The 116306-nt window shown below is 39.0% G+C and overlaps 8 protein-coding genes across 15 annotated transcripts in view; 4 read left to right on the forward strand and 4 right to left on the reverse strand.

The window, feature by feature from the left end:
- stoml3b (stomatin (EPB72)-like 3b) overlaps positions 1 to 505 on the reverse strand; it is a 14890-nt gene extending 14385 nt beyond the window's left edge. Inside the window, exon 1 of the mRNA XM_088922333.1 lies at positions 421 to 505. Within this exon, the coding sequence (XP_088778459.1) occupies positions 421 to 475 (55 nt within the window). The 5' untranslated portion in view covers positions 476 to 505. The remainder of the gene's footprint in view (positions 1 to 420) is intronic.
- A 5245-nt stretch (positions 506 to 5750) lies between these two features.
- proser1 (proline and serine rich 1) lies at positions 5751 to 30308 on the reverse strand. 3 transcript variants are annotated; one of them, XM_088922326.1, is made up of 13 exons: positions 29784 to 30308; positions 28858 to 28923; positions 27627 to 27695; positions 27003 to 27097; positions 26348 to 26441; positions 24672 to 24782; positions 23063 to 23146; positions 22900 to 22978; positions 20556 to 20648; positions 18611 to 18652; positions 15040 to 16651; positions 10594 to 10738; positions 5758 to 9020 (listed from the first exon to the last, which is right to left on the reverse strand). In XM_088922326.1, exons 1-13 carry the CDS (start codon positions 29826 to 29828, stop codon positions 8895 to 8897), a joined length of 2661 nt encoding a protein of 886 aa, XP_088778452.1. In that variant the 5' UTR covers positions 29829 to 30308; the 3' UTR covers positions 5758 to 8894. The 3 variants fall into 3 exon arrangements, with proteins under 3 accessions (XP_088778450.1, XP_088778451.1, XP_088778452.1); XM_088922324.1 differs by lacking the exon at positions 18611 to 18652 and having other exon boundaries at positions 5751 to 9020; XM_088922325.1 differs by lacking the exons at positions 18611 to 18652; positions 20556 to 20648 and having other exon boundaries at positions 5751 to 9020.
- A 435-nt stretch (positions 30309 to 30743) lies between these two features.
- vps36 (vacuolar protein sorting 36 homolog) lies at positions 30744 to 50180 on the forward strand. Its single transcript, XM_088921767.1, has 14 exons — positions 30744 to 30931; positions 31355 to 31423; positions 31757 to 31827; positions 32756 to 32870; positions 33543 to 33632; positions 34379 to 34465; positions 39106 to 39138; positions 39224 to 39301; positions 40465 to 40599; positions 41177 to 41242; positions 43350 to 43414; positions 47603 to 47687; positions 48224 to 48300; positions 49137 to 50180. Exons 1-14 carry the CDS (start codon positions 30836 to 30838, stop codon positions 49216 to 49218), a joined length of 1149 nt encoding a protein of 382 aa, XP_088777893.1. The 5' UTR covers positions 30744 to 30835; the 3' UTR covers positions 49219 to 50180.
- A 729-nt stretch (positions 50181 to 50909) lies between these two features.
- Positions 50910 to 62254, forward strand: thsd1 (thrombospondin, type I, domain containing 1). Its single transcript, XM_088921766.1, has 5 exons — positions 50910 to 51095; positions 54444 to 54584; positions 56741 to 57688; positions 59041 to 59199; positions 60262 to 62254. Exons 2-5 carry the CDS (start codon positions 54527 to 54529, stop codon positions 61581 to 61583), a joined length of 2487 nt encoding a protein of 828 aa, XP_088777892.1. The 5' UTR covers positions 50910 to 51095; positions 54444 to 54526; the 3' UTR covers positions 61584 to 62254.
- A 175-nt stretch (positions 62255 to 62429) lies between these two features.
- On the reverse strand, positions 62430 to 69737 carry fgl1b (fibrinogen like 1B). 2 transcript variants are annotated; one of them, XM_088921474.1, is made up of 8 exons: positions 69712 to 69737; positions 68619 to 68697; positions 67797 to 68007; positions 66531 to 66690; positions 65928 to 66025; positions 65656 to 65744; positions 63871 to 64061; positions 62430 to 62900 (listed from the first exon to the last, which is right to left on the reverse strand). In XM_088921474.1, exons 2-8 carry the CDS (start codon positions 68676 to 68678, stop codon positions 62717 to 62719), a joined length of 993 nt encoding a protein of 330 aa, XP_088777600.1. In that variant the 5' UTR covers positions 68679 to 68697; positions 69712 to 69737; the 3' UTR covers positions 62430 to 62716. The 2 variants fall into 2 exon arrangements, with proteins under 2 accessions (XP_088777600.1, XP_088777599.1); XM_088921473.1 differs by lacking the exon at positions 69712 to 69737 and adding an exon at positions 69036 to 69101.
- An 80-nt stretch (positions 69738 to 69817) lies between these two features.
- Positions 69818 to 90465, forward strand: tpte (transmembrane phosphatase with tensin homology). The gene is made up of 19 exons (XM_088921150.1): positions 69818 to 70100; positions 71312 to 71431; positions 72509 to 72592; positions 73051 to 73098; positions 74410 to 74571; positions 75287 to 75406; positions 77921 to 78020; positions 78522 to 78585; positions 79607 to 79671; positions 80288 to 80348; positions 81226 to 81307; positions 83221 to 83309; positions 85617 to 85678; positions 86301 to 86381; positions 87302 to 87407; positions 88396 to 88493; positions 88966 to 89061; positions 89421 to 89491; positions 90003 to 90465. Exons 2-19 carry the CDS (start codon positions 71382 to 71384, stop codon positions 90103 to 90105), a joined length of 1542 nt encoding a protein of 513 aa, XP_088777276.1. The 5' UTR covers positions 69818 to 70100; positions 71312 to 71381; the 3' UTR covers positions 90106 to 90465.
- slc25a15a (solute carrier family 25 member 15a) lies at positions 89456 to 102049 on the reverse strand. 5 transcript variants are annotated; one of them, XM_088921151.1, is made up of 8 exons: positions 101892 to 102049; positions 100515 to 100768; positions 99478 to 99618; positions 95935 to 96193; positions 95224 to 95361; positions 94522 to 94694; positions 93969 to 94127; positions 89456 to 93056 (listed from the first exon to the last, which is right to left on the reverse strand). In XM_088921151.1, exons 3-8 carry the CDS (start codon positions 99530 to 99532, stop codon positions 92935 to 92937), a joined length of 906 nt encoding a protein of 301 aa, XP_088777277.1. In that variant the 5' UTR covers positions 99533 to 99618; positions 100515 to 100768; positions 101892 to 102049; the 3' UTR covers positions 89456 to 92934. The 5 variants fall into 5 exon arrangements, with proteins under 5 accessions (XP_088777277.1, XP_088777278.1, XP_088777279.1 ...); XM_088921152.1 differs by lacking the exon at positions 101892 to 102049 and adding an exon at positions 101377 to 101867; XM_088921153.1 differs by lacking the exon at positions 100515 to 100768 and having other exon boundaries at positions 101892 to 102046.
- Positions 102050 to 103156: 1107 nt separating this feature from the next.
- mrps31 (mitochondrial ribosomal protein S31) lies at positions 103157 to 112534 on the forward strand. The gene is made up of 7 exons (XM_088920459.1): positions 103157 to 103395; positions 104125 to 104406; positions 105255 to 105407; positions 106262 to 106408; positions 107611 to 107684; positions 108827 to 108970; positions 109371 to 112534. The coding sequence occupies exons 1-7, from the start codon at positions 103268 to 103270 to the stop codon at positions 109601 to 109603; spliced, it is 1161 nt and encodes a 386-aa protein (XP_088776585.1). The 5' UTR covers positions 103157 to 103267; the 3' UTR covers positions 109604 to 112534.
- The last annotated feature ends 3772 nt before the right edge of the window (positions 112535 to 116306 follow it).

Consider the following 116306-nt stretch of genomic DNA (forward strand, 5'->3'; position numbering starts at 1 on the left):
CTGAAAATCATTTTTGAGTTTAACTGTATTATTATCCATTTTCAATAACTGGGGAATCCCATACAGGCTTATGGCGAAACAGAGCTTCACCCCGCAGAAAATAGGAACAAGGCAGGGTCACCCAGAAAAGGCCATTAGATGGCTCACATGCAGGGGACAATTTAAAGATGTTAAGAAACCTAGACAGCAAAATGTGTGGACTGTGAGGGGAAATCAGAGCACCGGGTATAAGGAAGAAGATGTAAACTTCACATAGAAGGAGGAATCACCATGCCACTGTGCCACCCAGTAGTAGTAGTAGTTATTTATAACAGTATAACAGTTATTTAAGCTTATGCTGCCAATGCCAAGAATAGCATGAGGAGAAAAAAGAGAATAATTGATACTTATCTGTACTTTAGACAAAGAAATGGGACTCACCTATTAAATTATGACTGCTCTGAGCTGTTACTCTGTCCTTCCCTTCCATTTCCATACAATTATCTGAGAGGTACAGAATAATGTCACTTCTGTGAGACTGAGGAAACACAGAGCTTAGGCGTAGCCTAAAGCAAAAAAAAAAACTGGGCTGGGTTTGTTTCCATACACTTCAGCCAGTAGCTGTGAAACAGGTTAGACTTCATCACTGATAAGTAATGCAAATTTGTCTTGTGACTGCAGGAAAATCTGTGTGGGAGGCAGGACTCAACAGTTGTTAGATGGCCTATCTGTTTTATTTAAATGCAGAAGTTATCTTTCAGGGTTCAAATCGTTACACCTTGCTAGTGGTTGAAGCGAACAGAAATACCACACAATAACAGTGGTCCTTGAGGAGATAAATACAAGATGCATTTACCAATGCCGAAGTTTAAAAATAACAACAATAATAATAAGTAGGTCAAGTAGGTAGCTGCTTCAGCATGTGTAGGCTGCAAAGGAACAAGTAAAGGTATATTCCATGCTGAAAAGACAAGAAACGCAACTGTTTCAGCTGTAGAGCCTGGAGAGTGTCTTTTCAGCATGGAATACACCTTTACTTGTTCCTATAATAATTGCTTACACTTACAGTATATAGTGTTTTTCTGGACACTCCACTCAAAGCGCTTTACAGGTAATGGGGACTCCCCTCAACCACCACCAATGAGCAGCCCCCACCTGGATGATGCGACTGCAGCCGTAGTGCGCCAGAACGCTCACCACACATCAGCTATCAGTGGGGAGGAGAGCAGAGTAATGAAGCCAATTCATAGATGAGGATTATTAGGAGGCCATGATTGGTAAATGCCAGGGGGAAATTTGGCCAGAACACCAGGATAACACCCCTACTATTTTCAAGAAATGCCCTGGGATTTTTAATGACCACAGAGAGTCAGGACCTTGGTGCTACCTCATCCGTTGGATGGTGCCTTTTTACAGTATAGTGTCCCCGTCGCTATATTGGGGCATTAGAACCAGGTTCTTCCAGCAACAACCTTAGTTTTTCCCAGGAGGTCTCCCATCCAGGTACTGACCAGGCTCACACCTGCTTAGCTTCAGTGGGTTGTCAGTTGTGAGTTGCAGGATGATATGGCTGCTGGCAAAGTGCTGAGGTTCCACCGAGATAGCTTTTTTCACCAAGAGATGTGTAGCGGCATGGCTTATTAATAACACAGGAATTAAGTTTGCTGCTCCCTTGCCAGTCCTTCTCTCCCTCATCTCAGTGGTGCTGGACACAGAGATGCCATTCCATTTGGTTCAGATTTAAGGTGTTTTTCTAGCTGATAGAGTTTCCTGATAAGGAACAACTCCCAAGGCTGAGATTCTCCAGCCACCCTAATAAATGGTCATCTCTGGTGCCTTACTGTCTGGGAGATTCCATGGGAGAGTCTCATCCCAAGGTTTACAACCCTAAGGTCAGAGTGCATTGTTACTCATCCTCCACCTCAATCAGCCAATCAGAAACTGGTAGGGCAGGACAACCCCACATGGGTCTTGAATGTCCGTGAAACTTTCAAACAAAGAACAACTGTAGTTCCTCCAGATAAAAGAGGCAGCACAAGGCCCAGAAGGGCCCCCCTCCAGGACATTCTCAGACTCAGCTCAGACAATCACGTGACGGCCAGTGTGTCCGAGTGTCAGGACTTTAGTTTGTTCTAAGAGTTGAGACCAGAGGTCACCCATGCGTAACCAAAAGATCCACCCGAGGTTAGCCCAGCAGCAAGCCTTGTGAACCGCCGGTACCCCACCGTGAACGCTCGCCTGATCAACGAGCGAACTACGGTTGGAACTGTTGACAGCAGAATATCAGTATTCAGGACAAGCGCTACATCGGGAACGAACCGGTCTTCTTCCCCTCTAAAGAGTGTGACTTGCTTGGACCCGCAGTCATTTTTCACGTGCACAAACTAGCCGGTCTTCAGAGAGTAACTGCCAGCACGTTGCACCAGGAATCTCTCCCTCCTTCTCCCACACCTCACGCCGAACCAGGATGGCCTGGCACCGGGCCAGAGGACGCCGATTGGACGCAGCAACAGCCTGCTGCTGTTCCTTTGTGTCCGCGGGAGATCTGAATCCACACAGATTGGATGAGTATTCAACATTCTGCATTACAACTTGAGAATTCAATTGTTACCTCAACCCAGCTGATATCAATTTAATTCCTATGAGTGATGTACTTGCGTTTGAGTATCTAGTGTAGAAGTTGTAATCAAAGTTCATTTACAAAACGGTATAAATGAATGGTATACTGAATGTACTGTATGTTCCTCTTGGTTTGTAAATCTTCGTTATTGAATATATATCTTTTGTATTCTGCTAACCCTCACTAAAAGATCTGTTGTTTATATGCACATTTTATGTATTAATAAATGTATTCTCATGTATTAGTATCCGTGTGTGTGTGTTGCTGAGTTATCCCGCAAGGTTGGTTTTCTAATAGCCATCAAAGAATCACTTTGTGACTTACTGCTACAATTAATAATTGTCCCAGCAAATGCACAAAACCCCTACAGATGTGTACTGCAATCATGCACGAACCGTGGAAATAAAGCACAAACCCACCATGGCACATTTTCTAATATAAAATAGTATTTTCTAGATGTATTTCCTTTGTCTCCTAACCTATTACTGCTATCTGTACATGTGCAAATATTTCATCTTATACTTACTGATGTAAATCTGACAAAACATTAATTTTGAAAGCTTTAGTACCATTAATCCAGCATCAGCAGATGAGGAGCAGAGGGCAATTGGGGAGACAAAGGCAGAAATAATTATTTATATAACGACTACCTAGGGAAGTACACTAATAGATAAAAATACCTACCTGGAAATACAAAAGGCTAGTGAACCAGGATTCAGACTTCTGCTGGACTTTCGTCTACCATTTAGAATGACTTACATACAGTATAATCTAAAAATGATGTAGTCTATTCAGATTCAGATAAAGCTGTTTTCATCAGTGACCGTGAATGGAAACAGCTTGTTGATTAAAAATGTAAAAAATGCCTAATTTTTTAAGACATATCCCATGGGCTAATGTTTTTTTAAGGGAATGAATATCCTAAAATTCCTTCTTACTAAGCATTAACCTAATTCCATGAGCCACCAATGGATATGGGTTTCAGTTCAGGGAAGGAAGCAATATCAGTTGACAAACATGCTTGTCGTGTTGTCAGAGCCCAGGTGTGACTCCTTCCCATGGACTATAATGGCAACAGGAAATCATGTGAACATTTTCATCATGTGAAATCATGAAACCACACTACATTGTTTTCTAACAATGAAGCAAAATAGTGTTCACATTTTTTTTTAAATAGAAACATTGAGATATAGATACAAATTTGTCTTATATTTCTTTTCTTACTGTATATAACACTATATTTATTTTGTTACATAGATTTTCACAAATTATATTCTAATTTAGGTTATGGGGATTATTAGGAGGCCATGATTGGTAAAAGTAAGGGGAAAAGTTGGCCAGGACACATGAGTTAAAACTCCTACTCATCTCAAGAGATGCCTGAGATTTTTCCTGACCACAGGAAGACAGGACCTTGGTTTGACATCTCATCCAAAGGACAGCCCCCTTTTTTATAGTATATTGTTCCTATCGCTATACTGGGGCATTAGGATCCACATAGACCACAAGATGAGCACCCCTTACTGGTCCCTCTAACACCTCTTCCAGCAGCAGCCTTAGCTTTCCCAGGAGGTCTCCCATCCAAGTACTGGTCAGGCTCACACCATCTTAGCTTCAGTAGGTTTCCAGTTGTGAGTTGCAGGGTGTTGTAAAGATATGATTGGTGATTTCAGATTAGGTGGATTAATTATCAATAACTTATTTGATGCTTTTAGACAAAGTAATTTACAGGGTTTATATCATTTGTTTCATTTAAAATAATTAATGATGTTGCACTAAATGGAACAGCAACATTGAGCAATTAAGAATTGTAACTTTTCCAGTGATCTAACTGGAGCTTTCTAAGGTGAACAGTTATGCAATTCACAAACCATTCATACCTTTGCTTTTTATTACTCCAGTCTAAACCATGCTGATAACCTCAAAGAGTTTCCTGACACCTACTATTGCACAATCCAACCACACCTTTTTTTCATTCTGTGTTGAGTAATGTCACGTGGAGCTCGACACAGATTCTCTGCATGGACAGTAAACTTGGTAAAAACAGATTTAAGACAGAAAAAAAGTTTGAGAGTTACCTAAGATTTACTAGTATTGTAATGTGTTTGATAAACAAAAATAAAGCTAGGCAAGATCCCCTTTTTTTTCAGCTGCTTTTCTCCAGAAATGTTTGCCTGTTCTTATTGAGAGCTGTGGTTTAACTTGAACTTGGCTTTAGGACAGTTAGCGCCATAAAGACATTTTAGGAATTATGACTGCATTGTGCTTCACCACTACAAAGAGCCAGTAGACCCACAGGTCAGTAATCTGCCTTCTACCTTCCTACAGTGACAAACTATTAAATTTGTAATTTGATGCTGATAAAAAATGCTTACCAAAGAGCTGGTTTAAAATCAGTACAATCACTGCATTTATTTTGTGCACTAAAATAAGGGCTTACACATTTTGACCTTGTTAAAAAGATTAACAGACCAAGAGAAAATGTGGTAGCATATATGAAAGAACAGCAATTCTCACATGAGTTATCCGAAATACCTCAAATAAAAAAGTAGATGTAAGGAAATTGCTAAAAATAACTCCCGATTTCAATATTTTTGTTTGGAGGAGAAAACACCATGCAGTGATCAAGTATCAAGAAATACAAAATCAAAGAGGATGAAATGTTATGAACAGCTCTCTGCTGCATTTCCTCCTGATATATAAACATTGTCATACAAAATGCTAAATAAAATATTTTTTCTTATCCAGTGAACAAAATGATTTACTGGATGAAAATCATTTTTTGTTATAGTGAGATTGAGAAGCCAGGATATTTCACCTGAAACCTGGTAGTTTGTGGATTATGGAATAATATATTGATTTTGTAAATTCCCTGGTTTTTCTGTTCTGTTTGTAGTTTAACTTTTACATGTCTTTTGCACTTTGTGTAATATTTTAACCCCACCTCTTATTTTGACTCAATAAATATGAGTCAGTTTGAGCCATGCTGACACAGGGCCCAGCTCTAGAGCATGGTTACAACTGTACAGTGCCATCATAAAATAAAAAGGCAGTTGCACAACATGTACAAAAAGGAGACATTTTCCATTACAGGGCTGTGACACGTTTTGATGTGCTTTGGGTGATAACACAAAACAAACACTCTTAAACCTTTAGCAAGCACTCATTATTGTTTTATTACATACATTTGAAACATTTCTACAAAAAGAGGTTCAGCAGTTTTTCAGTTCAGTAAGGAGTTACACAGCAGTAATATGTTTTCATTTGTAAAGGTCTCTCAGGTTTACAGTAAAATCTGTTTACCCCACACAACAAAGTAAAAGTAATAAGTAAAAATAGGACATACTAAACAGGTTGAAAGACAAAACACATAAAAGTGATCTTATTACATTCAGTTCTATACTTTTAAAGATTCAAGAAGGACTTACCCGAGGATTGAGCGGTTTAATTCATGAGCAGTTGAGACACTGATCTGGCTTAATGTGCTATAAAGATGAGGATATTGGAACCCCCCCTCCCCCCATCAGTAGGAATGAGCCAAGAAGCTACTGCAAAGATGATATTGGAGTGGAGAGAGAGGTGACAAAATGACAAACGCGGGGAACAGACCCATATTTTACCTTCCTTGGCCAAATCAGAGAAATTATAAACAAAAAGTGAAGTATAATCAGTGGGAATACAAACTGAGGTATTATATTGTAACTAAAGCTTCTCTGAGATTCACGCACCAACTAAACAAAAACAGACACCAAGGTTTGTTTATTCATTGCTTCGGTTTTACAACATGATAGGAAAGTAGGAGTCAGAATTTCCACAAGTTTTTTTCTTAGAAGCTGGTCATTTAAAAAAAAATGTATCTGTTATTCATTGCCACATAGCCTATGGCACAAGTCACAACAGATGGTGTGAGATTAAAAAATCCTGATGGATATTTTACTGTACACCATAATCAATTAAAAAATGTTTTGTGCATTTATATACAGTATAAAAAGTGAACACAACGTTGTCAATGATACTGTTTTGTGGTTAAAAGCACTGTACGTTAATTCAATTTGAATTAATTTACTGCAGAAAAAGTACTTGTACACTGAGTGACAGTGACAAACACTATAACAGACATACTATAAATTAATTGAAATCAGATTTGGTAGATTGTGTTAAAATATTTAATCGCAAACGTCCAAAACAACCTATGAAAATCTGAACTACACGCAAATGCATCTACATCAGTGTTGTCCGGTCCTTGGTCTACAGAATGTTCTGTTTCTGAATTCCAATCAAGCCCTCAATAATTGGCTTTAACCAAGGCAGTTTGTGGACCTTTTCAAGTGACTTATGTATACATAAGTAAGTATAACTACAGTATTTATTGGACAGGTGTTTATTTTACCATATTCCAAATAAAAAGAAACAGGAACTGAAAAATATCTCAAATACTGGAATAAGCCCAGAGAAGAGCAACTATATACAGTCCCAGGTTTCAGAGAGAAAGTCACACACTAACAGGCTTAAGTACTGTATCTGAACCTTTTGAGTACAAATTTTAGAAGACCATTTCGAACCAAGGAGGCACTTTACTCAAAAGACCATGGAGAGTATAGAGAGAAACTGCTGGATGATATCACTGTTATCAATTATCTGTTAAATACCAAATGGGTTAGGCAGGCTGAATGGTCTCTTGTTTACAACTGTTCTTGTGTATTTTTGTGATCTGAGAACAAGGACATTGTAAAGAGTGAAATGGCAAAAACAGTTACAACATGCCACAACATGCTGGAATCTGTCACCTCTGTTCACTGCAGTATATAGGTGTGTGGCAAATATGTTGTTGGGCACAGATTGTAAAACTGCTGCTTAAATGTTTGCAAAAATGTTGTTTATGTTGCTACATTGTCCTACTTCTCCTATCACAAATCACAAATATTATCCTTTAGTGTAACCTGTAAAATGAACATCATGAACTGTATGAGCTAAACAGGGAATACTAAGCAAAGCTCATTTTTAACCAAGAATGTACAGTAAGGCTCTACTGCAAATTCAATGTTCAAATGTGGGTGCAAGATGCAGATTTCTTCCTCTGTTTTTTTTTGTCACAGACATTAGGAGGCTGCTTGTACTTCATTCACAGCTGGAGTTAATTTCACCGCCCACAACACAAAGATTTCACATAAAAAATATCTTTTAAGTATGCATGGGTGCGTACTTTATGTACATACAGCCATAGAAAACATGCCTCTTTCACAGTGCTATGAAAAGGATTAAAATATGTAAATATATACAGGTTAACCAATCATAACAGGTACAAAAGAAAATAAGACTTGCAATAATTTCTATAAATTTCATAGCTTTATCAGTAATTGCTAGTGCACACCATTTCATTAAAAGTAATCCTATTTAATTTATTTACCTTTGACAGTATGGGATACTGTATGCTTAGTCAAAACCATACTCTGTATTATAATAATGAATAAAAATCTAGTTTGCTCTGCAATCTTGTAGACTAACAAAAAAAAACAAGGTACACTACACAATGTGCATATATACACAAACACACATACCTGTACACTGTGGATTATTATTTTCTTTGCTTGAATGTGATCCCATCATTTTCAAATAGTTATAAAGATTTACTGAACAACTGTCCCTATTTTATCAAATTATTTGCACAACAGAACTTACAAAAGTAAGTTTAATTTAAAAACATCATCAGGAAATCATGCTATAAATCTTTTCAGTTAAAATTGAAAACTCTTTTGTAGGTGTTACCCTAATGTAAGGTAGCTGTAAACATTCAAAAATTAACATCTACTATACCCAACACCCTTTCTGAAAACGTCCTCTTCATCGAGAGAGATCTCTCTCTCTCTCTCTCTCTCTCTCTCTCTCTCTCTCTCTCGAGTGTTAGGCAATGTAAATGCATGAATGCCCTCCTACTCAAGTGTAGAAATGATCAAACAGCATTTTGAATTTCACCAACAAGTGAGGGTCTACTCTTTCTGCGCTGTGCTGTGTGTATATTCAGTAAGTCAAGGTCAAGCACTATATATTCTTGAAGTCAAGGTTGATAACCGTATCTTCCATAATTCCAAGTTGAACACTGTATATTTCATAAGTCAAAGCTGATCAATGTATATTCCAGTAATCACAATTAACCACTATATATTTCTTAAGTCAAAGTCAAGCACTATATTTTCAAATTCAAGGCTGATCACTATATACAGTATTCTAGATGTCAACGGTGATCAGTGTATATGCTTGATGTTAATTGCTACGGATTCCTGATATTAAAACTTGATCACTGCCATCCTAGTTGGGGGTGGAGACCAGGCTGGAGGGTAAATGGGGTTCCTGGAGCTGAAGGATAGTTGGTAAAGCCATTTGGTTGTGCCGGAAAGCTCTCCAAAGCAGAGGCTGAATGTGCCTGAAACATCATAAATGGAATGTTTTAGTTCATTTGATAAATGATTTGTGAAGGTCCACTTCATACAGTCGCGATACCTTTTAATCTGGACATGGGGATTCTTAAACCAGCTGGAAAGACTTGTCAGCGTTTTGAAAATTCAGTTTCCCAGTAAAAGAAAAAAAAATCTTCTGCCACATCGAGATGGTATTTTAATTTCTCACTTCATGGGCTTGCTGTCACCGCTATACTTGCACTTCACAGTACTGTTTTATGTGTATGATATACTGTAAATCATTGTCAAACTGCACTTTTTTTAAAAAAAAAGAGAATTGTCAATTATTTGTTGCTATACCCTTGCAACTAAGAACTTCCAAATGAGTGTTTTTTATGACTTGGCTGAAGCCTATGACTGCACACAGGACTATGGACTGTGAAGTGTTGGCAGACACCTATGACTTGCGCACCTTAGAAACTGCCCACTTTTTAACTCATCACAGGCAACCTAACCCCACCCTGAAGGTTCAGCTCCCACTGGAGACATGTGTGTCCCTTGCTGACAGCACTGCAGGCCTGCAAGTTCCCAGGAGGCCAAAGGGGGCTGTTTTATCGCTGAGAGAATGCTGGCTGACTAATCCTACTCTCCTTGGACATCACATGAAGCAATTCGGTCACAAACAGTTAGTGACATGACCCAGGCTTGACCACGCAAGTTGTTCTACTCAGTATTCAACTGTTTAACTTTGTTGCACACCCGTGTGGTTTTATATTGACTCCATTAGTCAAAGCTGAATTGCTTGGATAAACGGCCAAAACATCTGGGTTAAGATACCCTGATGTCAACATTTCTTCATCTAACTATGTAGAGAGTTATAGCACACTTGGGAGGAACTGAGATTACAGCACAGACTCAATATTTCCTACTCCTTGGATTCTCATACCAAGTGTCTCTGTAATGAAGTCAAATTGCTTAGTAAGTGTCCATTGTGAGTTAGTTACAAATCATAAAGCTCATTTTGTAATGAACAAAGCAAGATATGAACCCAGGCACTAAGATTGGAAAAGCTAAAAAAAGCTTTATAATCTAGTATGTTATGCAATCACAGTAATATAATTCACTGTTAGGGGCTGCGATAAGCATTGGGATAACAAACAAAATTAATTGAGAACTTACACTGCAAGTTCAAAGTATAGCTTTTAAGGTCTTATGGGCAAAACCTCCTCAATAAAAAGCAAACAATTTTTCCACACTTTGTTTACGGATCCTATTTTGTTTGTGAAAGTCTCGCTCTTTGAATGACTGGCAAACAGTGAAGTCTCTCTACAGAAATCATGCTTGCTCAGCTGCGAGAATGTTGGCCCTGATCGTCACCGCACCTGGTCAATCTCCTTGCAGTGGCTGGAAGTGATTCAACCTAAATTTTCTATCCTTGCAAAACACAGCTTAAGCAGCAATTAAACATTTTGACATTATTTGCATATCACTCCGAACATTACATTAAAACATCTGGAAAACAAAAGTAATGGCACTTTGATTTTGGAGGACTAAGACTTTAATTCTTTTGAAGCTTTGCTGAGGACATGAGTTCAATACCTGCAACAGTGCTGACTGCACTGCAGAATTGTGAAGACCAGACAGAGCAGCGGGAGATGCGCTCGGAGAGAAGCTAGGAATGGCTGGGAAGGACAGAAGCCCTGGGAATGCAGCACCACCTGCAGGCTGCAGGCCAGTTGTCAACCTGCAGAAAAGGCAAAGCACATTTACGTTACGTCTCCCTAAGTCTACATTGAGGAAGAATGAAGAGCTGCTTCATCAGTATCTCTCAAGGAACCTAGACACTCATTAAGGAGGGCTTAATTCACTTTAAGGAAAAAAAGGAACACGTGAAGGGTTACAGGTGAAAGAAAACAGCTCCTAGTTGGTTACCAAGAGTCTCATGCTGAGAGACTGGTAAACTTTCCCACCTACCTCTGTAGTCACACCCTTTATCTTGTCTGTGCTTTTGTCCAAATTGTTCCAAAGATAAGAGATATTCGTGATATTGACCTACAATTTTATGATCACAAAGCTGTGTTATTTTATGTCTGTATACAGTATCCATTTCTTCAGTGACATTGTTTTAGAAATATGGAATCTGTGAATCACTCCGATTACTGAAATGCTATACTTAGTTCTCCCCTTTTACAAGTCTGGTCATCTTCGACAGCTGAACTAAAACAAACTCACCCTTTTTAAAATACCCTGATTCCTTCTAGCGTTCCACTCCATTGTATATACCTGAACCTCGCTGTACAGCATCTGGAATGCTGTGGCCTAGTGGATCACACTCAGCTTTATAATGGACACATCTAAAGGGCACGTCGATAGAGCTGCTCTAGCTTTTGCCAGATCTTCCTATATCTCAGATGCAATCAGCTCTGGACTACAAGATCATAAAGTGCCCTTCTTTGTTATTAACAATCTCATTAAACCTTCTGACAAATCTACTCTTTCCCGATCTCTGTCTTAAATTCACACACTTCTTTTAACCCAAAATTGATGCTATAAATCTGTGATTATCTGAATCAAGCATTAGCCTTATACTGGATTCAGACAATATTTGAGTGCTAGCTTTTCCACTGACATTCTGTACAAGATGTTTCTGAATTTAGCTTAGCTAATTCAGATCAACTTACAAAAATTATTAACAGCTGCAAAATAACTTCCTGTTGCTTAAATCCCATCCCTTCCTCTTTACTGTAAGCTTGCCCGCCAGACATCTGCCCGTTAATTGTCAATAACATCAACAGTTCCTTTTCCATGGGTGTGGTCCCTACTGCTTTAAAGACTGCATCAATCGCTCCTATCCTAAAAAAGCCTGGCTTGGATTCTGATACTGTATAGCGATGACTACAGACCAATTTCTAATTTAACATTCCTATTTAAGGTTTTAGAACATGTGGTTGCACATCAATTACAGGCTCACATTATAACTAATGATTTGTTTGAACCATTCCAGTCTGGTTTTTGCTCTAGTCATAACACTGAGACTGCTCTTGTCAGGGTTGTGAATGATTTACTTACAACGTCTCTCTTAAGGGCTACAAGTATCCTCATGCTCATTAAACTTAGTGTGGCTTTTGATACACTTAATTATTCAGTGTTGCTCAATCGCTTACAAAATGTCCTTGTCTATCAATGGTACTGTCTTTAACTGATCCTGCTCTTCTCTGACTAGCAAGCAGCATTTTGTTTCCCTTGGTCCTTCTAAATCCCTCATGGCCCCATATTCTGTTTGACAGTCAATCACGGTGTGCCACAGGGTTCAGTTTTGGGCCCACTACTTTTTTAAATATATGTTTTCTCTTATTCAGATTATACACAAACACGGTCTTCAGTTCCATTGTTATGCAGATGAAACTCAGATTTATGCTAAAATGTCTTCCCCTTCTGATCTCTCACCTCCATTACGTATCTCTTCTTTGCATGACATGAAATGCCCTGAAGCTAAACAGAAATTTTATGGGTGGGTAGCAAATGTCACCCAGCCAGACTGGAGTGCTTTACAGTAATGGTGGATGTCTTTTCCATTCATGCATTAGCCGTAGTAGGGAATGTGGAAGTCATGCTTGTTCCTCTCCTGTCTTTTGAGCTCCATGTTAAAAATTTGATTATGACATTTTTTTTCACCTTAGAAATATTGCCCACACTAGAAAATTTCTATCAATGTCTGTCTTTATACTATGGGTTCCCTGGCACTCTCCTCAGTAATTTGCAGTATGTCTAAAACTTTGTAAGCTAGACTTTAAAACTCACACTAGACCTTGGGAGCATATCACTCCTATGCTTAAATCTATACATCGGTTGCCTATAAAGTCACATATTCAATACAAGATCTTGTCACTGACTCTCGGAACTTCTCCGTGTTTACACTCCTTTCTATAGGCTCTGTTTATGTGAGGCTGATCCTTTGCTCACTGTACTCAGGGTTAAATCTTGGACTTTTGGTGACCATGCTTTTTGTCACTGCTCCTTTATTATGGAATACTCTTCCTCTAACTCTTCGAAAGACACATTTTTTTACTCTCTACAAATAATCTACTAAACTCAAAACTCTGTTTACTTGAGCCTATGTCTGATTGCACTACACTATATCCTATTTGTTTTTTATTTTGTCTTTTACATTTAATTGCACTTCTTTTTTTGCCTTTTTCTTTATCACTATGTACAGCATCCCTGGGTTTGGAAAGGTGCTGTATAAATGAAAGTTATTATATAAAAGTATATATATATCATAAAAGTATAAATTATTATTATAGTTGTTGTACAAAACTAATAAAACTGATCACCTTTAGCACAGGTTGTGTTCTATGGCCTAGATGTCACTGATTTTAGCCACATTTGATAGAGATACTTCATGTAAAGGCCCATAGCTGCCACTCTGGGTTACGGTGGTTTCTAATCTTCTTCCTTCTCGTGACAATAACCATTTTCACTTTTGACTTAGCTTCAGCTGACAAATTCATGGTTCTGGTAAAGACTGTTGAGGATGGAAGGCTGTCCAAGTCCTTTGTGAGCAAAGCAGGCCCTAACTATGATACTTCTGCCACCCTGCTTGACTGCTGTGATGAGGTTCTTTTGTTAGAAAGCAGTGTTTGGTTTTCGACACAAAAAATTACAAAAATATATATTTTTTTCTCTAGTCTGTCCAGAGTGCATTCTTCCAATATTCTTGTGGATCATCCAGGTTTTGTTTGACAGACTTGAGATGGCGGCGGTGTTTGCCCTTTGGGGAAAATATTGGCAGGGTGACCTGTCCTGGGTAAAGTCACCATTGTCTTAATTATTTCTATTTGTATTCTGTTGGAAAACTTAAAACCTTCTCTAAACTGATGAGCATCAACTACTCTTTTTACTCTGAAAACTCTTTTGCTTGTAGCATGATGCGTTTCCACTGACCTGCAAACTCAAAAAGTTTCTGACTATTATACAGTACGTGGCTGCCTAAACTAAGTCCTTGTTTACTTGTTACCTAATTATTCAACCACCTGATTACCCCCTTAATTGTACTAGGTAAAGTAAAAGTTCATTTACTATTTCATATACACTGTTTATTAATTAGCAATTTAATATTTCATACACCACTGTGTCTCAAAAAACATTCAACTGGGAAATATAGACTCTCTTGGTTATTTGGGAAAATACCAGTTTTGATTAACCAAGGGTATTATGATGAAAAACAGTAATTTCCATAATTATCCTGGGGGGTCAAAAAATCTTTTCTCAGCACTGTGAATAACCTGCACATAAATAGCACTATACACGAACAAAGGGATTCTAAGGAAAGCATTAAAAATTGTGGGCTTGTTAAAATGATTTTTTCACTGCTGCCAAGGCCATGGGTAATAATTACATCTCCCTCATATTCCTGTACTATCAGACTTTTATTATCTAGTTTTTCGGTTTGTAAAAAGTATGGAAATATGAAACTATAGGTAACATTATAGCTTATAACATGATGTCCAACACATGTGGACCAAAACTTACATATTGATGTGGGAAACAATACAGATTGTGTGTACATTTATGCAACTTAATGTCAGTGTGTGTATAAAGGTCCCCTTGCAAAAAACACAGCCCTAGGAATAAAACCATTTAAGTACAAACACTGATAATAAACTAGCTCAACCTCTGCACTCAGAATTAATTTGTGCTGACACAAACAGATGATAGCAATAACTCAGCTGAGTTTTTCTGGAAGTGAACCGTACTGATTACTTGCTGCTGCATTAATCAAAGAATGTACTGGAATTTGTGTGGCCTTTGTGTTAACCCATTCAAATGGGTAGTTGAGGATTATGTATTTGTTTTGTGATCATTTCTTATCAGGCTTGTTAACATTAGACTTTAAACTATGGGACCTAAAGGACGACATCAGCTGAGGCATTAAATATATAAGGAGAATAATAGTATATAAGTTAGTTACTGTCAGTTTCAATAACCAATGAGAACTTGTAGCAACACCTACAAGTTTTATGAACTAATAAAAGACATACTTACCCAGCCTGAGCGACCAAAGCAGGATTGAAGTTGGAGCTGAAAGCTGAGGCGAAGCCAGGCAGCACCGGGGCCGAAGAGGGCGCTGCTGCCGCCGCCGCTGCCGCTACTGCTGCAGCCTGCAAGGGGGCCACGGTAGCCACGGAGGAGGCCTGCCCCGGGAGCCCCATGAAGGAGGAGAGAACAGGGCTGCCGGCGGGGCTGTTGGAGGCGGCAAAACCGGGGAAGGTACCGTTTCCTGAGCCTAGGGGACCAGGGGCCAGGCCGGGAAAGATGGAGGACACAGGGGTGGAAAGGCCCAGGCCGAAGGGGGAGAGGGAGGCGGCAGCGGAGGGAGGTAGGCCCGAGTACATGGCAGAGGAAGTGGCGGAGGCCTGAGCAGAGGAGGAGGATGAAGCCGAGGGGTTGGAGGTGAGGGAAACTGGGAGAGAGGGAGCACCAGGGAAGCCAGAATGTCCAGATAAGGCCGCAGTGACAGCCGCGAGGGTAGCTGGGTTTGCCCCGGGCTGCGTTCCCAGGGCAGACAGACCCTGCAATCCAGCCATTGCCATGGAGTTGGTGAGCGTGGCTTGGACAGAAGCAGAGGAGTGGTTGAGGCCTAGTGACCGATTGAGAGCCAGGGCAGCAGAATTGGGCATCACCAGCGAGCTGAGTGAAGGAGTATTAGAACGCGATGGACCCTTGAATGCAGAGGGCACGGGGCTGCTGCTGCTGCTGCTGTTGCTGCTGCTGCTGCCACCACTTTGCCTTGCTAGAACTCCGACATGCTGCTCCAAGATCCCACTGGCTCCATAAAGTGGGTTGACAGCCCCTGCTAGGCTGGCAGTTATATTCTGGGAATGCATGGCTGAAAGTTTAGGTGTGGGAGTGGTGGCTGGGGCCTGGCTGGAGAAAGCTGTCATCCCAGGAGTGGAGGAACCTTGGGGTGTAGGGGTGGCAGAGGGGGTGTAGCTCCGGATGACAGACTGGGAATGGGCAGGACTGGCGGCAGGAGGAGGGAGCACTGAGAAGGAAGAGGGCACTTGTGCATCAGATGAAGGGAAGCCCTTGAAAACAGAAGTGGGAATTCCCAGAGATCCAGATGGGGAAGGATCAGCTGAGCCTTGGGTGGAGGGAGGGAGCTGATTCTGAGGGGAGAAAGTATGGGGTACAGAGGTGGAGGAGCCCTTAGGGGTTGGGGTGACAGAAGGGGTGGCAGATCTGGAGGTGCCAGAGGTATAGGAGCCATTGGGGACCGTGGTAACACAGGGGGTCCCAGAGGGGGTGTGGGACTTAATGACAGAGGGGGTAGGGGTCAAGGAGGGAGGGATTCCAGGGAACCCTTGAGGAATAGGGGTGGAATGCCCGCTGGGGCTTGGGGTTAGTTGGGGCGAAGCAGTTAGGGGAGGCCCCTTGATGACAGAAGGAGCAGAGGTGCTGGTGCAGGGAGAGGGCATGGGTACAGGCACTAGTCCTGGGAAGACGGGGGCGATGGGGGTGGTCGGAGGAGGCTGGCCAGAGGGTGTGTGAGCTGGTACTGGGGTGACAGGGGTAGGAGGATTAGAGCCATGGGGAGAGAATGTGGTGCTAGGGGCGCTGGAGGTGTGGCTCTGCTGGCTGGCTGATCGCGATAAAGCTGGACACAAAAATGAGAAAAACAAAGTGTTAATATATGGATATATGGAATTACTGACAAAGTGTTGAATATGGTACAGATGACCATTTTCCTCAAATATGTAAACTTTTTGTTTTTCACTAAATTCTAACAACACAGATTGGAAATACTTTTACATAAAACATTGAGAAATATCGCCACCCCGTGGCCCAACCTTGAATCATGCTTTTGTAAAAAACATTAAATTGCATTGTTTACCTCAACCTGCTAATTTAGAAAATATATTTTGCTTTACATTGACTATTTATAAATCCTTGTGTACTCCAATTTGAGATTACTGTTATTATTACTTACCAGTGACAGTAGTGATGATTGGTAGCCCACTCCACAAAATAACAACAATCACTAATGACTTTTTTATTGTCAGCAATAATAGTAATAAAACTTATTTTCTAAACCAACTACCCTTAAATTAAGTAAGGGAAGTACTGGAAGGGCCTGTACATTCTCTACAAAGCTTGAGCACGAGTACCACCATACCACCAACCAAGATAAAAAAATACTACCAAGGCTTCACAAAGACACAATTATAGAGAGCAGTACTGTTCAAATCAAAACAAATGAACACTGCTGGCAGTAGAAAGCAGAGATCTCGGTTGTGCACTACAAGATGTCAGCCACCATGCAAATAGAAATTCAGCATTAGTGCGCAAAGCCATTTCACATCCGGCAGAGACAGAAGGAAATATTACTCCTCGCAAACTTGATTATTTGTGTGCTAATCTTGTGCTAAGACTTTGTTGTCTTTTGACACTGTGGTACCCTTTTCTGATACACTATTCTATACTCTGGTAAACTTTTTTTATTTATGGAGCTTTTTGTCTGCTGTAATGAATTCCACTGCACTTTGCGCAGCTAAGCCGCCTAACACCGGCATATGTGCAGAAATACAGAATCCCAGAGACCAACTGTATCCAGTATCCCTCTCCAGGTATTGTGTAGTAAAATTAGCAGTGCATCACACATTGTCGTAATTTAGCTCTCTTGACAAACAATGACTGCAAACATCTCCTGATGCAAAGCAAACAATACTACATTGTGACAAGATATGAGGTACCCCCCAGTTTTATTTCTCTGCTTTCCATTAGATTTCAATGAACTAATAAAATAATAATTTGTTCAGGTACTGTACCATTTTATACTGTCTATATGCATGATACATTTGTGGTCCTTACATTTCTTTTAACAGATTGCTTGGGTAGACTGCAAAACCTTGTGCTGTGTGGAGCTGGAATTTGCAATTGGGCAATTCCTGTATAGGCTTCTGTTCATGATCATCTTATTTTACCTTACTGCTGTTAAGAATACTTACAATGCTGCTATAGAACTAACTTAGGAAAATAAAACTAGATTCTGCAAATTAGTAACACGAGAGGTTTTATGCTTTTGAATTTTGTGGCTTATCGTGTATCAGTCTATGGCAACTTTAAAGCAGGGATGGGCAACCCTTGTACTGGAAGGCAACAGGTCTTAAATCATCAATTTGTTAAAAAAGACTGGAATGAGAGGTATTGTTAATCAGACTATTAAGTTAAATAGTTATGTTACCTCTGGAATGGCCAGCTGTCGTCATTGAAAATTACAAGGTGTTGGTATTTTCATTTCAGTTGACCTCTACAGTATTTAATGGAACAAACAATCTGCTTTTGTGGTCATAATGAAATTGATACAAGTTATGTGGCTCTCTAGGACCAGGGTTGGTGACCCTGCTTTACAGTGAATTAAATCAATACGGGATTGTAAAGCGACACCAATGAAGTGATATTCAATCTAAAAATGACACTACCTGTAGCCATAAATGTCTCCGATGATACTTCATGTGGTCTGAGCTAAATGGGAAACAACATCTGAATGTCTTACAGCCCCCATATTAGTCTAGGATAGTCCAGCAATATGGTAATTTCCAAAGAGGGGACTTACACTGAGGCTGTGTGGATTTGGGATTCGCACTGTCCTCTTTTTCTGTTCAGGAAAAAAAAGAATCTTCATAAAAAACTTCAGTCCAGATGTCAAATCAAATTAGTATGGAAAGCCAATCTAATGGCAACTAAACTCAATTAAGGGCAAACGCCTAGAAGAGTAGGAAATCACTTCTGGGTAGTGAATCGTCATAACCAGGACCTTTTCCCTGCTTCTATATTCATTTTGATTTTAAACATATCATAATCATTCCTTTTGGTTGCACATTTTTTCCCTTTTACTCAAGTATTAGATCTGTAGAAAAACTAAAAAATGGTTTAGAACATTTTGAACTTCCTTTTCAGTATTATAAGTCAAGATGTTTGTTTAGTCATATACCTGTACTCCTTTATTCTTTTTTTTTCTACATAATCAACATACACTGCAGACATGCTGTTTCTATCTTCTCACATAGGCGGATGACTACCGCTGCATAGCAAGCAAAAGTGAAGAGAAAAAACTGCAAAATGAGTGTGAAAAAACTTGAAAAATGTGTTAAAAAAGCCTTTTGAAGCACTTAAAAGCAAGCTGTAAAAGTTAGGTGCAGATACAGTACAGAGTATGGTTTATACAGATTTTTCAAAGCTGTTTTGCTGTATGTAGAATTTGCTCCTAATTTACTGACAGTTATTTAAAAAAATATGGAAATGCCAATCAAGCAAGAGATAAACGTTTGGAAAGAAACATATACTGCTGCAAAAGTCTGGAGATATGTTGCTTATTCATTAGCTTTTTGGATGTCTAATTAGCAACATATTATGTTAAGCAGTTTAGTGAGAGCACTGAACTGTTACGACTGCCTGTATATGTGTGAGACTGATGGCTCTGATATACAGTAGTACAGTGGACTTGTACTGAAAGCCAATATGCCACATGATTGCAGTATACTGTACATTTAATGGTCAATTTGTTAATTTTAAGGTTTGATTACTAAAATCTTTAAAACAATGCTCCATTACAGTGACATGGGACACTGTCTTTCTGATGAGAAATTAAAAGGCTGTCCTGACTACTTGGTCATTAAAGATCTCAGGGCAGCATTTGGAAAATTAAGTATATCAACACCAGTATTCTGACTAAGTTCCACTTTGAGCTTACACAATCTGCTAAAAACTAATATCATATTTAACAAATATACTAGTCCATAATGTACTGTATATTATATCATTATTTTGCCAGTAGGTATCAGTAAAAAAAACGTATTCATAACACGCAAATTTTAATTTAATTTAAAAAATGGCTACATGAAAGGATTGTTCAATTTTGTACTGCATGCATGGTATTATAAATACTTTTTAGAAGGCTCACCATCAGTCTATGCATGTGAAAGGGGCTAAAGACTTCTGCACAGCAGTTTTTTTAACTTAAGTATACATTTTGAGATTTTAGCAGTTCTTTGGTTGATGGGTGAAAAAGGGGAGCAAATTCTGAACCTAAGCAAAACCACTTTGAAGGCTAGTCTGTTAACTGTTTGAAAAAAACAACCAATAGTTTTCTCTAAGCAGGCCTGTGGTGTGTGGGGACACAGCACACAGTGTTCATAAACAGCAGTGTAAATTTATTACAGCCTCTCACTTCCTGAATTTTAATGGGACGCACATATGTCATGAAATAAGTACCGATCTACCGTCAAAACAGTGAAATCAGGATTTTACACCAGACTTGCAAAACATTAGAAACATGGAACATATAGCAAAAAATACAAAGTGCTAAAATAATCAGAATTATACTTTTGTCCAATTGAGAAAAGGTAGATTTGCCAAGAACGATATATTCCACGAAACAGCTAGGAATAGCTAAACAGCTGGTAAAGCATTTGTAGTTTAGACCTGGTGCTATTTAAAAAGCAGCCACAGATTCCACTAGCTGGCTTTGAAGCCATTACACTGGGAGCAGTATAGCGTACCTGCTGTGTTCTGAGTGGCACCATACGGAGGAGGGGGCACACTAGCAGTTATCACCCCCCCTACAGAAACCAGCCCTGCGTTATTATATGCACCTGGAAAGGTGAGGAAGAGCAAAAAGACCATATCAAAACATGCCAAACGTCACCTCTCCATTTAACCTAGCCTAAGAGGGGTTTTATGATGGACAATAACTGCTAGAAAGAGTTATATGTATTTCCAAGTATTACTAATTGCCTAGTGTAACCCAGCAAAAATAGCAGCAATATTGCAGTAGAAGTAACTACTGATATTTTAATGCACATACTACAATTGTTATTTATTAATGTATTTACCCATTAAGCAAAGGCCAAGCAGAAAAAAATGACAAACCTACTTCTTACCATGCAATGAACATACTTCAAAAGCCTGTGAAGTGCTTTGCATAAAACGATGAACTGGACAGCACATTTACAACAATTTAAACATTTGAAAGGCAACATTGCTCCAGTGGTCAACAGACAAGAAGAAATTAAGTCTAGGCACAGATTTCCATTGAGCAGGTCACTCAATTCATTTGCAATGGAGGAATCAGTTTTGTACTGTCAAGGAAATAAAGATAAGAGACCTATCAATCATGACCTTCTAGATATCACCTTGCAAATAACAAATTCCTAATCCAAATACATGTAGTACCTTTAATATCTACTGCCTGCAATTTGATCAATAATCTTTTTTTCAGGGTGTTATACTGAAAGTAGAAATATACCACATCATAAGCTCGTTAAAAGAATACTGGAAAGTTACTTAAACAAAACCTACCTTTTCTAAATCCATATTCACCATCCTATTGAATCTTATTGCCAAAGGACAGATGCTCTAGTTTAGTTCTAATAATTGTTTCCATTACCTTGCAAGTAATAAAAGACAGAGACCTATTTGTCTGCAATTACTAGGTTTTGTCACCCTTTTTGTGGATGGATCCTACATTAACAATTGACAAGTCTCAAGAAACTGTTAGAATAGTTTCAATGGCCTATTGTTTTAATGGCCTATGAATATAATTTCTAGTTTCTTGTATAATTGGTAGAATATCATCATACCCTGGAGATTTATCTTAACAGCTTCTAGTAACTAGACATGTCTGCCCATTTTATGCTAATGTTATTCAATATGGAAATGTGTCTTTTCTCAGTCGGAAATATGTTATTTGTGCCTTCATTGAAAAAACGGAAATTTGAGTTAAACCTGAGTGAAAAATTAATTTGATACATTAGCCAAATCCGTGTCATCTCAGACACTTTATTTCACTCAACTACATCATTTCTTTTTTGATTGCTTTATAAAGTGCTTCTTTTATTCTTATATTTTCTTAGTTTATTTACTCATGTGTACCACTGCCTACATGACTTTAACGTTCTTATCTATTTACTTTAAGCAGAATGTCTTTAAAATATTACCAGTTATTCGAATAATTCAATATCTACCCTATTCCATTCTATCTCTCCTGAGATCTGCCTCTTTCCTTCATAGTCTACCTGGATAGTTTCAAAGTATACCATATTATGGTTGCAGTTCTCTAATCGTTCTTTCACCTTCATTTCCCTCACTATACCTTAATTTTTTGAAAACCCTAGATTAATACAAGCATTCACACTGGTAGGTGTTCTGACACACTGAGCAAGAAAGTGATCGATAGCCAAATCTACCATTTCAGGTTTTGGTGCTGTAGCCTCCTTTAGTGCTACTGTACCCACTCTATGTGAGCAGGCTTAAAATCTCCCATGAAAACTACTTCTTCTTCCATACATAATTCCCTGCTGTTATGGTGTAAGACTGAATTCTACTTTGCATCTGAATCAGTGGGTCTGTACCATACTCCCAAGACTATTTTGAATGTTTTTTTAAATTTTGATCCATATGATTTTGAGACCGATATTTGATCTAGGTTAAGTTCATGTGCCTGAATACTCTTTTCCTGTCTGCTCAAAATGCAGTATATCCGCTTGTGTTACATTAGTTACTACAGCATTCTGTTAGTCATGCGTCAAGTACTATTACATCATTATGGCATGTTCATATTGGTGCTTCTGTTTCTTCAGTGTTGTTCCTAATACCATCAAGGAATGGATTTTTCAGTGCCCATGTTATTTTTCCCTGAGGCTTTTTTCCCCCTGTGGAGCTTGTTTTCATATGTTCTTTACATTCCACCCCTTAATCCTTACTAGTTTGAGTGCTGTTGAGTGGATTTCTGAGTGGATCCCTAACTGACGGGTGCCACGGTCATGGGAGTCAGTACATGAAAAAACAAAAAAAACGGCTATCAGATTCAGAGAGTGTCCGCAAACACAGGCAGACATGGCTTACTTGGAGCGATTGTGGCGTGGGGTCTGCATGGTGGTATGGGGTACGGCACAGGCTTATGAGGATTGTATGTAGACGGAGCCTGTGGAGGAAAAAGAAAGAAAACGATAACATGGGCATCAGCACAGAATTTTGATATAAGCTGGGTCGTGGACTGGGTTCTTACTGGTTTATACGATCCAAGGATACGTGCTGCAATCCCCTTGCCTTCACTGTTATTGTCATCATTTTCCTTTTTGGCTGGTGTTCCCTTTATTTACACACAGAAAAAGAAAATGAGAAAATGTAATCTTATGGCACTTCACTGTAAAAAAAAAACGAACAATTAAAACTTCTGCTGTTGTTCTGACTGAGAAACTCTAGAATAAAGGTTATAAAAGCATATTCTTCAGGGTAACATGGCTGGAGTCTACTGAAATTGACTGGTTCTGCAAAATACTAAGCAGCACAATCACGGGGTGATTTCTATTTCTTTATTTAGAAGGGCCAGTAGTTTTCTTTTCATAGCTTTACAAAAGCTGACTTGATTACCCACTACAACTATCATACTAGTATAGAAAAAAGGTAGACTACATTGATTAACTCACGGTCATCATTCACTTACTTTTTATGCTACTAACCTTTAGCCAGAAAGGAAGAGTTATAAGGAATACTGCTTGTCATATAATTGATAACACTGCAAACACTGGGGAGTCTAGTACAGGAGTTGTTATTGTGCAACAAGTTGAAGAAACTCTGTGCTGCATTCAGACCCACCAGACCCACCCAGAGGCTGTTGGTCAAACTGTGCATTGATACTTGGAGATTCCCAAACACAGCTGGCTACTGACATAGCACCAATTCAAACCCAGTGATTTTCACACAAAAAAATCCTTCATTGGCTGAACAACATGGAGCCTTCAAAGATAATTTTCAATGTTTTTAACTGCAAAACAGCACGTGCCGTCTATACAAGGTAAATATTTATCAAGGGCCTATGTCAGTATAAGAAATAAAAATGATTTATCTATATAGATACATTTGTCACTTGAGTACAGTTTTGGAAATTGTGCATTTTCTACAAATACAAAGCAAATTTTGCTCTTTGGTAAAGAGCTTTGAAAGGCTTTCTGCCAATACTTCAAAAGCAAGTAAAAAATAAGGTTAAAGAAGTTTCAGAATAATACTGATCTGTTTTACATTTTTTTTGCCAGACATCTTAAACTAGTTAAAAACCTGAAAGCATAAATCCTCATTGATAGGAGAAACTATGCCATTAATTTATACATACAATGCAAAGGGCCAAGAAAAATGTAGCTTCAGGATAGCTTCAGTTTGAATGACATGCCCAACAAATCCAACAAAAACAAAACTGCAGAATTACTGTACTGTTTTTCCATGACATAAAAATGACCCTAAAGAAAGATTTCACCAGTGCGGATATTTATGATGAAGTGATGCTAAAAACATCAACTGCCAATACAACTCGGTGATCTTCTTTAGAACGAATAGTGAAACATAAACCTTAGGACCCAGGTGGAAACTACATGGAAGAGCACATAAAACTGACATCAAGAGGCATTTCTATACCCAAAGGGTTGTATAAGAGTATGGAACAAGCTACCCAGGCAAATTATTAAACCTGAGACCGTGGCCTTTTTCATGAAATGGCAGGATGAGATTCTTGGATTAATTACCTACTAATTACCAAATGGTCTACATAGAATGATGGCCTCTCATTTACAGTATAAGGGTTCTTACTGTATGTTCTTGTATGCTGTGCAGCATGTACTTACTGGGAACACGCCATTCAAGAGACTGGGTTTCCCCTGAGGGTACGGATTTCCTGGGATCATCCCACAGGATGAGATCATGGCTAAAGGAGCCTTGCAGCCAACTTTCGAAGCCTGCCAATGAACAAACCAGAGAAGCAAAATCAGCCAAAATGAAACATCCTGTGCAAGTTAAGTTACCTTCACAGCACTTCCAACCATCTAACAAAAACGAATGAGAACAAAAAGCAGTCTGTTTTACCCATCTAGGTGAACTTCTGTGGGATTTGTTTTTTTCATTTATTTCCATTGTATGGTAATCTATAGCCAAGCATATACAGTATAATCCGTACAATATATACTGTATATATTGTAATACATATGTAATGTATAGAGAGTATTATCAAGTGTTTGGATATCTTTTTTTTGTTACTTACATTTTATTGATTTTTTCTGAACATACAACAGTAATCAGAAATAAAAAAATCTCAAGTATTACAAACATAAATGAATATGAAGTCTGTTATTTATCATTCTTCTGCATTTTGATAGACGGTATAGTGCTGGGGAGAAAGGAGGGTGAAGAAAAAAAAACTTCCAAAAACATCAAATTATTATCATTAGGTAATACAAATAATCCATCCCCCCAATGCCTCTCAAAAACCTCCTTCTGGAGTCTTAACTGAAAGGTTAATTTTTCCATTTCATAAATCTCTGAAACAATGAAACAATAACAATCCAGTTTTCTTTGGTCGGGGGATGTCTTTATATCCATTTCTGTGTTGTAGCTTTCTTGCTTGCTGCCAAAAATACTTTTAAGCAAGTATTTATCTCCTCCCACAACCTCACCAGGCAGATTACCCAGATATAGAACTTTGAAATTTCTGAACATAATATATCCTGAATCCGAGACCACAGTTCTTCACAATAAGATTGAATTCTTGGACACTGCCAAATTATATTGGAATATCCTGCATCTCTATTACCACACTCTCTCCAAGATGGCTGTGGCTTGTTTGGATATCATATACAGTATATATACATATTCTTTGTTCAGTATTTTGAAGCAAGTACTGCTGGAAATACACCATTTAGTTATTTTCCTAGATATTATATCTGACACACTCATTCTTTCATCATTAAAGTGGCTAAATTATTTCAAAAGAAGCATTCACCAACAGTATTCTCATTTCAGATGTACCTCTAGGAGATCTCCCTAATACAAGCCTGTGGGAAACTTTAAACCGGGGCCTAGACTTGATCAGCCCAGGTATAAAACCTTCCCACCCTGACTTGATAGGCAAACTGTACTTTAAATTATGGGAGGTCAGCACTGTGCTTCCTCCTTCTAACCTTAACCACATGGAAAAGTAAACAGTGCTTTACCTTCTTTAACCCACAGAAGAGAAAGCCACTTCTCCCTTTTAAACCTATAAGCAACATAACCTTTTTCCTGTTTTAATCAAAACACCAAAACTAGTCTGACTTCATGACTACCAGATGTGTGTTCATTCCAGCTTTTAGATAAAAATGACTGAACACAGCTGTGGAAGATCTTACTCCCCGTGTCTCCACTGCAAATGTCTGCACTTCCATTCCTCTCCAGATGGTCTCTGAGCCACATACAGTACCTACAGCTCAAATCAACACAGATACCACAAAGGCACAGTTGTGCACCTGACAGACTCACAACATCTTACTTGTTCTAAGATCCTACGGCAACGTTTCTTTTCAGACAGGTGAAATCGAAAGAGGTCCTCAATTGGACGGTAATTGTGGGCATCAGAGATATTCCTGTAAAGATGACAATTTAATAAAAATATTAACAACTATTATTTGTATCAATTATTATACAAATGTTTTTTTCTGCTTGACTCAACATGGAATTCTATCCTGGCAAAAGATCTATGTCACTGTCTATACAAAAATATTCAGGGGTCACGTTTTTTTAAATCTCACTTTGAAACCTAATGTACAACAATGGTTTATACAAGACATGTGGATGTTTATACTGCTTATTAATTAAAATTTGACCACAACTGTGCTTTAGGTTGGAGACAGACAGTTTCTTGACAGACATCTAGGGTCTAGATTCTGAAAAGAGATAAAAGTAAATACCAATACTTCACAGTGTGATAGAAATTAAATATGAAATAACTAATCATTTTATTCATCACTGCTTCTAAGGTAAACAATGGGGTTTTGTTCACTGACTTAGGTTATAGTTATATTAGGTGTTTTCAAACAGTTGTAAAAATATATAACTAGACTATATTTCTAGCTCCATTACATATCAGGACCTTGAGTCCTCCTCATATGAACACATAGCTTGTGCTACACAATCCTAGTACTTACAGTGCTATTAACTCCAGAACGATGAGTTTGTCTTTCGTAAAGGTCAAGCAGTTTAGTATATTCACCACTTTGGTTGTAGGAACGGCAACCATTTTCTGAAATTAAAAAGGGGGTGTGGAATGAGACTGGATTTACTTTTTTAAAACATTATAAAACCAATACACCAATAATTAACCATTTTTCACTTTTAGTTTGTCATAATCATAGCTAATGAAGAAGTGGTTGAAGTCATAATGAAAAATCAAAGTCTCTTTTTACATTTATTTGACAGACATACCGAAACAAAATAGGGCTTTAGAAATGGGTACACATTTCTAAAAGGGCAAACACTCACACCAGGTCCAATTTTCCCAGAAACCAATTAACCTACCAGTATGTTTTTGGACTGTGAGAGGAAACCGAAGCACCAGAAGGAAACCAATGCAAACACAGGAAGAACATACAAACTCCATGCAGATAGCATCCCAGGTCCAGAACTGAACCCAGTGCCACAATGCTGCAAGGCAGCAATGCTAACCACTGTACCACCATGCCACCCGAGATTTCAAAATCTTGGTTCATAATTACTAGGTAAGTGATGAGAATGGGCCGGAAAAGCTGAAAAGGTGAACTTGATAAACTTACATGTTGCAAGGCTTTCACAGCCTTTATCTGAGGTTCTGCCCATGAGAAATATTTCAACATCTCTGTCACCTGTGCAAAAAAGCAAAAAAAACTCACACGCTTACTTAATGACAAAACTGCTAAGGCCACTGACAGCAGCAACAAGGATTTTACATTATAAGAACGCTGATAATTCCATGTTGTCAAGCATTGAAAACATTTTTATATAAAGTAGTTCAGGTGGGTAGCTGCATCAGCATTCGTAGGCTGCAAAGGAACAAGTAATAGGTTTATTCCATGCTGAAAAAAAGAAGAAAGAAAACACAACGTTTCAGCCGTGGAGCATTCTTCAGGTGTGAGCACACCTGAAGAAGGCTCACACCTGATCCTCACACCTGAAGAAGGCTCCACGGCTGAAACGTTGTGTTTTCTTTCTTCTTTTTTTCAGCATGAAATAAACCTATTACTTGTTCATTTTTATATAAACGTTAAACCACAATCCTCTATAGGAACAGAACACTCATAATTATGGTTGCAAGATACATTAGGGGCTCATATCTCCTGGTGTCCACCGTTTACTGTAAATGAGCTCTTAACTCAATGCACAGAATAATTTAATGATCCACTCCAACAGCTAACGATGAAATAGCAATTTCCTTATTAAAACCACAATCGATCTGCACAAGTGGGCTGTAATGGCGGGACTGGACTAAAACACTGATGTGGACCAGCTAAATAAATTATAAGAAATAATTTCTGGGTCCTGATAGGCTCATGTATTAAAGACTATACCTGAGAGAGCTAGTTGAGCCATAAGGTCCAATTGTCACCAGTCTGTCTCATTAGCTGACTGTGACAAGGTTTACCTAAGTGTCAGGTGTCAGTACACAAATGACCAAGTGCCACTGGGTCTCTGTGGGTTTGAACTGGACAGGGTTACCTTAACCTAATCCCAGGACCTAGCTTGACCCATAAGCTTGTAGATGTTTTACTACTCCAATGAGTGCTAACTCTCATGCAAAAAACTATAGTGCTCACTGCTTTTCGAATGACAAGCAAAAACAGGAAAAGTATATGCGCTAGTCTATATATTAATCTTGTACAGTACAGGGGTAGCAACAGTATCTATGAACTGAAACATACTGTAATTGGTGATAGGTAATTGAAAAAACAGACCTTTTTCATCATTTCAAACAAAGCAAAGCCAAAGATTGAAATTAGAAGTGAATAGAGAATTGGTGCAGTACTTTACCTGTTCACTTGAGAAATATCCATGCACGTGCTCAATGGCCTTAATCCTTTGCTCGGTCAGAACACACTGAGGGGGAAACATGTAAAGTTATCAGTATTCCAAAATTCTGCAACTTAACCTGCTTGTGAGACCCTGCTAAATGTCATGGAAAATTTACATGCATTTGAAATATCTGGAACACACATTAATACAGGGGTAGTCCACAATTCCACACCACGATTTTTGGATAATCAGCTCTTTTGATAAGTTAATTAACTGACAATTAGTTTATATTAGAACCTGTGAATTGAATGCACTAAAAGATCTAACACTAGACAACAGACTTGCAGTACATACAGTACTGTCAAACACAAGCTCCAGGCCTTTGTACAAACAGAAGTGCTGAAGCATCAGAATTTTGATTTTTAATATGAGTATGTTAAATACGCTGCCTACACTTATTTAATTATTTTAATTAAAATTTGAATGCTCAAACTGAAGATGTTTATGGATGAAAAGCTATGTGTTGGCAAAAACTGCAAGGAAAAATCAAAGACTAAAATGCCGCATGATTATTCACTACCACGTCCATTCTTGGTAGCAATTAAAAATGTCTAGGATTAACATTGCTTACAGCATTGTGAAATAAATGACAGACAAATGACAAATTTAAGTGTTTAAAATGTTGTGTATTTTTAAACATTTTTTTTTAAATTCCTACTTTCTATTAGATTTAAATTCAAAATTCTTATTCAGTGGTAATTAGATTGTTTAGCCCATTTATAAAAAAATAACATGGGTTCTTAGCAGAACCCAGAACCCAGAACCTATACTAGAGAAATAGAGAGCCTATAAGAATTTCTACTTTTGCACATTCTGTTAAAAAATGATCTTTATCAGTCTCTATCAAATTACATTTTCAAACAGGAGTAGGAGGAAAAACATACCTTTCTGATTTCGTCCAGTACAATTTCAAAAGATTTCTTATCCATGTTTGATGTTTGATGTAAAATACTTGATACGAACTACTAGGAAAGTCTTGTTATTTGTTCGTCTATTTTTGGAGTTAATACAAGTATTTTTAAAAAAAATACACCTATGCATGTATCTTCAATTACCGTAAACGAATGTTAGAATGTACTTTATTTCAGCTAGCTAACTGTCGTAGTCTGTAAATTATGTCGAATCCGATCATCATCATAGAGCAAATAAATTGTAACGTAATATTTCATTTGCATTGGTCAAATTGTCCACATAGTCTATTGTGGGATTCGGGTTAGCCATTCATAGTAAGCATAAAAACAGCATTCCCTAAGAAAATATTAAGATAATTATCTTATATGGTCCACATTAACTAATCTTATATAAACTGCATTACGCTAAAATGTACATTAGCCATATTTTTATCATTATTGTGGACCAGAAACACAAAATACAAGACTCAAATCCTAAATAATTCCAAAGCATTTACTTCTTTTGTTAGGACCCACTACGTCAGCTTTTTTTTACCCCTTTTAGATGGGGGTAACTCAGGGGGTATACGGATGTTACATATTTGCACCCCAAGAAAATAATAATATGGAAGTAATCATCGTATAGCTATATAAGCGTTTATGTAATATAATTAAAAATATGCTGTGGATCTCGATATATAGTTTTATTTAAACATATATTTTGTTTTTTCATTGTTTGTTACTTAAGTCCCTGAAAGCGTTATTAGACCCCCCATATTTCTGTCGCGTTCTGATGATGACAGGTCTATCCTTTTTTTTGCCTTCTCGCTTTTTATCATAACCGTTTTTGATATTCCTTTGATTCTAAATTTTGAAAATAATTGAATTTAAATTAAATTAATGCATAAGAAACTTTGATGTGCTGTATCAATGTTATATTGATTTTTAAACGTTCAGGCAGTAAAGTAGGCAGCATACAGGAAGTAAACAAAAATACAGTGACAGGCTTGTCCTGTACCGAAGTTGCCATTGTATAGTGAAGTGAAATGGACCGGTTCGTGTGGTCTAATGGCTTGTTGGAAATGAACGAAACTTTAGTGATTCAGCAGAGAGGAGTCAGGTTGTATGACGGAGATGAGAAGGTACAAACCGCAGCCTTACTTTCATGCTGGATAGACCGAGATCCCCGGATTTAGGCCTAGTATTAAGACCAAAGAGGATCTATGATTGACGAACAATCCTGAGTTGTTTTGTATTTCAATTATTTGATATAAACATTTCGCGGAGCAGCCTACGCACAGTTTTACAGTTAAAGAGTGATTTTGCAAAGGTGAACGTGCTTTGTAAGGAAGTGTGGTCTTTGTGGTGTAGTACTACAATTCAGAACAAAATAATTCGAACACAAAATAAATTAAAGCCTTTGTGCCCCGAATATTAATATTGAATCCAGCTATGTTCAAAATAATGCCATTCTGTTTCCATAGGCACAAAGTCCTAGGCTTGTTAACTAGTTGTTGAAAATGCCTTGCTGTTGAATTGCTCCTGTGCATGCTCTTATTTGCCAGGCTAAGCTTGATGTGGGGACAGCTCTTCTGAGTACACACCGATTAATCTGGAGGGACCAAAAGAATCATGTAAGTCTTTTCCCCCCTATAATACAAAATGGTTGTAATAGAACCGTCATTCCAATGTGAACTACTATGAGTTTTGTGCTTTTCTGGAACTACGTTTCACGGTGCAAAAAAACTCTTAAATGATCACGCTGTATTTCTTTAATTCTCTTGTGTTTCTATAAATAACATTATGAAAAAATAAAAGGCCTCTGCACACGGTGACACTGGTAAAAATGCTACCAGTTGCTTTGCCATTATGAACACATTTCAGTTACTTTTGCAAGTCCACATTAATTTGTTCAGAATTGGCATTTGAGGAAAATTCCACTCTCCTTTGCCTTCTCTTCTCTGCAGGAGTGCTGTATCGCCATACCTCTGTCACAGGTTATATTCTTTGAGGAGCAAGCAGCTGGGATTGGAAAAAGGTAAAGCAGCTGAAGAAGGGAGTCGACTGCCCTTCTGTTGTCGCAGTACTTCTGTTTCCAGTCTTATCCTTTCGTTTCCATTTTTCAATCTCCTTTCTTCTTGCCTCTTTACATTATCCCGCACTGTCCCAGTGACAGAAACAGCTGCAGTCAGTGAATGTCAGGCCACGTTCGTAAAGTGTCTCTCCCCTATCCCGTGTCTACTACATTTAAAAAAAAAACAAAGCATACGTATGTTGGAAGAATAAAAAAAAGCATTTAAAGTACATGAGGTGTTCTCCAGGTGTCAGCCAGACATTTTTGGAGCACCTTTTCTGTAACTTCCAATCAATTTGAAAACAGAGACAACAAACCTGCAGTTCAGAATTCTGAAAAGGAGGCACACTTGATACGATACTTTTGAGTTGTATTAAACAGGCTGACCTAATCTCACAAAGCTTAATGACATGCTGAAAAGAGAAGAAAAGAAGCACGTTTCAGCTGTGGAGCCTTCTTCAGCCTTCATGACACCTGAAGAAGGCTCCACAGCTGAAACGTTGTGCTTCATGTGTTTCTTCTCTTTTCAGCATGGAATAAACCTTTACTTGTACCTTTGCAGCCTACACATACTGACGGAGTTACCCACTTGAGAAAATTAAAAGGTTTTAAAAATGGATTTCCTGCTCCTGCGTGGTTTCAGAAGTGAAAACGTATTTACAGATGAATTGGGCACCAAATTCAATTAGATTTGTATTTCTTCATTCAATGAATTAGAAGTTCTCTCTTCTTTTATAGACTTCCTCTCTTTGCCTGTTTTTTAAATCATAATGTAGTTGCACTCCACACACGTAAGCACAAACTCTGCATTGCAACTGATTTCATTTTCTTCTTTTTGTTCTTGACTTACTAATTGTAACTTCCCATCATATTTTCTCTTGTTTCAATACAGTGCTAAAATAGTAATTCACCTTCACCCTGCATCACCCAATAAGGAGCCGGGACCGTACCAGAACAGCAAGTATTCCCACATAAAACTGTCCTTCAAAGAGCATGGTCAGATTGAGGTAAATCAGCCCTCGAGACTGTAGGAGAGTGAATTGCAACCATAATGCACAGTATATGAACTAGTTGTATTAAACACCTTATATAAGCATCCCCTCTTACTAAGAGCATTTATCAAAAGAAAGAATGGATGAATGTCTTTAAAACTTGTTTTTATTGCAGAATGATTTAATTCGGCTGAATTCTAAAAGAAACATGTTTTCGGAATTACAACTTTTATTTAGTGATTGTGGACAGCACAGTGGAGCAGTGGTTAGCATTGCTGTCTCGCAGTGCTGGGGCCCTGGGTTCAGTTCCAGACCTGGGGTGCTGTATGTGTGGAGTTTGTGTTCTCTCTCTGTGTTTGCGTGGATTTCCTCCAGGTGCTCCAGTTTTCTCCCACAGTCCAAAAACATACTAGTAAAGTAGGCTAATTGGCTTGTGGAAGAATTAGCCTTAGGAGTGTGTGTGTGTGTTTGTGTGTGTGTGTGTGTGTGTTTTTGTGTCTACCCTGCACTGGACTGACATCTCATCTAGGTTCTATCCTGCCATGTGCCTGTTTCCCAAAAACGAGATTTTTGAAACCCAGACTAGACAAAGAAAATATCCCTCAATTCTAACACTGGGGATGCTCGAATTCTAAGTTGCCAATGTGGTCATAGCAGCAACCACACAGTTTCATTTTCCCTGTGAAGTTTTACAGGCGGCTGTCAGAAGAAATGACTCGGAGGCGATGGGAACAGACTCCAGCCTCCCAGGCCATTCCCACTGGTACTGGAACCCAGGTGACCAGATCTCCACATCATGCCTTCACCTGTGGGATGTTAAATGTGACTAGGCAGAGAAACTCACTTGGTCTGCAACCACATGAATATTGTGTCTAGTAGCTTGCTTCTTGGTGTAATAATCACTGATTGAACCAGCAACTTGGAGTTAGTAACTTTCCTGGCAGGGATTTATAATTAAAATTGAAAATAATCTTTTAAAACTAGCATTTTTGTTATTGTAAATCTAGAATGAGTATAGTAATTTCATTTGCATTTGTCAGTGCATTTAGGAGGAAGTAATGCATCATTCGGCCAGCATGTGGTGCTGTTTTTACAGTATTTGGGATGCCAAAAAAAGGTATACTGTAGATTCTGCTCAGATTCTTTTCTGAGAGGTAACATCTTAAAGCTCTAAACTCTCTCCCAGGTTGAGTTAAGGTCTGTGTGTCCATATGTATTTATGTTTGTCTTATATAAAGAATGTGCCATGCAAGATTAAAAAGCATATTGATACATTTTGCATACCAATTATGGTATCCCTGAATTATTGTTAGAACTGTTTTAAGTTAGCACTGGAGTTCTTTGATTTGATTTTGTTTTTTTAATCTTAACTAAACCCAAGTTGAGAGGGCTTGCCTGAATGGTTTTTTTCCCCTCTTTGATGCAGTAAAGGCAGTTTCTCATGCTGTGCCCATGGCCTTGATGGAGACAGACATGCAAGACATTGTTAACGTTTCCTTCCTCGTTCCTTGTTTGGCTTGCAGGCAGGAAGAACCCGGGCTGTTGGAATTGTGGGTATTGAGAGGAAGCTGGAGGAAAAGCGAAAAGAGACGGACAAAAACATTTCAGAGGTGAGGGGCGAGACCCGGGCGGGCGGGCGGGCGGGCGGGCGGGCAGTGTGTGTGTGTGTGTGTGTGTGGGGGGGGGGGGGGGGGGGGGGTTGTTGGTCAAGGTTTGCTGGGAGGAGAGCCTGGATCTGAGATCTGAGGTCATCCATCTGTCTGGCCTGGTCCACTGTGCTTCCTGCTCCACCCCAGACACCCTCCACCGGCCAGCGGGATGCACGCAGTGGGCTGTTCCAATGAAGAGATTTATTACAGTGATAAAGATTATGTGCTCTTTGATTCTGAAAACAATTCCAATTTTTCTTTTCTTTATATGGCAGTATTTATCCCTCAGAAGGGCTTTTTGCTTCTGACCAAAAAATAATAATACACACCCACATGCTGACATGAGACAAAAATATGTTTTTGAATGTAAGTGGTATATGCACAATGCAAAGTAAAACATCCTTTAAAGTAACAAGTAATAGGTTTATTCCATGCTGAAAAAAAGAAGAAAGAGAACACAACGTTTCGGCCGTGGAGCTTTCTTCAGGTGTGAGAGAGACAAGGCAGTAGGCAAAGGTAAAGTCTACTGCCTTGTCTCTCTCACACCTGAAGAAGGCTCCACGGCCGAAACGTTGTGTTCTCTTTCTTCTTTTTTTCAGCATTGAATAAACCTATTACTTGTTCCTTTGCAGCCTACGCATGCTGACGCAGTTACCCATCTGAACTACTATATCCTTTAAAGTAGTTAGGTTATCTTATTTTAACTTCACTTATCTTAATTTCTAATTTTAGTGTTGAAGGAATCCTGAAATATGCACACTTTTAAATAGAGCCCTTAGAAATATGTAGTAGATCTGGAAAGATCTTAAACAGATCTGTTATTAAATGTCTTTAATAACTTTGTTATTATTAACTTTATTTATTAAACTTTGTGTTATCAAACACAAGGTGTACCGCTGAAAGGAGAATGGAAATTACTAAGCTTTGAAACCTGGAGTGATGTTTGTAGTATTTCTTTCACAAAAACAGTACAGAAGTAAATACAACAAATCTGCAATATCAAATGACAAATTTGTTGATAGCTCATCTAAATCAAAATGTCTCTGGGAGTTCATCACACAATATCCACTTTTTCTTTTAGCAGGACCTCTGATTGGCCTTTTCAAACCTTACTGTTAATCCGATAGCTTGCAGTTTTAGTTTACACAATATAATTAATCATGCATACGTTATGTACAGTATACAGAAAAGTTATAACAATGAGAAATTTATGACTCCCCTACAAGCAGATAAATATGAGAACCGCTCTGTTTAACCCTTCTTAAATGTCCAAGATGGGAAGAATAGTTTGCTGTCATTGATAATCTTTCTAATGTTCTTAGCCTCAGTAAGTTTACAGGCCAATTTGTGCACATGGTAGTATCTTGGGCAGACAGTGATTAACATCTCTCAATGTGAGGAACCGCATTTGTGAGGCATCAGGAAAGCAGCTGAGGTCAGGGACTTGTCTCTAAAAAGTTCCTGTTGAAAGCTTCTGTGTCCTGTGAACTTCATTTGTCAGTCAGTAGATCTAAATAATGAAAATAGGCAATGGAATACACCCAGTTGTAAACAATTAGGCTGCAACTCAATCAGCGGTTTCTATGGCAGTTTGAGACAGAAGTACGCACTTCATTGAGCACAGAGATCTCAAAGATAAAATGACAGCTATTTTATAAACATGTAACATATTGTTGAGACTTTGAAATAGATCTAAAAATATACGATGCAAGAATTACTTCACTTTACTTAGTTATTTTGCATTTTTGTACAGCATGTTTTCTAGACACTTTTTCAATGAGTGCTCTCTTTTGTTATACCTATGTAAGCATATATACGTATGCCATATATAAGCATAAATAATGGCAGCATAAACATGTAAGCATAAATAAGTCAGACTCTGTACAACTAAAGGTTTTGATTATGAAAAAGGTACACCTTAACTGTTATTTATTATGTCATGTTAGACCTGTTTTTGTCAGTGTTTTTGTTGGGGTTTTTTTAAAGAACATAGAATATATTTATCTGCAATTCAAATTTTACTTTATACCATATATCCCATGAAAATAATGTGGTGATCTGATCTTCATTGCTACTAATACCAGAGTGCTAATAATTTAGTAAAGCATGTAGGAACTGAAGTTTTCTTTTGATAAAACGTACATATGGTGGCTCCAATTAGTATTGGTCCACCTGCATACAGAGCATGAAAGTGATTCCAAGCACTGGAATAGATAAGTGCTTCAATCAGTCACAAAAATAATATTTTGTTCAGTTATAATAGTAATTTTTTTTATGGCCAGTGGCAAAAACAACAAATATGGTTAGAACAGCAGTTGTGTACTGGGCTCTTTCTTCCTAATAATAATAATGAGAGCAGATATGAACATATCAAAGCCTGTTGCAGCTGTTTGTGGCAGATTGCACCACGGGAATGGAGTCTATGAAATGAGGCTGGCTCTTAGCATCAGTTTTGGTTTCATTGATGGATGATAGATTTTCTTTTTCTGGTGCTCTAGCGTTTTCCCAAAGGCTTCCTGCCTGTGCTGTGTGTGGCTGATAAGAACAGAGCAGTGCAGCCCATTGTTTATCAGAGGAAGTTCCTGCTAGGTGTGTGTGTGCACTGGCCTTTTGTTCCCAGTCTCACCCCTCATGGACAGACCGGAGTTTGAATAATGTTAAAAGCTTTGAACCCTCAATTCAACAAGAATTGTACCCAGGACTTGTTTTAGCTTCTTCCCATGTTACTGAGACTCCAGTTATTGAGGTCTTTGACTTTCGGTGGTCCGAAAGTGTCTTGGAAATTTCTCACCCAGGGCCGTACACTGTGTATAAACCCAACGTGTGTCTGCTGGGAAATAAATGATCTTGTAATCCTCAGAAGAAGATGGCAAGGTTATTATTTTAATTTGTCCCTTTGTAAAGAATTAGACACCATCTTTATTAAGATACTAAAATGGTTTCCACTTTAAAAACCCAACTGGCTTGCACTGTCTTTTCAAGTTGCATTGTCAATTCTTTGTCACTTGTATCTTGCCTATTTTACAGGTTGTTTTTTTCAATCCCACTGATTTCAGTTCAGTATTGTATGTAGTTCTGTGGTTTGATAGGGTGCACCTGGCATATACAATGAGTGTAGAAATTAGTAAACAAACACTGCATCAGAAGACTGCTGGTAAAGAAGAGCCTCTACTTCTCGTTTTCTATGCCCTTCCACATGTGTCTCCTGGTTCATGTTTCACTGTAAGCTTCTGAAAATGTTCACTGGGTGGATTGTATTTAATAGTCATGGATGACTGTTACATGTTGTCTGTGAGAAGTTGGGGTTCAGGCCTCAAGTGAGGCCATTTGAGCACCTCTGAGATCAATTGTGTAGACATCCAATCGTCATTATCATGTGACCATGTGACTTTCTGTTACTGCTTTGTGCTTGCAGAGGAGCAGAACATCCCCAAGGTGGCATTTGTAAGCTAGGGAGTGACATTGATATTACTGAGGCTGATATTGATGCTTGAGGGTGTATTACTCGATACTGTTATTGTGCAGTTATATGACTCCTTGTTGGATGAGAATAAAACTACAGTTGTGGTCTCCTGTGTTTTATTGGAATAAATAACCCCATTAATATTTAACATTTAGCAACCATATCACTCTGCAGCTCACAACTGGCAACCCACTGAAGCTAAGCAGGTGTGAGCCTGGGAAAAACTAAGGTTGCTGCTGGAAGAGGTGTTAGTGGGGCCAGCAGGGGGCGATCACCCTGCAGTCCATGTGGGTCCTAATGCCCCACTATAGTGACAGGGACACTCTACTGTAAACAGGCACCATCCTTCGAATGAGACGTAAAACCGAGGTCCTGACTCTCTGTGGTCATTAAAAATCCCAGGGCGTTTCTCAAAAAGAGTAGGGGTGTAACCCTGGTGTCCTGGCCAAATTTCCCATTGGCCCTTACCAATCATGGCTTCCTAACAATCCTCATCTATAAATTGGCTTCATTACTCTGCTCTCCTCCCCACCGATAGCTGATGTGTGGTGAGCGTTCTTGCGCACTATGGCTGCCGTCGCATCATCCAGGTGGGGGCTGCACATTGGTGGTGGTGGAGGGGAGTCCCCATTACCTGTTAAGCACTTTGAGTGGAGTGTCCAGAAAAGCGCTATATACGTGTAAGCAATTATTAATTATCATTATTACATTTGTCTGACGATCTCATTATTACCATTAATGGTCATGCAGCACCAAATACATGATCTATAAATATATATATAATAAAATAAATATTCTTTTAGTTATATGATGTTCCATAGCTTTTTGTGGGTAGTATTTCTTTTTCCAAGTCATGCGTTTGTGGTATTAATGATAAGGATATTATGCGTTTATTCTCATTTTGTAAAATCCTACGATGCATTAGTACAAAGGGTGACAATATAAAAGAGGTTGCACTGTAATCTCTTATGCAGGCTGACTTTCTGTACCTGGTTAATGACATTTACTGTATATTCTGTAAGGGATTTTTTAATTTATTTAATTAAAAAATAGATTTTTAGATTAATAAATGTGACAGAAAAACAATAAGTTTGTTATTTTGGAACTGGATTTCAAGTTTCTCATTTCTTTCCAACAGGCTTTTGAAGATCTCAGCAAGCTTATGGAAAAGGTAATATTTGATATGTCAACTGTATATGATTATCCTTATCATGTGATGGTGCATTACAGAGTTAAATTGTTCTTCTTTTCCTCAGGCAAAAGAAATGGTAGAGTTATCCAAATCCATAGCTAACAAAATCAAAGAAAAACAAGGGGACATCACAGAAGATGAGGTAAGCATTGTTTTTGATTGACTTTTTTAGTCCATGAAGGAAATTCTGGGTCATGGTGGGTTTATTTAGTTTGTCCTTCACAGTTCACAATATCAGAGGACAAAATTATTTAAAAGTATGCTTAGGGAGCTAAGTATTTAACAAATATTTTTACTGCAAAATGAAGGCTTTTGAAACTCAAACCCATAAATGAAAGGAAATTTTAGGGGACCTTGGTGAATGGTGCCCCATATTCATTTTCTGTAATAGCACTCAGTTTATTTGACAATGCAGTTTAACCTCTGCAGTACAGCTCCTCATACTGTAGGTGCCTTTGAGAAGTCTTTTAAAAAGCAGAAAGGTCTTTTTATATTAACAATGACAGTTATTATGATAGTCAAACAATAAAAAATGTTAAAGAAAATACAATTTTGAAAATACGAAGCTGACTTGTCATTTATGTTTCTGCTCCAGTGGGGAAATTCTGTATAGTTAAGAGCCTGAGCCTGGCAGAGCAGAATGTAGTAATTACATTGTTAGGGACCTCTTCTTCTGTGAAATACTCTGTGTTCTCCAGGCGTGAAAAAGCCTGTTGCTTTATAAACATAAGCATCTTAACTGTATTGGATTAGAGTCTCTTTGCCAACACATGGACTGTTAAGCCTGCTTGGCAGGACTATTAGCAGTGGCTTTGAACAAGTCTCTCAGAACATTTAAGAACCATCTATTCCTATTTAAATCTTTCTCCTGCCTTACCTATAATCCTAAATGCTCATGAGGAAATCTACTTTTTGAATGATATTTTATTACATTTTTTTAAAAGAGTGTGTTTTGCCATTTTTTGTGTGACAGAGATTAAATTGTACATTTCTTTAAATCACCATTTCGAATTGAGGTTATCTGTCACTTGGTAAGGTTTTGTGCTTATTATATTTACAGTATATCCTACACACACGAGCATTTAAGTCTCAAATGTCAAAAACCAAAGAGCAGCAAAGCGATATTATTCTTACCTTTGTGCTTTTCAGCAAGTTCAGATGAAGAATCATGCAATAAAATACTCAAAATGTAAATTAAAAGTTGTCTTAAAGATTCATAGATCTCTTGAATATTCTAATGCTTGTGTTAAACCCACTGGTTAAACTGAATCCCGTGCTTATTGCTATCCTGACTCTTCCCAACAGACTATCCGATTTAAATCTTATCTATTGAGTATGGGCATAGCAAACCCAGTCACCAGGGAAACCCATGGCTCTGGGACACATTACCACATGCAGCTAGCCAAACAGCTGGGAGACATGCTGCTGGTCCCTCTGCAGGTATGAAGCCCTCATTATATTCCATCTGCTACCAGTGTATTTCTGCGCCAATCCAGTTTGTTTTTTCCATTTGGAACACAGATGTCCAGCTTCACTTCACAGCTGCAAGCCCCATATCAGTGAGTGCTCTTATTTCGCTTATTTTCCTTTGAGTGGTTTAATCTATGAATTTGATCATGAGGAGACAATGAGCGAATTGAAGGGTGGGGTGATGACATCTGTCTGAGCAGCTTGAGCATTGAATTTCAACACTGAGCAATGTTCTGTGGCCTCCACAGTCTAACCAGGTCCCCCTTTTTAACGGCAAGTTTCTACCTGTGAACATTTCTAGCTGATGAGGCCTGGCGACCTATGCTCGTGTGCAGTGAGGTCCATATAGCTTTACAACTAAGTGTTCTGGAGACATTTAAGGATGGCTGCCTCTGTCTGCTCTCATCAGCAGAGCTTTCTCTGACACACTGACATAGCCTTTTCTCCCTGTGCGATGCTATTTGCTTTTGAATGCCAAGTCAGTTTCACTGCTATTGACATTAGTGTATTTGGCCATAAAAAGGAGTATTTTTTTTCTTTTTTAAAGGAGAGAGGAGGCATGGTGGCTTTGACTGAAGTTTATTGTTTAGTCAATCGAGCCCGTGGGATGGAGGTAAGATTGGGACCACCCAGTCCTCTTATTTTTAATGTGTGCTCCTTTTCTTAATCTGTTGCTTTGACTCAGTTTTTTTTTTCCATTCCCTTTCTCCATACATGAAAAATAGATGTCCAGTTTCATGTTGGCGCATGCCAGACAAAATAATGAACATTGCCTTTGGCATTGGCATTTCACTTCTTGACTGATAAAGGTCATATGGGCTCTGACCCAGATCTAATTCTCTTCTGCCAGCGCAAATCATCCAGGCTTCTCTAGGAGAATGGATTGGCTAATTACCTTTCTAATTAGAGTGGCAGTATAATCAGACATGACTGTGATCACACTTGACCCTGGTTTAAGCAGCTTGGAATTAGGAAAGGCAGAAGAAGCCATCTGGATGGCTGTGAGGGAGTGATGAGGGTTTCAAGACCACTTGGTCTTCCATTCACTTGGCCCGGAAGTGGGGATATGGGATTATTGTACTTTATCTAAAAATTTCTGGTGCATAATATAATACAGAGAAATATTGGATGACCCTCTTAAGGATAGATTGTTGTTATTTACCTTTGGAGTAATTTAATCTTGACAGAATATCAAACAATTTGTCTCTTTATCTGATTTTAGGTATTTAGGCACTTTACTGTGTTTAATCTGAATGCCAGTAAGGGTAGCACATTGTTTCTTTGCCACAATGTCTGCCTATTTTCTGATGCACTATTACTCTTCAGTGATATGCTGTATATCATGTCAAATCTGTTTTCTAGAGCTCTGGCAGTTTTAGATAAATACTTTTTTGTGAATATATCATTATACTCACAAGTGGTCCCACCAGGAAACTGCCCCAGCGCGCACTGCACACAGTATTTCAGCAGCGAGCACAACGTGTGCTGGTACGATTTAATATTAAACAGGATGAATATGGCATGATTGAAAATGTTCTGCTGCTATTAACCATAAAAGCAATTTGGATGCAGGACTTGGATGCTTTAAATAACACACTCATCTCTCCATTTTCCGGTTATCTGTTTTATTTTAAAAAAATAAAAGCTAGAAAGATTAGAAAAAGGTTAGAAAATCTGAATAAAACAGCATGTTGAAAAAGTCTTTAATCTTGATGCAGGAGAATACAAATCTGATTACAAAGAGAGATACTAAATGAGGATGTGACCGAGGGAATTTCACAAGGTCCCAGGGAGATCAACTTCTTTCATCACTGAAAAAGATGAGAAGGGAACAACATTGGATTCCTTAAATGCTGTACCAGTTGATTAACTTATGAGAGAAAATTGCTCGTTTTTCTACTTCTCATGGACTCATGTCTATCAGGGGCTTAACAAAATCTCTTGTTATTTTGTACACGTCACATTTTACTGAAAAGTGCTCCCCCACACAGCCCAACGTACCGAAAAACGAGTAAGATACCCATGGTTTATTAATGTGATATTCATATATCACAATCATATTAATGTGATCCATGTTTGTTTTATGGGCTGCATGTTCTTATACAAACTAATCAAGTGAAAGAGAAAATTCTATATATATAATATCATCTAAGTATATCTTTGCCTATTTACATCGAAGCAAGCTAGCTACTCAAAAGAATCCTATACCTGGTGTTGGTTTATATATTCTAATGTGTAAAAGCAAAAATTGCTCATACTTCTGTTTAACAAGTGTGTTATCTGATTCCATGCTTTTTTAGGACTTTTCTTATGTTTTAAACAATTGCAAATATATGTCAAATGTTGGGAAAATTCAAAAGCTTGTTACAGTTTTATATTGTGAGTCACTATTAGGATTGAGAGGGCAAGGAGGGGAGCATTCTGAGTTATGAACAAGGCCTTCTGTTGCATCAATAGCGATGTGATTGGTCTGTGGATGTTATCCCTGTACAGGAATGTGTAGGGAAATCCTGAAAGTCTGAAGAACTCACTTTGAGGGGTTTCTAGATAGACCTGGGCGGATGAGATTCTGGAACAAAAGAATCCCATAAGCAGCCATCTTGGCCTGCGCTAATTGCGTTTTCCTGTCTCAGGAAAGCTCTCCGGACATCGGCACTGTCCTGTTGTGATCTCTGCAGTGCACACACTTGTCATGGCTTTTTGTGCGTGTTTCCTTTCAGTTGCTGTCCCCGGAGGATTTGGTAAATGCCTGCAAAATGTTTGAGTCCCTGAAGCTGCCTTTGAGGTGAGTGTACTGTCTGAGAACAAGGTGGCTACTGACTAATGCCAGCAGCCTGAGTGAATTCCATTGATAGCTTCCATTTCCACATCCTGTTTTGTTAAGACACTTCTGGTTTTAAGTCTTTTATAAAATAAATGGGCAGATGTTCAAAGAATTTGTCTAGTTTTAGAAAGCCCAGTTTTAGTACTTTCTGGTGAGGATTTTTTATATCCATTTGTTATGAGAATGGTACTTTGTCTGCATCCCAAAATGCAACATTGCATGGAAGTGTGCCAGACTTCATTTTGTCATGTCAAGCTGACTGAGAAATAGGCAGTAATTGAAGGACAGACTCATAGCTTCAGACAATTAGCCACAATATTTGTGAAGAACTATTGGAAATTCCATAGCTAGTCACTACATTTTTACCTTTTTAGTAAATAGTCTCATACAATACTATATATCTACTATAATATTCAGACAACACCTGCGGTCTCATTCTTAGGTGTGGTCTTGAATGTCAGGCTGGCAGTGCTATTTGTTCTTCTATTTTGCTTAGTGATCTCACTCTATACTGTTTCAAATTTTACTGTTTTTTTTTTTTTGCTCAGCACAGTGCTTGCTTTGCTCTGCCAGGTTGTGCAAGTTGTATTTTTCATTTTGTTAGGTTGTTGTGTGTGAACAATATACTCACTGGATTGATGTGTATTGTTGAAGGACAAGAAAACTTCATAGACAGTGTATATAGATTGTGAGTCAGCCTGGATAAGGGCAAGAAAAAGTTTGTGAACCCTTTGGAATTACCTGGATTTCTGCATTAATTACTCATAAAAATGTGGTCTGATCTTCAACTAAGTCACAATAATAGACAAACACAATCTGCTTAAACTAATAACACACAAACAATTGTACTTCTTGTCAGAACTGAACACATCGTTTAAGCATTGACAGTCTAGGTTGGAAAAAGTATGTGAACCTCTAGGCTAATGACTTCTACAAAAGCTAATTGGAGTCAGGTGTTCCAATCAATGAGATGACATTGGTGGTGTGGGTTGGAGGTGCCCTGCCCTATAAAAAAGACACGCAAAGGTTGATTACTGACAGAGTCTGCTCTTATCAAGAAAGAGCTGTTCGTGTGAACCATGCCATGATCAAAAGAAATATCAGAGGAGCTTAGAAAAAGAATTGTAGAGATCCATAAAGCTGGAAAAGGCTACAGAAACATTTCCAAAGGCCTGGGTGTTCATCAATCCACAGTAAGACAAATTGTCGACAAATGGAGGAAATTCAGTACGGTTGCTACTCTCCCTAGGAGTGGGCGTCCTGCAAAGATCACGGCAAGAGCGCAGTGTGCAATGCTGAAGGAGGTGAAAAAGAACCCTAGGGTAACAGCAAAGGACCTGCAGAAATCTCTTGAACCTGCCAAAGTCTCTGTTCATGTGTCCACTATAAAAAAAAAAACACTGAACAAGAATGGTGTTAATGGAAGGACACCACAGAAGAAAACACTGCTCTCCAAAAAAACGTTGCTACATGTCTCAAGTTTGCAAAAGACCACTTGGATGTTCCACAACGCTTCTGGGACAGTGCTCTGTGGACGGATGAGACAAAAGTTGAACTCTTTGGCAGAAAAGCACAACGCTATGTTTGGAGGAAAAAAGCACTGCACACTGTAGCGGCGAGGCTTAATAATAAGGCAGAATTAAGTGTTTCTGAGCTTCCCAAATGAGGCCCCATTTCTCTGTTCATCTCTGTGGTGCAGCCACAGAGAGACCATTAGTGCAGGGTGATTTAAGGTCCTAGGACAGCTCCCAAAGTGGGATGCACTTAGCTAAGTCTGGCTATCATGATCAATGGTCATCCATTGGCGCCTATCAGTCTAGGGAGTGCCGAATGGACATCTGGACTGCATTACTAAGTGTCAGGACTAAGTGACTCATATCTCACCGTGGTCAACCAATCAGGGACTGGTAGGGCCGAGTAACCCACGTGGGACTCTGATGCCCATGGAACTTTCAGCCAATGAATGAGCTGAAGTTCCTCCAGGTAAAAACAGGCAACACAGAGAGCCTGAGAGATTCAGATTCGGGAGATTCAGTAAGATTCTGGAGAGGATTCTGTGGACTGTTCTAAAGGGAATTCAAAGGAGAATTCCAGGGCAGGACGGCCCAGGAGCAGAAGGCTCCCAAGGGCAGGACATTCTCGCAGCGCGCCTCCTGACCATCCTGAGACTCAGCCCGGACAACCACGGAACGGCCAGTGTGTCCGAGTGCCAGAACTTTCCTTTGTTCTAAGAGTCTAGAGTGGAGGTTGCCAGAGAGTAACCAGCAGCAGGCCTCGTGAACAGGTCGGAACTGTGGAAAGCTGAATCACTATTCAGAACTAGCTCTTCATCAGGAACGACCCGGTCCTCTTCCTAACCTGCTGGGACTCACAGTCATCTTTTCTCCTGTGCACAAACTTTGCTAGTTAAAGCCAACACTAACTAGCCGGTCAGTGAGCATCAGCAGCGCACCGTCACAAGCCGCACAGCACAGCCTGGCACACAGCCAGAGAGCGCGGATTGGACAGCAACAGCCTGCAACTGTTTCTTTGTGCCCGCAGGAGATCTGAATCCCCAGAGATTGGATGAGTATTCAACTTCACTGCATTACAGCTCGAGAATTCAATTGTTATCCCAACCAGTTGATATCAATTTAATTCCTAAGAGTTATGTACTTGTTTTGAGTATCTAATGTAGAAGTTATAACCAAGTTCATTTACGAAACGGTCTTAATGAATGATATACTGAACGTATGTCCTCTTGATATATGTAACTCTTTGTAACTGATTGAATATATACCTTTTGTATTCTGATAACCCTCTCGATAAGATCTGTTAGGTTTACATGCATATTCTATGTATTAATAAATGTATCCTCGTGTATTAGTACCTGTGTGTGTGCGTTGTTTGAGTTATGTCGCATGGTTGGATTCTAAAGCCATCAAAAGAATCAACTTTGTGATTTACTGCTACAATTGATAATTGTCTCAGTAAATGCCCAAACCCTACAGAACTGGTGCCTTCAGAGAGCCACAACGTTACATATTTGGCGTCCCTGAACGGCTATGAAACATTACAACACCAACACCAAAACCTCATCCCAACCGTGAAGCATGTGTTGGGAGCATCATGGTTTGGGGCTGCTTTGCTGCCTCAGGGCCTGTACAGCTTGCTATCATAGAGGGAACAATGAATTCAAAATTGTCTCAAGACATCTTACAGGAGAATGTCAGGGTAGCGGTCCGGCACCTGAAGCTTAATAGACGTTGGGTGATGCAACAAGACATTGACCCGAAACACAGGATTAAATCAACAACAGAATGGTTTAAACAGAAAACAAATTGTGTTCTGGGATGGCCAAGTCAGAGTCCAGACCTCAGCCCAATTGAGGTGCTGTGGCATGACCTGAAGAGAGCTGTTTACATAAGGAGTCCCAGAAATATTAATGAACTGAAACAGTTTTTTTAATGAGGAATGGTCTACAATTCCTCCTAACCATTGTGCAAGTCTCGTCAGCAGCTACAGGAAACGTTTGGTGGAGGTTATTGCTGCTAAAGGAGGTTCTACCAGTTGCTAAATACAAGGGTTAACATACTTTTTCCAACCTGGACAGTGAATGTTTAAACAATGCATTCAATATTGACAAGAAGAAATACAATTGTTTGTGTGTTCTTAGTTTAAGCAGATTGTGTTTGTCTATTATTGTGACTTAGTTAAAAAGTAGATAACATTTTTTATGAGTAATTAATGCAGAAATCCAGGTAATTCCAAAGGGTTCACAAACTTTTTCTTGCAACTGTATGTGTTTTACAAAGGCGTATTTGTACGAACACCTATCAGGCGTAAGCAGGTGTATTTAAAGTATAAACACTCATTAGGAATTTTGGGAAACAATAGTAATGAGCCTCCACAGTTTCAGGATGGTAACATGAAGAATGGTCTAAACAGAATTAATTTTGCTTCACATATGTAATCAAGGTTAACAGCCAGTATTTTTCTAATATAAAGTGGCAGGAAGTGACTGTGTGAGTTGTGAAATCAAATAGAATTCAACAACAGTTGCTCTTAGGGTCTTACCTACATGTATATTGTCCCACTGTGTCATATTTTAAATGCCGTGGTAATCGGGAGGAAATAAATAGTATATGGTTTCGCATTCTTGTGTTCTAGGTTACGAGTTTTTGATAGTGGTGTTATGGTTGTTCAGCTACAGTCCCATAGTGAAGAAGAAATGATTGCTTCAGCACTTGATAATGTAAGCTTTTTATTTGCCTTACAATTTCAGGTTAAGTGATCTGTTCTATAAATTCATGAAAAACACATCAGACTACACAGTGAGATTTAATAAAGGTTGTGTAGTTTCCTGTACAACTTTTCGGTGCCCAGAGGTTCCAAATAGCTTTCAGCTAGACACCATGCATGAGCGGACTAGGAATGCCTATGGGATTGAATATTATAACCAGATGTTGATCTGGAAGACAAATACATCTTTTATGGAGAATGTCTGATTGCAATTTTCCATCAGATGCAGGTCCATAGCACATGTGCTTCCAAAAGCTAAACCTCCAAAATAATCCAAACAGCCATTACTTTAACATTTTATATATTTTTCTAAAATTCTTCATTCATAACAATGAAATAATAGAAGCAACTAATTATTGTGGAAATCTCAAAGCAAGGCCTTTGTGTGCCAAATTGGATTAACAGAAAGGAAGTGTAATCTGTTAATTTTGTTTTTATGTTCTAATGAAAACTGTTACAATGATAAATATTCAGTTTTCTTTTCTGCAGGTGACTGAAAAAGGCTCTCTGACCTCAGAAGAGTTTGCAAAACTTCTAGGACTCTCAGTTCTTCTTGCAAAAGAGAGGTATTGGTATACAGTATTAGCAATAAAATGATATAAAATACAGTATGTGAAAACTGTTAAAGAAGGAGGTATTTCCTTCTTTCTGATCTGTGGTTTATTAATGTCTTAGCAACCCTGAACTGATTACCATTTCCCTTCTGAAATATAAAGAAGTAGCAAATATAAATAATATATACTGTAAATCTATACCAATGTAATATCACTTCAACATATTATTTTTTTCTGAGAAGTCTATCTTCTCAAGCAGAACGTGTGAACTGTCTGCTTTTATCTTACCTTTTTATACAGTAGAGAAGTACTGGGAATAAGTGCATTTTACTTTTGGCAAACAAAGGTATTTTAATTTCTCACAAAGCAGATACTTAGACTGAGCAAAGACCTCACAACGTGCATGGAGAGTTTTTGTTCAGTTTTCCATAACCCATAGCCAAAAAAGTACAAAACAAAACATCTGCTGTAAACACACTTACGTTTTACATCCGTTAAAAGAGGACCTATTTTTTATTTCTTATGGATTTTGTCTCCTTTTTGTAGTATTTCTTTTTTGTGCATAGGTTTTGCATTCAACAAACCTGAAGCCAGTGGCAGAGGTCAGCTGTAAATGTATTTAGAGTAACACTGCAGGGTGAGGTTAGAGTTTGGTGTACACATCACATTACACCACACATTCAAAGCATTACTGTGTTTGTAACTGTCAAAAAGTAGCTGGAATTGTTATATGAACAGTCATTTAGTTACCTTATTAAATTAGATTTAGCTGGCATCCCAAGGTTATATTGTGAATATAAAGCAATAAAGACAATATTTGTGCATTTTTTCTTTTTTTCTGTTTGCAGGCTGCTTCTTGCTGAGAAGATGGGACACCTTTGCAGAGATGATTCTGTGGAGGGCTTGCGATTTTATCCCAACTTGTTCTAACAGATAAAAAGAGACAATGCCAGTATAAAGAATATCTCAGATACTTGGTACTTGAAAAGTTTTGCTCCAATGGACCATAGCCTGTACTTTATGTTCAGGGTGGGTAAAGCCCTCTGTGAGTGTGGCAAGACTGAGTTATGAAAACACACCGACCTGCCTGTCGCCTCTGTCAAGGATGGCAAGCTTCAGCTCTTCACGTCGAAATTGGATTGAATGAGCTTTATTTGTGATTTAAAACCTGGACTCCATTGCTCTTCAGTTCTTTAAGAATAAATAGTTGGCTGGTCTGCACATTGTTAGACTTTTACCCTTTGTGTAATGTGACTTGATTTTACTCTTATTTAGCAGTCTACATAGAGAAGATAGTGTGAATGGTCATTGTTTTTGTATTAGTCAGGCTACCTTGCATGTAGCATTTTTCAGTGATATTATCCCTGATTTTGGAGTTACAACATCCTGTACACAAGCCCTAGTGAACATTTTAAGTGAAATTTCCTTAGTTACTGGATTGAACCTATGTTAGACTATATAGTTTTTCAAAGAATGTAACTTGAAAAAAGACCACCTTCACCTGCCTTGACCCTACAGAAAGCAGCATGACTTTATCTTGTTTTGTTAACACTCCCCTGACACTCCCAAGTGTTCCCTCAAATCTTCAATGTCAGTGGGCTGTTCCATTTGCCCTTTCCAATACATTTTCCATTAAAAAGTGTTTATAAGGCTGGGGAGGGATTTGCTTTTTCAGGGCTATCCTTTCAACTTCTCCAAATGTGTACAGCAACATATACTTTTGTTGGTGACTTTAATTTTTAACATTCATATTGATATGTCTTTCCAGTTGTTGTTTGTTTAAACCTATTTACCACCCATATTGCATTAAATTTCCATTCAAATTCTGAACAATCAAGCAAATTATGGAGGAGGCCTGTTGGATAGTGGCAGATTAAATAACCTGGACAAAATGATTAATCTGTATTTCATATTCTATGTCAACGTACATAAAAGTACTCTTTCCCATCCTGTATTAGTAGATTCGGTTTAATGATTCAAGAAAGAAACATTGCAGTGTTCGTACAAAAAAAATAATTTTTAATCTGTCTTTGTAGCAGAACAAAACATGTGGAAATGATAATAGTGGATGATGTCATTGTTGCTATAACTGACCCCCGTCGTATTTTTCGGATATTCTATATCGGATATAAAAATGCAAAGGGACATTTCTTTATTTTGAGCATCATTTAGTAGAAGTTAAGCAGTGGTTTTAAAAAGACCTTGAATTCCATTTGGTTTTGAGCTTTCGCCTTAATTTATATAGAAACATACTTAAGTGAAAATGCAAAGTGCAATATTGTCGTAATACTCTGGTACTAACTAACGCCGGGACGAACAAAAGCTTAAAGCAACTACTGGATACATCAAAAAAGCAGGGAAAAACAGGTCGTCCTAGCTTTAAAATCAAACTGACGATTTAAAATTGAAAGATGTTCTGTACGTTTAGCCTATTCAGGTTATCCCGTATTATCAGAATATATGATTACACTGCCATTAGACTGACCCAGTTGATTAAATCAAAATTAAGAAATACGGGACCTCCAACGCAGCAGTCTCCTTCGAGGAGTAAATGATTCTCGATGCCAGTAGAGGGAGCACAGAAATCAAGTGTCAACCTTGGGTGTTGTTACATGGTACTCAGACGCTCACTAAACACACCCGCGGAGAGAACTAGGCTTGTCCTGCTTCAAGTTATGTCCTTTACTAAATTCACGAATCGGACAGCCTGCTGGAAACGTGTGGAAAATGTAATGGCTTTTCACATTTAAAAAAAATAATACAAACATTACTGTGAAGAGCTATCTTCTCTCCGGTTTGCGGTAACTGTAAGTACATTAATGTAATATTCAGGCAGTACTGTATGGCAGTAAGGCTACTGTTATAGGAGTTCAGAGGGTGATTAATTTATGTTTTCCATTTTGAATCTAGAGTTGTGCTTGTCAAGCCAGGTATGTTTAGTATTTTTAATTTCACACTGCACATGAAAGATTATCCCGGTTCTGTTACGCTCAAGGACAAAATATCGCCTGCGTTTAAAACTTAAATGTTGAGTTGAATAGTTTTCTTTGGAGCCAGTAGTATTTTCCATGTGTAGTACAGCACGAAGCTTAATATTTTTTTTTACAAAACAGAGTGACTAAGGCGTTTCATTTGAAATTATTTTCATAAGTATTCGGACTAGTCAGTAATGTGTTGCCTGTTCTGTTGATAACATATAGGGTTCGTTAAGATGATACATACTGTAACTTTGCATTTACATTTGGTGGCCCGTACGGAAGGAAAAGTGTTGTCCGTGGTTGTTTACCGACTTCGAGGGGAGCTATAAGGAGACTAGACTTAAGTTAATAGGCTCCAGTGTTTGGAAAGGACACTGGTTAATTTTGGAACTATATAAGCACTAATCATCTATTAGCCCCAGGTGCACCTCACACCGCTATAGGGATATCATTGCAGTACTACTGTGCAATTACCTATCGTCTCGACGGATCTGGAGGACAGCATCTATTTCCTGGGACTCTACTCCGTAAGACTAAGAGTTGTTTTTTTCTGTCAGGAGCAAGGTGTAATCCTAGAGACCAAAACTGATCGTGTCGTCTGTGCAGTGTAGGCATGTCGCTGCAACCTACGGCAGCGGGATAAACGGGTTTTCTTCCAGACACGTACCGTACAGTACAGTACAGTACGTGGATTTTTTTAAAATAAAACGTAGGGGATTCAAATAATTTATACTACATCTGAAAATGTAGAGCATGATAATAAATTTTCCGATTGATTCCACTCATTCCTTTTCTCCTGGGAAGTATAATGGATCACCACTTTGGCCTCTCACCCAGTAGTTGATCCAATTGTTTGATATTGAAATTATTGCCTTTAAGGTAAAATATATGTAAAATAAAGGTGGTTATTAATTTAAAAGAGAAAAAAATAGTTAAACTAGACGGTAGTCAAGATTAGTATGCAATTCGGGACAATTTTTGTGTTCCTCTACTAAGTAAATCGGCTAATTCATTGAAACATGCACATAAAATGTACTCTCAGTAATAGTCATTTCAGACGAATATTGTTCCTATGCCTCTGCCACAGATGCACTCAGGCGTACCAGTTACGTGTGTACATGTTTTGGGAGTGCCCGCGATTCAGCGCTTTTGGGTGTGTGTGCCATTGAAACTTCACAGCTCTTTTTCAGTTAAGATCCCCAAATTACTGTCAGTGTTCAGATACTAATCGTTTGTTCACAGGTCTGCAGCCAAAACAAACATGTCTTATGAGGCTGGGTGGAGACTGTAATACTCTTAAACAGCACTTATGTTTGATTTAATTTGCAGCTGTTCTAGGGAAAATAGTATAAATTACATTATGCACGTGCACAAACTGTCACAGTGTGATTAAATGCTTTCCCCATCATAATGGTTTATTCTTGTGATTTCTAATTTTTCAACTTCAATTTGTCTTGTCTTGAGAAATATTGCTTAAAAGTTCTTTTATTTAATAAACATTACATATATAATTATGCTGAATGTTTCTGTTTCCAAACTCCTTTAGCAGACGTGAATAATGATTTTCCAGACGACTCTACAGCTGACTGATAATTGTGGGCACATCGATTGGGGTTAAATATGAGGAGTAGTTCATTTGGAAACGTTAAAAACTAAAAGAAAAAAGGGAGTGCGTGATGATCTTTTCACTAGAAAATAAGGTGGAGTCTGTCCGATATAAAAAAACATTCCAAGTTATTTTTGCCAGTTTAACGTTTGTTTTTCACAAAGGACTTAAAAACATCAGACAAAAATGGTTAAAATCCATTGTGTTATGTGACTGTGTCTTGGGAATGGACAAGGAATAACTGAGTTTTTCATTTTCTTAAAGATAGACCCATTGTCTTGTATAATTCCGTCACAACCTCTTTGAGTTTCCTGTGAATGGTTTCGTTTGCCTATGAGTCAACATCCTATCCCAAAAGCATCCTTAAAAGACCACACTACTGACACCAACCTCAGTTAAAGGAGTACCATACTGTTTTCTCATTTCATGTTATCCGAGCTCTATATAACTCAATTGGAATAATTATTCAAAAGCTGTACGCTTTTTTTGCTTCTTAGCAGTTATTTTACAAGGAACTGTACTTCTAATTAAGTACATCTCTGTTACTGATTAATTCTTAAAGACCTTGGTTCCTCTCAAGGTTTCTTCCTACTTTAGTCTAAGGGAGATTTTTCCTTGCCACAGTCGCCTTAGGCTTGCTCACTGGGGCTTCAGGCCCAGAAATCTGTAAAGCTGCTTTGTGACCATGTCCATTGTAAAAAGCGCTATACAAACAAAACTGAATGGATTTGAATTGAATTGAAATGCAACTAATCGAGCCTGTGTTAATTTAATATAGTTATTTTTGTTACATTAAAAAAGGGATGTGCAGTGTTGATAGGTCCATCTATCCATTTTCAAACTGCTTTATTCAATAGAGGGTTGTGGGGGAGCTGGAGACTATAAGGCAGGATACACCCTGGACAGGGCGCCAGTCTATTTGAGGGCACACACAGACACAGACATGTACACGTTCACATCAGGGCCAATTTTTCCCAGCAGCAATTAACCTACCGGTATGTTATTGAACCGTGAGAAGAAACTGGTAGGTTAGATGGCTTCTGGGAAAGTTGGTCCTGATGTGAGTGTGTGCCCTGCAGTGTACTAGCGTCCTGTCCAGGGTGTATCCTGCCTTGCGCCCATTGCTTGCCAGGATTGGCTCCGGCTCCTCTGTGACACCATGTTGGATAAAGTGGTTTAAACATGAATGGATGCATGGACATAATTATTTCAGCAATTTCTCCTAGCAACAGCAATATTTTGTCTAGCAAAACCTAACAGCTTTTTAAGTTTTAAATCAGTCATTGTTAATAGCTGATTCACAGCTCATAAGGAAAACAAGTTAAATTGTCTTTTTTTCTTTTCCTATACAGAAATCTAGACGGAAATTCCCTGGCAAGTAGCATAAAGTGAGAGGGTGTTTGACATTAAAAAAAGGAGACAGCCTCCTTTCCCAAACTTTGCACCTGCCTTTTTGGAAGTGTAAGAATAGAAAGACGTTTCTCTGGAGGGTATCTTGTGGAGGAGAAAGCACTCAGTGGGTAAATGGGGTAGCCATGGCGACTTCTGATCTGTTGTGTTGGTGGTTTCAGAGTGACTACTGATTGGGCACCTTGAACAGGTGCTGTGAAGAGGGTCATGAGGTGTGCAGGGGTGCCAGGACTTATCAGTCGGAATGCCTCAGGCCCTGCCAGCTTCCGCTCCTGTATTCCTGCTGCTGTTCTGCGGTTACGGTGAGTTACTGCAGCCAGAATAGGCTTTAAGCTGCCCTGTTCCCAAACCATTGTAAAGTAGTATATTTCTGGTGGTTGGTGAGGTGCCTTAGCCAAGCTGTGACTCAGAGTAGGGAAACAGCCGGGGCCTTCTTTGGGTAAATGAGGGCATTTCCTGAGAGGAAGACAAGAAACACTGACTGCTTTCTGTGTCGTTGTGTTGCTGTTCTACCCTGAAATGTACCTGCTGAAAATGACACATCTGCGTAATTGTATCATCGATGTAAATTGAGGTTATAAGTGTATAAGACTATACAAAAACACAGAAGCTGGAAATCTAAAGTCTTTCCTCATACCTCTCATTTCAACATATTCTTTGGTTTTTATAAGACAAGAGATTGGGAGCACTCAATATTTGTACAAAATAATTAGAAAATGTTGAATTAGGAAATAATTTAAAACATCATCTGAGCGCTTTAACTGGCAAATGTAGTTAAGTGTAAAACCTTTAAATACGAAGAACAGGCCCTGAGTTACACAGGAAATCACACTGGAATAATAGGAAAGTGAGTGGAAGAATGGTTAGAATTTTTTTTTCCTCCTGGATTGTTTTTGAAAAACTTTTGGAGGTACAATAGCAGCTCCACTCAATTAAAAATGCCAAATACTGTAATCATCTAAGTGATTGCTGTGACATGAAAGATTCTGCCCTTTACTGTAATCCCATTGAGATTGCCCAAGGGAAGGGACATGGTAATAGTATATTACACTTATTCAAATGTGTTTTTCAAATATTTGGCATAGCCCATATTTTTGTTACTCTTTTTGAAAGGACAAGTTTAGGCAACATATGAGTGTGAAAGCCTCATCTCAGAGGTTTCCAAAAGTTTTCCATACAGTAGATGCCTCTTAATTTTTATGAAAGCATTTTCTTTTGGCGAAACATTGTACAGCCCAGGAAATCAGAGAGAAGGAAATTTACTCTTAGAAGACATAAACCTTTTTTTTATTTGTAGCCTTCACTAAAGTCTCCATAAAAGCTCAAACTAAATGACATTTTAGATTTTTGTACTCTCTTTTCCTTATGCAGAAAAACAAACCTATGTCAGTCTTTTATAGAAAGTCATTTTACTTTAATGTTTACCAGGTCATCCTGAAAGCTCTGTATTTTGTAGTACTTTGAACAATATTCTTTTCGTTTTGTGGATATGCAGAGAGGAACAAAGGTTGTTAATGATATGGAACCCCTGAGAATGAGTGTACAGTATATTTGACCTGTAATTATGTTGGATTAGCTACTGCAGGACTTTGAATTAACTACTGTATTCATGTGTCGATTACCCTGAGATGTTGTGATAAAACTTTTGAAAATTCAGATTGATGTGAATTGAAAATTGTTAAATGACGAGCTTAGTTTCTTCTCATCTGCTGCATTAATCAGATGTCACAGTTGTTTTAATTGTAGAAAACAAGAGTGGTGGCAAGTGGTACAGTGGTGCAGTGGTTAGCATTTCTGCCTCGCAGCACTGGGCCCCTGGGGTGCTATCTGCATGGTGTTTAAATGTTCTCCCTGTGTTTGCATGAGTTTCCTCTGGCTGCTCTGATTTATCTCCCACAGACCAAAGATATACTGACAGGTTAATTGGCTTTTGGAAAAATTGGCCCAAGTGTGAATGTATGCGTGCCTGCATTTCTCTCTTGACAGCCCTGCGATGGACTGGCGTCCTGTCCAGAATGTAACCTGCCTTGCGCCCATTGCTTGTCAGGATCGGTTCTGGCTCCCCTGCGACCCTGATTTGGAAAAAAGTGTTTAGAAAACGGATAGATTGATGGCTGGAAAATTGGTCCTGGTGTGAGTGTGCGCGTGTCTGTATCTGTATATGCCCTGCGATTAACTTGCGCTGTGAGGCAGCAATGCTAACCATTGCGCCAACATGCTGGCCCATTACTAAACATACTGAATAAAAATGTCGCTTTTTGGCATCCACTTTACAGGTGGATCAGAGAAAATAAAAAACCATCCTTGAGCTCTGACGTTCAGTTATCACCACATATGGTAGTTGATATTGAGGTGTCCTGCCTTACTAGCAAACGTCGAGTTTGTTGCGGTTGTTTTTGTTCATTGAAACGGACACACTGTAACTAAATGCTCACCATTCCTTTTGACTTCATTTCAGCTTTGGCCCAAATCCATTACTGGCCCTCAGCAGTATATGTGGCTTTAAGCAACGGCACAGTGTTTGTGGATTTCCACTGTGACAGGAATGTGACCAATGGCAGCATGACCATTTCCTTGGTGGATACAGAGACTAATACCACTGTGGCCAGCAGACCTGTACCTGGGAACCAGTCAGAAGGCACAGTGGAGTTTAACTGCACCTGCTTCCCCTACGCGGGCAGATTCCGGTTCTGGCTGCAGCAGGGTGGGCAGAATAGGAGCCTCAATGATACCCAGTGGTGGAGTGAGGTACTGCACGTCCAGTGGCCCCCTTTCCACATTGGCGTGCAGAGAACGAGCAACAGGAGCTCGAGCTCTTTTCAGATCGGGATTTCCACCAACTTTGAGCCCTGCCGTTTGAACTTGTCCCCTGTTTACTTGGAGGTCAGCTACTTTGAGCACAACACGATAGGGAAGGTAAGCATTGATAAAGTGAAGGCACAGGTCAGGAGGGACGTTGCTGTTGTGAAATCACAGTGGGTGGATTTGGGCTGTGTCTTCCCTTTTACCGAACGGGATTTCATCAAGGTGTCCCTGAAATCCCGCCATGCAGACCGGGACATAAAGTCCTCAGGGCCGCTGTACCTCTCTCAGATATTTACATACAAGCTGCTCATTGACAATGTGTACAAGCTGGGCTGCGAGCGAACAGTGACAGTGCGCTTATTGCCCCCACCCTGTGCCTTCGCCCAAGGAAAGGTGGTCCTGTACCGGGAAGGAGTCACGGGCTCAGGAGAGGACAGCCCTCCTGTGGCGTCTAAATGGCTTTCCCACGGAGAGAATGAAACTGAATTCAACTGCTCCCTGTTTGAACCGGGCAAAAACAAGTACTGCTTTAAGTTCATTTTAAACTTTAGCCGCTTGCCTAGCCATGCCCAGAGCTGCATCGTCGTACAGAGGAACACAGGTTAGCATTTCTTTTGTTTTTTAATGTCTTTTTTTTCTTTTCAGTTTCAGAGATATCTGATATTTGCCCCCTCCCTCTCCATTTGAAACCTCACTCCTTCTCGCCTGCTAACGTTGTCTTCACCTACCAGCGCTGTAGTCTTCATTCTAGACCTTGCCATGCCATTTCATGAGTTACCGATTGGTGCCGTGCAAAAAGTAGATCTTGAAGAGCTTCGGCAATGACATGCCCGAGTCACAAAAGATGGGCAAGAGGAGACACTCTAACGTAGCCAGAGCAGCCGTAGCGTTGGTATTCCTAGAATAACCTTTCGTGTAAAAACAGAAGAAGGACAGAGTCAACCTCTTCCTTCATTTAATGGCTTGCTTAGTCTTGCTGGGGATTGTGTCTGCTGAGATTAATTCAAGCTCCACACCCTGCGATGTGCATAAAGGAAAGGCACTATGTACTTGGCAGTTTAAAACTTCTGAAAAAACCTGGGGCTAGTTAGGGGATTGAGGAGAGCAAGGGTGTAGATGAGTTCATCTGAAGCCTGAGATTTTAGTATATACCCTCAAAGGTAGGGGAGCTCACGAAATCTCAAAGGACTCAATCTCCTTACTATAATGCCTGCAGTCTCCCCTCTCTTCCTCCTGTAACTGCCACTAGCCATGTACATTTTTGCTTTTACAGTAGATTATGCAGTGAATCATACTGTAGGTGCCATAATTGGGCAACACACTGGCACAGTGGTTAGCATGGGTGCCTCACAGCTCTGGAGCCCTGGATTCATTTGGTTGTGTTTGCATATTCTCCCATTGTTCACTTGGATTCCTCGGGGTCCTCTGGTTTCCTCCCACAGTCCAAACACATGCTGGTAGTTTAATTGGCTTCTGCAAAATTAATACTGGTGACAGTGTGTGTCAGTATTTTTGATCATGTTTGTCCCATTCATGGTGTATCATGCCCTGTGCCCAGTGCTTCCCAGGATAGGCTCCAGACCACTGTGACCCTGAATTAGATAAGTGGTTAATGAAAGTGATATGATGTGAGGTACTGTACCATATGTAACACGAATGCCAAGATATTATTTGTTATTATTTCTGCTACGATTATGACAGGTGACATACTTTTGGGATATCTTTACAGTAATCCTGGCTGATAGATTAATGCACTGCTTGGTCACCTCTACATGTGTAAAGGTTCAAACCTCTGAGGTTCCACAGATATTTTTAGATGGGTTGACTCACCAAGCTAGAATTATTCTTCAAGCAGCAGGATTTCCATAGGTCCAGTATAAGCACTAGATTTGCTTTTAGTGGGCAGAGCTATAATGCTGTAATGCACTCACTTTCCCTCACCTCATCCTGTAGAGTCATGGGGCCGGTGGCAGAGCTGGAGCCCCTGCAGTGTGAACTGTGGTGAAGGGGTGAGGCAGCGGTACCGGGAGTGCCTGGTGCCTTCCACTGGGACGGCCCACTGCACCGGCCTGCAGAAAGAGCTCTCCCCCTGCTCCCTGGAGGGCTGCACAGGTAAACACCGGGCTGGGTCACACCCAGGCCCTCCAGCAACCACCGCAATTTACATAACTCGGTATCAGGCCAATAGATCTCTAGGCACTTGGCAAGAAATGAATATGAAACCTTTCAAGACAAGCAGAAGATTATGCATATGAACTGTAAATCTTCTGGCCCAGGAATGGTGCTACCTGACTGTAATGAGCTTTCCCCAGCCTGCAGTGTTTGCTATCCAGAGCACTCATGCAACATGTAGTAGGCTCCAATATTCTTATAAACAGAGCATCTTCTTTAACTGCTGAGCAGTTTACATTTTGGATCTTCTGTGATGGGGCCTTCACTGAGGCAATAATTTTGCCCTCCACACTCAACCATTTCTACAGACTGGTGCAGTGCAGTTCTCGTGCGTTTTGCCTCCAAGTACTTTCATGACCCATTATCACTGTATCCTTAGGCTTTTAGTTCATCTATTTGCATTTGCTTGGGTACAGATGTTACTCAAGAGGTACGTAACCACTACATTCACAGGAAAGCAAACATTTTTTTTTATTGTTATAACCTTGGCCAGTATAGTGGCCCAGCCGTTAGCATCACAGGCTTGCAATGCTGGGGCCCTGGGTTCAATTCCTAAGGTGCTATCTGCATGGAGTTTGTAAGTTCTCCCTGTAGTCACATGGGTTTCCTCTGGGTGCTCCGGTTTCCTCCTACAGTCCAAAGACATAGTGGTGGATTAACTATTGCCCATTGTTTGCTGGGTTTGACTCTGCTTCCACTGTATTGGATAAAGCAATTAAAAAACGGATGGATGTTATAACCTTAATTCCCTCAAAGGGAATGTAGCCATTGCTCTTTTAGGTTGCGTCACAATTACCTTCTCACAGAGAATTGAATGTTGAAATTTGGTTCAAACCTTTCCATTCACATGGACTCATAGGGGAAAAAGGGCAGCCTGGGTAACATGAGAGGGCTCACGGTCTGGTGTGCATGCTGGATTGAGGGGAAATCACAGGACACTTCCTCATGAGGCAGCAGCTGCATTTTTTTAGAGAACCTAATTTGTTTTTCAATTTCTTGCAGTGATTGCAGTTTCACCTTCCCTCGCTCCTGTTCACCCTGAGAGCAAAAAGATGGGCAACATGGTAGCTGTGGCAGGCATCTCAATCTGTCTTGTAGTGATTGTAGCCACTGTCCTCATCACGCTGTGGAGGAAGCTTTGTCGGACTCCAAAGTGCAACTCCGTCCGCCGCCACAGCTCCTTGCACTCCCCGGGATTCAGGAAGAACTCGGACGAGGTCAACATCTACTGCCAGAGCCAGCAACGGCACAGTTTCTCTGAGAGCCTGGAGGCCCTGCCAGAGCAGGCTGAGGAAGTTTTCGACAAGCTGACCGTAGGCCGCAGGCACAGCCACCCTCTCTCAGCTGAACTGAGCAACCCCACTTCTGGGGAGAGTCTGTCACCCAACGTGCAGAAGATCATCCCTCCTATCTTTGGCTACCGGCTTGCCCAGCAGCAGCTGAAGGAGATGAAGAAGAAAGGCTTGAAGGAGGCCACCAAGGTCTACCATGTGTCCCAGAATCCCCTGAATGACACTGTCCTGGATGCCACCTCTGTAATTATGCCAGAGCAGCCAGAAAGCCAGGAGGAAGCAGCATTAAGCCGTTTCCGCATCAAGGCACCATTCTTAGAACCCAAGAGCTCTGTTTCTCCAGAGAGGCCGAGTCCCAAAGTGGACTTTGTGCTCTCACAGCTCAGTGAGCTTCCCCTCTCCTCTCAGCCCAGTGTGCATCAGCGTACTGAAGAATGGGTGGAGATGGTAGAAAGAGGCTACATGAGGAATCCACATTTCAAGAGAACAGCCAGCTTCCATGAAACCAAACACCCCCGACCATTCCGAGAAAGGAGCCTGTCTTCCTGTACTACAAGGCAGCTGGCATTCTCTGGCTCCAGGTTGAGGGGTTTCGACCAGCATCGAGAAAAGGAGGACAGACGCCCCAAATCTAGGATGGGGGATGGGGAGGAGGAGAGGCACCGATTTTGGAATGAGAGGTTGTCAGCAAACAGGCCAGACCTCCTCGGTGATCGCAGACTGGAGACCTGGACTACTGGACTGGACAAAACAGAGCAAAGTAGGGCCAGAAGAGGCCCTTCGCCAATTCAGAGAAACATGATAGCCAGGAAGCTGAAGCAAGCCAATTCATCGGCCACCTACAGCCACCAGAGGAGCACCAGCCTCAGTCCCTCTCAGTACAGGAGGGACAAATGCAAGAGCCTTCCACTCGACTCTGAATATGGACTCTACCCCAGCTCCCCCTACGGCCTCACTGAGTCTGAACAACGCATGATGGATCTGTCGGGGTTCTTTGGGGAAGAGGATGAGAACAGAGATTTTGAGTGCTGAGATGCTGTGATGATTACCTGCACATCATACTCTCAGGGTCGCTGAACATAGTTCATCTTTTGTCAGAGCACTGACTGAAAAAGTAATGAAGCCACTTGTGGTCAACCTAGAGTATTAGGAACATCCCAGTGTGAATACGGCAAGCAGTGAGCACAAGTTGCGAAGCCAGTTCAATGGCCAATACAGTTAATTATCACTACTCACTATTGACTGGAGGTCTAGGTCATCGGTCATTTACATATGTATATTTTCTGTTAACTTATGAACATATTTGTGAAAGTGGACAATGCAAGTGTCTGTCTGCCACTGAGATTCTAGTATCTATGCTGACAGTATCTGTCTAGGGCCAAAGAATGTATGTTATCTTGAACCTTCTTAAAGGAATGACATAATTTTTAAAAAAATGTTTTAAATACCATTTCATTAAGTTAATGTTTTCTTGTCAGACCTAAGGTTTTTATTTGGATCATCATCTCTGTCCATGTCTTTGACATCAGACATGGCTTTATACTGCAACTGAGTTAATTACCAATAACAGATAACAGATTTAATTACCAAATCTTAACAACTATGTTTTGCAAAATGTAAGGCTTTATGTTGTCTCCTTACACTGCCTGAATATGTTCACTGCTGAATCAATAAAAATGTTGAGGTCTTTTTCATAGATAGCATATTCAAGTTCTGTTCCACTCATTTCATATTTGTTATTTTTGTATATACTGCTATTTAGTCCCAGTTTTGTAAACCGTCCAAAGGTGAAAGACAAACAAGAAGGGAAGGAATAGAATGAAATTAAGTAATGGCAGCTTAATTATGACAAAAAGACAGGTTTATTTAGTTAACCTGATATAGTTAAGGTACAGAATAATGTGGGTACATTTAATTTTAAGTGTTTAACTATGGAAAAAAGCATAACATTGGTATTCTCCTACTTGTCACAGTTCCCGCTGAGAAAGAAAAAAATCAGCAGCGCACAGAAATGACTGTTGGAATTAAATCATTCCCTGAATTCAACCAATCAGAGGATCTCTGTTTGTATTGCTCTAGAACTCTGGTCTCCACCGGCAGGGAAGAGAATGGCAGGGCCTAGAGAGGCCTGGAGTCCTGGATGAAAGGGGACTCTTATTGCTAACCTATACCAGCCCTCCCTCACCGCTCCCCCAGCTGTCCATAAAGACCAGCGGCCTGACCTTCATGGTAGTATGCCGGAGGGAGTACCAGAGGCCGCTCCATGTCATCCACACCACCCCATTGTCGTACTTTCCTCTGTACTCGCCTCCCCTGTAGTATTTTCCATTCAGGTTGGCTGCATGGCACCTGCAGGACAAACAAAGCACAGAGGCCTCCTTGAACTCTGGGAGGGGCGTTGTCTGCAATCAGCCCTAATTCAGTTGATATAGGAGAGAGATATGGAACACAAGCTTTCTTTCATGTTTAAAAATCCACATATTTTGTGAAACCACCGTGTTTGAATCTATTCTCCCTTCTTTGAGACAGTAGTGAGACATGTGTGGAGGCACAAGCTGGTCCTCTTCAACTTGCACATCACTCCAAAAGTACCCAAGATACACTATATTTTATGATAAATCATAATGTTTTCCTTTTCCAAGGTTCCTTTTGTCTCATCTGTTGTACTAGCAGGCATCCTTTGAAATGAAATCACCTAGTAAAGGATTATTTTGTGTTATTTTCTATTCATATAATGGCACACTTCATGCAACATGAAATGTCTTGATCATTGTATTTTTTTCAGAGAGGAACATACCATAAACTTAAGCAAATGTGCATAAGGCACAGTTTTCTATTGGAACTTGACAAGCCAACTGCTCTTGTCAAGATAACAACTGCAGCACAGTGTTAAACAATCATAAGCTAAGGGGAAAAAAACAGTAACTGAATGTTTTTGTGATGCCAGTAACATTTCATGAGATAACCTGATCTTTGTGATCGATTTAGGAGGCAGCAAATCTTTATTATGGGGGCAATTTACTGTACTTATTTACACGACACCATTAAGTGAAAATGTCAGCGAAAAACTGGCATTTCATTTTCTCCACAAAATAAATTGCGGTATAAACATTGGCCAGGTGGCTGTTTATTTTCTTCCCAGGAAGTACTGACTGATTTACCAAAAAAAAAATCTCATGCAGCTGTTCTTCAGATTTAAGTGTTAAGAATCTGTTATTAGCAGTCATCCCAGGAAACATTTTCAAAGGCACTGTGCAGGTCAGGGAAGGTGAGGCTGGAATGTGTGGCAGTTGAACAGTGTGCCCTGTGTCTAGGATACCTGTTGTACCACCATCCTCCCTTGTTTTCCTTGGCACAGCTGCCCTGCAGGAAGCGGTCATTATCTCTGTCCTTGGTGCTGAACAGCATGGCATTGTGTGAGGCTGACCACTGTTGCTCCACACCACCTCCCCCGGACAGCGCATCGCCAGCAGTCCCACTGTACAGCCCAAACCTCAGCTGGTAGTTATTCTAAAACACAACGATAGTCAAGTACACCTTCTTCCCACCTTTAAGAGCAAAAGCTGAAAATACATTGAGCAGAGCATGTATTTTGGGGAGCATTGGCTAATTTATAGCCTATCATTACCATAGGCATCAAATCTAAAAATGCTCCAAATAAAGAAATTTCACCTCTAATGCAGTCATTGGTTGATAGTGTTTCTCGATGCTAACCTGTAAAAAGTGACAAGAATACAGAAGTGCCTCTTGTGAAAGGTTATGCAGTATTTGGACCTTGTTGTTGGGAAACTATAGGAATGTAGTTGGGACCTAGCCTCTGCCTCCATACAAAAACGACATTTTCTCAGGTTGTGTTTGAAAGAGGTAACTATCAACTATAAAGGATGCTTACAAATCACTGTGATCTGGACAAGTAATTTGGAAATTTGGAAGGTCCGAAACATGATTTCTATGATCCAAGTTTATACCACTGTAATTTTTAAGGAAGAAAAATGCCTTTTTTCTAACAACGTGCACTGTATTATAAAGTGATTTGTGACTAAATCGAGATACTGGTAGCAGGTAAGTGCAGGACATGAAAACAAAAGATCTGTGTAACAATGCTTGAAAGAGTTCATAGTGTCTAAACAGACCCACAGAAAGGATTGCTATGGCATCGGTCATAAGATTGTTTAAGAGAAAGAATTGTTTACTTATTGTTTTTGTTTTCAAGATATGGATTACACATTTCATTAGACCATTTGAAAAAGCTGCTCACCCACTTCTGTTTGTGAATGATTTGTGTGGCATTTCTAAAGCTACCCACTAGGCGTCACTATGGTTTTATTTTTGTAGACACTTTTCGGAACACTATGGCAGTCATTATGAAATAATAGAGGAAAATGTTTTTTATTCAGTTATATTTTGCAAAAATATATAATTTTTTCACGTATATTTTTATAAATAGATTTAGATATGTTATGGGGAAGTCACCTTGTTCAACTGCAGAACTTAAATTGTAAACTCTTGAGAAATAAAATACTAAATGTGCAGTAGTACGTTAAACACGTAAAGAACTTTCTTGTAGTAATACTCTGTGGATTATGCACAATCTGATTTAAATCATGTGTTTTCTTTTAACCAGGAAACTGAATGAACTCCATAAACCTGTTCTTGACTGGAGTAAAACAGCTTGATTTTGTTTTGTACTACTCATTTGACAATGTATGTTGATGAGTCCTTCACAGCCTGGTTTTTTACAGTACATGTTGCTCTTGTTTCACCAAAGACAGGCCAGTGTCTGAGAAGCCATAATGCCAAAACAGTTATCTTAGTATATTTTGTAGGAAAGATTCTGTGGTATAACTGACAAATTTTTGAAGGCTGAGTTTCCACTTGTGCCAACATGAGGCTTTTAGAACTCGAGCAGTGTAAACTTCAAGGTTGTAAACTCTGCCATTAGAAATGGCTGCTGAAAAGCTCATTAAAAATGCAGAGTCATCCTTGCTTCTTGTTATGCATATACTTATTAATACTGTACATGCCAACTCACACATTAGCTTTCATTGCATCTAGAGCAGATGCCTGAATTGAATCGTGACAGAAGGGGTTTCTGAATGATCACCTTTTCATCCGCTATTTGAAAGTTTTCATAGTATGCATGCTTCTTCTCTCCTTTCCAGTCCATCAGTTCTATCTTCACTAGATTGTCACCTGGAAGAGAAGAGATAACATTGTAGTTTATGTTCATTACAGTACCTGCTGTGCTTTGTACTGTATTGTTATTTTTTTTAAGTGAAATGTGAAATTTGACTTTCAGTTTAACTTGAAGGCTCACAAACCTTTACTTACAGAAGAGTGCATTGCTTTCTTAATAACAAATTTGGATTTTTTTACCACCCAAGAGAAGAGAGTAAATATGTTCATTCCCCAGCCAGTATTCATCGTTACTTCTTTTAAAATGCCCAAATCCTTCTTTGTAATCACTCCATTCTCTAGAGAAGAAGAAAAAACATTTAGACTCGAACATATTCCACATCTTTCCACATCACAGTGTAGAAAAAAAGTATGCATGTTCTGTAAGTGTTTTTTTCCCGATGTTAATATTAACCAGTTTTGTTAACATATTACCATGCTGAAGAACTTAACGTTTAAAGTAAAACAATCTGCTTTCTGTAGTGCATCCATGCACAGACAAACACAGAGACTGCATCACATTTTCCTTATGTGCAGAAGGGAGAAATGCAGAATTATTATTTCATCATTCTTAGATGTTGGCTATTCTATTTTGTTACCTAGTGGCTGACCTCACTAGAGAGACTCTGAGATGGTTGACTGACAAGACTTCACAGTTTCTAATTCAGGCTTTTCTTCACCTTCTGCTTTGTTTGAATAAACAGGTATGCTTTAACTCCAAAAGGTGATGAATAGACAATGTTTTATATCAGCGGTCACTATTGTAAGAGAATACATTAGCAATAAGGAGAAATCGTACTGTACCGGTTGAAATCCACTCTTCCACTCCGTCTCTGCTGGAACACCGTCCACCCAGCCCCATCTGTCATGTCACAGTACACAAGGAAAGGCTCTGCCACCAGTTTGGGCTTGATCCGGTAGAACCCACTAGGCACCTTCTGTCTGTCATATAGCATTGAGCAGTCTGTACAGGAGCATAACATGCACACTTCAGCATGCCAGCTGAGCAAATCCAAAGAGTAGAAGCACAGAAAACACAGGGCAGACATACTGCAGTGAGTACCTAGTGATCCTTAATAAATTATCTCTTTGTGGGAGGAAGATTTCCACATGGGTGAAATTTCTCGCTCCAGGACTGAGTGGCAGCCATGCTAATATGCTGATCAAGACCTCACTAGAAGTGAAAAAAAAAAACACGTCCACAGGGAAAACTGTTTGGAGCTCATCCCAGGATGCAGTGCTGTCTTTTTTGCACTGATGTCACTAAGCCAGATTGACTAAAAAAGCCATTCGAACAGCCAAACTTCCTATGCCACCGCATCAAATCAGGGGGTGTAAATCTACAGCTACATTGGTTTTTTTTCTTTTCCAAGTATTTTGTCCTTTTCTTCCCTATTTTGCCTTCAGTGTGCACCTGTTTCCACCTGTCACTGTACAGGAGTTGTCTGCAACCAAGTGCTAATTGATTTTATGGCAGGCTTGTGAAAGAAAAAAATGAAATTTTCGCCATAAAAGTCACATTCTTCCTTTCCTAGTGAGGGGATTAATCAACCCATCCAAACTCCTTTTCTCGGATCATGAGCTGTTAATGTTGGTTTAATAATCCTCAGCTACCCTCTCAGAAAAAAAAATGGATCTGACATCCATTTAGAGCAGTGCTTCCCAATCTTCTTCCTGGTAACGCAATGACACTCAAGGATGAGGATTCTGGATTTTTCCAAAGAAAAGTAAAGCATTCTCCATTCCAAAATTTAATATAATGTTGGGTGGAACAAAAACATGGACCATGAGAGTCCTGAGGACTGGAGAAAGAAAACTTCCAATATAAATTCTCAAAAAAATGTTTAAGATTAGGCATTAGGGTTTCCACACCTGCATTCATTCTGACATGTTTTGCTAAAAATTAGAAGAGCATTATGCTGTGATGATAAGTCCACTGGAAAAGTATGTTGGAGTGTATATGTGTTGCTTCCTGTAGGGCACTGGTGCCGAAAGTCCAAAGGGACTGGGTTTGAACAGCAATTGAAAGAAAATGTATTTGTTTCAGGAAAACAAGCAACAGCCTCTTACCCTGGTCATACACAATAAGATTTCCTCCTGTGGTGGGCAGTAGGGTTGGGCCCTGGAGGCTCTTGTTGTGTCTGGGCCAACGGTTGTCCACCCTAAAGTACTTGTACTGTCGCAGGTTCAACAGCTGCCACTCACCGATGAACAGCTTGTTCTGAAGGTTTTTGATGGTGTCATTAAGCTGAGAGAGCTCTAACAAGCACAGCTCGTTCTCCTGAAGGAGAAGGGTGGGGGGAAATACTGTATCCACCAGTAAGCCAAAAACAAACTCATCAGAAAGCCTTTTTTCCAGTTAGGATGGGAGCAATCCAGAGCCCATGCCAGTAGGACACAGCGCAAGGTAAGACTACAGCCTGGATAAGACAACATCACAGGGCACACACACATGCAGGTATAATTTAGAGGCACCAAATAACCTAGTTAGCATGTTGTTTGAAGGTAAGAATAAACTAAAGCACCTGACAAAAACCCACACAAACAACAGAAGAACTTACAAACTCCACACTGGAGACACAGCAGTCCCAAATTAAACTCATGAACCTAGAGTTATGAGGCAGGCTACTGTGCCACCCAATTTACACACAAATCAACAGAAATCCCACAAACACATACCTAATCTTCAATTCATAGCACTACCTGCTGTGTTTCTACTCTATTGCTTAGGCTGTGATTTTTGTAAAAGTACTTGAGAACTAATTTTACAATAGGCAGCAAAACCTACAGTAAATAGCCTGCAGTAAAACCATATAAAGTACATGCCAGATAGTGCATCCACTCTAAGTTATTATACGAATATTGTACAGTACTTAAGAAGAAAATACGTACCGAGAGACGAGATGCTGCTAAAGTTTGGCTCACAAATAAAAGAATCAACACCAGAGACATGTCCTTGTCTTCACACAACCTGTGGATAAAGAAGGCAAAGTCAGACTGAATAGTACTACAGATTTCCCATTTCAAGATGTGGGATTAAGTAGTCAAATCGAGCCTCACTTACGTATAGCTAGAATACATTTTATAATTAATTGTATTTCTTCTTCATCTTAAACTGTTAAATATTGTTTGTCACATCAGTAATCTGTTATGCAAATAAGGAGGATAAGATTGTTTATAAACGATATAATCAAAAGAAGCATTTGACCATTTTACAGTTTACAAGCCCTTGATCCTGATCATTTAGACGACACGTTTCCACACAAAAGTTGTTAGAGAATTAGTACTGGTTGACAGAAACATAGCTACCTTTATGTCAAGAAAAAGAGCAGCTTGTGGGTTATAGTCGATAACCGCTGAGTCGAGGGCAGTCTCCAAGTGCTAAATAATCGCCTCTCGGTATAGCCTCGTAATTTATAATATCTGGTCATCGTTCCAGATGTTCCACATTATAACCAGAAGACAATATTGCATCACTGCCTGGAGTGCAATCCAGAAATGATATACACATTCCTGTTTAGCATTGCTGTCTTCATCCCCCAAACTATTTATTACTACATGTTGATAAATGTATACTGTATATTAGAATATGATTCAAAAATCGTGTTCCAGAAGATTCTAGATAGTGACATTAAATACAACAATTTATTGTTAGAACTTTAAATTAAATTTAGTACATAATTTTATAATTAGGCTGAACGCCTAATTATTGGTAAAACGCCCAGCTATATGGATTGAAAGGCTGCATCCATTTAATGCAAAAGAGTACTAGTATTTTCCCCCTAAACACTGATGTGGAGACACTGCAGTTTACCTTAAATGTATTATAATACTAATAATACTATTATACATAGCTTTCGTTTACAACCTTATGACGTAATGCCTTATCTGCCAAATATGAAGAAACAATGGTGCGGTAAGATACTAGTGCAAACACAAAGTAAAAGTTGTCTGGATACGTTTATTTTACTGTAAAATCACCTACAGTCAGTGGAATTATAGCGGATCTCTAGCTGTTGCAAACAGGATGGGGGTGTACTAAGTGCAAGGAAGGAAAACGGAATTATGTTGGGAAACGTAGCTCAGGAAGTGGAAAACCGCTACGTCTGCAGAGCTGAAGAAGAGGAATAGCAAAAACGGAAAAAAAATAACTCTCTCCCTCTCAACCTTTGAACCTTATTCCTCCAAGAGGAGAAAGCAGTCACAAGACCAAGTTAGTTGACTATAACGCAAATGAACGGAGTATGATTCTGTCGTTTTAAAATGAGCAGGCGTAAACTGAATCAGTCTTCTCGCCTCTAAAATCCAAAACAAATCTGATGAAGACATAGATTTACTGAAGACTGCAAGCCTTTCTCCCACTTGCCGAGATTGGTATGTTCGTCTTCACGATCTTTTAATGCAAAACATTTCGAAAGGACTTCAAAAAGTCGAATAATTTTTTTAACGTACTGTAAGTCGTTTTTTTTTCTCGCAACGAGTGTTAGTGAAGGGATCTTAATTCTTAAAGAATACGAAGTATTGAAATACCAAGGTTTGCGTTAAGTGTGTTGATAGTGTAGTGTGCAATTTTTTAGCATTTCATATGGCCTGCGGACTGTCTGCTTTGCTCTGTAAATAGGATGATTTTACAAAGCTTTTCCACTTTTCTGTGTTCGGATGAAACACGAAACCCGTTGTCATTTCTTTTACATATATTCTAATTATTTCTGTTTATTGATTGTATACAAATTGTCTCAAAATCAGCATCCAAATGTGCTCCTTGTGTTTCCACTTTCATCACTTTTTTAAAGAAAAAAAGGCAAGATTTGCGAAATCTGATTACATTGATGCTGGCCCATGAACAGCAGCAACACCGCACTTGTACTGTACTAACAGGGAGAAGTATAAATTCCCATTGTCCAGCAGGAGGCATCAAGAGATATGGGGAAAACGTCTATGAAAAAGTGCACAAAATCAATAGTTTTGGGTGGTGCTGACTACTTAACATTTGCTATTAAAGAGGTCTGTCTGAATATTGCATGTTCAAGCCACAAGAGGAATCTAGGGCAGTTTTGGCTATGTGGCTGTCTAGCTTCCCGAGTGTCAGGAAATGCCCAAGATAGGTCAGAAATGAACCAAGATTCAAGTAGAATACCTTTGTGATTTGTTCTTTGCCTTATTTTCATACTTGTTCAATACCATGAATTCTTTACTCTTAGTTATTTCTTTGCCTGCAAATTTTCTGACTTTGGAACAAGTAAAATAGGACCACACCATGTCCTTGAATATGTCAGAGCACAACAAGACATTTTAGCTTATTTATGAAATGCAGTGCCTTGTTAACATGTGACCCAGACCTGGAAAGCCACAGCAGTATCTTTTAGCCTGTCATTTTGCAGGGCTGAAGAACGCTGGTGAAGAACATGCTTATTTAGAGTATGTGCTCATCAGTGTGGTGGGGAAGCCGAACAAACCTACTGTGTTATTAGCTGCTCATTGTGGTACATAACTGTTCATTTCCCTCCAGTCACGTTTTCAACACGCCTGTCAGTAAAGTTATTTTGCTGCTTATTACATGTAATATTCTCGCATGTTTTTGTAAGCGCTTCCCTCTTCTGGTGTATACCTAACGACTTCAAAGAAGGAGGCAAAACGGGAGAGACTTCTGCCAGTATGTCCGCCGTAAAATTTAGTCCAGGGTCAGATTCCAAGGAAGTTAATGGGTAAGTTAACAACTTCAGACTGTTATGTGCTGACTTAATAGTAACACACATTTCATTTGGCTAAATAGTAACTTTTACTATTGAAATTCTGAGTAAGTCATTAAAAACTGTTTTTCTGTTTTCTGGAAGCTGCTATATATTTTACTGCAGTGGGAGACTTAAGTAAAAGTCCAATTTGTTCTTGGGATATGAGGTATACCAAACAGTTTAGTGTGACTATTTTGCATTTGTGTAAGATATAAGCATATATTCACCACAAACATCACAGACTTGATATACTGTACATTAAAGGACTTTATATCATAAGGATTCATTTAAACATCATTATAATTTTAAACACCTCTACTTGATAGGATTCTTAGATGATTTTATTTGATTTTCCACTTTATAAAAAAATTGCTTTATTGAGAAAAAATTTTAAAAGATTTATAAATCCAAAAATGTCCCTGTCATTTTAGAGGTGAAATACACGTATTCGTCCATATTCCAGAGCAGCAGTTTTACATATTATATTTGTTGTTTAATATTTGATGTTCTCTACTTGTCAATATTGAATTCCATCCACCTTGTGTTTGCCTAGTCTTCAATAGTGTTGAAATTTGTTTTTTAATTTACTTTGCAGCGTCTCAATGTTGCTCCTATTTTATTAGCAATGTGAACATTTAAAGGTTGTGAACATGGCTAGTTTACTAACGGTATTAGAATCTAGATCACTGATATACATTAAGAAGATCTATACTCCTAATTGAGATCCAGCTTCCACCACAACACACACATTTCCTTCATGTTGAAATATAAAAAATTAAAAAAAATAACTTTAGTTCCCTCAGCCAAATTAACTGTGTACAGTCCATGTTTTAGTCATAATTTGTGCTGGTGTGAGCTAAAAATAACATTTCTGTGCGCTGCTAAGACATCTGGAGAAGGTACTGTAATATACACTTTACAAGGAAGGATTTGAGCTGGTGCAGTTCCCGTGAAAACCTCTGTCTATTAAGGAATTAAGGCAGTCATTCCAGTCATTCCTTCTGAAATTCTGTCATGCAGTTGTGCTTAGAAGTGTTTTTTTTTCTCTAGTTTTAGTAATGAAGGCATGGAGGAGGCATCTGTAGAAATTGATGATGGGAAGGAAGAAAGTATGGAATCAGACACAATGTTCTAGTGAGTATGTTGCCATTTCACACATGATTTTGTCTGGCTTTATTGTTTTTATGAAAACAAATGTCATCTTAATTATGTCATAATTCTGTAGGGAATATTAATGTTGTTTTACCTGGATTTCTAGTTTCCTAGACAAACAACTTTGCTTTCACAGTGAACAAAAATTATAAATCTTTGTATCACTATGTTGATAACTACGAATGAAAAAAAAAGTAATGTTGTTGAAACCAAAATACGTATTAATACGTATTTTTAGAGTATTACCCACTTAGTGCAGCAGATTTCTAATTGAAGTGTAAGAGTCCTTTACTGAGGTTGTCAAATGTCAAACTGCAGATTGTCAAACTACAGCTTTAAATAAAGTGATCTCCTCATTTCAGGAGTTGTAGGAATGACACCACATCCAGTGAAATCACTTATTTCTCTTTAACTCACCATTCATTTTTTCATCTCTTTAGCCAAATAAAGAAAGTAATCACTCCATTTGTGATGTCATTTGGTTTCCGGTAAGTGTGCCCTCTCAGATTTTCATTTTTCTGTTTGAAACTGTCCAAAGACCAGTTTGTTTTGTTAACTGACCCAGTTTGGAATAGCCAGTTGTGTGTTATCCACATCTTGTCTCACAGCTGCAAACCCTTTGACTGCACACAAGGGAGAATGAGGAAGTGAAAATGTAAAGAAATGTGCATCTCTGTAAATGAAGAGAGGTGCATCCCTCAGCACCACCACATGTCTGCAAATGAAGGTCATAGTGGTCTCTGTGTAACTGTTGTTGTTGTTCATGTTCAGAGGCAATCGCAGTTACAGTTGGCTAGTGACATGACTCAGGCTTGATCCTGTGATTATAGCGTACCTTAACAGGTTGAGTCACTATGTTTTTTTACTATAAGGTATCATGTGGGATTTTCTCAAAGCAATATCATCAACTGTAATATGATTTTCAAAGTTAATGAGTGGAGTTACTCTTGCAATTTATACTCTTCATATTTTAGTACGCAAGCTAATAATAGTCATTGTCCCGGTTAAGCAATCCTCCCTTGTCAAAGCCAGACAATATGAGATGCTCTCATTATATGTTTTAAGAGCTCTCTGTGTACTGTGTACTGGTGTTGGGTATTGTAAATCTTGATAAACTAACTGTATTATTGGGGACTTTTATGGTAATTTCTCCTAGCAAAATATTAGCATTTGTCATAAATACTAGGGTCACTAGCTATAAGTGCACATTGATCTCTGTGATCCCGGTGCTTTGAGTTTGAGCCTGGGTCATGTCACTAGACAAAAATGACCAGAATTCCCTAGAGGTGGCACACAGTCGATGTAGCACTGCTGGAGGGGTCGGGTAGGGTTGAGAATAATCGGCCGTGGCTCCCAGCAAAACCATGACCCCTGCAATTGTCCAGGCACCTGCAGGTTCATGGTGATGTCAGTGAGAGGTGCATCTCTCCTGTGATCTGCACTGAACCTCCTGTATGTCACTGTAGGCCATGGAACATGACAAAAGATGAAAAGGCCTGTGCAGAGGAAACTCTGCAATGGGCTTTCTCTCAAGTTGGTAGAGGGCTCATTGTTATGATGCAAGACAGAAAGACACAATTGTGTGGGTATATAACATAATAAAAATGGCATGTTAGGAAGAAAACTTCCAAAGACATGCTGGCTAGGTGAATTGGTGTCTCACTAGGTGAATTGATCCTGTGTATCTATGAGTACCCTGTCATGTATTGGCTTGTGGTGCAAGGAAAGACTCTGGGTTAAAGTAAATGAGGGGAAGGGATTTGTCACTGTTAGAAAGGCCTGTGCTCCATTTTCTCCAGGATATTTGGTGTGGTGCTCATTATCGTGGATATCATCCTGGTCATCGTCGATCTTGCAACTCCAAACAAGAGCGTAGCAGCAGGGGATGCCCTGGAAGCCATATCTTTAGCCATCTCCCTGTTCTTCCTGGTTGACGTTCTTCTCCGAGTCTATGTGGAAGGGTGAGTCAGTACTGTTAAAAAACACAGCCGCACGTCACAGATGATGTTTTCCTAGATGGAGTTTTTTTGTCTTTCACTTAGGTGATCACTCTTTAAACCAGTATTTTGACTGCTGAATATGTTACGGTAGGGGTGGAAAGGGGACAGGGCAGTTAGCATTGCTACTTTGCAGCTCCATGGCTCAACACTTGATTCAAGTCTTGAGCACTTACAGTGTATGGATTTTGCATGTTCCTCCTCAAGCTCCCCTGTTTTTTGTGGGTATTTGCCAGATGATCTGTTTTTCTCCCACGTACAAAAGATATGCACCTGACTAGGAGCAGAAAAATCTTAGTGCTTCTGTGCCCTGTGCCATATTTATGGGACATGCACAGCATATGGGACTACACAGTGATTTTGTCAAAACTAAATAAGCATTAAATTATGCAAATGCACAAGCAAAAGTGACAGAATTGGTAAGAACTATACATGACCTTTGATCTACGTGCCTAAGAAGATGACAGATTTTTGAGAGCTGCTCAATTAAAAAATAAGAATGTGTCCTTCATCAGCCCGTCTCTTTATTATTTTTTATTGTATTTTCAAGGAGATCACCATTCTCTGTATTTGTTTTCCATCTTAAATCTTTTAAAACTGGGGATCTTATTTCCTAGAAACCTACTGTGTTCAAAGGTGTCCGTAAATGTGAGCTGTGCTGCTGTTTTATCTGTTTTAGCTTCCACACATACTTCAGCTCCAGGCTGAATATCATGGACGCCTGTATCGTCGTCCTCACCCTGATTGTCACCATGGTCTACACATTCTCAGACTTCACAGGTGTCAGTCTGATCCCCAGGTAGGAACATCATGACAGCTCTCTCTCCTCATCTCTGTGCAGCTGATCAATTGCACAAAAGTCACACATTATACTGTTTATACATAGTATTGTTGGAGTAAACACTGGGTTGTAAGAGGTGCAATCTTTTGTAACTTAATTCGAGGCCCAGTTCTCACTATAATTATTAAGGATTTGGTGGTTCTTTTTGTAACAGCTTGGTATCATTGCCAAGCTACAAATACAAACCCGGGTTTGGAATAGGGGTTTAGTGATCTCCATCTGTTTTATTTGGGGATTGAACTCTGTTTCCTGTTCCGCAGCACTTCAGTACAGGATTGAGTTTTTTAGTGCCAATTGTGAAACATTAGGAATCTAGTTGTGTTTTTTTATTGTGTCTAAACCAGCAAGGTGACATTGATTAGGAAAATGTGGCGAAATCTGAAAGACATCTGTTATCTGCATCTACTCTGTAGACAGATTTGTTCCTGGATATTGTGTCAGAGAACAGCAGATTAACAATTGTTAGGATTATGTTTAAAGTTAGTGAGAAATTTCTGAATTTCACTGAAAGCTGGGATTTAAGGAACATAGCCTGCACTCCCTACCACCACACATACATACCAAGACACACACACACGTGCAGGAAAAAGGATCTTTCTCTGTATGGCCCAGGGAAGAAAAACATATCTTGGCACAGCTGAGCAGAAAAAGAGGAATTTTACGCTAACATACTTTAGAAAAATACCCCACTAACACCACTAATCTCTTTCACTCTGGATTTTATAATTGATGTGAAGCATATGTTATGTTGAGGGCTACAGTTAAAGGGAAAGGTGGGCTGTTATATATGCTAAAAAGTTATTATTTCTAAGATTTTTGTCACTTTTTCACTTCTGTGTAGTATTCAATTCCTATTGCACAATATTTCTGGTTATTTTGTTGTGGGTATGTTTTATATATTTTAGTCTACGCTTATTAGGAATCATGGTACACAGTTCTGATTGAGTAAGTAGCTGAGAAAATGCCCAGATCTACATGCTACATTTTGTGAAGTCTGAGCCTTTTTATAATTTGTTTTGGCTGTGCTGTTTCATGATTTTGCTGTAGAGCTCATCAGTTTTTATTTTAGTTCTGGATTTAAAACTGTGTGAAGTGTGAAACTTTCCAAACAAAAACTACAAGCATGTTACTTTAATCCTCTAAATGTATGTGTGATACTAATGAAAATACAGTTTTATCTTTAAGGAGACCATAACCGCTAGGTGGCACTGTGTAATAGGGGTGCCAGTCACATACCTTTACAAGTGGGTGTTCTGCCTCAAGGTGCCCAGAACTCCATGTTGTCTATTTGAAAATAACACACGAGTTATTTCCCTCTGAGTCAGTAGAATCTCTTTATAATGTTCCCATCTGTTTTTTGATAAATAACATTATTTTTTTTATTATTGTTGACCAGTTGACAGTAAACCAGTTGACCGGTTTCACTTTACATCAACTTAGAATTTGAACTGTGGGTTTTGGAACTATTTAGTCATCTCTTGACTGTTTTATTTTTTATCTTTGGAGACAGCTGAAATGGGAGTTTGGCAAAGTAAATAGGAGTTTGCTGGCACAACATTATGCAAATGGCACTTCTCCCATTTGCATAATGGAGGAGCTGGATCTGGAGTGAAAATACTGGTTTGGTCCACTAGTGGGCATTTTCCACATTTGCATGAGCAGTCAACTCCCCTGACAGCAATCTGATTCCTCTAGAAAAAAAGGTTCATCATCCACCAAGGGTTGTCTATTAAGGTTTTAGGATAAAGTCTCAGGTTGAGACAGTGAACTTAGTGGAAAAATTTTGGTTTCATGGGGAGACTGCACTGATAGTGAAATGTAGAGTCTTGTGGAAGATAACTAAAAAAACACCTGCTGGTGCTGAGGATGATGATTTTACTTGTTGGATCCTGGTCAAACAGGATCAGCCAGTAAAATAGGTTTCTGACTTAAGTGGAAGCAGGAATTTATGTTGGAAAGGTTAAGAACATCAGGACTGGTCTGGCCTTAGCCCTAGTTTCACAATTCCACACAGCTGTATAGTCCAGGTTACATCAAATAGGGTGCAGGTACGGTATATCAGGGGCTTTATGTATGTAGGTTCTCCAAAACCATACTACAGGTTAGGAGGACCTGCTGCAATTGGATAGTGAATTTAATCGATTAAGGGTAATTCTGTTACATGCTTATTAACTCACAGTTAAATTAAATATATTGTACTGGGTCATCACTTGGAGAAGCAGTCTATCTTCTGACTTACAACATGTGTGCAGCTTTATAATGATCCAGTAAGGGTGCTGACCCTCCTGTCAGGAGATTGCAGTGTGTTGAAAGTTGAATAACGCAATGGGAGGGCAGGTTGGGGAGAGGTAAAATGAGAAATGCTTTAAAGTGTTTTTAAATGGAATTGCACACAACCCCATACTGAGTTTACAGCATATATCCATTTCCTGGTGTTAGTTTGACCAACCCTTTTCCTTTGTGTTTCTGTAGAGTGGTGTCCTTCTTGAGAGCCCTGAGAATCATTATCCTGGTGCGGATCTTTAGACTTGCCTCGCAGAAGAAGCACCTGGAGAAGGCCACGAGGAGAATGGTGAGGTTGCTATGCCTACCACTGCACTGCACTGAATAACAAAAACAAGAGAACGGACAAATGTGAGCCGTTTTTCCAGATTTGACCATGCTATTACTGTATGTACTGCTTATTGATTTACAGATATGCGTCCAATTCTTCTGGGATACTCTAAGCATTTACCTCATTTACCTAAGTTGGCAGCTTGTTCCATATTCCTCTCATTCACAGTAATTAGTGTAAAGACGTGTTATCTATTCTCCGTTCCGAATTTAGATGCACTTTAGATGTGTCCCTAGAACCTTGTCTCTGTGTTTACAGTTAAAGTCTGCATTGCCATTTCTAATCTCATTTTAACAATCCTTTCTCGTTATTGCACCCACATTAGTGTATGTAGATCCTCCAACATACACAAAGGATTAAGATTCATTATGAACAGGCAAACTGTCATAGATGTGGCAGTGGGAGCCTCATTATTGCAATGGGAAGAAGTTAACGTTGAACTTTGTGCTGATTTCCCAGGTTTCCGAAAACAAGAGACGCTACCAGAAGGATGGATTTGATCTTGATCTGACTTATGTGACTGGTTTGTATGCTGTGTTGGAACTGCTGTATTTCAGATTTAATGCATTTTAAAGAATAAATGACTGGGTTCCAGAAAATAGTGTCGTGCCTCACCAAATATTGCTATTGTTTAAGTGGCAGGTTAGTCATTTTACTGTTCATCATTTGTATTACCAGTAGTATTTAAACTCATAGTTCCATTGCATCCAGGTTTGGAGAAATGTCCTTCTCTAGGAGTTGCAGGTGACTTTGGAAAAACAGCAGCTTTGAGAACACAGACCTGTAAGACTCAGTGCCAGCTGACTTTTTGAAAGTAATTTGACTGAACAGACATGTCTAAAAACAAATGAACAAATGAAGTCAAGTTTTTTTCCATGCTGAAAAGAGAAGAATAGAAACACAATGTTTCAGCTGTGGAGCCTTCTTCGGGTGTAAGAAAGAGAGGAAAGTCCAGTGTTTAGAGATGTTGTCTAATGTTGTGAGAAAGAGAGGAAAGTCCATGTTTAAAAACATGTGAAGTGTGAAGCTGGAAATTAAGACTGCAGTCACATTACTTCCTCTAAAGTTGTCTGTGATGCTGTCTGGTAATGAAACATGCTATTTGTTCTTTAAGGGAACCTTAGCAAATCCTTGATCAGTAGAATCTCTGCTGCTGCATCTCTGTAAACCAGCACCTGGTTATAAAAGCCAGGTTTGATATTAGTCTGATCTGATGGTTCAAATGTAAGATTAAGAAACACCTGTTCTCACTTACATTTCAACCTACTGTACCATGTTGCTGAGAAGAACTGTGACACTCCCATACCAATGTAATTTACTGATCAGTGCTCAATTATATTTTTTGTCAGATTGTAGCCTTGCTGTAAATCTTTAACATAGTAAATTTACTTTGATATTTTTTCCCCAGTTGAAAAAATCCGACGTTGTGTTATGTTTTGAGTTTTAGTCATAGTGTTACCAGAAGTGAGACTGGATATCAGAGTCTGGGGCAGAGAGTTCCTGTAACAGGGCTCAGCTAGTTTGTAATCTCTCTGTTTTCACAGATCGCATCATTGCCATGTCATTTCCATCATCTGGGAAGCAGTCTTTTTACAGGAATCCCATTGGGGTAGGCTGTCCTTTACAAAAGATATCTTATCATGGTCCTACAGCCGTTCCAAGATATGGCAGTGATGCTTGTACATAACTCAGTTCAAATTCAAAAGGAAAGTTTTAGGGAAATGTTAAACTTAAGACCCCATGTTTAACTTATTTCTTGTTTAAAAATTAAGTAAAATGTGTGTGTGTTATCTATCACATAAAGTTAGATTTATTTACTGTTAGGACTCAGTAAGGACTAGGACAAGGTTAGATACTGTATCTTTTAATATGTAAATCCATAGAATCTTAAAAGGATGTGCTTTATTTTTCACATCACTGTGTTTTAACTCTGCCGGTATAAACACATAAGCACCCCATGATTATAAACTTAAAAGCACCCCATTTTATTTCATATTTGAGTTGTGTGCTCATTATTTTGATCACATTACCCATCTATCTTGAAAGATTAGTTCGCTCTTCGTGTTATGGAAAATGTATGATTGCTCTGGAGATTATACTGGAAAATGTATACTAAATATGTATGTCTACCACTGCATATGAAGGTGGAATTAATTTCTCGGTAATGTGTGCACATTTCCGCAACCTCATTTCTATAATTGTATCATTTCTTATGTTTTCTTTAGGAAGTTGCACGATTCCTTGACACGAAACACAAGGATCACTACAAAGTCTATAACCTCTGCAGTAAGTGACCATTTATATCTTTGAGTTCTAACAAAATATTCCTGAAATGAGTGATGGTGGTCAACAGTACTGCTATGTTTGCTTTGCACAAACAGCACACTGTTAGGAAACAGTGAAATACATATTGTAACAACTTCATTTTGACCACCCTGCTTTATTCATCCATGTGAACCTCATGGGATATTTAGGACCAGGTAGATTGTGCTATATGTGAGATTCACTGCCCCTGAGTTCAGCTGCATTTGATGGAGATTGATGCTGGTGGCACTGAGAATAAAAGGTCACTGGCACATGACAGATCACAGCAGGAGTCAGATCTGAACCTTGTACCAAGGAAGCACTGATGAACTACAAGATAAGAAATGGAAATGCACCAGTCGTTGGTGACATTTGGCAAATTGTTTCTCCACTTGATAATTCGCAGGTGGCTCACGATGACTTGAATCACATTAGAGCCAGTGATATCTAGATATGCTGTATGGCCTCATTTGCTCTCCAGGTATGGCTTTTACCAGCAGCCCTCTCTCCTTCAGTTTTAGTGCATATTCTATGCCAATAGAGAGAACTAGAGAGAACTGTGGGAGGAGGAATAATTGGAACAGTTTTAAAAATTATTTGTTGGGAATTCCCAGCCATACTAGGAGGGAGAAATACCTCAGCTGCATCCAAATAAGTGTTGTTAGGTTGACTTGACAGGCAGAAATGGACAGACATTAGCTCAAGATACTGTACAAACCACTTCAGTACTGTGAGAGATGGGCTTTCCAACCTGATAATTCTTATAGATTATAAGAAAGTGGCAAGCCAATGTGGATTTGACATTTTAACTTCTGTAACTGGAATGCTAATGTATTTAATTCATTCATTTTACGAACAGCCGAGAAAGGCTACGATCCCAAATACTTCCACTACAGAGTGGAGCGCATCTTCATTGATGACCACAACGTGCCTTCACTAGAGTAAGTACAAAGTACTTGTTTTGGAAAGCTACTGTATGTGTTGTCCTGATATAAACATGCCTTCTCAGCATGGGGTATGTGTAGCCTTTACCAAAATACAGAGTATTACCACATATAGCGTAGCATGAGTCTTTGGTGAAGTAATCCATCCCTTTTCTAACTGCTTCTTCCAATTTCATGTTGCAGAAGTTGAAGCCTGTCCTGGCAAGCAGTGAATAGCAGGAATACAACCTGGATGGGACACCAGTCCATCACAGGGCACACACAGACACCAACACTGACACACACACTCACACCGGGGCCAGTGTTCCCAGAAGCCAATTAACTTACCAGTTTTTGGACTATGTGAGGAAATGGGAGCACCTAGAGGAAAACCACACAAACACGGAGGAAATGTGCCAACACCACACAGATAGCAGCCCAGGTCTGGAATTGAACCCAGGGCCTAGGTACTGTGAGGCAGCAAAACTAACTACAGCGCCACCATGCCATCCTTTGGTGAAGTAATGTTCACCAAAATATACAGTAGAGTAGCAGCTATAGTTGTTTTTACTGTTTTGTTCTTGGTTTTTATCATCTTTTAAATTTAAAATAATAATTACAATAAATTAAACATTTTAAGATAATACAGATTCTGAGTGAAACTTCCTAGAAGGCTGTTCATTGTGGTGAAAGTTTGACATATAAGCTCTGTTGCTTGAGTAAGCCTTTCTTCAGATGATACTTCCAACTAAAATTGTTAGATGTGTCAATTTACCCTTTTTACAGAGGTTGAATGAGATTGACCAGCCCTCACATTTTTATTTGTTTTCTTCATTTATGTTTAGTACTAAAGGAATATATTAAATAAATGTGGTATGTCCCAAAAACACTTCAACTCCTTTAGTGATTAACAAACAGGGATTGTTTGATAGGGATGTACAGCAGGAATAGAGAGAGAGGATAGACTAAGGAAACTGTTCTTGTAAATGTACAAAACTGTTGTTGTAATACAGAAAGGTTGCCATTTCTATAAGAGGTACCCAGATTGTAGAAATTAAAGTTTTATTTTACTCATTTTAGATGAATGCTGTTTATCATGTTGAGAAGGTATGGTAGCCTGCCCCTACCTTTTGCATAAATCTGTACAAACAAGGTGATATTGGTTATACTCTGCCTTTATTTAGGGCACTGAGGCATTACTGCTTTGGAAACAAATTAAACCAAAACAGGAACAGGAAAACTAAAATTTACTAAATTGTCCATTTTATGATCTAACCACATAATAGTGGCAGATATTGGTGCCTCTTTGCTTCTGTCACAGAATGAATCTAAAGGACATATCTTTTTTACAGCTTTTATTGTGTTTTGTAGATAATTGTCTTTCACACTGAAAAAATCAGAACTGTTAATTGTATTAACTGGGAAAATTTAGCTTTGATTTCAGAAAGTAACAGTCTAATGAAAGTCACAGTACTACAGCAGTGACACTATAATTGAAAAGTAGCAGCTAGCACAGGGGCAGTGACAGTCTTAAGATCCTTTATGTCAATGTCAAAGTACACTACTTGCAACATCCTTACTGCGCACTGTTCAGATCTTTCTACTGTGTGTGTTTCCTTCTTCTTAAAGAAATTCAATTCTGTTCAATCTCTCCCTGAAATTTTAACCATTTTGTGTTAAGTGACAGACAATTCTGAAATTGTATTATGTGTTACAAAAAGTAGACTTTTAGATTAATCGATGGAGAGAGAAAAAAGTTATGTAAATGGCAAGGAAAACCTGACAATAAGTTAGAATTGAGTAAATGAGTAAATTGTTGGTGAAATACGTTGTAATTCAGATTTCCATAGCTTTAGTACAGCAGTGTACATTTTTTGATGGGATGCTGGCTGGAAATGTTTCATGTGATGTTCTTTCCTTGTAACACACAGAGACATGCTAAAATACACAGCCAGCGTTCGAGAGTGGATGGCCGCTGACCCTCAGAACATCATCGCAATTCACTGCAAGGGTGGGAAAGGTGAGGATTTTGACACATGGATGTGCCACTTAGTCTCTTTATTAAATCCTTGGATGGATTGGACAGCTTACTGAAAAGAATAATTGTAAGGGTACTGTATATGATGGTGTATACCGTTTAAGAAACAGTATGATAACATTCCTTAAAATTATGTACCACGTCTGGACACTCCACTCAAAGCCCTTTACAGGTAATGGGGACTCTCCTCCACCACCACCAAGGTGCAGCATCCACCTGGATGATGCAACGGCAGCCAAAGTGTGCCAGTACGCTCACCCCACATCAGCTGTCAGTGCGGAGGAGAACAGAGTAATGGAGCCAATTTATAGATGGGGATTATTAGGAAGCCATGATTGATAGAAGGACATTTGGCCTGGGCACTGAGGTTAACACCCCTACTTTTTTCGAGAAACGACCTGTAATGACAACAGAGATTCAGGTCTTCGGTTTTACATCTTGACCGAAGGATACCGCTTATTTTGTCACCACACTGTACTGGGGCATTAGAACTCACACATACTGCAGGGTGTGCACTCTTTACTGGTCCCACTAACACCACTTCCAGCAGCAACCCTTCAGTGGGTGGTCAGTTGTGAGTTGCAGGGTGATAGACTGTAGAATTATTAGAAGCTCTAATAATTCTAATAATTTCAGGTTTGTCAATATTGAGTACTGTGTCTTGATAACACGGGCAATTTTAAAATACTTTTAACTAAGTGACATGAATAATCAGCAAAAGGTGCCAGGATTACTTTTATGTGCTTTTACATTTTCTGTGCCTCATTTTGTGCTTCAGAGGTTGTTAAAATCTGATTTTTCTTTGCCGCCTACTGGTGAGATGTTGTAATGCAGGCCTGGGATGTACAGTACAAGCGTGGATTGTAGCTGTATCTGCTGCACTGATAAATGAGCATAACACTACATAAGTCATAAAACCGATTTGAAATAAATCGAGGGTAAACACTACAGATGTTAATATGATGGGAATTATTAGAGATGTAATTTTACCGTGCATAAGCATTGGTCACAACTCTAAACCAGACTTTTCTTACACAGCTTTTCAACTAAAATGTACACAGGGTCTTAGTTAGACATTAGAGCTAACAAAAAGAAGCATATCCTGGCAAGTTTGAAATCAAACAGATGATGAAGCTAAAAGCGTGGAATCAGAAATAGAAAAAAAACATCTTCAGTATTCTAAACATCAAAGAGCCATGAGAAAAGGCAGACAAATTGCTTTTATCAATGCATTTACAACTCCAAGTCTAAATCAGAACTCCAGTGTTTATTTCAGTATCAACCATGTGAAAATTCAACATCTGCATCCCAAAGATAATTGCAATAGAATATTACTTCACTCATACTTCACTCACTCATTTTTCATCAGAGTTGAAAAATAAATATCAGTTAAGTTCAAACATTAGTATTAAGATCCAGGAAATAATATTTATATGCTGTAATCCCAGTGTTCTGGCTAACTTCCATTCTGGGCTTGTTCAGTCCTGCCTTCCAAAAATTCCCTCTAAATTCAACAGGTGCAGACATGTGCTTGATCTGTGTAGTGGGGCTGCTGGTGTAGTATGGCTCTCATGTGTCTCTCAAGTGGGTGCTACACTTTAGTGGTGGTTGAATTGCATCCCCTCCTATGTATAAAGTGCTTGGGGATCCATTTGGAGTGCAAGAAATCATTCCAAATGTTGATGTAATACTGTATGAATTAACAGTAACAGTAAAGGTGTTCGTTGAACTGCATCCATGTGAAAATCTATCAGATTCTAGCAAGAATGCCATTACAGAACGGAATCAATCCAAAATAAATTACATAAATATCAAACCACATACTGTATACATGGATATCCCATGCATTAGAAAACGTACCATACAATCTCATTTAAAGACGCAAGAATAACTAAGGAATTATATAAATTATAGATTAAACTAAGAATATTGTATGAATATGCAAATATATCTCCAGAGTCCAGAGGCAATGATACAGTAGTTTCATTCCAGTAGTACCATTCCAGAAAAACCTAACATTTTATTTTTTGTAAAATCACTTGCAAGCCATCTTCATCATGTAGACATAGAATTCTGCTGAAGTACAAACGATGTTACATTAGCAATGATATTTAATATTTGCTCATAATATTCTCTGTTTTAACCCATGTTGTTAACAAGGAATGGAACCATCGCTGTTAAAAAGTCTACCCTTGTCATCTTCGGGTGTAAAAATGTCTGTATTCCCTTTTTTGTAGGCTTTTTGTCTGGGGGCAGGCAGTTCAGAGTGTGCCTTGTGTGTTTTTATAGGTCGTACTGGGACAATGGTGTGTACATGGCTCATTGACAGCGACCAGTTTGAGAGTGCAAAGGTATCCTGACCAGCAAGGCAATACTGTCAGAGAATCCCTTTAGAGAATTCAACCACAACGTACAGTAGCTCTGTTTACAGTACATTCATATAACATGTTTAAATCATTAGGGCCTCAAAGTGCCACTGTAGATAGTCAGACAGCAAAGCAAGTTAACAATGGATTAACACTGGAACGAAAGGTATATAATATCATGCTGTACAAATAAAACTTTTACAGTAATGTATATTTAGAAAAAATGATCATTGAAAAGTATGCCTTAAATTCTTTTTTTAATCTAAAACATTAAATGCAAAAAGCAAAATAAATAGTTAAAGTAATTGAATTCCAAATATAAATTGTCTTAGAGACGTGCTTTTATCTTTGATTTCAAATTATCAAGAGGTTCTGCCCAATCAGGAAAAGAGAGGAGCTACCTACTTTAGCTCAAGATGTTTAGTTCATTTGCATGAGAAATTTGTGCTCACTACAACAGAGGATGTGTAGTGCAGATTCAGTAATAATCCCTTTCAACTGCTGGATAGTTTTGTGTTTTTCCCCTTTTAAAACAACCATGCCATGGTACTACATGATATTTAATTAGATTCTTATTAAAAACTTTACCTTGTTTGCATTTTTTAAGGAAAGTTTGGATTATTTTGGGGAGAGAAGAACGGACACAAGCATGAGCTCAAAGTTCCAAGGAGTAGAGACGCCTTCACAGGTACAAATATAGCATTGTTGAAAGCTAAATTCACTATCATGCTTTAAGGCTTCTGATGTTTTGTTTTCTTTTAACAATACAGATAGCTAGTTGTCAGTTTTCTCTTTGAAAAGTGGAAAATGTATAAATAAAAGTAATAATAATTCCTTGCATTTGTGTACTGCTTTTCATCCTGAAGCATCCTCCAGTGCTTTACATATACAGTAGGAGGGAACTCATTTCATCCACCGCTGAGGTGCAACACCCATCTGGGTGACGTGCCAGCAGATCACGTGCAGAAGATATTGCTTCACCAATTGGATAAGAGGGCATTTTAGGTAGGCCACATCACAGAAGTCCAGGGTAGCATCTAACCAGGACAGAAATGTTAATGCCCCTACTGCTGGGAACATTCAAATGGGATCTTTAATGGGCATAGAGTCCTTGATTTAACAGCTCAACCAAAAGGATGATACTTCCTACAGCACATTTTGCTTGCTGTCCCGTTATAATGGGACATTGGTTTGGAAATTCTGGAGTGCCACCTGCTGGTCTACCAGCACCTTAGAACTGAAGGCTGTATATTTAGAAAAATGGTTATTGAAATGTATGCCTTAAATTCTTTTTTAATCTGTAATTGAAACATCAAATGTAAAAAGCAAAATAAATACTTAAGATGTTCCCCATCCCTGTACTGGCCAAGCCCAGCCTTGCTTAAATGCTCTGTATATGGATAAATCTGGAAGCCCTTTAAGTCCTGGGGGTCCAATTAGATAGGGTTTGATTTTCAGTACCTGAGAAGGTCATTTTTCCTCATCTTAAACTGTGGCTGCCTTTTGGGTATTTGAATGGGATACCAAGGTGACAATTGCTGAGGTTTAGTTTATAGGATAGTGAGTCCATTATTTTTTGAGGGAGAGTCTTGTTTCTGTGCTTTACAGAGCAGGTACGTGGGGTATTATGAGATCATGAAAAACAAGTACAACAGGCAGCTACCTCCTGAGAAGAGCTTGAAAATTCGAAGCATTCGAATCCATTCCATACTGGGTAAGAGTGCTAAGACTGTCTGTTTCTCTTAAGTGCAGGCACTGCTGATGTGCATCCAAGTCTGTGAAGTGGAAATTGTGTACTCTTTGTCATTTCTTTCCATAAAAGCTTTAGACTTTGAATCCTGAATATGATTTTATGTGATTTTATAAATGCGTCTGTGCTGGATCTGCATGTTACCAGAACTCTTCACAGGACTGAAATGAGAATTGGGAATTGGCAGCTCCTTCGTTTAATCCAGCAAAGGATTATGTTGCTGAGTTAAATATTGATCACATACAGTAGTTCTTTAAATAATTTTCTGAAAATAATTTTAAAATGACAAAATAGAAGCAATGGGATTCATTTTTTCAATAACCTCTCAAAATCTGCAATGATGTATTTAGCTGTCAGTTTAGTCTTCCAAAGATAAAATACAATCAGATCCTTCAGAGGCTAGTGAAAAAGCTCTAGGGACAAGTAAAGATTTAATCAGAACGAACAGGGAAACACGACCCAGAGGGCACAGGTGGAACTTTATGTGGAAGTACTTTAAAAACCTGAGAACAAGAGGCATTTCTTTATCCAAAGGGTTGATTGAAGATGAAACAAGCTACCCAGTCCTGTTGTTGGAACCAATACCCTACCTTCTCTCAACAAAATGGATGAGATCCTGGGACTAATTAAATTCAAAATACAAAACAGGCTAGACGTGCCAATGGCCTCTTCTCACTTGTAGCATTTATGGTCTTATTTTCTAAAGAAACGCATGGGGGAGTCGTCAGCCATTTTATATCAGGTAAATAATGATGAAAAAGAAGATATATCCCAAAAACATTTGTAAATACAATCTCTGTATTAATCAGTAACACACTAAAAGGCAAGAATCGAATTAGTAATAAATATCGGTTCTAAAACGTTTTACAAAATAAATTATGCTTTGGCTAATTTCTGTTCATTTACCCACTAAATAAAATGAGTCCTGCTGAGCAGTTCCTTGTCTTCTCAGGTGTGGGAAAAGGCAATGGCAGTGACCTGAAGGTGAAGATTATTGTGAAGAAGGAGACGGCCTTCCAGTGTGTTTGTGCCACTCAGGAAAACTGTACGGTAGGCCATGCTTGTCTCTAGAGTTCATGTCGCACTCTCTGAGTTCTGCATCCAAAGTGAAGCTACAGTAGTGAACCTGCATTGTACTACTGCCATCTCATCTTCAGAGAGCAGTTTTAGGAAAAGTGATTGAAATCCAGATACTCGTGATAGCTATGGTACACTGTTTCCTACCTAACCATATTCACGGCAGCTCATAGATCTTGCTGTCCAGTAAAATCCCATTTAAACCCCTGAACATTAACTCAATTTACATATTTAAATTGTAGAAAATTCTGAGATGAATTTGTGAATTTGCCAATGGAATGCCAAGTTAGATATGTTTGTTTCTCTGGTTAAAATTGGTCATTTGTCATTGCCAAGACACCAAATTGTATTTCTAGATTTAGGATTACCAGGAACATGCTGGTTTAGCTGTGCATTGTTAAATGGGATATAGTATGGTCATTTTACATTGAGTTGTGTTTTGCAGCTGTTTCCTGACGCTGGCAGCAATGCTGTTGTTATCAGTTTATCGGAGGGTCCTGTTGTGAGTGGAGATGTGAAGGTCATGTTCGAGTCCAGTGCTGTAAGTACCACAAGTTTAAAGTAGTGTAGTGTATTACTGTGAAATGAAAGACATCTACATCAGTAATGACAAAGATAAGCAGATAATACAGAGTACTTTACAAATGGAGTGTGACGTTTTTGTGGTGTATATTCAATTCAGTACCTCAAGGATATTTGTAAGGTATGTGCCGGAATGTGGAACTTTCAACTGTGCCTTGTTTAACTAATAAAATATAAAATTATAATAAAGCAATAAAAACATCTCAGGTAAAGCACTGACAACACTTTAAATGTCTGTACACATCTGTAAACTGCATCAAGACAAAAATAAAACATGTTCCTTTTACCAGTTCCTAGTATACCTTTTTTCTACCCCAGGGTCTTCCTAAAGGCTATGAAGACTGTCCCTTCTATTTCTGGTTTAACACTTCTTTTATTGAAAAGAACAGGTAGGTCATTTCTCATAATGGAAATACATATCATTCTTTGTATACCAAGAAACAAAATGTAATTACGATCTCTTAATCCATTTTTAAAGCTGGAAAATTGCCGATTATTTATTTTTTCTGATGACTTCAATACTTTTTGTCATAATTTAGAATATCAGTGAAAATGGGACACCTAACCACAAATTCTGAAATAAGCAGTCAGTGTTAAATGATAGTTCAGGTGGGTAGCTGCGTTAGCATACATAGGCTGCAAAGGAACAAGTAATAGGTTTATTCCATGCTGAAAAGAGATGAAAGGAAACACAACGTTTCGGCCTTTGCAGTGTTAAATGATGATCACCGTCACAAAGAACACAGAATCACAGATCAGCACAAATACTACAATATTATTCTTCTTTAAGCTGTTCCAACAAGGTTAGAACCTGGTGGAGTCGAATTTCATATTCTACAGCATTAATCTTGAAAGATGTTTTTTAATTGCTTATATTCAAAGTCTCATCTCTTCCTGTAGGCTCTACCTCTCGAGAGAGGAGCTTGACAACCCGCACAAGCCAAAGACTTGGAGCATCTACAAAGAGGACTTTGCAGTGGAGCTGGCCTTCAGTGAGGTCTAACTACGAGGTCTGTTGCTAAGAGGACCTCGAACGAAGGAGATCTGAACTCTCCTTTTTGCGAGTTACACTTCCCTGCACTGAACCCTCTGATATTTTGATAGACCACAAGAACATTTTGGTTACAGCATACACTGTCTCTTCTAGAACAGAGTGGTATAAATTTCAGACCAAACTGCTTTACTGTTCACACCTTTAGCTCAGAATTCTCAGTACAGCAGGAATGTGATGTATATAATAGACCCATGAAAGGTTTGTTAACATAATTCTCTTTTTTTATGAACAGTGTTTATTCTTTCAAGTCAAAATGCACATTTAAATGTAAAAAGACTTAAAATAAACCACCAGAGAATTCACATCCAATTTATGTCTGTACATCTGAATAATACTTTTCACTATTTGACCACTTTATTGGGGGTGTACAGTATACCTAAATCAGGTATTACATACTGGACAGAGATAGGCAGAGGATCACATTGACAAAACATATAACTGAACTTGCAGTTCGTCTGAGATTTATATAGCACCAGATATCATATTGCAGTTATATGTTCTTCCTAGCCAGACATACTGTGGTTGGAGCTTTCCAAGTGCTGCATTAAAGTGTTGAAAACTGATGATAAGCCTCTTCTTTCTGTCCATACATGGTCATGAGGCCAATACAATTCCAAGTCCAACCTGTCACTATTCTAATAATAAATAATCCATGTACATAAACCAATATTATGGAAGAACAGATACTGTTCTGTGATACGAATAATTGGTGCTTTCCAGTTCTTATTACTTTACATTAATAAATTCATTTCCCTTTTAGAAAAAAAATATAACTCCACACAGAAAAGCACATATGTAAAAACAGAAAATCTAACATGCAGAAAAGTACAGAGAAAATATCGACAATGTCTTTGAAACATATTTTTGTAGTTATTTAGTATTATTGCTCCATGCAGCATTGGGAAACTAAACTTAAACTGCCCTTCCATTCATGTTAGGTGTATCTTCTCCCAAGAGTAGTTATTTTTCACTTTAGATTGAAGTGGTGTCACTGTCACTGCACATGTTTGAGTGATTTGGCTTTGGAACAACAAACACAGGGGAATCTTGGGGGCTATTTATAAGTAAGCACTGTCTGCAAAATTGCTAATAGTCGGGACTTTAGTTGAACGTCTAACTGAAAGGATTGAACAGAGATATTGTAGAGTAGTAACTTCTTCAGGAAACTCCCAACTTACAAATGCCCTGGGCTCCAACCTGGGTTAGATTTTGGCAGTTTGAATTGAACTCTAAATGAACAAGGCCACACATCTAGACAATGTAACGAGACAACTTTACTTGCAGTGTTGAAAAATGGAGTCCAGGGCAGAGAAGCTTGGAGAATTACTTATCTCCATTACCTCTATAAATCTCTGTGCTTATGGCAGGCAGCATTTGCTGCAGAAATCCCTGACAGAGAGGAAAATATTGTTTACAAAGCTTCTTTTAATAAAGAAATGCACCTAACTGCAGTTACTTCTCAGTAAAGCCTATTATTGCACTGGTATGAAATGTGACATGGTAAATTGAGGGAGTGTTGATTTGATTGTCTGGTGTGAAATTGTTTCCATCATAACATAGGACAGTGTTGGAATACATAAATAATGTGAAAGCAGTCACCCACAGACAACCTCATGTTCTATCATAAACTCAGGTTTAAAGGAAAATTGATTAGTTGTTTTGCTGAAAAGTCCTACATGTGCTGGTTTAGCAGATGACTGAAGAAAATTTGAAAAGCATCATTTTCCCATATACTGTACAGAACACTTTTCAAATGCTTCAGATTTTTTATATTTCTGTGTTCCTGTCAAAGCAGTTCTTTACAGCTGTAATCATAATTCCTGAATATATTTAAATAATTACATATTTATGCAAAATATCTTCTTTAAAAATATCAGTATAAAACTGGATTTTTTTCCCTAAAATTTGACTCTCAAAATTGGAGGCCACAAAGTGGTTAGTGTAATTACTGTTTCAAGCTGGGAGTGCTTTGTAATACATAAAAATAGCCTGAACAGTCTATGGCAGTTCCTAAAAATTCTTAATAATACACAAAATGTATTTCTTTGAAAAGCAACCAAAAACTATTTAATTTTTGTTTGATATCTCCAGATTGGGACATCATGAGATGGTCAATTTACTTAACTTCTGTCACTCTTCTCTACATCACCCATGAATTGTTTATTTTTTTTATAATTTAAAAATAGATTAATATGTTTTTCGTGCTCCTCTGTTTTGGAATTCACAAATGATGAGCAACCCTCAGTCCAGAAAGGGAAGAAGGAAGACGAAACACAAGTGTGGTCAAGCCAGTAGAGATAAGCTATTGACTGGGTACTGATGCAATTTACCAATGGTATCAGTGAAGACTGGTGGGGAAAAAAATAAGGCTGTAAAAAATGGGAAAAAATGACTACATGAAAAAAATATTCACAATCACTCCTTTCGTACATGGCATCTATTAAAATCTCTGATACTGTGAGACTTTTTCATACAGTGGTTCCACATAAGTCAGAAGACATTTAAAACCAGCTAGTTAAACCAGATTGTCCATTACCTTCTTTAGTGGTGTACTGAAATGCAAAATAGCAGCTGTATGTTCAGTACAGCACAGATGGAGATGGAAGTGGGAAATTTTAATAACCAGGTGTATTTCGATTTTGACTGGAGTGTTTCGGAGCTAAGGATGGGGCAGTACACACTTTTTTAGAGACATAAAAACAAAAGCAAGCTTCAAGTTAAGAAAGCCTTTCAAGTAGAAAGGCTGGGGTGGGGGACGACCTGAGGTAGGCTGAGAGATCAGCTGTCAAACTGTTTCATCATCATCTTCCTGCTGAGCTCGTAGGCTAGGAAGAGCGCTCCATTGGCTGGGAACGTCCGGATCATGGTTGGGGTCAAACCAGAATACAGTGCCGGAATGCCTGGAAAGGGAGAGTGTATTTTAGAACATACTGTACTCTTTCTTTTTTTTTATAGATATCTTTTACTCTATATTACCCCCAAGGTGTTCCCAAAAGATGAAAAAGATTGGCATGTCATGTCATTTACCAAAAATTATACCATACGGTGTCACGGGAAGCCGGAGCTACCCAGCAAGCAACGAGTGCAAGGCAGGGTACAGCCTGGACGGGCCACCAGTCCATCACAGGGCAAGTGCAAGCCAGTCATACATGGGGACAATTTGGAGGCCACGGTAAAGGCAGAGGGGGGGAATTTGGCCCGGCCACCGGGATATGTCCCTACTCTTATCGAGAAATGCCCGGGGATCTTTAATGACCATTGAGAGACCTCAGTTTAATGTCTCATCCGAAAGACGGCGCCCACTACAGTATAGTGTCCCCACCACTATACCGGGGCATTAGGACCCTAACAGACCGCAGGGTGGGTGCCCCCCGCTGGTCCCACTAACACCACTTCTAGCAGCAACCATAGCCTCCCAGGAGGTCTCTCATCCAGGTACTGACCAGGCTCAACTCTACTTAGCTTCAGTGGGTAGCCAGTTGAGAGCTGCAGGGTGAAATGGCTTCTGGCTTGAAACAGATGGTAATATTTGTAATTTTTACTTTAACGATATAAGAGCATTAAAGTGTCATTTTGTATTAAAATAAGCAAAAGCAAAAATAAGACCAAAACGAAGAAGATGTACAGTAATCCCTTTTATATTAGGGAACACAGCCTTCAGCTTTACCTAGGACATCATACAATGGACATGGCAAATGTATCTATAACATGAATACTGTGGGAAATGGGAATATTCTACTACTGTTAGTGTTGTTCACTGTAATATTGTTGGACCTTGTCTTTATTATCCATTGGGCACTATGGGATGTTACCTTCATTCCTGACAATGCTATTGAAGGTCTTGAGGAAGCCTGCCTGCTTGCCAGCCATGGACAGGACTTGGATTCTGGATTTGACACAGTCAATGGGGTACACTGCCAGCCAGAGACAGGCACCCCCAAAACCTCCGCTGAACATCACGGGGAGCACTCCTGTACAGAGCAAAGCCACACAATCAGAACAACAGGAAGTCCATATGCACCGTATGAATGCTTCATGTTTCACATTTTAAAAATAGGGATTGCTTCAAATTGACAAGATCAAAATGTGTTAAATTGCAAGATGACACTTCCTGCCTTTTCCTTTACTTTCAATCAAGTCAGTTTTTAGTGTAGATTGATTAGAAATGAAAAGCCTTTTCTAAGAGTCTGTATTACATAATTTCATGTTGCATTTTAACTAATGATTTACAGTCACTTCTGGCTGTCCTACCACACAAAAAGTTCAGCTCTCATTGAAAGGTAAGAGACTAAAATCAAACAAGAAATGAAATGATTTTTAGAAAAGCTGATAATTTAATAGAAAAGTATTAGTATGGTACAGTACCTAGCTCTTCCTTGGTTTTCCCCCTGGATGCAAAAATGGAACGGCTGAGCTCGTAGCCCCCGAAGAAAAAGAAGTATCCAGGGATCTCTCTCACCAGAGTGCTGCTCAGGCCTCGGTACATGCCCAGAGGCCCCTCAGACTGCAATACTGCCTTCACCACAGACCACACCGAGCTGAACACAGAACAGGATTGTCACCCGTCAGGCTCTGGCATACTAACCCAGGTTTTACAGCGGACTGTCTTGGGTCTTGTGTTCCAAATTAAGGACCTGCAGTTTTCACAAGCATCTTTATATCATCGACTGCTGGGAAGGCTGATCATTTTAACCAGTTACTGTATGTCAGAGGTACACAAGTCAGTCAAAACTAGCACTCCCTTTATATTAACTACAGCTTAAGAGCTGAAGGGAAGTTAAAACTGATGGTAATAAGGAAATAAGAAAACCTAGAACCTAGAATGTGTAAATGTGAGTGGTCATGAATATCACATTAGAACACTGTCCTGTTTCTTAAAAGTTTATGCTTATTACTTAAATACACGGTGGAAGGTAAGTTAGTTTGATACCGCCTGTGAGACAATGTTGACCAAACTCCACTTTCTCCAGTAACAGCAGGTGAGATACAGATATAGCTTACACAAATACAATGAAAAACATCAAGGTCAAACTGTCTGAGCTACAGCCGCTCCCTTAGGGTACTTACGTCTGCCTTTCAGCTATCCTGCCAGAGGCCTCCATTTCGTACATGGCCTGCAGACGACACTTCACCAGTTCGGTGGGACACAAAACCATTGAGGAAAAGATAGAGGCCAAAGAACCTGCTGCAGCATTCTCAAGATCACTGCAGGGAAACAAAACCCAGACACGGCCTGTCTCCATCATCTTAACACAAGCCAACTCTAAGACTTCACCGGTGAAAACCAGGAGCTACTTGAGGTCTTCAATGTGTACAGTATATACTGAGAACACCTGCTCTCTCCCAAGTCAATACATGCCTAATACCGGAAGACAACACTTAAAAAATACACTCTGAGAGCAACGTCAAAGGTAATAAAGGTTTGAAATGAGTAGTACTGTCCTGTAAAATATCTTGTTGTTATTGCAGAAGTATTAAGTATTTTTTAAATGGAGTTTCAGTTCATTGATATATTATGCCATTCCAGAAGTGCTGTGAATTCCAAGTGGAACCAAAATTCTAAATATAAATGGCATCAAATGGCTCATTCTTACAGTATATACTATTGCAGGATCTTTTATCCTTTTAACACATTAATTACTAAATTGGTAATTGATTAAAGTGCTGAAAAAAACAACTAATTCACAATCATTGGGACCAAAGATTTGCAATGGAAGGGGAGAGAAGGGCAGGCCTACAGCATCCCTACCCCTGACAAAACCCTGAAAGCAACCTCACCTGAGCACGGCGGCGTTGTCTCGGCCCAGGACCTTCCGAACCACCTGCTGGCAGAAGCCGTAGCACATGAAGAGCACCGAGTTCTCTGCGATGTTGGCCATGAGGGCCGGTGTGGTGCCGTGGTAGAGCCCTCTGAAGCCCACCTGCTTGTAGGTCTTCACGAAACAGTCTACAAAGCCCTTGTACATCGTGGGGAAGGTCTGCATTTTCACCTTGGCTGTGTCGAAGGGCTGCCCACTCAGCACACAGGCTGTACCTCCTGAGAAAGAGGGCAAAACAAAATCTTTTTGCAGCTGGATGTCACGTATCATCAGATAACAAAAGCTGAAATATTCTAAGGCAAACCTCAGTTGCAGTTGTCTATTAGCTAGCATTCTTCTTCCTAGAAAACTAAGATCCTTCCATATATACAGCGTATAGGGATTCATTAGTAACAATTAGAGGTTAGTTCCATTATAAAAAGTAGAAAGAAAGAAGGATAAACACAACACAATTCCTGTTGTAGAATTAACTTCTACTTGTTCCTTTGCAGCTCCCTGTTCTAAACTATCTGGATTATTTTAAGTGTAGTAATAATAACTGGCTGTTTTTGGAATAGTTTCCTTTTAATTAAAACAAGTTTAGGCATATGTTTGAGCTTCATTTTCCACATTAACAAGGTGTCAGCTCAAAGGATCATTAAACTGGTGAGAACCAGTTTGGCATTGCATTGCCTATTTCATTGAATGGCCTATATTTACTACCAACTGCCCGAAAACCTCATTTCTCTCTTTCCAAAGCACGGCTGAATGAGGGAGGCACCATTCATGCTGCTAAAAAAGATCTCAGAACCATACAGAATTGAGATAGCATCAAAAGACCAAAGATGAGGGCTCCTGTTTGAACTGTAAAGGTGTTTGTTTGGGGTGCAGAATGAGCTCTACAGTCCAGATATGACTGGATAAAGTCTGGACTATGTTATCAGCCACCTCTGACCAGTTTATTACATTTAGCAGTGCTTAGTCGGCTGAATCCTGTAGGACATGTGTGAACTGTAACATGCTGGGAACCTGTGAGCTAGGGGTGTTGTTAGTAAATGCCGCACTACTCCACCAGTCAATGTTAACTCCTGCAAGGTCCCGTGGGACTCACATGTTTCTGGTAGAAAGTGCAGTCTTCACTTAACCCCATCACAGGACTTCTACAGTCACAGGGAAGGGAGCAGCAATGTGATTAACATGACGTTCATGACAAAAATCAAAATAATATGCCATCCATCCATTTTCTAACTGTTTTATCCAGTATAGTGTCGTGGGGGTTGTCGAAGCCTAACCCAGCAAGTTACGGGCACAAGGCAGGGCTCACCCTGGTCAGGATGCCAGTCCATTACAGGGCAGACACACAGATACAGACGCACACTTACACCTTGGCCACTTTTCCCAGATGCCAATTATCCTTACAAATACTGCATGTGTTTGGACTGTGGGAGGAAACCAGAGCACGCAGAGAAAGCATGAACATGGAGAGAACATACAAACTCCATGCAGATAGCACTGCAGGAATTGAACCCAGGGCCCCAGAACTTCTAGATAGCAATGCTATAGGCCATTCCAAATTTGAAACATTCAGATAAGGAAACCTAGGAAGTTAAGACAGATTACTGTCTCCATGACTAGTCAGCACTGGACTGTGACACACATTTAACTGAGAACTAAAAACTGCTGCTTTTTAATTTAAAGTTAAAGGTTTACTTGATTAATATTTACCTTTAAAAGTTTTAAGCTTTCAGTCTTATTTTCCTCAGTCAAAGACTTCTGCTGTGGTCTGTTTTACTCATTTCACAACTGTGTAACAACATGGAATGTTTTTCACTCAGAGAAGCATTTCAAATTCTTTGCTAGAAGGATTACACAGATTATTGGGGAGCTAACTGAACCAGGCTCTTTCTGACTGACCATCATGTCTTTTGTTCCTAAACAATTCCCTTTGGATATGCAGTGCTGATCCAAGCATTTTTTATGCTGCCTATAGTTTTGTTTTCGGAGAAAGCACAGACCTATCTGCTCGGGAGATCTGGCTCCATGGTCCGTTTTATCCTACAAACCAGGCTTGTATTCCTGAACTCCGACTATCCTCCCATTCATCCATTATTAAATACGTGTTAATCCTGATAAGGCGTGCCACATCCAAGCCAATTCCAGAAGCAAAGAGTACAAGGCAGGATTACGCCCTTGATAGGATACGAGTTGATAGTGGAATGCACAAGTGAAAGAGAGCTGGATCCCAATGTACTTTATTTTTTTTTTAAAAAGTTACATCTATCCCTATTTTATTTTCATGCATGTGTTTTCTTAATAAGACACTTATGTTATAAACTGTCACATAGACATTTTAGGCAGACAACTGAAGCAGCCACACTGAAGTGCTAATGTCTGCTTTTTTAACATGCAAAGCTATTCTTTGCCCTTATAAAAAATGTTTTTGCATATTGCCAAGGTGGCAGAAGTGAAATCATGGAAAGACTGGTGGCTCAAAACATGAATTACAAAGTAAGCCAACACTTTGACTCTACGCTGACCTTGAGCCAACACCATGTGTTTGTGTAATAACAGATATGATTTCCATCTTATTTTAAAGGTGAAATACACACTACTCCAAAAGACATTCATGCCTTTGTTATGACAAACAAGTCAGAATATAGCGACTAGTGTACATTTTGAACAACAAAGTAATTCACCTAAAAATTTGTATTACTGCATGAAAATACTTTCTGAACTGAAAACAATAAAAAGTGTAGAAAAAGAATCTTCTGAACCATCTAATGTAAGTATTCCTGAATTCAGTTTGGCTTTATGATAGAATATAGACTCTATGCAAAATTACTCTTAAGACAAGTTAAGAGACAAGTGACTCATGACAGGTTCACGATTGTGATGGTTGTTGCATGTTAGTATTTCACCACTGAGTGCACAAAGCTTGAAGTCCAGAATTTCCCAGAACAGGTAAAAAATTACACCAAATCCCTGTTAGTTTGTTGGCAATGGTGTAGACAATGAACATAACTGGCTGAGCACCACTGAGAGTAGGATTTGGATGATCTGGTCAGGATTCACTCAGGAATGAAATGAAACAGCAACCCTGCAATTTCATCAAGTGTCTGCAAACTTGCAGTGACAAACACGCCTCTCTTCCAGCTGGCACAGAACCTCTGTATTTGACTGTATGTGACTGCATAGCCTGTGATAAGTTAAAAGATAAAGGGCTAGACATTGGGAGGATATATTTGGGATATTTCTTAACAGGCGATTCCAAAATGAAGAAAATGACATCACACCATGTCCATAGCTTGGATATGTCCCAAGATAAAGTAATCAAAATGTCAGCGGACAAGCTCAAAACCTTAACCATGAATGCCCCATGGCTTCTGAAGCACTGCTCTGCCATCTGAAATCCAACTGTAACAAAATATTTCTTTTTCCCCAAAAAAATTGAGAGCAGTCTTGTGACCTGTCTGCCCCAGACTGGCGTGGAATAAAACAAAGGCCAAGTGGAGTGTTACATTACCGAAAGCCCCAGCAGAGAGGTCAATGATAGCCTGGACAACTGGATGAGGAGCCATTATGGTGTTAGGCCGAAAGGTTTCTGAGGAATCCTTTGCACAGAGGTCCCCAGCCCCAACTTCAACTCCTACGTCAGTCAAATAACCTACAGCGAAAGAAGGACCAAACCTGTTTTCAAATGGCACTTTAACACAAGACTTTACAAAGCATATCCACTGATGAGGCTCATTGGGTGCAAATGCCGCAAGTGGTGAGAAGGTTTCTGAACTGGGCAAAAAACATGGTAGAAAAGAGAACATAGAGCCAGAACCATTAAGACTGTAGAAATACCTATCTTTCCCCTTATGTTTTTTTTAAATAAGCTATATCCCTTTCCTGGAATAAGAGGCTTTCTGATAACAGAAGGATGAAAAAAGTTACTATTTCCATGAGTAAGGATCCCCCAGTGATGATGCTTAGTATTATGCTTTTGCATAAACAATATTAGCTCTGTGTTGTACTTCTAGCTAAGTTAAAGGAAACAGCAAAGAGAAGTGGTTCTAGTGTCAATGAATGTGGGCATTTTATAATTATATAATTAAAGGCACAAATAGTCTAACAATTTCATTATCTTTTACCTGATTAATTAATCTGCCAAATTTACATTTTTCTGTTAATGGGACTTTTAGAAAACTCTATGCTGTGTATATAACAGAAAATAAAACACAAACTTGAAACACACAACACCTCATTTTCAAATCAACTCCAATACGCTATTTCAGCTACTTTTAACAGGCAAGTGATTGTTAAATTAAGCCTCAATTACCACAATTAAATAAAACATCATAAATTAAAGCACTTGGTTTTTTTAATTTTAAGTATCTTTCCAGCACTGCTACTTTTTCTATAAACCCACTACCACCTCCACCATCCCCGAGCGCCTCAGCTTCGTAAACACTGTCTTACTATATTTAAACAAGCAAACTTCACCTTCAAGTTAAACCTATGTGACACAACCATAAGCAACAAAGACGGCAAAAACAAACTGCATCTTCCATTTACTTGGAATGGAGTCACACAAACAGGGGTGTCCTCTTCTGGTTATAATGGACTGGTGTGTCTGCAGATCTTCATTCCAATGAAGTTTTTAACAAGCTGCTTCAAGCTGCTTCATCAGTCTCTACAGGTGCTGGTTCTTTTGATAAACAGAGACATCCCCAGCCTCAGGGGCAGGGCTTGGACAACCCCTGTTTTGTAGTCATATTACAGCTGCTCTTGTACTGCCTGTTCCCCACAGTAATGGCAGGGCAGCATTCCTGGATGGAAATATGCGCAATAAGAAACAAAATTGGTCTGTCCCATTCCTTCCTACATTTTCTAACCGCTTTATCCAATACAGGGACACAGAGGCACCAGAACCTATCCTGGCACGCAACAGGCGCAAGGCAGGATACACCCTGGAAGGACGCCAGCCCTTTTCCCAGAAGCCAATTAACCTAACAGTATAATTTTGGAATGTGGGACAAAACCGGAACACCTAGAAAAAAAGAAGCAAACATAGGAGGAACATACAAACTCCACACAGACAGCACCCCAGGTTCCAAACCAGGACTTCAGTGCAGGAGTGCTAACCGCCACACCATTGTACTGCCCCAGGTCGCTCTGTACCCTGTTGAGGAAATATTTTGCCACACATTGATCAAATAGCAGGTGCATGTCTTCAGGCTGCACCTGTGAAACTACCAGGTTAGAAACCAGTTGCCACTTTTTACTTTCCAAAGACGGAATTGGCTTTTCAATTTACAAATAAAAATGCTAGATCTCTAAAATAGATTTTTTAGATTCAAAGCAATAGATTCAAATAAAATAGATTCAAAGCAATAGCTTGAACACAAATACACTGCGCTCATTTGTGGTGCCTTACCTTTAATATCAGCACAAACCTATACACGAGAGATGGAACTGATTATATCACACAGGTTTCCTGGTATCGTGTAACATTGCATGATCAGGTTCTAAGGCAAGTCGCTCTTTGAAGCAGTAATGCAACAGCAACAGTAAAAAAAAAAACTATTCTTCCATCATATACAACGTTGTTAAAAATCCAGCGATCGGAATGCTCATCTCTTCAATACTCTGGTGTGCTCCACATAACACGTGCACTGAAGTAACATCTCCGGTCCTTCCCTGTTTTTGGAACTGATGTAACGCCTTCAAGTGTTACAGCCTTATAAAATGGAAAATATGTAGATAACAGCTGGGCAGTGCCATACCATCAAAAGAGATGGTTCTTGTAGTACATAGTGAACAAAAATCATGTCAAATACAGTACATAGAGGAAATAAAAAGCAGCACATTCAGTTTTGCGTGAAAGGAACAGAATAAACACCCAATCTGACGTATTAGCACAGTTGCGAAATTAACAAAAACGTCACTCACTCGATTTCTCCCAGCAGTGGGATCACATAAAAAGCGGATACATCCTTCGAAAGGAACTCAGTTAATCAACTGGTGTGGAATCAATGACAATGATGGTACCACAGGACATCCTCTGTTACCAGTTACCGTCACAGCCTTAGCTCCCAAGGACTCGCAAGAAAAAAGTGCATGGGAAGAGTCTTAGAGCCCGTCTGATTTGTGGCTGAGAAAAACACATACCATCATCGGAGCCAACACGCTCTCTTTGATCATGTTATTGCACAACTCAGCATACGTGTATGAAGTAACTTCATACCTTGGTTTTCGACACACGAGCAGCTAAACAGGGTCGGCGTATCCAACGAAAATTTCAACATCTTACTTTAAAGGCGAAATCGTTTGGAATTCCAATAGCAGAGGCTGAGGGATCTTGTCCAGCCAGATTTGAAGATCAATTCGGTTTCACTAGTCAATAAAGCACTATGAAAGGCAAAGTGTGGCTGTTGATTTTATTTTACGGTTTTGTCTCCTAAAGCGAATTTTAATCAATAACAGTTAAACTGCTCTAATACTGATAAATGTATAATAAATAAAAGAGTCTAATGCATGAATTAATAACTAGCAAAAAGCATTTCTGGGACTGGACTGAGACCTTTAACAAAACTGCAATCCAGGCGAACCTGGGACGTTTGATCTTTTATAAAGCATTCTTCGTACCATGGTTTTAAATGAACCAATCCGCAGTTTATTTTTCGATCTAATTTTGAAAAAAAAAGCCTGTTTTATTTTATGCAGTGTGTAGGTAGACATTATTGCAATTTAAGAGGATATTTGAAAAGCAACAAATCATTTTTTCTATATAGCGCCTTTCAATCCACCGCATTGTCAAATGGATACTATATTACTTCTAGGGATTTGCACAAATCATTTTAACAATTATGTTATAATTTAGGTGAGCAGCTCCGTCAGCATGCGTAGGCTGCAAAGGAACATGTAATAGGTTTATTCCATGCTGAAAAAAGGGAGAAAGTGAAGAAGGCTTCTTCACTTTCTCCCTTTTTTTCAGCATGGAATAAACCTGTTATAATTTAGGCTACCATCAAATGTTGCATTGTGCACTACTTGCAAACAAGTTATTCAGCATAGTTCCTTAATCAACCTGTTTTGTTTGTAGATGTTCTAAATTAGTAAACCATTTTTTTCTGTACCCAAATAGTCTCCATGGTATTTTTATTAAACGAAATATAATCCGCGGAACCTTAGTTCGGCGCAATAGTTTCCCTGCCGGTCGATACTTTTTAGCTGCATAGGGGGGACGCCATTGCTAGTGGAGGTTGTACATACGCGTGTGACATTGTAGGGTTTAGAGTGCAGGACTTTGACAAAATAATACTGCGATGTACCGGAAACTTATTTTATACGCTTCTAGAAGTAAAAGTGTTACTGGTTCAGTCTTTGAAACAGGTTTATTCAGTCCTAAAGACAGCAATGTGTCAACGAGTAAAATCCTAGCCGTGCATATGAGGTGAGTTTATAAAATTACCCTTTTATTTTAATTTAAAGAACTAATTTTGATTTTTTTTCTATTGCACAGTGTGAAAGCTATCGCAGACGGGGAAGAGGTGTGGAATGTATTGTCTTAATTGTCTTAATATTATTTCAAAAGCACTTATCTCCAGATACCTAGTAATTGAATAAGGTCTGTAACGCCAAAGCCCCCCCAGTGCACTTTACGACACATATCACATTTTCATTTGCTGCTGGCATTGCATTCTACCAGAAATGATCTTTAAAAATATATATATATTTCATGTTGGGTTCCTAGAGGATTTGGTTCAATCATTCCTTTAAAATAGCTAATTTAATTTGTACAGTCATTATGGAAAAGGGGGGTTTAAATTACAGTTGGCTTCAATTTTTGCATATTGTCCTCGATGAAAGAATCGCTGTGGTATTTCGTGTCAAAGTGGCTGTCAAGAAGCAGCTTCAAGAGGATGGAAAATCAACTTAATCCGCAGCTTTTCTAACCTGCTCCCTCCACCTGGAACAGTAGTCCCAGAAACTGACATAAACTGCTCCCAAAAATAGACAAGACGCACACCTCATTTCTTCACCTCCACGGAGTGGTCTATTGTCCAATAGACATGGCGTAATAAGATACCTTTGCTAGTCATTGGATAACAAAGGGAAAAGAGCAATGAACTTGTACATAAGCTTCAGTAGGTATAAGTTGTTGTTGTTTTTTTTTGTTAAGAGTGGTGGCCTTCAGCACCACAACTGCCATCTCAAAGGAGAGAGAAGAGGCTTCTGGTCCAGAAGAGGTGCAGAGCACCACCAGTGAGAAGGAGCAGGGGAAGTCTGGGAAAGAGAGTCTGTTGGACCTCTTAGGAGCCATGAAGGTAGAGGTGACCACAAAGAAGAAATTCCGTGGTCTGAAAGTTCAGAAAGGCAAAGAATTTCCCAGAGATGCTCCTGGAGCCCTTGAGAGTGCAACCAGCATGTTCCAGAAAGCTACCAGTGGCATAGAGTCCCAGAGGTATGTTTTTTTTCTTGGTGCTCAACCTTAATACTAGGTGTCTTGCAGGCGTTATGCTCATCATGATATACAATTATATACAAGAAAAAAATGTAAAATTACAGAAATAAAGTATCCTAAGTCTGTCATGAAATGAGTAAAGAAGTTTAGCTGTTACAAAACAAGGTTTCTGTATGGCAAGATGTGTAGTAATCAAGTATAGGGCAAAAGAGAAAAACAATGTAGTTAACAAGCAGAGTAAAACTGGACAGACATATCCTGTGTCCTATCTGTTTTGTTCTGCAGGGAGTAGCCTTGCTTCAGTCCACCCTCAATGATCAGAAGCGAACCATTTCATTTTAACGACTTTCATTTTAGCACGTAAGAGAGGTTGCAAATGAGTCCTACAGCCCTTGGTGCCATGGTGTCTCCAGGTCACAATTCCATGTACTTAAAATTTTGCTTCCTTTCTTTCAAGGAGAAAACTTAACACGTCAAGCCTCTCTGATTGCAGTAGTGGTGGTCTATTATTTCTGAAATAGTATATCATTGAAAAATGGTTGTAGAAGTTTTTTTGGCTCTTGCACTGTTGTGTATCTTCTGTATTTCCTGGGATGATCCAATGTTCTTTATGCTTCAGTTGTTTTCCACTTCAGTTTTGGTCTGAAGCCGTAATCTCATGTGTACTATACAATAATGTGACAATTTCTGTTTTTGATTTTGAACCATAAATTGAAAATAATAACCAAAAGGCACACACCACAGGGGCCATATGGCATGAAATGACTAGTAGTGCATCATGATCTACAGGATTGCAGGGTTTTATTGAATAAAGGAAGAAAAAGCAACCACTGTGTTTCTGTTTTCAGTGTGACCTTGAGTCCAGAGCTGGTTGCTGCTGCCTCTGCTGTTGCCTCCTCAATGCCCAATAAGAGACGAGCTGAATCGGAACTCCTTCAGCAGCTGAGAAAACATGAGTCTGTATCAGACGCTCAGAAGAAAGGACAGACAAAAAATATTGGGTAAACACAGCAATTAAATCTGATACTGGGACCTTTCTTTTGTGGTTAACGTAGAGGTAAACTAGGTTTAAATACAGTACATATTGGAACATAGTGTTGTTGCTTATATATTTTTAGTTCTGGTGCAGCTCCGAATGTAGCTTTTCCAGAGAGTAACACGCCAGTAAGAGGATGTTTAAAATACATTTCACCACTTTCTTAAATTTGTTTTCTATCAAGTGAGATTGTTACTGGGCCATATTAAATCTTCTAGATAAGGTTTAGACATAGTACCACTTGTAATGAACTACACAACAGAAATAATATGCACTAGTTTTTTTTGTTTGTATTAGAAAGAGTGCAAACTAGTGAAATATAGAGAAGAGAACAGCTCTCCGGTAGAATATCTGCCTAAAAAATTAATTCAGGTGGGTAGCTGCATCAGCATGCGTAGGCTGAAAAGGAACAAGTAATAGGTTTATTCCATGCTGAAAAAAAGAAGAAAGAAAACACAACATTTCGGCCGTGGAGCCTTCTTACTAAGAAGCATGGAATAAACCTATTACTTGTTCCTAAAAAATTAATTGTTGCAGGAATGCCAAATTATCATGTTCCTGAGATAAGGCATGTATTTCTGATTAGGGAATTTGTTAAAAATAGGTGTGTTTAATGCTAGGTCCATGAATTAAAAAGTAAGAGCAGTGCAGACTTGTGTGGATTTTACTATTGAAGACTCTCACTCTTGTAAAACATTTAACCTTATACCCCAAAACAGAGGATATGAAATTTAATTAGTCAAATCATACTGGTTTGTGTATGTAACTTGGGATTAGGTGTTAATGTTTTAAGCAGTGACCAGCTCTTTCCTTGTTAAGGAACATCATTGCTGACATGAAGATTGGTAAACGTCCCAACATGCGTGCCAGTGCCAGAGCAGCCAATCAGATTCACTTTGATGATGATGGGCGGGGTTATACCCATGACAGAGGTGTGAACAGCGATCTTGAAGGTGCGCGCAACAGGTAAGAAGGATCTTCATTGTGTTTATGATCTGTTTGGAAATTCACATTGGTGTTTTCTGTCCAGTGTATCTTTTAGTCTTGTGCAATACCAACGGGCTTTCTCTGTACGTTCAGATTACTTTTTAATAGTTTTTTTTTCTTTCTCGGAGGCTTTGAAAACTAAAATGAGCCTAAAATATGAAGACTTGTTCATGAATTGGATGTGATGTTATTAACAGTGATTTTGTGTGCAGTACAGAACTGATTGTGTTGAAATTGTTTAACAAATAAATTCAGTAACTCCGGACATGTTTTTTGTTTGCCACTAGCTGCATTTTCCTTCTTTTTTGTGTGTGGTGAATTAAGCTAAAATGATCAGGGTGACCAAAAACAAATCTTTTTTGACATGAGTGCCCATGTCAGAGCACTTGACTTGAGACATTTGAGCTAGATTTCACTTCAGCTTTTCTGTTTCTTAATATTATTAGAAAAGGTAATTGAGTTGTATTTTAAGGCACAGCCTCCGTATGTGTTATGTTATATTAAACAACAAGAACTTACTTCTGCAGAAAGGCCCACGCATGTCAAGTAAAATTATTACAAAAGCAAAACCACAGTGGAAGTTACAAAGGTTCAGTAGTAAATTTGTCGCCAGCACTAGATGGAGCTAGTATGCGCATGCACAAAATGGATACAAAATAATGATTAATAAAACATGATTAATATAATTTTGTACATGGTGGTGTTCAATTAAAAAATATAAATATATATCCAAAGCTTAGAAGACCCTTATTTGTCGTGTCTAGAAGGGAATGTGCCCCATGGTGTAATGGGGAAAACACGTTATTGTGAGAACAGTCATAGAACAAATAGGAAAAAGAGCTGTTAAAAATACCTGGCTTTATGGCCATTATTATACTTAATCTGTAGAAGTCTTGTTTTCAAAAGGAACTTCTGCAAACTCCCCAAAACTATGCATATAAATAAAACAGATTTTTCCCTTGTGCTGAGAGAATTTAACAAGCATGCAAGGAAGGTACAAGCGAGATAGAGGAGATCGCTGAACAGCATTGGTGATGAGCTGATACACCTGAAATCTAAGATAAATTGACAGGTCTTATTAACACTACTTCTAAAAAAAATAAAATGATAATGATAACAATGGTGATTAAAACAACAGTTCTCTATTGTCAGTTAAAATCATGGCTCTTTTCCCCTTACAGGAAAGGCTTATTTGTTGGCAAAAGACTTAACATCTTCCAAGTGCCCCCTGACACAGCAGAATTAGAGCCCAGAGGTATGGAAGAGACACCCTTTAAAGCAACATGTAACATGTCACCTCTATGAAGACTGCGCATGAGATCTAACAAGTTAGGAGGTCACTTTTCTTATGAGACATTTATTTGTTTAAACCATTATGCTATCTTTGAGTTGATTATTATTTTTTGTCAAATTTTATGTATCCTTAAAGATAGATTCTAGGATTTTAAGCTAGAAATGTTATTTCTCTAATGTGGATAACAGTGGATAATATGCACAATACTGTAAGTATAATCATTGTAATGTAGAGAGCTGTATCTGGGAATTCTTTCAACAAACTTTAGGAGATTACTAATAAAAAAGCAGAGAGAACTATAACATGCTCTAAATGATCATACTGCTACATCTTACGTATTAATAATACTATTATTCTTGTATTAACATAAATAGGTTAACTAATTCATCATTACTGATGCAAACTGCATACAGGAAATGCGTACGACATCACATAGCTTTTGTCTGCTTGTTTAAAAACGAGCATGTAACTCTGAAGGAAGCTATGCAAAGAAACTGGCTGTAGAAATGATGAGTTTATGCAGACAGTCCTTGTTTCCCAAGCACTTCAACACTGGCTTTATAGAGGGCTTTCAGTGTGAGCCAAGTCAAGAGCTCTGCACAATGTCTGACACACTGTAGTAGCAGACTGGGTCCCAGCTGCTGAAATGTGATAGTCCTTCACTGTAGAGCCTCATCTTTCATTTCCGTGGGCCTGTAGCTCCGACAGTTAACAGTTGATATGAGCATTAATGAAATCAAGGATAAATAACTATCATTTTGTTATGGCACGTTAGGAGTGCGTATGTTCTCTGGATCTGTACCTTAAAGACACCTGATGCCTTGGACACAATCCAGAATTGTCTGCCGTATGTTTGATCTGAGGATCTGATGAGTAGGTACTGAACTTACAGAGGTTCAGCAGTCTGCTGAATAATCTACTGATTGTTACCGTAATTTTGTCAAATACAAATTGTGGCTTTATGCAACAAAGACTGATCCTGGAAACAGAACCTCTGAATTTTAACTATGGCACAAATGACTAGTCACTGAATCCTGTAAGCATGACTCTTCCTGCACGCCTGCACCCCCGCTTTTCTCACTGACTGTGCTGTTCATCTGCAGATTCCTCTCCATCCTTGTGGGATATGGAGCTGGCCAATCAGATCGCAGCGGTGACCAAACGTCCACCTCGGAACGGCTTTGAGGAGATGATCCAGTGGACTCGCGATGGGAAGCTTTGGCGGTATCCTATTAACAACGAAGAGGGTAAGTCCCAGGACTGCCAATATACTGCACAGGGCAAGTGCAGGCTGTCGCCATAGGTGTTACTGTAGTATATGATCAACATTTAACACAATCTGTGAAGTTACCTTGTGTGAAAAGAGAATTTTGTCTTCTCCAGCATCTTATTTATTTAAAGCCTGTGCTACATTTACAGGATTTGTACTTGGAGGTTGTTGTAGTGAATCCAAGCTATACAACTAGCCAGAAGCAATCAGAATGTCCGTATTCCTTTTATACACTTGTAAAGAAGATTGGGCAATTTTCTCAATCGAGAAAATGAAAATTTCCATCGGCAGCCAAATCTTTATTCAGAACTTCCTATTTTAGTCGTAGTTTTGTCTTTGTTTTAAGCCACTCAGCACTGCGTTTGCTCTGGTCTCAGGTCTAGAGGAGGAAGCTGACATCCCGTTCCATGAGCACGTGTTCCTAGAGAAACACCTGGAGGATTTTCCAAAGCAAGGCCCCATCCGTCACTTCATGGAGCTGGTGATCACTGGGCTGTCCAAAAACCCCCATCTCACTGTCAGACAGAAGACAGAGCACATAGCTTGGTTCAGAGAGTACTTCCAGCAGAAGGAGGACTTGCTGAAGGAGGCTGAAGTCTACCTCAACTGACAGTTTTGTTGAATGCTGTTGAAAGCGGCACACTCAGCCCGGGCTTAAGGAATTCTATGTCTCTTCTTTCTCTGATTTTCACTGGAAACATTTCAAAGACTTCCACCTGAGGCCTAACCCTCTAATTAGATGTAGCGATCCAGTTAGATTAAGAAGCCCAAAGATGAACTTATTTAAGTAAGAGATCTTATCTTTACACCTGAGTTTTGATTTTCAGTTGCATCACATCAATTAGACCTAATTTTCGTCATGTCCCGTAATTTCCAAGAAATCTGAAAAGAACCAAGATTTACCCCTTCCTTCGGTGCAAACAACACTTCAGGTAAATACACCTCCAGAGGTTAGATTCTGTAGGTTAGTGCTACCTTTCATTTTCTGCTGTAATGTGGCATATACGTTGATGTGAGATTTGTTATTAACAATGGAAGTAGAAGCACAGATTATTACAAGAGTAATTTTGAGGCTTTAAACCTTAGTCCAGGACTAAGATTAATTTAAAATGCCGGAATCTATTGACAAGAGTCATAGTTGTTGGCATTCAGAAACACTTTTGTCATTCACCCCGTTTGGAAAGCTTAAAGGTCCAGCTAGTTGAGAAAGCAGACTTCCTGGTGTTTGTTTGCCCTTGTAGTGTTTAATAAAGCATCTAACTCTTAATTCGTACATGGGGAAAATATCATGAAATTTTCTGCAGCTGGGTTAAATTCCTCCAATCAATGTGGAGAAATCAGTTCTCAGTTTTCTGTCTCTGCTTGAACTGTATTATTTTCTGCTAGCATTCTTTTGTAATTTCCTGTGAGGGAATTGCATCAGACTGCCCTGCGTCATCTGAACATGTATCGCCAGGCTATACAAAATGGATAGTCTGTAGTTGCTTTATGATCAGCCAGTAAACTAATGACAAGACCATCAGCACTGTAACTGTTAATTTATTTCCCCAGATTCCAGGTAATCAGTTGTTACTCTTCTCATTTGTACTTTCCTGTGCTGAGGTGAGATAATTAGATAATGTACATCAAGGAAACAGAGGAAACTCCCATTGCATAAGAGAATCGATTCTTTTCATGGTTTGTCTAGAAATTCTACCGATAGGATAAAAAAGCAAATATTTAAAATATGAACTTTGTGTCTAGCTGTGCACTAATACTGAAGGGAGCAATCCCTAAATATCTAGCATTTGGGTTTGTCTTATGCAAGAGCCTCCCTCCAGCATGGCTTTGGTTCAGGAATCTACTTTGTGTCCTTTTGGTCTGGGGGTTATCTCTTTTTTTGCTTGGCAAATTGGAATGAAAATATGTGCAGCCTTGGAAACTATTAGAGAACAGGTACAGCTGGATACAGGAGTTTCTGTTGTGTATCAATACTAGCTTTTCTCTGAGGTAAACGTCTTGTAGCAAATTTGAAAGATAGTTTGATATTCTTGCTTAACCCTCATAGAACAAATAAGGAAAGTAATGCCTATTGCTACGGCGGACCTTATTTTATGCTGCCTATGTTGATATTTGGCCTTAGCTGCAGCCATCATATTCGGCAATGTCTGGACAGAAAACAGACATACTCTCGTATTTTTGAAAACATTCCTTACCGTGTAGGTTGGTTTAGAAATAAACGATTTGCTTCTCTTAAATACAATCTTTCTTAATTTTCTGCAGTTTTTTTTTCGCATCAGTTTAGACTAATTGGAAATTGATTTTTAATGTGTTATTTGTTAGTGGGTGGTCACAGGAAGCTGAGTGAAAAATTTAGATTGTAACAGTTCTGTCTTTCCTTTCTTTCCGGCCCTTTGGTGGTTTTCCCAAGCCTTCTGAGATTTGAATTTCCAAAAAAGAAAGAAGCTTGCAAAAAAATGGGACACAAATCGCTTGAGACCACAAATATGAAATAAGATGGAAGCTATGAAGGATGCCAGTTTGTTCTAGCACGTAATTATCCACGAGCAAAGAAAGATACTGGCTTGTTCTAGCTCATAATTAATCAATTATCCAAAATTGAGGGTGGCTTTGTTTTCTAGTGTAGCATGGTGCCTGTGACAGCCCTGTTGATGTTTTTCTTGGAGGGGAAATGTGAAAATATTTTAGAGATGCTAATTTCGCCAATGCGCTACACAGCTGCAGAAAAATGAATAAAAAGCATGAGCTCCTTAGCCATCTACTTAGGTTAATACCTTTAATGCCCATTTAACAGAACATGTTTGCTTAAAACCAAAGGAGCCTATACTCCCAGATTTTCAGTTCTAAGATGTTTTGCACTTTAGCTAAGAGTACATCATGTATTAGAAAAAAGATGGTTTCGTGATTTATCAGAGTACAATGGAAGAGGTATGGACCAAAATAGCTCTTCATCTTACGTTTGGCCCATGTTTGTAAAGGATGTAATGTGCACTGCATCTCTTTTAAGTGTTCCTTCATGAAAGGTTGTTTTTTTCTTCCCTGATGAGACATTGTTAGTCACACACACTGGAGGTGCATCATGTTTCATTAGTCCAGACCTGCTCTTCTGGAGAATGCTTGAGAGAACCATTACATGGAGTTTACCATCCAAATGTCTCCCATAGTTCCTTTATTTCAGTGATCTGAAGATCTCATTGCTCATCGATGCTGCTAAGGTATAAACATTTTAATGCACATCTCCATTTGTTCATTTTCCCTTTGATATTGGTATTTGTCTGAAATGATACAGTACTGCATTTAAAATAATTGTACTTGCCACATTACAAAAAAGCAGATACTGTATCTCCAATGTTTGAACGTGAGAAAAGATGGACAATCAGAATCAATCCTTGGTCCTACTTAGGAATGACGAGAAAAGGAACCCTGTCTGACTATTCACAATACTGAAAGGTACTAACCATTTCAATCAAAGTACCAAAATAAAAGTGGAAGCTGAGTGTCTAGTACATTTAGGAAAATTAAAAGTACTTTTTGAAATAAAGTTGTTGGTGCATGGTTACATGTTCAGTCATATTTAAGGGTACTAATTTTCTGGGATCTTTCAAGATCTAGTTGGGAAGAAGCCATGGAATGAAAGGACACTGGACTCCCATGTGTTTCTAATGTGAGACTTGTCTATGTCTCCTGTTGCACTTTAATCTAGCAAAATTTTAACCTTTTTTCCTCAAATAATATGCATACAATTCCTGTGGCTCAGGTCACACACTTTATCACTTTATAAATTGAAGTGAAATGACCTCATTATTTGTCTCATGCAATTATTATAATTAAATGTGTTGAAGAATAAGAATCACCCTTACAGCTACGATTCATAATGCAAGCTGCAAACTCTCTTAAGCTTTATTAATAAAGGTATTAATTCAAGAACTTATAACCGTATTGGAGCAAAATTTAGATTGTGTATGTGTTAAGGGACAGGATGCTGAAATGAGGTGATTTAAAATTCAAAACTCTTTATTAATAGCAGGCTTCCAGGTACTACAATGATTGAGGTGTAGGAAACCAAAGACGTACCGACTGACTGTGCATTTTAAGATCATTACTCATAAAACTTAAGATAAAGAGCTGGTTGTTTTTATGTAAAGATGATCTTTATCTTGCTTTGGAAACATATCACTAGATGCAGATGACAATTGTGTTAGGATGGGTTGTGCCATGACATCATAACGGAGGAAATACGATGTTTTTTTAGAAAGAAGTGCTATTCATCAGTGCACCACATGGTGGCAGTATAGCCTGATCTTTTCAAACTGCGATTGGCCTGCGAAGTGGGGAAAAAGCATTAGAATAACTGTTTGATTCTCGATGACACGCAGTGACTCCCTGGCATGAGAAATTGATGGTGTTCTGCTGTGTTTGTAAAAATAGAAGGCCATCATTCAAAAGCACCTCTGTGGTGTTTATAGGCTAAAATTAAGAGTAGCCCAGATAATTACACACATGAGGGGACTTAACGCCAGCAAAAGAAAAGGCCTCCGTCAAGAAAGTCTAGACATTTTTTGCACAAATTGAACACCCAGGCACTCTGAGATTTGCTGGAGCAATCTTCCCCAATCATAAACTGTATCTCAATGAGAACTACAAATGTGATAAAAAAAATCATTGTGGGAATATGTGTTTGAGTTGGTGACTTGGTTTTTTGTTTAAACATAGGATGCATGTCATTTAGAACAGGGAGAAGTTTAAATCTGAAGGCCTTAGGAGCTGAAAGTCCTGCTTAGATTAGATCATGCACTACAAAAGCCAAAAACATGTTTTGGTGAAAATCCTGGCTGGAAACATTTGAACTTGAATTTTGTAGCCTTGGTTTAATGAACTGACTGATAGAATGGTTTTTCTGTCATCGGCACAGAAACACATGAAAATGTTTCACTGGGGGGGAATTTCCAAAGTCCTCATTGTTTAACCTTACCTTTCTAAAATACTAAAAATCTGGTTATCCATTGTCCATTTTTTATGAATTCTTGCATTAGTTTTGGGAACTTTAAGTAAAAAACAGTTGAAACTGTTTTCAAAAGGCTGTGACCTTCTCATTAGGTCTCTTAAAAGAATTATTCAACTTCACAACATTATGATTGTACCCCCATATAATATTTCACTGCTTGACCTCTCTTCTGCAAGATTCTTGATTTTTTTTTGTTGGATGGGACAGATGTATAATAGTTTCATGTAGAATCCAAACTACAGTATGTGGTATTGTATGTCATTTTTCATCCAGACATTAATTACTGCCCCAGAAAAACATTTGAAAGTTTCAAAGCCAGGAGGTACAGGAAGGAAAAAAACTCTAATGATTTCACTCACCATTTTGGAGATTAATCATGATGCATGTTATGGTGAAACATTGTCTCCCAATATGTTTCCCTTTTATTCAGTGTAGTGAACATTGTGGTCATACCAGAAGAGTACAGTTTGAAGGCTGAGACAGCCTGTTTAGTGAAGCATGATGCTTTTCAGTCACGTGCGTCACTCAAATGTTTCCCCCATCATTTCCTTTCTCATGCAGGTTTATTGTGTTGCACAGGTGCCAAGCCTTGCCCTGGAAAATAAGAATGAAATTCAAGGAAACCACTTTCAGAGATCCACTCAGTATATACATAAATAGCTAAGCGAAGATAAAAGGATAATGCCAATCATATAATATTCTGTTTTGTCAGCTGTTAGCCATCAAAAGTTAAAAAAGTCTCAAGATAACAGTAGATGACACTGTGTACAACTGTGATATAACAACAGTTTGACAATTTTCTTTTTTGAAAGACTAAGGCCCTTAGATACTGGCAATCTGTAAGGAACCACTTCTGAGGACCTGGTAAATTGTTAAAGAATACAGAGCTTTCCAGTTTAAGCTATTTTGGTTGCTTTTGTGGTGTCATATCTTGCCACAGTAAGAAATCAAACAATAATGCAAAATAGTTTGTCAACAGCAGCACCCAATCCTTTAAAGCACTTTTAGGAAAAGTTTGCATGGTGTCCAGAAAGCTTTTTTTAAAAAAAAAAAACTCAATTCAGAAATCTCAGCATGAAAAGTGAGCATTACTGTTCATCAGCAGGATATTAGCAGTACAAAGCATTCCAGACAGATCTTATTTTCATACGGGCAAAAAGCAAAACACTGTTTCTCCTCAAATTCACTTTCGTCTGGATGAAAGGCCCTGCTGTGTGGTCCCTGGGAGTGAAAGCTCTTGTGTTTGACCTACATGTTGGTCCAATAAAATGTGTCAAATGTTCCTCGTAAATGCTCTGCATTTGTCTTTTTTTTACTTTGTAAAGAAAAAGAAAATTATTTCAGGCTGAGGCCCTGTAAGGACATTAAAACCAACAGCTGGATATAAATACTTTGACATTTTCAAAATTAATTTATCTTGAAACTTTCTTTGTTTGGTCTTGGAAAGAACCACCCGATGTTAATTTCAATTTCATTTCTGTTCTATTATTATCAGGCAGGAAGTGTTGTTTTACTCCTTTTGAGGGTGTGTTGTTTAAGTGTTTAACAGTGGTTCTCAGCTTTGGTCCTCAAGAGCCACCAATCAATGGGTTTTCATGTGTCTGTCAATCTGGAGGTGAAATGTGCTCTTTCTGAAAATAAACCATCTCATAAGGCATATGGCCTTCTCACCTCTAGTCTAGGCCTAGTGGAGGAGCAACCAGCACACAAAAAACTGTTAGAAGTTGTACTTGGAAACATATCTGTGTCTTTCCTTGAATACAGAGATCTGATTAGGCACCACTGATGGGTGATAAAAAAGGTATTACTCTGGTTTAGGAAACAAAAGAATGTAATTGTCTCACTGGAGCTGGTATATGGTTTTATTGGTAAACACTATTAAGGAATGTAGTCCTTCGGATGAGATATAAAACCGAGGGCCTGACTCTCTGTGGTCATTAAAAATTCCAGGGCGTTTCTCGAAAAGAGTAGGGGTGTAAACCCAGCATCCTGGCCACATTTTCCATTGGCCCATACCAATCATGGCCTTCTAATAATCCCCATCTATTAACTGGCTTCATTACTCTGTTCTCTTCCCCACTAATAGCTCATGTGTGGTGAGTGTTCTGGTGCACTATGGCTGCCGTCACATAATCCAGGTGGATGCTGCACATTGGTGGTGGTGGAGGGGAATCCCCATTACCTGTAAAGGGCTTTGAGTGGAGTGTACAGAAAAGCGCTATATAAGTGTAAGCAATTAATGAATTAATTATAATTACAGTCCTCCTCCTCTTTGCAACTAGACCTGATCGCAACAAAGCCCAAATAC

The sequence above is a fragment of the Atractosteus spatula genome, chromosome 7 (genome assembly GCF_055471065.1).
Source record: "Atractosteus spatula isolate fAtrSpa1 chromosome 7, fAtrSpa1.hap1, whole genome shotgun sequence".
Classification (NCBI taxonomy): domain Eukaryota; kingdom Metazoa; phylum Chordata; class Actinopteri; order Semionotiformes; family Lepisosteidae; genus Atractosteus; species Atractosteus spatula.

Coding starts and splice junctions, on each gene's coding strand:
- thsd1 (XM_088921766.1), top strand. CDS start 54,527: ATGCCTCAGGCCCTGCCAGCTTCCGCTCCTGTATTCCTGCTGCTGTTC. Junction 54,585..56,740: donor GCTGCTGTTCTGCGGTTACG/GTGAGTTACTGC, acceptor ACTTCATTTCAG/CTTTGGCCCAAATCCATTAC. Junction 57,689..59,040: donor CGTCGTACAGAGGAACACAG/GTTAGCATTTCT, acceptor CTCATCCTGTAG/AGTCATGGGGCCGGTGGCAG.
- slc25a15a (XM_088921151.1), bottom strand. CDS start 99,532: ATGGCTCCTCATCCAGTTGTCCAGGCTATCATTGACCTCTCTGCTGGG. Junction 95,362..95,934: donor GACAACGCCGCCGTGCTCAG/GTGAGGTTGCTT, acceptor GTTTCCCTGCAG/TGATCTTGAGAATGCTGCAG. Junction 94,128..94,521: donor GAAAACCAAGGAAGAGCTAG/GTACTGTACCAT, acceptor TGCTCTGTACAG/GAGTGCTCCCCGTGATGTTC.
- tpte (XM_088921150.1), top strand. CDS start 71,382: ATGTCCGCCGTAAAATTTAGTCCAGGGTCAGATTCCAAGGAAGTTAAT. Junction 78,586..79,606: donor TGATCTGACTTATGTGACTG/GTTTGTATGCTG, acceptor CTGTTTTCACAG/ATCGCATCATTGCCATGTCA. Junction 89,062..89,420: donor TCATGTTCGAGTCCAGTGCT/GTAAGTACCACA, acceptor TTTCTACCCCAG/GGTCTTCCTAAAGGCTATGA.
- fgl1b (XM_088921474.1), bottom strand. CDS start 68,678: ATGTCTCTGGTGTTGATTCTTTTATTTGTGAGCCAAACTTTAGCAGCA. Junction 68,008..68,618: donor TAGCAGCATCTCGTCTCTCG/GTACGTATTTTC, acceptor CTTCTCCTTCAG/GAGAACGAGCTGTGCTTGTT. Junction 66,026..66,530: donor GGAAGAGTGGATTTCAACCG/GTACAGTACGAT, acceptor CTTCTTCTCTAG/AGAATGGAGTGATTACAAAG.
- mrps31 (XM_088920459.1), top strand. CDS start 103,268: ATGTACCGGAAACTTATTTTATACGCTTCTAGAAGTAAAAGTGTTACT. Junction 106,409..107,610: donor CTTGAAGGTGCGCGCAACAG/GTAAGAAGGATC, acceptor TTCCCCTTACAG/GAAAGGCTTATTTGTTGGCA. Junction 108,971..109,370: donor TCCTATTAACAACGAAGAGG/GTAAGTCCCAGG, acceptor CTCTGGTCTCAG/GTCTAGAGGAGGAAGCTGAC.
- proser1 (XM_088922326.1), bottom strand. CDS start 29,828: ATGGATAAGAAATCTTTTGAAATTGTACTGGACGAAATCAGAAAG. Junction 26,442..27,002: donor GTTCTGGAGTTAATAGCACT/GTAAGTACTAGG, acceptor TCATCTTTACAG/GAATATCTCTGATGCCCACA. Junction 20,649..22,899: donor CCACGCCACAATCGCTCCAA/GTAAGCCATGTC, acceptor TCACCTTTCCAG/GTGCATATAATAACGCAGGG.
- vps36 (XM_088921767.1), top strand. CDS start 30,836: ATGGACCGGTTCGTGTGGTCTAATGGCTTGTTGGAAATGAACGAAACT. Junction 31,424..31,756: donor GGAGGGACCAAAAGAATCAT/GTAAGTCTTTTC, acceptor TCTTCTCTGCAG/GAGTGCTGTATCGCCATACC. Junction 39,302..40,464: donor GGGACATCACAGAAGATGAG/GTAAGCATTGTT, acceptor TCTTCCCAACAG/ACTATCCGATTTAAATCTTA.